Source organism: Vicugna pacos, chromosome 3, assembly GCF_048564905.1.
Source record: "Vicugna pacos chromosome 3, VicPac4, whole genome shotgun sequence".
Classification (NCBI taxonomy): domain Eukaryota; kingdom Metazoa; phylum Chordata; class Mammalia; order Artiodactyla; family Camelidae; genus Vicugna; species Vicugna pacos.
The window spans coordinates 40946795-41090973 of record NC_132989.1 but is presented as its reverse complement, the minus strand read 5'-3'; the positions used below and the strand labels follow the sequence as shown (position 1 = coordinate 41090973).

Genomic DNA, 144179 nt, shown 5'->3' with positions numbered 1-144179 from the left:
ATCTTGGACATCCAAGTTCACGAAGCTAATAGATCACCAATTTACAAATGTAGGCATGTACGGAAAGAAAAATGAACAATGGAGATACAAAACAACCAGAAGGCAACTGATAGGGTAGCAACAGTAAATCTTTACGTATCAATAATTACTCTAAATGTAAATGAATTGAATTCACCAAGCAGAAGGCACAGAGTGGCTGAATGGATAAAAACACAAGATCCAACTTTATGCTGTCTACAGGAGACTCACTTCAGCTTTAGAGACACACGTAGGCTCAAAGCAAAGGGATGGAAAAAGATACTCCATATAAGTAGAAACGAAAAAAAGTGGGGTTGCCATAATTATATTAGACAAAATAGACTTTAAGCCAAAAACGTAAGAGACAAGATCATTATATAATGCTAAAGATGTCAAAGCACCAAGAAGACATAGCAATCATAAATAGATACACACCCAACATTTTGAAGCACCTAAAATATATTAAGCAAATACTAAAAGGTCTGAAGAGAGAAATGAACAACAAATGCAATAACAGCAGAGGATGGCAATACCTCACTTTCAGCAATAGATCAGATAGAAAATCAACAAGGAGATATTGGAGTTGAACCGTATATTAGACTAAGTGGACTGAACAGACATGTAGAACATTCTACCCAACAGAGCAGAATACATTTTCTGGTAAGTGCACACAGAACATTCTCCAGATAAATCATATGATAGGACAAAAAAACAAGTGTTGGCAAATTTAAGATTGAAATCATACCAACTATCTTTCCAATGATAATGGTATGAAACTAGAGATCAATAATAAGATGAAAGCTGGAAAATCTACAAATATGTGGAAACTAAACGACACACTTCTGAACAACCAATGGGTCAAAGAAGAAATCAGAAGGGAAATTAAAAACAAACAAACAAACAAACAAAAACCTTGAAACAAATGAAAATGGAAACACAACATACCAAAACCTATGGGATGCTGTGAAAGCAGCTCTGAGGTTCTTAGAGGGAAGTTTATAGCAATGAATGCATACATTAAGAAATTAGAATGGTCTTAAATAAACAACCTAATTTTACATCTCAAAGAACTGGAGAAAGGAAAACAAATTAAGTTTAAAGTTAATGGAAGGAAATTAATAAGGACCAGAGCTGAAATAAATGAAATAAATGCCAGAAAAATAATAGGAAAGATCAGTGAAACTAAGTGCTGGCTTTTCAAAAAGATAGACAAAATGTACAAACCTTTAAGTAGTCTAAAGAAAACTTTAGACCAAGAAAAAAGAGAGAGAAGACTCAAAATCAGAAATGCAAGAGGAGACATTACAACTGACACTACAAAAATACAAAAGATCGTAAGAGACTGCTATGAACAACTATATAACAACAAATTAGTCAACCTAGGTAAATTCCTGAAATACACAATCTCCCAAGGCTAAAATGGGAGGAAATAGAAAATCTGAATGGACCAATTATTAGTAATAAAATTGAGTCAGTAATCAAAAAATCCCCATCCCCCCAAAAAACAAAAGTGCAGGACTAGAGGGCTTCACAGGGGAATTCTACCAAACATTTAAAGAAGAGTTAACACCTGTCCTTCTCAAACTGTTCCAAAAAACTGAAGAGGAGGGAACACTTCCAAACTCATTACACAAGGACAGCCTTACCCTGATACCAAAGCCAGATAAGGACACTACAAGAAAAGAGAACTATAGATCAATAATCCTGATAAATATAGATGTAAAAATTCTCAAAGAGTATTAATGAATGGAATTCAAGAACACATTAAAAGGGTTATACATCATGACCAAGTAAGATTGATCCCTAGGATGCAAGGATGGTTTGACATACAGAAATCAATAAAGGTTTATACCACATTAATAGAATGAAAGATAAAAATCACAAGATCATTGCAAAAACTGCAGAGAAAGCACGTGACAAAATACATCCTTTTATGATAAAAACTCTCAACAGATTGGGTATAGAAAGAACATACCTCAACATAATCAAGATATATATGACAAACCCACAAGTAACATTATAATATTATACTCAATGGAGAAAAATTGAAAGCTTTTCTTCTAAGCTCAGGAACAAGATTAGTAAGCCTACTCTCACCTCTCATTCATTACAGTACTGGAAGCCCTAGCTGGAGCAATTAAGCAAGACAAAGAGATAAAAGTCATCCAAATCAGAAAGGAAGAAGTAAAATTTACATTATTTACAGATGATATGATTTTATATATAGAAAACCCCAGAGACTCAGCCAAAAAACTGTTGGTACTAGTCAACAAATTCAGTTAAGTTGCAGTTTATAAGATTAATGTACAGAAATGAGGTGCATTTCTATACACTAACAATCAAACTATATGAAAAAGAAAAGAAATGAAAACTACCCCTTTCACAGTAGCTTCAAAGACAACAAAATACCTGGGAATAAATGTAATCAAGGAAGTGACAGATCTGTAGAATGAAATTACAAGACTTTGTTGAAGGAAATTGAAGACAAACAAATGGAAGTTTGTGGATTAGAAGAATTAAAATTGTTAAAATGTCCATACTATTCCAAAGTCATCTATATTTTGACTGGTTATTTTTCACTGTTGCTAGAGTATAGTGCACTTTTATTTACTTTTATGTCACTAATTGGCCTCTTTTCATTTCAACTTGAAGCACTCCTTTCAGCATTTCTTTCAAGGCAGGTCTAGTGGTGATGAACTCCCTCAGTTTTCATTTGTCTGGGAGGCCCTTCTTTCTCCTTCATATGTGAAAGATAACTGCCAGATAAATTATTCTTGACTGGCAGTTTTTATCTTTCAGCACTTTAAATGTGTATCTCATTCTCTCCTGTCCTGTAGCATTTCTGTTGAGAAATCTGCTCATAGCCTAGTGGGGGTTTCTTTGTAGGTTACTTTTTTACCCACTTTGGCTGCCTTTAAGATATTTTTATCATTGATTTTTGACAATTTCATTATAATGTGTCTTGGGATGTTCTTTTTGCATTAGATGATAGCGTGTTCTATTAGCTTCTTGGACTTACGTGTCCAGTTCCTTCCCCAGGTTTGTTAAGTTCTTGGCTATTATTTCTCTAAATACACTCTGCTTCCTTCTTCCACTCTTCTCTTTCTGGTAGATCAATTATTCTTTCATTTGTTTGTCTCATCATGTCTGATAGTTCTCATGGAGTTTTTTTACTTTTTAAAAATCTTAGTTTGACTTTACTCTTCTAAGTCATTTCTGCATTCCTATCCTCCTTTTTGATCTAATTCCTCTTTGATGTCTCTACCCTACTTCCTAAATTTTCTAATGTATTCTTCATCAGATTCATTGACTTCTTCAGCTCTAGAATTTGTCTGATTCTTTTTAAACATTTTAATGTCTTTGGTAAATAACTCCTTCTATTCACAAATTTTATTCCTGAGTGCACTTAATTGCCTTTCTGAGTTTGTTTGTAGTTCATTGAATCTCTGCATAATAGCTGTTTTGAATTCTTTATCAGATTGCAATATTCTGTGCCTTTGGATTCAGTGCTAGAAGATTACTGTTTTCTTTTTGTTATACCATATTACCATGATTCTTCATAGAGTTCGATGAAATGCGCCTCTGCTGTTGCATTTGAAGTAGTACAAACCTTTTTTATTTTGTTCAGTTTAACAGGCTATTAGAAACTTTTATTTTCCACACGGTGGCGCTATAGGTCAAGCCTTTGGCTCTCTTTACCTGAGCTAGCTCTGGGGTTGCACTTGGGAACACCCAATTTAAAAAAGAAAAAAAAAACTGGCATAGGAAAAGCTAGTGGCAGAGTAGGGGAAGGCGTGGGCCTAGCACCTGGGGTCTTATCGGTGCCCATTGCCTAGTAGGAAGATCATATATATATATGTATATATATATATACACACACACACAAACACACACACACAAATATGTACGTACACACACACACACACACACACACACACACAGGAATATTATTCAGCCATGAGAAAGAAGGAAATCTTGCCATTTGCAACAACATGGATCCTGAGGACATAATGCTAAATGTGGTAAGTCAGACAGAGAAAGACAAATACTAGGTATGATATCACCTGTTTATGGAATCTACAAAATGCTGAACTTAGAAAAACAGAGAGTAAGATGTGGTTACCAGGTGCTGGAGGATGGGAGAATAGGAGAGATGTTGTTTAAGGGTGCAAACTTGGAACTAGAAGATAAATATGTCCTGGAGATCTAATGCACAGTGTAGTGATTATAAGTAACAATATTATAATATAAATTTCAAACTGCTAAGAGACTGGATTTTAATTATTCCGACCACAAAAAGGAAATGATAATTATATGATGTGATGGAGTAGCTAGTTACAATGGCAATCACATAAATGTATCAAATCGACATGTTGTATGCCTTAAACTTTCACAATGTTGTGTGTTGAATATATTTCAATTTAAAAAAAAAGAGTTGGTAGGACTAGAAATAAGAAAAAGAAACTCATAGACCTCTCTCATTTCAACCATCCATACATTGACAACTCCCTTCACTTTGAGCTCATTATAAAATAGACCTTTGCGGTGCTTGAAAGAATCCCCTGCCTTGCGTGTCCCAGGATGATTCATTGCAGAGCCTCCAAAGTCAAATCACCTGATTTCAAATTCGAGCTTGGTCCATGTGAAGCCAAATACTCAATCCTTCTAAGCCTCAGTTTTCTCATGTGTAAGTGGAATACCAATGGTACTTAGCTCAGAGAATCATTGGGATGAGTGCATGAACTAATCCATGTAGTGTGCCTAGTGTAGTGCCAAATATAAGGCTGGCATTTAAAGGTCCCTTTAAAAAAAAAAAAGTATATGGTTTTGTCCTAGAGGGGGAATGCCTACAAATACAGAAGGAGGCTGACTGCTAGTAATAAGTCTTTTTCACTTGCAAGGATTTGTTCTACAGGAAGCATTGCCCTTCTGAAATTTTCTGTTTCAGATGCCTTCCTTAACTGTTCAAGCTCCTGAATTTTGGTTTGCTGAGACCCCTCCTCACTACTACTCCATCCTTCCCTGGGGGTGGGGAAGGGCTGCATATTGCAACACAGAAATTAAGATTGGAGTATTTTCCACAGTAAAGCTGTCTTAGTTTCAGAAGGCAAGAATTCTAATTATTATGTTTAAAATCCTCTTTGTAATGTGTCTTCTACTTCCTGGAGTTTATTTTGATAGGTACTTTCATGTTTCTGTGAAACTAGAAGAGACGGTAATACTCAAACCACAGAACCATTCATTCTAGAATTAAAAATATACGTGATATTTTTTCCTAAAGAGCACCCCAAATATGAAGACTAAAATAGCTTATTTTCGCAATCCACCCTTTACACTGGGCCCCACCACTCCCTCCTCTATGCCTGTCACTGCTGACCTCTGCCCCAGTGAGCTGGCCCTGTGAATGTGGCCTCCCTGAGAAACTTCTTCCCTCTTGGCTTTAATTAGATGTCATTTCCTAAACATATGGTATATTTTATACCAGTTGCTTGTAGAAACAACAGAAAGTGGTTATTGAGTGTTCCTTTTACCCTTAAGCTGCTTTCTACTGCCCTACAATGGAACATTGAGAACTAGGGACACTGTAAAATTATTTTTAGAGTGAAAAATACTCCTAAACAGTTTTATAATGTGAAAGTCATTATCTTTCAGTTTTCAATGGACCAGTGCTATTTGTGTCCCATTCAGATGATTTTCAAAAGTACTTTAAATCTGATTATAGTAAAATCTAATAAAGCATAAGATTTTAGATGACCAGATGAGCTACTCTGTTGTTTGGCAAGTTTGAAACAATTTGCAGGTGTGGCTGTTTTAATTCACTGAGAGCCACAGCCCGAAATAAACCGCTGTGTGCCGAGATCTCTTGCACATTTCACCTATTCATTAATAAACTCTTTTGAATGCAGTTGTCACTTATCACTAGCTGCTATGGTCTGAATGTGTCCCCCAAAATTTATATGTGAAGTCTAATTCCCAAGGTTAGGCCCCTGACAGCATTTGTCATATACTTTCAAGAGGTTGACATTTGAAGCCCATCTCAACTGGGTCCCAATCTATCCTTCTTAAGTGGTGATCTCTTCCCTGAACTCCAGTGTTTTTCAAGATGCTCAGTAAGAGATTATGAAACCAATTAGTGTGTCCTAACCAACATTGAAAAAGAAGAGAAAAGAAAAGAAAAGAATGGTATAGAATAAAATAGTACAGAAAATATCAGAGTATACTTTGTGGAATAAATATTAATTTGCAAAACTTTAGATTATAGATTTGTGTGGGTATAACTGTGTATGCTTGCTCCTAGTAGATATTGATATAAAATGTATTTCTTACCAAGAGCTGGCAATCAAAAGAGTTTGAGACTCCTTGTTCTATTTTAACACATCCCCTGGACATACACTTCTCTCCTAATGTGCAGTATATTAGTCTCTCATTGATGGTATAATGAATTACCATAACTTAGTGGCTTAAAACATAGTTTATTCTCTTACAGTTTGGGAGGTGAGAAATCCGAAATCAGTTTCGCCACACTAAAGCCAAAGCATTGACAGGGCAAAGCCCTCGGTCCTATAACTGCCAGGAACTGAATTCTGCCACCGGTGAGCTTAGAAGAGAATTGTGAGCCTTAGATGAGATAGCAGCCTAGACTGGTATGTTGATTACAGCCTTGTGGGACCCTGAACAGAAGACTCAGTCAAGCTGTGCCTGGACTCCAGTCCCATGGAAACTGTGAGTTAATAACCTGGTGTTGTTTTAACTTCCTAAAATTGCACTAACTTGTTACGGAGCAACGGGAAACTAATAGAGGTATTCAAGGGAATCATTAGAGCAAATATCTAAACTATGCTGTTGTAATACATGGATATTAATATTTAAATTGTGTGGTTTTATACAATGACCTGGAGGAATCTCAAATGCATTTTTGCTATGTGAAATAAGCCAGGCCCAAAAGGCTACATACTATGTGACATTTTGAAGAAGGTAAAACTGTAGGGATGATGAATAGGTTAGTGGTTAACAAAGGCTGGGGAGAAGGGAAGGGATTGACTATAAAGGAAAATAGGAGGGAATCTGGGGGTGAGTGAGCTGTTCTGTATCATGACTGTGATGACAGATATGGATCTCTATACATTTGTCAAAAGCCATGGATATATAGATCACAGTGACGTTTACTCTGTATAAATTTAAGCATAAATTTTAAAAGTAAGTAAATTACAAATTCCTTACTTGGAGTTACTTGCCCTGGGAAGAGTTTTTCCCTTAGCTGGATAATAGGTGAGGCTGAAGAGAACTCTTTTTCCCAGGACTGGAGCTACCACCATGGGGCTTAGCTTGGAAGTTGAGGAGAAGGTTCCTTGTCCTCTGAGCACTTCTGTCCCACTCATGGAGTCAGGGTCCAGTCAAAATGATCACCTCTAATAGAGGACCTGGTGAAGTTACTGAATTTCAAAGAAAAGCAAAATTGATAGGAAAAGTGAGTTGTGTAGAAGGAATAAATCAGGTTGGCTTTATATTTCTCCCAGTTGCAATATTTAGAAAATGTATGATAATGGATTAGAATTGGAGTCATTACTATGAGCTCAAGTTTATTATATTATAGAGAAATATGGATGCATGTGGAAATATTTATAGCTAGGTGTACATACACTGGTTAGTATACACACAGGTATTTCTTTACTCTTGTCAGCTAAGAGGATCTAGAAGAAGCAAAAAGGAAAGAAATGCCATACCCTAGTGTCATTAAGCACAATCAGCATTCAGACCTTGGACTCTAAATACCATTCTTCAGTAAAAGGGAACAGGACTCACCGGCGAAATGGCTGGGACAGGGAATATACAAGATGAACCGGGAGCCAGAAAGTAAGGAAATGCTCGAAAAACAAGACGGGATATATGTCAAAGGGACTCAAGAGCCAACCGAAAGAGCTCTCAGTAGCCAAAGCTGAAACATTTGGAGCCGCAAAATAAATAATGTAGCATGGGATTATAACTCAAAGTATAAAATAAATATTTTTGAGTCCATACTGATACAAATAAGTGAGTAGGTAAATAAATAAGAACAGGCGAATATCCTGTACAACAGAACTTCCAAAGCATCTATTATAGGTACTGTACTCTGCAATCAATAGAGCATAACTCCACCCTTAAGTATGGGCCGCCCGTAGTGACTTCCATCCAGAGAGTGCAGCATGGGAAGGAGGGCGAGAGTGGAGAAAGCTGACGAACACTGCTACAGTCCAGCTTAACATCAGTGATGGTCATGCTGGACATGCTGTGGTCAGAATGGCACTTTACCTCTGCAGTCTTCTTCCCAGCACCCTGACCGTAATCATGAGAAAAATATCAGATAGACTGTAACTGAGGGCCAGGCTACCAAATATCCAGACCCATACTCTTCAGAACTCCCAAGTTCATCAAAAACAAGAAAAATCTGATAATCTGTCACGGTCCAGAGGAGCCTAAGGGGAGGCGAAGACTTAATGTAATATGGTATCCTGGGTAAGATCCTGGGACATAAAAAGGACAGCAGGTAAAAACGAAGGAAATTTGAATAAAACATGGGCTTTAGTTAATAATCATGTATTAGTTCATTAGTTTCGACAGATGCGTTGTTGGGGCCTAGGGTAGTCTGCCCCAAATAAGCCATTGATTATTTTGAACTGAAGTTACTTAAGAGTAACAGCTGGTGAAAAAAAATGTTTTAAATCACTCTGACCCTCCTCTTTCCTTCTGAAAGCGGGAAGTAGATCTCCCAAGTGAAGGGATCCTCCCTGCACCAGGAGGATAGAAAGCATCCTTATCACCAGTTAGGGAATTCGAGGCTAAGAAAGCTGTACAAACAAACTCTGTTGCTTCTTCATTAGTCTGCTACCCCAAGCACAAGCCCCTTTGTTTTGTTAAACTCCACAAATAATTGTTTCTTTGTCTAAAAATGATATATAAACAGTCTGCTTTGTTCACTTTGGGGGTCCCATTTCTGTGAGACTTCCATGCATATGAATCAAATTATTTTATTTTCACCTGTCTTGTGTCAGTTTATTTACAGCCCAATCAAAAGGACTCAAGAGTGGTAGGGGGGAAATATCCTTCTCACCGACAATATCATACTAATGTAGGATATTAACAGTGAGGCAACTGCATGCTGGGTATAAGAGAACCCTCTGTGTGACCGTTGCTACTTTTTTTGGTAAATTTAAAACTCTTCTAAAATTGAAAAATATTTAAAAACACATTTAAAAAATCCAGAAGTATGTATAGTATGATTTTCTTATTTCTTTTCTTTCTTCTTTCTTTCCGTCCATGCATCCATATATCCATCTGTCCTTCCATCCATTCTTCTCTCTGTATATGTAAAGAGAGTTGCCTGCAATGCTGTCCACCGCATTTATGTTTCCTACAGGGTATGGATCCCTTTTCCCTAGAATTGCAGTATAGCTGATTTGCAATGTTGTGTTAGTTTCAGGTGTACTCAAAGTGATTCAGTTATACATACATACATACCTATTCTTTTTTGGATTCCTTTCCATTGTAAATTATAATAAGATACTGAATATAATTCCCTATGCTATACAGTAGGTTCTAGTTGTTTATTTTATATATAGTAGTTTGTATCTGTTAACCCCATGTTCCTAATTTATCCCCCCCATTTCCCCTTTAATAACCATAAGATTGTTTTCTATGTCTGTGAGTCTTTTCCTGTTTTGTAAATAAGTTCATTTGTATCATTCTTTAAGATTCCATACATAAGTGATATCATATGATAGTTGTCCTTCTCTGTCTGACTTACTTCATTTAATATGATCATCTGTAGGTCAATCCATGTTGCTGCAAATAGCAATATTTCATTCTTCTTATATGGCTGAGTAGTATTCCATTGTGTAAATATACCACATCTTCTTTATGCAGTCATCTGTTGATGGATACTTTGTTTGCCTCCATGTCTTGGCTATTGTAAATAGTGCTGCTATGAACATTGGGGGTGCATGTATCTTTTCTAATTAGTTTTCATTTTTTTCCAGATATATTGCCCAGGAGTGGGATTGCTGGATCATATAGTAACTCTATCTTTAGTTTTTTAAGGAACCTCCATACTGTTCTCCACAGTTGCTGTACCACATTACATTCCCACTAGTAGTATAGGGGGCTTCCCATTTCTCCACACCCTTTCCAGCATTTATTATTTGTAGACTTCTTGATAATGGCCATTCTGACCGTGCAACACATTTTTTTTAATTAAAGTATAATTGACTTACAATATTATATTGGTTTCAGGTATACAATTTAGTTACTTGTTATTTTTATAGATTATACTCTACATAAAATAGATTATACTCTCTATAAAAAGTTAATATAAAATGTTGGCTCTATTCCCTGTGCTGTACATTACATCTTTGTAACATCTATTTTATACCTAGTGGTTTGTACCTCTTACTGCCCCTCACCATCTTGCCCCTCCCCCCAACTCCTCGTCCCTTTGGTGACCACTGTGTCTGTGAGTATGTATATCCAATTCTCTGTGAGTCTGTTTCTGTTTTATTGTATTTGTTCTTTGTCTTATTTTGTAGATTCCCCATATAAGTGAAAACATATAGTATTTATCTTTTTCTCTCTGACTTATTTCACTAAGCATAGTAGCCTCCAGGCCTATCACATTTTAAGGACTACTGTATCTGACTAGAGGAATTTGTGGTGATTTTCTGAACTGTGTGTATTGTTGTTAGTAGTTGTGTTTTTTCCCCTATCACATCAATTTCTATCACAGTATTAAAGTCGCTGTGTTTTTTAAGTGAGGGATTTAGAAGTGCCAATCATCAAGAACTTGGTAATATTCTAGTTACGATGGGAACCAACATTCTGTTTCATTTTATAAGGATTTACAAGATATTTGGCCCAAGAGAGAGCTTGCTAAATTACCATAATCCATCAGCATTTAAATATCTTTAGTTACATAATCTAAAACAAAAAAAGCATGTTTTAAATTTTTTTCCTGTGTAAACTTCCACCAAAAAAAAAAAAAAAAGAAGGACCGTAATTGTGTGATTTTGCTGTTAAGATGCATGACTTTTAGTGTCAGCCACGGCAGGGAGGAGAAATGCTCAACTGTTCCCCCTTCAGCCCAGCAGAGCTCATTTCCTTTGCAGCCAAGAAGTAAAGGATATCTAAAAGCAAGCAGTGCATTCAAGCCGTGGTAGAGCTCTGCCTAATGGGAGAGGTAGGGCTGGCGTAATACAAATAATTACCTCAGGTGAATATAATTGCAGTAAGGAGTTGGTTGTGAATGAAGGAACAGAAGACAAGACTTGAGAAAAATCACTCAATTATTTTTCTCCTTATCCCTCAATGCAGAAAAGTTGGCCAAATCTTTCAATGTCTAACATGTAATGTGATGTGGAGGTAGTTTCTAAAACCTTGTAATTTCAGCACTGGAAGAAATACTCAAAATCACCAAGTCCAACCCCTTCATGTTGCAAACAAGAAACAGAGGATCTGTGTGCTCAGTTTTAAGGAAACCTGATAAACCCAATTCTGCTTACAAAACAAATAAATCAGGAGGTGATAATTAATTTTACAAAATTATCCAATGTAGTATTCCTTTAAATGTACTCCCCATATGTTCTTAAAGTATGATTCAACTTATAAAAATGGAATTCACACACAGCCTTCAGAAATACAATGAAACTTAGCAAATACACATTCCTAGAATGTCTTCCGTGTACAAGGCTCTCTGCTAGGCACCATAAGCATTGTAGAAATAGACGTCAACTCCATTCTGAAGTAACGTAAGACCTTGAAGATAACATTTATCCTGGAAACTAATGCTCCTCAGTAAACATACAAAACAGACTGAACAGTTTTCAGAAATCATCAGAGTCCAGCGACAAGCAACAAAAACCATGGTGTGAGTCTCACTTCCATTTCCTGGTGCCTTCATCTTGTTCCCCACTTCCCTCCCCATCACTGCTTTTCTGTGTACCAGGCCAAGGGCCCACAAACATCTGACAGAAACAAGTCAAGTGTTCACATAAGTAGACTTCCAAGAAAATAAACCAGCCCAAACAGAAGTGAACTAGAAAGGAGAAAATATTAATATTCTTCTAAATCTATTACTCTTTAATTGGCCTTCATTTTGAATTTTTTTTTTTTGGTGGGTATGTGTCTTAGTGCTTTAATTCACTCAGATTACTGGAATTGATACATTCTGGGTTTAAATATGACTCTACTGTCTGTCTTCTTAGAAGGAGTATGTTCAGATTTTACTAGCAAAGTGTTAAAAGCCACCTAAGAGTGAGTCAACACTCTTCTGAAGGCTCCACCCTGGAAAAGGTATTTCCCTGTAGGCAATCACAGGCTGACAGAGTTTTCATAGAATTTGTAACCAGTCAACCAACTCTAGGACTAGGGCTAAAATGAAAAAGCAACATAATTTAATCCTGTGTTGATAGCAGCAACTCAGCCCTGTGCACGTCAATGTGATCATTTGTAAAGGGTGGATAATTGGGGTGGAGATGATAAAAGTAAGGTGTTACTTATACCACACCAGTGTTACCCCTGAGGTGTTATGATAATGGAGGAGCCAGACAGACGGAGATTCAATTCCAGTGAATATGAAATACCTAGAAACAGTTCTAAATAATAGATGTTCACAGTTCGTCTGTTCCCAGTCCTCTTCCTGACGCGCTTGCCTTCCAGCCGCACAGAATCGGCAGGGGCAGTGTTTTTCCTTCTGAGCTTGTGTCCAAGTTTAAGGTTTGCAGTACTTATGAAGAAGATCAAACTAGAAGAAAAACAAAGCCCAACAACAAAAACGCCGTGTGAAAGGGAAGACAAGTCAAGGAGAACTTAGATTTCTAAAGATACTGTGCTTCTGGCCAGAGGAGATGATGCAGTTTGCCGGTTGGCTTCTTGGCTTCCAGACTGGGCCCAGTGACAGGTGGAGCAGATGGTAGAGCTTCTCCCCAGATTGTGTGGCCAGACTTTGACCCTTGAGACTCTCCAACCGAATTCTCGGAGAGGTGGGAACTTGTCCTTGTCTTCCTGTTCACATGCGTTCTCACCCAGAGGTGATAATGCTGAAGCTGTCCTCTCTCCTGTGTAAACGAGGCTAAAAAGGGCACCGTGCTCCTGGCAGGCCCTGTCCAGCGTGTCCCCTGGCAAATTCTGCCGCTTCTGGGAAGCCCCGTTGCTCTTCAGCCTCGCCCATTCCCTCCTGCTTCCTGTCAGTCAGACCTGCTTTCCTCACCACACGGGGAACTCCCCGTTGGCTTTTTCTAGAAAGGGTCCGCACACAGCTCTCATTTATGTATCTCACCCGCACCCACGTGCCCTTATCAAACTAGAAATCTCGATACAGGCTCGAGGGGAAGTTCATGAAACACAAACTAACCACCGCAATGTGTCAGCACCAGGATGAACTCACAGAAACCAAATGTAAAAGTGAATTAAAATGTTAAGAATGAGACTAAAAAAGTTGTGAGAAGAACATTGACACCACGTGCGGAAAGCACAGGGATCAGTTCTTGTAGAGAGCGCCCACAGTCTGAGAGAGATGCTCACGTCCAAGTGCTTGGAGCAACTCGCGTCCCGGAGCAGGGGGGCAGGAGCAGATGGAGAAGCTACGGATCAGCTTGAGCATTTCATAGTCACTCATCTCGCAGGAGAAATCCCTGACGGGTAGGAATCTTTAGTTTAGAGTAGCCGTCTGAGCTGGTTCTTAAAATAATAATAATTATTAATAATAGCGACAATAACTTATGTGAATCATATTGCACTCATTTTGATTACTTTACATAAGCTTCTGTTTCAAGTGTCATAATCTTGTGTTTTCAACCAGACTAAATTGTAGGCGATCAGAGACTGGGTCTTAGACTTCTGTCCCCTCTGTCAGTGCCGAGGTCACCTAAGCAACTTGTAGTCAGCGCACAGTACAGAATGGGGCTTGAGGTACTCGCACAGCCAAAATAGCCCTAGGTGAGAATCTTCTCCAGCCCCCTATTAAAGCAGATGCATTCCCTAACTCTCTTGAAAAGATACTTGTCTCTCCTCTTACACATCCCTGGGAGTGACAGTGGGCACCCTCTGCTTCAGTCAGGCCTGGTAATCAGTTTGTATGCAATGGTACAGCCAGACTGATTGCTTAAATACTGAAATGCTTCCATACCCATTGGTAAATATGCACTTCCGCAAGCCTCCAAATGTTCTCTCTCTGTCACCCAGGCTCCACCGCTGGGACTCTTGGACCTCTTCACCATCCGTATCAGTTTGCTGGGACTGCTGTAACAGAGGGCCCCAAACTGGGTGGCTTACGCAACAAGGATGTATTGTCTTACAGTTCTGGAGGCTAGATGCTACTTGTGACATCAAGATGTTGGCAGGGTTATGCTTCCCCTGCAGGTGCTCAGGGAAGGGGCTGTTCCAGGCCTCTCCCCCAGCCCCTGGGAGTTTGCTGACAGTCTTTGGTGTCTTTGGCCCGTAGGCACCCTGCCCTGATCTCTGCCTTCATGTTGCATGGTGTTCTCCCTGTGTGAGTGTCTGTGTTCAGATTCCCCCTTTTCATAAGCACACCAGTCATTTTGGATGAGGGGCCCAGCCTACTTCAGTATAATCTCATTTTGACTAATTATTATCTATAATGACCCTATTTCCAAATAAGTTCACATTTTGAAGTTTTGGGGGTTAGGACTTAAACATACGAATTTTGGGAAGGACATAATTCAACTCATAATAATTTATCAACTAAAAGTTAACACCTGTCACAACAGGAGGGCTCTAGGACTCACTGCAGTCCCTTATCCATCCTGATTTGTCCATTCATATGATGCAGTATTTGGTAAATATATTGAATATTTCCTTGCTTCCAAGAAGTTCATTGACTGATTTCCCAAGAGCTGTGTCTAAAACTTATTCCACATTTGGATAATACTAGGACTGCTACAGATTAGTACGTTAGTGGTTCTAAGCCAGCTGTATGCTTAGAATTCCAATTTTGTATTTTACCAACTGATGAATCAAGGCCACCAAGTGGATCTGCCTAACCCCGTCCCAGGGTCTGAGGAAAACCAGCCCCTCAGAAGCTAATGGCAGCAGGCTGACAGGGATTCTTACAGGCTCGAGGCCTTTGACATCCAGCTTTGAGGGGGTCTCTGAGTTCTTGATCTGTTGAGATATGTTGAATGAACGTTGAATGAAGATGTCTCTAATGGTAGAGAGGAGGCCTGCAGGGACTGAAGAACTCTCTTGCGGAGCAGGGAAGACTTGGTAACCCTCTAAGCCTTGAGCAAACAAAGGATCTCAAGTCTAGAGCCATTTACTGGGCTCCCATTTCCTCCCATGCAACTTCAGGACCTACCAACCAGGACAAAATTCCTCAACATACCTTCTCCTCCTGTTTGTCAAGGGTTGTTTCCATCATGGCTATATTAACAACTAACTGTCACCAAGTGTGGCCCAGATCATTTCTCATCTTTCTTCTTTTCTGCTAGACCATAATAACAGTTCTAATATTTGAATACCACTTTGCAACTTAGAGATTTACTTGACTGGATCTCTGCTGCATGTGTGTGGAAGACAAGCCATCATCTGTGTGGGGGTGGGAGGGTGCAGGGTGTGACGGAGGCATTTTTAATCAGGGCCTTCAGCCATCCCTTAGACCAGGAGTTTTCAATTGTTTCCTTTCCTAGTTTAACAAGAGAAGTTCCTTTTTCAAAAAATCTGCTTTGAATGAAGAGTGTTAACACTTCAGAGCAAACAAGCTTGAAAATCTCTGATATAGGCTGACACCTCACCCTCAAAGATGAGAATTCTGTGATTCCAAGAGGTTTGGGCCTTATAGGGGCACTCTCAGACATCTCTCCTTGGGAAGCCATGGACTGGATTCAAGTCCATCCAGTGCTCTTGCTTCCACACCACACTGCCTCTGACTCCAGCCCCTGTCGTTTAATTCAAATGGAGCAGGTCCTTCTCTTGTTTTATTCCTTCTCCCTGTTTGGAAGAGGTGTCCTTTCAAAATACGGTCTCTGTTCATAGAATCCTGCAAGGAACTACGGTGGCTGAAGGAGCAAACACGGGGAGCCCAGGGTAAAGAGACATCTAAGTTCAGACATCTGGACGGCTGTCCTAGGCCTCTGCCTCCGTGCAATGACAGCCTAAAATTTTGACAAGCTCTCTTGATCACTTCTTATTTCCTCTGAGCCTCTTGCCGAATTCCTTGGTGAAGCTTCTGTTTCTATAATTTTGAAGGACTGGGGGAAAAGGAGGAGGAGACGGCGGATAACAGAGCTTACGGCTTGCATAGTTCTCGGCTGTCCTGATGAGTCAAGTGCTCTGTCCCTTGAGTCCCTGTACATCCCTAGAGTATGGGCTCCTCACCTCTGGCTGAGGGCAGCAGCAGGTTCTATCCAACCACCCCGCAAGGTGTCCAGGAGCCTCCAAGGCTCATGGTACCCGGAGGTGGTCTGGTGTGTTCTGGGAATGTAACAACCTTAGAAAACTAAAGGCTGATCCTGCTCTCTATTTCAACAATGGGACCCCAGCCCTATTCCAAGGACAGCTACCCTAGCGCTTCCCGCTTCAGATGGAACAGCTTTCAGTATCTTAAAGAGAGAGAAAAATACTTAATCTCTAGCAGGTGATTCGGCTACATTATTGTATGTTTAGGTGCAAATCAACTACCAAACTATGAATGACACTTGAAAATAAGCCTTGTTGCCAAGAGGCTCCATTTGGTACATCACGTTGGTCTGGTAATAATCTATCTGGAATTGTAAACTGTACTGCTTGGTACAATAGACTTCAGTTTTCCTTTGGCCCAGTTCCACCAGGGCCTCCAGGAATTTCTTATAAAGGCACATCTGAAAGTGCTCTCATAGGTGTGTTGGAGGCCGAATGTTTGAGCGGTGGGAGCCACGTTGCTGTACTGGACAAAGGAAGGTTCAGAGGAAGGTTCAGAACAAAAATCATTTCTTTCTATCTTCTTGATTTGAGTTCCCTAGATTAAAAGAAGAAATACAAGCACACTGAACAGTTCCAGCTTTCTGAGTTGGGGAAAAAATGACATAATGCTTCCCTGAATTTTTTTTTCTTGGTCCTAGTGAACAGTAAGGGAGTAGGGCAAATTTGCATGCATTAAAGCTCTGATTTTAAAGGAAAGTGGGGAAGGGACAAGATTGGAATCTAGGATTTCCCTTTAATGGGTAGAGGGTTGGGGCAGGGAGTTTCTACACAGTAACAGTCTTGAGGTCCTGGACCCTCCAGATTATTTGCACATGACAGACTGTGTTGCTGTGTGGCAACTTTTGATCCTGAGACATTTTATTGTAACCTAAGAAGTAAATCATCTTAGCCTGGGTTTTTCAAAGAGTTGAACCTGAGGTAGAAGCTTATGTGCTTTATTATTGAGTGCAATTCCAAGGAAGGGGTTGAGGAAAGGACTGATAGTGTATAAGCCAGTTCCACAGCTGGTGCCAAGTACAGCTGACTGCTCAGTCTCACAGGACTGAAGAGAAGGGCAGAAGACTTTATATTCTGCTTTCTGTTGGTCAATGGGTCATCAAATAAGACATTAACTGCCTACCTCCTTAATCCCACCCCCCCCAGCCCATTCTGAACCTACACGTGTGGGCAGTGAGTGGTCTCATGCCTCATTAACATTGAGGAGGTGGAAGCCCATGCCAGGGGGATCGAGCTGCAAGAGGCAAGGCCTGTCCAGCTGTTGGAGTCTCCATGAGACTGGTTATTGCAATGAGGCTGGGAGGAAATGTGACATCCGACTCCAGTGTCTTCACAGGCCCAAGACTGAAAGTGGGATTTGACCTCAAGCCTAAGAGGCTCCAGCTGCTTCACTCCTTGTCCCATTTACATCTTTTATCTTTTCATCTCTCTCCCCTCCTCCCTGGTTTGGACTAACGGTAGATACCAACAGGCACCATTGAGATATGTCTTCAAGAAAGTGTTTGCTGACCAGCAGTGGGAAGTGCAGTCAGCAAACAGCCTCCAGCTGTCAGCGCCTTCAGGACCTGCCTCAGGTGCACAGAATCACTTTGCCTGGGGTCATACCTGCATCTGGTAACCGGACGTGGGCTGGCCATTTATTTCAGGAATATAAAGTCCCAGATATTTGTTTTGTGTCAATTTCAAAATTCAGTCCAGAGCTCCCCACTGGCTTGGCCTTTGTCACCATTTGACTTCTTCCTCTGCCCAGTTCTGCTTTATCCTCTTCCTGTCATAGGTGTTGATTCCTTTTGCAGCCTAGACCCCATCTAATAAGCATCTGCTTCTGGAAAAGGCACCCACCCAGCTTACAATATTGCATGCCCAGCTTGTGTCAAGTATGTGTAATGAACTGGAAATGTTAGGCCATTCAAGAATGTACATCTTGTCTCTGCATCCCACTCCTGGCCCTCGTGGGCCTCAGGGGACCTAGTCCTAAATCTATTCCAGGAACAGTGATGTCAATGACAGCAATAAATGTCTGATTCATACTGGTAACACCACATGAAGATACCTGGGTCCAAAGAACCCCTGGACAGAAAAACTGTAATTTCTGTTACTAAGTCACCAAACAGTGTCTTCAGAGCATTACCATATATGTGATTTTATTGTATCTAAAGATTGGCTACAGTCAAAGGCCAGGACATATGGGTACATTTGTGTTCAGTATCTGCTGGTTGCAGAAGACCTGAGCCCTTGTATTTCCTCTCAAGATTACTTACCACTGCCCTGGCCTCTATATTTATTAGGCCAGGTAGGAGGCAAAGAACCCCATGTCTTTCTTTCTGCCCTACCACTTCTCTTTTAGGGTGGTCCCTTTTAGCATTACTGTGGCTTGGGAAGTAGTGGTGGGTAGACGTGGGTAGAGGTTGAGGAGACAGGCACAAAGGGAATATTTTTCCTGATGATCCTTAAGTCTGTTTGCTTAGGTTGGACACTGTGGGGTGGCATCAGAGGAGGATGCCCTGTGCGGCCTCGCAGCCACCCTCCTTCCAAGAATGAGACTGAGCAGAACATGTAGGGCATGTGCATGTCTTGCACCCATACACTCCTGCGCACGTTCCTTACAAGTTCATTCTTCCTTCCATCAAGATGTACCTGGTGTCTCTTTGCCAGTCTTCTCTCCCAATAACAATAATATATTCCTCTTTCAAGAGAGATGGAAAGAGTGATTGAGAATTGAGCATCTGCTAGAACCATGTCCTTTCAGTTTCCACATTATTTGATCAGAGACACTGACAGGAAGCTCGCTGTTTGCTCCATAGTATAGCTCAGATCTGATGCGGTGTGTGTACTTTCAGTGGTGGAAATTCCTTTCATGTCCTGCCCTCACTGTCGACTCATTTCATGGAATTGGGGATTGTTGGGAGATCACCAGCTTAACTCAGTGAATTAACAAGAAACTAGCCTAATAAGACCCAATGGAAGATAAAGTACACGCACAGGGAAGGTAGGTGCACGTGGCAGAAACAGCTGGGGCTCACCAGTGTGGAGTTGGTCTGTGAGACTGTAATTTCATGTTCTCCTATGTTGTCTGTGTCTCTATGAGGACCATCATGTCATGGAGGAAACACATCATGCATTTTTATTATTACTTCTACTACTATTCCTTTAGCTAGGAATCAGGTAAGTTGAATTTTTCTTCAAGAGAATGACCATCTGGTTGGATTTCATATAGGACTCAGTCTTTGTTCTCTATTATCTGTAATTAATAATAGAAAACATTTCTATTTATACATTTCAACCATTTTAAGAACAATTTATTAACTCATTTTTTCAAGCTAATCAAATTTTATTTCCATTTTGTAATGTTTATCACAATTGAGAAAATCCTTGGTCCTGTCGAAATCAAGATAAACATATAATAAGGCCCTACATTATATAGGTTTCATCAGGAGAGTTATCATTTAATCCACCGATTGTGGAAAATTAGCTTTCCATACTTGTTTACCTTTATCCCAGGTTGAGAGTCTGCCACAGCCCAGCAGAAGTCAATACCTTTCATATGATATTTGAACAAATATGAACCTCTGGGCTCAGCCACAGATTTTCAGTTTTATGTGAAATATGGATCTAAGTCCTAGCTCTGCTTCCAATCATGAATTCCCTCATGGCTCCTGGTGTGTTCTTCTGGCTCCTACCGCCAGAACGTCAGGGACTTCACAACAAGAACATCAGGGACACTGTGTCTCCTGGATTCGTCAAGGGACCCTGCCCTGGCCTGGTTTCCTGATGGCGTCTACATCAGTCATTGTCCTCTCTTCTCATTCCGCCCCTCCCCCACTTTCCAGATGTTCATGTATTAATACTTGCCAGATCCTTGCTGTTATTGCTCTTTGGGGCCCTTGCAGAATACGGAATGGGCAGGTTTACAATTTAAGTCTTACGGGTTTGAATTTTCAAGTTGCGAACTTGAACCTTTTGGTGATTACTCTCGTCCAAATGCAGCTTCCTGCTCTCATTAAAAAAAAAAAAAAGAGTCTCCAAAGACCTTTGGATATGTAGTAGATCTTGCAAAAGAACATTGTTGGCGATTTAAGTGTAAAGGAACCAGGAACATATGGGTTACATTTCCTTTTAAATGACATTGGTCTTCAAAATGAAGGGGGTGAATAAATGATTTGGTAATATCTAGCATAGAGGTAGTCAGTATTGAAGTATTTGAACAGTAAGGCAGAGCACCATGGCCGCTTTCAGCATCCTCCATTCCTGAGTGGCAGGGAGCTTCTGAACTTGGTTCTGCTGAGGCCAGTCCCTGACTGTGAGACCTGTCGAGCAATGCAACTACTGGCATGGGCTGGGAGACCGCCGCCGCCTGAGGCATTATTGAATGGTGGGTATTAAACATTTGAGGCCATGGTAGTATATTAGTTACCAGCCCAGTCTTTGTAAACAGAAATCCTACCTAAGTGGTCACAGGCAAATCCCTTTGCTTTTCTGGGCATGTTTCCTCCTCTGTGGGAACATTGCATACAACAATGTACAGGAAGTGCCAGGTTCAGACCCTGAAACACTCGTGACTGTGCAGATTGATTTGATGCCTCAGTAGAGAGAAAAGTGAGTTTTTTGTCATTGCAGCAGAAAGAATGACCACAGCCTTTTTTTGTAGCAGACTCAATATGACACAGGAGTGTGTTTTCACTGTTTTACACAACGTGGAGATTGGTCAGTGACCTGATTTAAAAAGTACCTTCAGATCATCAGGAGGGGCTTACCACCTTTCTCTTTAAGTATCGTCAATCATTGGTTTTCCTTGGATTTTCATCACACATAAAAACAGAAACCAGAAACAAGGAGGGAAAAAAATGCCAGAAATAGGATTAAGTCATCCAAAATGTGCAATATCGTTTCACAAATACAAATATCTTAGAATTAACAAGAACAATCTTACAGAAGATGCAAAACCACAAAAAGGCAATTGAAATGTCTGTGCAGGGTGGTAGGGAGATGCAGATGGAGCCGAGATGGGAATGGGCTTATGCTATGAACCATCTTTGTATTTCAAACATTTGGTAGATTAGTGAACGTGAAAATCTAACTTTGAAATATGAAAGTACTATAAGAATTGTTGAGCAGCCCTTAAGTCAGGACAGTGAGCTAGATGGGGTGGGGAATGCAGACATTGAGATGAGCCAGCCAGGACCTGTGATCAACAGACGAAATTTTTAAAAGTACTGTAATAAGAGCAACATTGTATTAGTAACCTGCCATCTAGCCCTGTGAAGAAAATGGAAATCTTTCTTCTACTTCTCAACTTGTGTAGAGTTGGCAGCTTTTTTGAAATCTAGTCTAATGTGTTCTGGTGTCATTCTGAAGCAAGTCCAGGTCCCCAGGAAGAGGGACTTTAGTGAGCCTAAGATTAGCACTCTTACATCCTTTGTTTCTTGGTCACTTTCATAACCTCCATGGCTCTTTCACAGTCACCGTGGACTTAACATGTGTATCCGGCAATGCAATCTTTCTTTCTGCCATCAAACCAGCTTCCTTCTGTCTTCCTTCTCTTGGTTATTATGCTACCCAAGTCTCCCGCTGACCCTAGTAGGTTGCCTTAGAGCTAACTTAGATTCTTTCCCCTACTTCTTTTCCCATCGCACTAAATTGCCACGTCCTGTTGACATTTTTTAAAAGAGTTTTATTGAGATGCAATTCACATATCGTACAATTTACCCATTTAAGTTGTACAATTTAGTGGTTTTTAGGATAGTCGTATATGTGGGCAACCATCACCACAGTCAATTTTAGAATATTTTCAACACCTCAGAAAGAAACTCTGTTCTCTTTAGCTATAAGCAACCACTACTCTACTTTGTGTCTCTGTAGATTTGCCTATTCTGGGCTTTCAATATTGATGAATCATGCAGTATGTGTTTTTTTGGTGACTGACTGCTTTCAGTTAGCCTAATGTTTTCAAGGTTCATCTATGTTGTACATCAGTACTTTGGCCCTTTTATGGCCAAATAATATTCCATTGCCTGGATAGATCACATTTTATTTATCCATTCATTCATAAGTTTTTTTTTTGAAGTATAATCAACTTACAATGTTGTGTTAATTTTGGGTGTACAGCATAGTGTTTCAGTTATAGATATATATTCCGTTTCATATTCTTTTTCATTATAGGTTATTACGAGCTATTGAATATAGTTCCCTGTGCTCCATTTGTAAATTGATAGGCATTTGGATTGTTTCTACTTTTTGGCTGTCGTGAATACTGCTATGATAGACATTTGTGTACAACTGTTTGTGCGGACATATGTTTTAATTTTTCTTAGGCATACATATGTTAACTTCCTTAGCCCAGAGTCAGGTGTATATAAGAGGTAATCAATAAATACTCCTGAACCGATGAATAAATGTATAGTTAAATCTAGAGAAAAGTGAATGAAACTTCCAATTCTAACTAAAGAAGTAAACCACTTTGGCAGAGCAAGTAGAGGAAAGTCATCCTGGCAAAGATGGCAGCAACTACCCTTTTCCCATGAACATACTTACAATTTCTTCTTTAAAAAAGTTGGCACGTGATTATACAAAACTGATCTCCTTTCCAGTGTTTTACACACTTTAACAGTGGATTGTGGTTTCAGGCACCAAGGTTACTTTAACTAAATTCAGTAGTGACCAAATACTTCTGACAAAATTTCTCCCAAATCACACCACCGACCAGTGGAACAAAATGCTTTTTACCAGGATCTCCCTGTTGGGAAGTTTTCTACTTCTTTAAAACAAAAAAATTGCGGGGGGGAGGATTTATTCATTTTATTTGTTTATTTTTAGAGGAGGTACCAGGGACTGAACCCAGGACCCTGTGCATTCTAAGCACGCACTCTACGTCTTGAGCTATACCCTCTCCTCTAAATTTTTTTAAAAAAATTTCCTTCTTTTCATCTTTCTTCTCCTAGACTTTCATTATGGCCCAGCTGCATCAGTTGCCCCCGTCCCTGTAACCCTGAAAAGAATTGGAGGAGAATTAAGTTCCCAAGAAGTGGCTATTGGTAGAGTAGGAATAGCAGGTGGGGGGCAACCCTAGTGGGACAGACTGATGCCAGGCTGGCTGGCTGATCCTGGGTAGAATTAAGCAGAGTGGCACAGACCAGCACACACAATGTTAGTAATAAGATTGTAAAGTCCCCACAAACTGCATGAGTTGCCTAACTGAAGCAATTTTTTGAGACTCTCACAGAAAAGATGCAAAATCTGACTTTTCATCTTAAATATCATCAGCTGCTACCATTTACTGTCTAGGCTCCAATGGTTCAAGATTTCTAACCCCCTTATAATGGCCATGAAATGCAACATTTGTATGTTTCATGCCCCCTTTGGTAAGATAGAATACTGTAAACTGCCCCTGCCAGATGAACTATGTGCTAGAAAACCGACCAGACCCCTGCAGATGTAGGAAAGTGGAACTGATCCTGTAACTGGAGACAGAGGAGAAATGCTGAGGCCGACCGTGCAGTCGGGTAACTTCAAGGAAAGACGAGATTGGTTAAAGAAGACCAATGAGGAAAATGAAAGAATTGCAAATAGTAGTGAATATTTTCTACACTCTTGAAAAGGTTTTGTCTTTCTTTCATTGAAATGTTCTTTCCTAACGTTAATAAATAAGCAGAATGGTTCTTAAGAGAAGCATGCTAAACAATGGAAATATCCTGGACTTAAGGGCACAGAGACCTGGATTTAAATCCCAGCTCTGCCACTTCTCAGCTCTGTGTTCCTGAGCAAATTGCTGAAGCTCACTGAGCCTCAGTCTCCATGTTTAGGCAATGGAGATAAGACAACTGCCTGCACGGCTGTTGTGAGGGGTAAATGAGATGCATGCGTATAAAGGCCCTGCTGCACTGAGTGGCACATAGTGGTTACTCAGCATAGGATAAGCAGTATACGTGCCCTTCGACCACCACCGTGCTGACCTGACCACCAGCCTTCATCATGACCACTGAAGTGAACATGGCAGATTTACTATATCTGATGCAAAGAGAAATGGTAAAGGAAATTAAAAGATTAGGTAGAAAGGCTTCTAAGACAAAGAACATTTTTCAAAAATACAACATATTTGTCTAATGCAAACTGTTCATGGCAGGGCAAAAGTATCTGAATGTCTCTTTTGTAAGATTGGATGTAACTGCACCTTTCAAACAGCATTGCAGACTAAGTACATCAAGTAAAGTGGAGGCTTCCCAGTTTGTAGGTACATTCTGACCTCGATACAGTTCTGAAAATTTTAATTCTTGCTAACCCAAGCCTAGCTGAACGATTAGAAAACCTAACCTGAGTCCCAGAAAGAAATGGAATGTTTGAAGCAATGGTAAATTTATGTTATGCTGAAAATAAAAGGGACAGGGTAAGATGAACCTAACTATCTAAAGCCAAAAGCTTTAATAACCTGCAGTATAAATCAGCAGTCAGCCTTAGGAGTTATAAAGCCACTGGATAATAGTTGGAATACTGGTTACAGAGTCATAGCCAGAAAGCACACGAAATCATAGACCTTTGATTTTATCTTGAAGACAGATTTTATTTGGATTTGAATATTTAAATTATATGCAATAATTTCGTTTTCCCCTACCTTCTCATTTTTCACAATTATTCTTGTCCTTAGTAATTATATTTTTGAAACTGATTCCATGCTAGTGGATGTAACTTTTATGAAAGTAGAGTGAAACATAGAGGAAAGAGCAGAACTGTTTAAAATTGTTCATCAAATTTGCAACTTTTTTCTTTAAACAATAATTTGTAATTATTGATTATTTCCATAGAATAAGCTACTCTACTTAAATACATTCTGTTTAGGCAAGAATGAAAAAGCTTCTTTTTTCCCCACCCCTTAACTATTGCTGTGAGGAAATCTTCTATTTTCAGCTTCCTTAAGCAAAGCAGACAGAATATAGCCAAATCTTTATTGACTTGGCCGTGGACAGTCAGGGTAATCATTTTGAATATCTGGAAGGCAGAGAAGTGACTGATATATTAAGAAAAGCACAGGAAAAGGAGATCTGGTTATAACTAATTATTTTCTGTTACTTAGACAAATCGCTTCATCTCGGTCTTGGTTTTCTCACATTTAGAATTAGGGGTTGATTTCTAAGCTTCATCAAGAACTGAACTCCTTTAACTTCTGAAGTTAGTTATGGTGTTATGCTCAGAAGCTATGTGCTGGAGCTAAATCCACGTCCTCAACTCTTTTAACCCGTCAGCACCTTTAACCCCACTGATAACCTCCTCCCCACGGGTACATCTTCCCTAGATTATTTCACCCAGTTACATGGCTAAAGCCATACAAGATGCCAGCTGTTGAAAACTCCCAGATTTATATGTATAATCCTAGTGTCTCCCCTCCGTTCCAGACAACCTAATCATTATCTCCATTTGCGTATCTAATAGGCATATCAAAATCACTGATTTAAACACAACTCTTGAGTTTCCTCCAAATGCATAATCCTTGCCAAGAATTCTGGATGTCAATAAATGGCACTTCCATTTATCCTGTTTCTCAGGCCCCAGCTTTGGAGTCAGTCTTGGCTTCTCTCTTTCTCTCATAGGCCACATGTCCTCCATTAGCAGATCCTTTTAACTCTACTTTCAGAATACAACCAAATTCCAACCACTTCTCAACACTTTCAACTGATACTATCTTAGTCCAATACCATCATGTGTTGCCCTGAGACAGTCTCCTAACTGATCTCCATTAGCAGCAGAGTGATCCTTTCAAAGCGGAATCTGATTATATCCTTCCCCTGCTCACAACCTTGCCCTGGCTTTCCATCACAAAGAGAAGAAAATCTAAATCCTAACCTTGCCCTGGATGATCCCACCCTGGCAGCCCTCTGCTCCATCTCCCATCGCTTCTCACTCCACTCCAGCTGCATTCTTTGCTGTTTCTCAAACCCAGTGAGGGCACACCTGCCTCCGGGCCCTTAGTGCTCCTTCTGCTGGAATGCTTTCCTCCCAGATCCCTGCATGGTTTGCTGCTCTCTCACTTGTTCAAACGTCACTTCTTCAGAGAGGTCTTCTCTAGCTGTTCTGTCTAAAATGGCCACTGCCCCACTTCCATCACTCTCCTCCTTTACTGACTTCCTATTTTTTTGAAACATTTAATTCTACCCAATATTGTTGATTTGTTTGCTTGTTGACTATCTCCCCTGACTAGGATGTCATCTTCTTGAGGGCAGAGACTTTGTACTGCCCTCAAGAAGATGCTATGTCCCTAGCAAGTAAACAATGCCTGGCATTCAGTAGGAACTCAATAAACACTTTCTGAATGAATTATGAAGGCATTAGACTGTTTGCATCTAGTTTAATTTGTTCCAGAATGTCTGTGAGCATAATATTTGATGACTCTGTAATTTCTTACTCCTCAGAGTGCTAGCTTCTATTCCCAGTCCCACCACTTTATAATCTGCTGCTCCTCATAAACTATGGTTATAACCTACTGAAAAACCTAGGGTTCCCAGGGGAAGCTAGATAAGGAAAGTTATTAGGACAGTGAAATTAATCTTATGTATGATGCTGTGTGAATGGTCCTGCCTGTGGCAATGTGGAAAAAAGGGACCTGAATGGGAGCCAAGCTTGGAGTTCTAGTTACCACTCCTCCCAACCAGCTGTGTGAGGGGGGCGAGTCACATGGTCTCCCCTCCCCTCCTCTGTCTCCAGGTCCTGAAGATGTCTTCACGTGGCTGCTAAAAAGCGGAGGACCAGAATTTGTGACACCTGTTTCTGTCACAACTGGGAAGATGTTTTTCTTGCATTTGGATTTTGGACTGAGCGAAAGATGTATGTGCTTGAAGTGATGTAGTAGTTGATTAGAATTCAAGAATCTTATATTCCTTCATTAATTTTATAGAAGATTTATTAGGCATATACGATGCTGAGCAGTAAAATAGGAATTGTAAATAAAGCAGTGAATAAGACAGTCCTTATCTTTGCCTTTATGGACTAAACAGTCCAGTGGATACAGCAGGCCTCAGACAAGTGATCACATGCCAGGAGAGCAGTTAAGAGGTTTTGCAGTTCTCCAGGTCAGGGGTGATGTGAGCTAGGCCGGGGAGGGCATAGAGAGAAAATGAGAGAGATGTTTTGGAGGCCAAGCCAATAAAACTTGGCAATTGATTGGACATAAGGAGTGCAGAAGAAGGGGAAACATGGGTAACTCCCCAAGTTTGGTGATTGATTGGATGTGAGAATTGCGGAAGAGAAAGGAAACATGGCTAACTCCCAATTTTACTGACATGAGCAACTAGCGGTGGTAGTGGTGATGTCATTTCCCAAGACAGGAGGCCCTGGGAGAGAAGCAGATGTGGAGGCGAGGGGTGGGAAGAAAGAATGAGTCCAGTACAGGCTGAGGAGCTTGTGAGACAGCGAAGATGGTAAGGAACAGGTAGGTAAATGGGTCAAGATTCCAGAAACCGGCCGCAAATGTAGGGTTTGTCTGCAGATGTGGAATATTCGGACCTATGGGGCACGGTGACATCACTCTGGGAGAGAGAGCAAGAGTCAGAGAGCCCAAGGGCCCAAGACCAAGCCTTGAGGAAGTCCTATATTTCATATGCAGGTAGAAGAGAAGGTTGAGCAAAGGTATCTGAAAAGATGGGCCAGAGGGGAAGCAACGAAGTAGAGATGGGCCCTAGAGGTCAAAGCGAAGTGAGCGGCCAACTGCGACGACTGCTGCAGAGGGGCCAAGTGAGGTCAGAACTTTAGACTCAGCGCTAAGGACATAATCGTGCCTGGAGAGGGGGCAGTTTCAGGAGATGATGAGTGTGGAATGTCAACTGGGGTCATCTGAAGAGTGAGTAACAGGTGAGAAAATAGAGAGAGCATACTTTTTAAAGAAGTTTCACTATAAGGTAGAGGAGATAAAGTAATAAGTGGAGGGGCACAGGAAGCCAAGGGAATATCTCTCTTTTTAAAAAGTGCAAACTTGAGCCTGTTTAAGTGAGAAGAAAAACGATTTGAGCAGAAGAGGAGAAATTAGAGTGAAAGTGAGAAAGAATGAAATTAATAGCACAAGAGTTCCAAGAAAATATGAGAAAACAAGATTCAGAGCATCAGTGGATGAACTGACTTTAGATCAGAAGCACATGTTGTTTGCTGTGTCTGGCGGGAGAGGAAAAGATGGGTGAAGACACAGATAAGTCAGGCTGATATGGAAAGTTGAAGTGATTCCCAGCTGATCACTTCTCTTTTCTCTGTGAAATAGGAGACAATGGGGAGGAGGAGGGTTATAAGTGAGGAGAGTGGAGAATGTGTGAACATAATTGTGGTAGATAGTGACAAAGCAAGACGGAGAAATGCTAGGACCGAGGGTCTAGCAGAGGCTGGCCACCACGAATTCATAGTGTTACCAACCTGCCCTGTCATGTTCTCTTCTCCTGTTTTGGTTTGTTTAATTGTAAAAGTACAATAAAGGCAAGTATGAAGAAGACAATATAAATCAGCCATAGTATGTTGGAGTGTTTCTCCAACTGCCCACCATCCTGGGGACAACCCTGAGCTTCCCACCGTATTCCTTGTACCATGTGGCAAGTCCACAAAGCATCATGAATCCAACCACTAAACATCTCCGTGCCTGGATCCCAGGGAAAGAGGCCCTCCTGGGAAGAGGTAAGGCTGAAACTGCTGCTGCCACCTTGCAACCACGAGGAAGAACTACCTAAGGGCTGACTAAGAGAGCAGATGCGGCTGAGGATGGAGGAAAGAGAAAGCCAGACCTGGTGATGTTGTTTGAGTCCTGGACCTAGTACTGCCTGGAGTGATACCCCGCACTTTCCAATTCCATGAGCCAATAAGGTTCCCTTTTTGCTTGAACTAGTTTGGATTGAGTTTTCATAAGAGCTTTTCCCTGATGCAAGATTTTAGTTTTTTAAAAGGAGCCCTCTACTCCCTCAGTCATCTCTTTTTTGGAGATGTCTTTGCCATCTAAGTGAGTACCAGGAGTCAGTAGGGATGCAGATCAGAGGAATGTTATGCAGCTACTAAAATGGTTGATAAAAATTGCTTTGGAATGATATAAAGTTTAAAAAAGGGCAGGATTTAAATGCATAAAAATGTAGTTACAATGCTCTTTTTTTAATAAAAGATAAAGTAAATACAATGGTCTTCCAGTGATGGTTTTGGGTTTTGAAACTATGGTTGATTTCCCCACCCCCTTTTTTGCTATTTTATGCATTTTTTTAATGAGCATGCATCATTTGTATGCATTTACATACTTACTTACTTTTGAAATTAATTTATATTTTTATCAAAGTAATGTTTTTAAAAAACAAAGTAATTTAAAAAATCAAACAATGCTGAAAAGCTTCTAATAAAAAGCAGCAATCTCCTGTCACACCCCTCTCCACCCATCCCTGAACCTGCTTTAACGTTTTCTTCTTGGCTGTGCTTCTGTATTTCTAAATACCATGCGTAGACCGCTATTTTTGATTGTCAGTTTTAGAGTGTCTCTTGCCATTCTATTACATGGAATTAACAGTTAAGCTGTCTTCTACAATATCATCTTTCACTCTCTTTCTTCCCATCCTCCTACTATGGTTATGCCACAGTTTAATTCCAATCAGTAATGATTGATATGCATAAATCATCAGTGTAGCCATGAATATATTTCTGTTCTTGGATCATTTTTTCCCTTCTTCCTGGAGTTAATAATTGCCTTGTTTTTTCATTTGTTTGTATCCATTTATTTCCATTCATACATTGCAATTTTCTTAAAAGGATCCAATGATCAGTCAAACTTCTGGCAAAAATGTTTGCCAAGAAGTAAAACACCTCATATCATCCCACTGTCACTCCCACACGTCTCTTCAGCCTGGAGATGATGCAGCCCTCTGCCCTCCTGGACAGGTTTCTCTCTAGGTCTGCTCCGTAGCCCTCACCCCTAGGGATGCTAGAACCACCATTTACTGAGCCATGTCCTCATCTTTCTTCAGTGTGTAGGGAAACACATCTTTTCACTGACTTCCTAAAACAGTGCATAAGAGGTAAGTTTTCTAAGTTTTTGCATATCTAAAAATTTTAGATACTTAGTTTGCTCTCCTACTTGATCGATATTTTGGCTGGGTATAGAATTCTAGGTTGAAAATTTCCACTAAGAATGTTGAGGGAACTCACAATGTTGTGATAAGTCTGATGCCATTCTGATTCATGGTTGAGTTTTTCTCTCTGGAGGCTTTTTAAGATTGTCCTTTTTAGATGCTCTGAAATTCACAACAAAGTACGTTGGTGGGAGTCTTGACTTTTTGTTCTCGCTATTGTTTTCCAATTAGATTATGCCGATCACACAGTACAGTCATCCCTAGGTATCTGCAGGGGATTGGTTCTGGGATCCTCTGTGGATACCAAAATCCATGGATGCTCAAGTCCCTTATATAAAAAGGTGTAGTATTTGCATATATTTATCACAGAATATCTGGGATAAGGCTGAAGTAGTCTAGTTGCAAGGAACCCAGTGCAAATGCCCTGAGGTGGAGGCAGATCTGTCAGGTTAGAGGAATAGCAAGGAGATCAGTATAGCAGCAGGAGAGTGACTGAGGAGGAAATAAGAGGAGGGGAGATCAGAGAGATCAAAGGAAGGCCTGTGGGTTATGGGAAGCTTTTACTGAGTACAGTGGGTGCTGCTGTTGTAAGTTTTGAAGTAGAAGATTAACAGGATCTGACTTCAGATTTGGAAGAATCACTCTGACACTTGTGTTGAGCACAGTTATAGGCAGCAACATTAGAGGTGAGGAGACGACTTAGGAGGTTATTCCAGGAATCCAATAGAGAGAGAGATGGTGGCCTGCCCCAGGGGAGCAGCCATAAAGGTGGTGAAAAGCAGTTGGATTCCGGATTTATTTTAAAAGTAGAATCAACAAGATTTCCTGATAAACTGGGTGCCAAGTTTAAAAGAAAAAGATGCCAAAGAGGAATCACAGATTTGCGGACTGTGTAACTGGAAGGAAGAAGTTGCCATGTGCTATAATTTGAGGAACGTCTGGAAGTCAGTTTGGAAGTGTCAAGTCTTCCTGTGGCTTTCCCTCGCCTTCTGCCGGGTGCCGTGTCTCAAGGTCAGAGCCACTTCAGTTCAATTCTTCCAAAGAATGAACCTCCAGTTCTTTATGTGTATGTGTGGAGATCGAGTGGGACCAGAGATGTGAAGTCTTTGGGCCACAAAGAGTGAACAGAAAGACATGTGGAAAGATGAACCAAGCCCCCTGATTTTATTCTCACATCATCGGTGCCCTTTCTCTGGAAGCAGATACCTCCAGATTCTAAGCCTTTCTGGGGTTCTGTGGAGGGGGGTTCCCTTGCTTCTCATTACTGTTCTCCTCTGCAAGCTTTGTTTTTCGCTTCCTCAGCTTTCTGAAGTGTTCCAAAAATTTTCACCACTCTGGCCTTTTCTTATTCTTGTGTGTGTATGTTTGAAGAACAAGAAGATATAATGTGTGTGATCAGTTTGTGATGTTGAACTGGAAATGTGCATTAGGGGATAAAAATCATTTTTTCAAGCCTACATGGTTTTGGTATCTTCTCAAATTCTAGCCTCCAGAATTGTAAGAAGTAAATTTCTGTTGTTTAAGCCACTCAGTCTGTGGTGTTTTGTTGTAGCAGTCTGAGCTGAGACACTAGCCCAATGTCACTTAGCTGGAAAGCCATAGTTTAAGAACTGAAACCCCTCCCCACCTAACTTCAGAGCCTGCTGTCTTAACTACTGTGCAATATGGCTTCTCTGATATATAACTAAAACATTAGGATGCCAATAAATAAATGTGCAAAGAATGGAATAAAGAGTGAAGTTCTGAAAAATCCAATGGATATGAAAAAAAACTTCAACCTTACTAATAAGGTAGAACATTAAACATTAAAATAGTAGTGACAAAAAGAGTAAAAGGATATCTTTTTGATTAGATTTTTAAAAATATATAAATGGTAATAATGCTGTTAAGGGTATTATTTGGTGGCCCAAATCAGCATAATTTGTAAATTAGCATAAGCAGGCTGCTGTTCTGCTGGTGTGCCCCAAGGCTCTTGTACAGGTTATTGACAGCAGTAGTCTGTTTTGATTGTCCTGTATCCATACTAGGTGTTGAGTGTTTTGAATTCCACCCCTACCTGGAAGGCAATTTAGTGACATTTATTTAGAAACATAAAAATTGGTCACATTATAATTCTATATAATTCTTGTAATTCTATTCCTGAGTATCATTCCTAAGAAAGCGATATAATTTTGGAACTAGTATATATCTGATTTAACCCTCCTTTGGTTTTGTTTTTTTTTTTGTAATTGCAAACTTTTAGAAATAATCTAAATGTACAATGGTGAGAGGCTGGTTTTGTACACAAAAATTCTATTATACACATATTAAAAATAAAATAATCCTTGTGAAAATAGTAATATGAGGAAATGCTCATGATATGATTTGAATTAAATAAAAAAGGACCCTGTATTTTCTATATTTTGTATATACTATGTGTTCCTGTTTTTTGTTTTGTTTTGTTTTATTTCAGTGGATAGATAGGAACACAATTGGAAGGAAATACCCCGAAGTGTTCATAGTGGTGTATGTTAGTATTATGGGCACTTTTTTCCTGTTCTGTTTTCTAATTGTCCACAATGTGAGTATATTTCTTTTAACATAAAAAAATTATAAAAGAAAAATAGGCTATCCTCAAATCAGTTCTTCCTGTGCCTCTTACAGATGTGTAAATTGGCAAGTAAAACACCACCATTGCCAGCAAACTCTGCACACTTAATCATTGAGGAAGAAAGCTCATTTTATTCTTCTTCAAATATATATTGGAAGTACAAAAAAGTCTATCACTCTTTACTTAGATGAGTAAGAACCCATTAGTGCTCTTTTCAAAAATCTCAGCATGTCCAGACGCAATCAGTGGGAAATAGCACCTCCTTGTGAGGCACGGTACAAAATACTGGTTTTCCACTGGTTTGTGATTATGGCCATCTCAGCAAGTAACTCCAACAGTGGCTTATTACCTGGTTTTCGATTCTATGATGTGGATATGCCAGCCTAATTGTGCTGAGTTGTGTGCGGGCAGGACGGCGGCCCCACAACTCTAGTTACAGGGACTCCTGGTTCTAAAGAGCAATGACTCATTTTGACATGACCATGGCCTTCAACATGGCTCCAGGGGAAAATAACTTTCTGCTTCTGGCTCTTCCATCCTGGGCATGAAGAACCCAAAATAGGGAGAAGTAGTAAAGCAGGGATTCCAGAAGTGATGGGACTCTTGACCTGCTTATAGCTGGGTTTTGTTCATTTTGTTTTAGTTTTTCTCTTTCTATTCTGTTTTTATATTATATTAAGGACTTATATTCTTATGGTAAGACTTCTTATAGTCTTCTATTAAGGATTTATCTGTTTTGTGTTGTGTGTTTCAATATCTTAGAATATATTCCGTCATGTTAGAGGAATGGATATTCTGTCAAGACACCTGAATATGGATTCAATTTATGATTTAGTTTCCTCTTCTCCAGAGAGAGAAGTGCCAGAACATCAACCAGGTCACAAAGGTCGCCCACTGGAAGGATAAATGTGGCATTTTGGAATCAGTCAGGGTGGGCTCCTTTAGAAGACTTGAGGGATAGCTCCCTGGAGTCTCTGACAACACAGGACCCAGTGCTTCTGGGGCACTTGATGGTACATTGTGTGGGAGCTGGAAGAGCCGACCCTAAGAGTTACAGTTCTGGGATCCCCAGCATGGGGCCTGGCTGAGCTCCTCCACTCTCAAAGAACCAGAGTGGCCTGCGTGAGGACCTGGCTAAATAAGACATCATGGGTGAATGGACGGTATATACACAAGGACTGATTTTTAATAGCAGCCTCACATGACAGCAAAAGCAATGCCAGGGGTGGACCTCTGTTCTCTCTCCATCCGAGCTGTGGCCTCCCCTCCTACTTTCCATCACTGTGAATTTTCAGGAAAAGCTGACTGGAGAGAGACATAGTCTTTTGAAAGAGTTTTTAAAACAAGGTTACCCTTTGGGTAAATGCCAGAAAAGTTCCTGTATTCTTTGGGAGTGGGGCATGGTCTGGGAGGTGCCCTCTAGAAGGGAGCTTTATTAGGAAGATAATAGATTTCTTGCCATCAAGGCAACTAGGGAAAACTGTATTGCCCCTGGAGGTTTTGTGGTAGTTTGTTTACATGGGTTGTTCCCTTCCCTCCGTCTATCCTATTTAACTTAATATCTATCTCTTTAATCTTTGTCTTCCTGCTTCTGCCTTGTTTTCCTTTATGTTTATATATTCTTTATTTCTACTGTTAAAATGTTTAAATTTTTAAAATTCTTGTATTCTTTTTTAATTTGGAGTGTAGTTGATTTACAATACTGTGCTGGTTTCAGGTGTACAGCGAAGTGTTTCACATATGTATATTCCTTTTCAGACTCTTCCATTATAGGCTAAAATTCTTGTATCCTTAAGTCTGTTTTTACTTCCATCTTACTAATGATTATTTGAAGTGTTTATTTCATTATTTATTTTGTAAAATCCTTTTATTTTTCTAGCCTTTTGTCTTTAAGAATTTTATCATTCATATATTTTAAATTTCCAGTATTTTATGATATTCTTAATCTAAACTGACAGGATTCTTTTCTTTGGTTAAAATTTTATTTTACCTCCTTTTTCTTTTAAATTTCTTTTTATTCTGTATTTTTAGTCAATCACTTCTTAAATGTTAGCCCTTTATTAACTTTAGGTCTTTTCTCTTGTCCTTATCCCTTAAATTTTGTTTGACTTTGTGGTTTGTTTTTCTGGAACTTGGATCAAAGCTTGGTCACACAGGAGATGCGTGGAGGTCAGAGTTGTCTCTGCAACCACCCTTCTGAGTTCCACTTGCCCTTTCAACCCTTCCCAAGAGAGCTCTTCTGAAAACCTTACTCCTGATGACTCCAGCTGAGTCTCCATACGGATATACTTACTTTTTGTTTGTAGATGAGGGGGCTTGACCCACCAGGAGTTATGGAGGTAGTTATTAGAGCAAGATGTCTCCAGGGTCAAAATATACAGGTGGCCAGTAAGGCTGCTACTCAGCATCTATTAAAATGAAAACAGCAACCACAACAGCGATAACAAAAAGAACTGAAGACCACGTGGCCACCCCCCAAAAAAAGCCACAATTCCTTGTTCTGGTCCCAGACTCAAGCCAGTTTTTAGATCTGAAACACACTGACTGAAGAAGTGACTACTCCATAGGAGGAAGGGCCAGTCATGATGTTGGCTGGTGTCTACAGAGGTGATGCCTCCCATCCTTCCAGAAAGAGACCTGAAATCATTTACTTGGGTGACTTTACCCTGGGAAAAGGGGGATAACCTCTTTTGAAGCATACTGCACACAGATCTGAGCTGACATGACACCAGAGTCCCAAAGTGCCGTCATGGGCCCTGTTAGAGTGGGGCCATGGTAATAAATGGAGTCCTGGCTAAAGTCTGGTTCATGGTGTCTGAGTGCACAATCGGAATCAGTATACTTAGTAGCTGGAGTAACTCTAATATTGAGTCCCTTGCCTGTAGAGTAAAGAGCATCATAGAGGGAAAAACCAAATGGGAGCCTCTAAATCCAAACCTCCCTCCCCCAGCTAGATAGCAAATCAGAAACAGGGAAGATAGCAGAGATCAATGCCACTATTAAAGATCTGTAATATGCAAGGATGCTGGTTCCTATCATACTTTCACTTAATTCCAATCTGGCTCCTGTGGAAGCCAGGTGAATCCTAGGGAATGATTGTAGACCTATTGCAGACTTGACCAGGTAGCACCGGTTGCAGTCGTGAACGATTAGTTATTTTGGAAAGGCTAGTGTGTCTTCTCACTAGGATAGGTAATCTATTTGAGGTGTAAATTTGCCTTTGTTGCCCACCGAGCCTTGGCCAGTGCCATTATCTGTGGGCTTTGCTAATGCTTGCTCCATCGACATGGAATCCCACACAGCATAGTATCTGACTTGGGGACCCACTTTACAGTAACAAGATTATGGGAGAAGGCCTCTGACTTCACTGGTTGTAGCACATACCATACCGTCTAGAGGCAGCTGACCTTAAAGAGTGTTGGAGAGGCCTTCTAAAGGTGCAATTCAGTTGCCAGCTTGAAGGAAACACTGAAAGGATGAGGTCCTATCCTTTGGAGGGCAATGGATGTATTAAATCAGAGACCTCTAATATGCCATTTCCCCATTTGGAAGGGAACAAGCCTGGAAGACAACAAATAAAGAAAGGAATGGCCCTACGTACTATTCCTTCCTATGACTCACCAGGAAATTTGTATTTCTTATCTCTGCAATTCTGGGCTCTGTGTGGTTGGAGGTCCCAGTGCCCTAAGGGGTGCACTCTTCCTAGAGGACACAGCAAGTGTACCACTGAACTATAAGTTACGGCTGCCCCAGGGCACTCTGGACTCATTGAGCTCAGGTACTAGCTGGCAAATAGAGGAGTACCATTCTGGCAGTGGTAATTGACCCTAGCCAGCAGGAAGAGGTAAGATGCTTTTACACAATGGGGACACTGTCATGATCCACTTGGGCACTTTTAGGTACTTCCTTGTCCTGTGTAACTATGAGTGGACATTTGCACCCATGCTAGACTGAGAAAGGTGGGACTATCAAGTAATCAGACCCCACAGGAATAAGGTCTGGTTCCTACCATCAGATAAGCCACTAGACCTGCTGAGGATGAAGGGAATTCAGAATCAATAGTGGAGGAGGGAAGGAATGGGAAGGAATGAGTTCCAGTTGTGGCCTTGAGATCAACTACCATACCAGGAACTGTGGTGCATCCTACTAACCTCCTTTTACTGCGTTTCCCCTCAGCAAGAGAGGCCCATAAGGAGCGACAAAGGCACTGCTCCTATATGGCAAAGCAGATCTGCACCGTGGTCTATGGAAGCCATGAAAATGTACCCAGCTGGCCTGCTGGGCCCAAGATGCTATGCTTAAAAGCCATCACCAGAGGAGAGCATGCCTCTTCTGGGCTGTCCTCACTGAGTGAGGTAGGGAGACGTAGAAATCTCCAATGGCAGTCTTAGGGCTCAAGGGCTCCCAACAGCTTTATCAACTCTTTCACTGACTGCGGGGCAGTCTAGAATGCTCCCACCCAACCTTCTTTCCCTCTCTCCTTCACTTGAGGTCAAATTTACATTGAGATCTGATGACTCTCCCATTTTTCCCTGGCTCCCTGCCTGTTTCCTCTCCCACAAGCATTTTCCCTAATAAAACCCTTGCACATTTAATCTCCTCTTGGCGTTTGGCGTCTGCTTCTGGGAGGATCCAGACTTAACACAGGGCTGTGACTTTGTTCTAGCAGACAGCTAACTGACTTGTCACATCAGCTTGGAGCATCTGAGTCTTGTTTTTGGACTTCAGTGGGCCAGATCTAAAGTAGCTTTTTCTTCTAGGGTTGGTCCAGCCCGAAACTAAGAAGTTTCTTTTTTGGGGTTTTTGATTAAATGCCCTGAAGTTCAGCAAGGACTCTCCACTCTGGCTGGGTGGAACACAAATGTTTCCCTGCCTTTTGTGAGCTCTGGAATTGTTCATCTTAGAGTTTCCTGGTTGTTTTCTGCCTGACTTTGAGGCATTTTCTCCTATGCACGTACAGCTAAGTATGCAGCAACTGACTCAGGGGACCCCTGTGCAAGTTTCTCTGTGTAACTCCCTCATCTCCGATACTCTGCCCTATTTATACTGAGCATGTCAGTCTCCTCAAACTCTAGTCTAGAAAGCCGGGATAATCGTGGGTGTTACTTCATTTGTGTCCCTTCTCTCAAAGAGGACCCGCAATCCTGTACTGATTCTTTAATATAAAATGGTTACTTCATAATTCATGCAGTTTTCTAGTTGATTACCATAGGAAGGCACTTACCACAGGAAGCTGGGCTGGTTCCAGGAGCTTTATCATGGTTGGAAGGGGAGTCCCAGCACCAGAACCACCCCTGGACCTGGACAAGTGGACCTCCCACTCGGGCTTGTGCCTCAGAGGCTCCTGTGCTTTGGAAGGTCTTTTTGGAAGTTTTCAAATCCTGCCTGCTCCTGCTGCCTGAGACCAGCTGAGGCCACTAGCACCATCCTGTGGGAGTGTCCCCAGTCCAGGCCAGGACCCATGTGGACTCTGGACTGCATTTCTCGCCTTCTGGATGCTCTCTAACCCTTACCTCACACGTGGGCTTCAGCAGAAGCCCCGAGGAACTCCAGTGCAGGAGTGTGGCTTGGCTGGTGCATCATTTTCTGTGTCTGATGTGGTATTTCTTTTCCAAGATTACATGAGATTGGGCTGCCACAAAGATGCCGATATGCTGATTTTGGATGACTCTCACTCACATGGGACACAGTATAAATTCAGTTCTCTGGTCTACCACTGTTCCACCCCTGCCCCTTGGCCTTTATCCATGTACATGGGCCTGTGCGTCAGTTCTCACATCATATGTCAACTGGTCTATAGCAACAAAGGGGGCAGCAGGGGAAAGGCATGTGTCCTTTATCCTTTGTGCCCATGTCACGGGCACCCAGAGCAGTCGCCTCACCCCGTCCCCAGGCTCTTTGCCATATGCCAGGTTGTCGTCTTTTGGGGGCTGCATCTGTTTCCTCCAAGAGCTGTTGAGTCTGTTGTTCTGCAATGCCAGTGGGTGCTTTAATGGGTATGTTTAGGAGGTGGAAAATACATATACATACATACATACATACATACATACATACATACATACATACATACATAATAGATCCATCCCAGTATTTCTATAAGCAGGAGCTTTTTGATTCTTTCATGACAGCAGCAGTTTTCAACATAAGAATCACTTGGGAAATTTTTTAAAATACCAGGGCTTTGGCCACACCCCAGACTAATAACAATGAAATGTCTGGGCAGGAGGTTTCAGCATCTTTGTTTGGAAAACTGAGGCGACTCTAATGCGTAACCAGGGTTGAAACTGCTGCTGTCATCCTGGCACATCAGGCTCATTGACTGTAGCTACGGCTGAGCTTAAGTTTCAGTTAATTTTAATCCAAATCTTCAAGCTAACATATTAAATGCGGAGTCTTAGGTGAGCGCATCAGCATCAATAAATCTAATCTGATTCAGTCTTACACTTGGTTTAACACCCTTAGAATCCACTGCCACATATGCTCCCCAGACATCTCCTGATACAAAACTGAAAGACCCTGGGTGTGTAGGCCCTCTTCCTGGAGAAGACCTGGCACCTGTTTCTCTGGGCTACTTTAGGAGCTCATTTTGAGCCTGGAGGCAACGAGAAGTAGGTGGGTGAGGCCTTTAAATATTCCTTTTCAAGACAACTGCTCCAGAAAGCCTTTTCTGCCTGGAGAGGTTGTTTCCTCAGACAGAATAGAGCGCTGAAGAATGTTCAGGGGGTGCTACTGATTTGAAATTCTCAGCTTTGTCTATGTCTGTCCAAGGATCCCCGTCCCATCTCAGCACCTCACTCCTTCCCAATCAGTGTCCTTACCTTAGACCTAGAGACCTGGTGGTGGTACACATTTAACTGACGTTGCAACTCTGGGCCTCATCCAAAGTGTATTGGTCTTGTAGCTAGATGAGATAAGGGCCTTCTTTAAGGTGATCATAGAGATTTTCTGACTGTCCATTTACACTCAGATGGGAGTTTAAAGCCTTATTCCTTTTATTTGGGTGTGGGGAAGGCTGAGGCTCTCTTAGGACAGTCAGAAGAAGCCATAATAATCCACAATCCTCATAATTACTATTGTGACCATAATAGCTAATTCCTACAGCCAGCCCATCTCCCAGGGCCTTGCTCTTCTACCTGTAATTCACCCTATGCTATCAAATTGGTGAGAATTCGAGTAAACACTGTCCCAGCAAGGAAGGTATTCATATGCACTTTAAATATGTGAGCTGCCCAACCCCATAGACACATTTTGTGAATCTATTTCTGGAACTATTTCTGGTGTAAGTATGATATCGGGTCCCAAAAAAATCCCAGATCGTGCAGCCCATGGTTTACCTGGAATTCAACAAAAGGGTTGTTTCTGGAGGTGTGGGCAAGATTAAGGGAAGCAATAAGGAATCATTGCACACAATTAAGGGACTAACAACAATGAGAAGTCATTACCACGCTTAAATAGACTTTAAGGGAGAAGAGGAAATGGTTTACTGGAGCCTGGTGAAGGTTGGAGCAGTGGAATAGAGCTGCTCAGTAGGAGCTTGGCCCTGCCAGAATCATGGTGCTGAGCTGCAGAAGGAGCCAGGGAGAGGAAATGCCTCAACTTTTGTCTGTTTTTGCTTTCTGATCTCTTGATGATGCCTCCCTTTGGTCAAACCCAACTGGACTCAGAGGTCAAGAAAGGCTGGTTGATGCAATTAGTAGAGATCAGCCTCCCAGAACAGAGAACAGGGCAAAGATTGGATTAGGTGATGGGGAACTGAGACTAATTAGCCCAAGATACCAATCTTTTTCCAAAAATCTGCTACAGGGGCAGAACTTTATGAAATCTCTGTTGATCTTAGCTGTTGCTACCTGAATTTATCTTTGGCTACTGATGGGATGCTCCTAGGATTTAATTTTTTTTAAAGTTTATTATTCCTGATCTTATTTTGATCATGTTAGTCCATGGGAAAGCTTCTTAGTGAGGTAGTAATAGAACCAGGAAGGGAAAGGAAATTGTCCAACTCCTAGCTTGCTCTTCAGTTCTCTACCTGAACTCCAAAACTTTCCCTGTTTTCCTTTTGTATGGTGATCCTTATTTATACAAAGGCTGAAGCTTCACTTGATGCCAATAAGGGTCTTCTGGCCTTGGGGCAGGCTGCGTGAGATGCCAATTATAGAACAGTGCTTAGTAAAACTCCCGCCTCCTCAAGGCAAAGGAAGTAGGGTGGAGTGGCAGTTTTAGAGAGAACACTGGAGAACTCAAGTTGCAGCTGGCAGGTCTGAGATCCACTTCTGGGTGAACTTCAGTGTTTTCCTGTGTCTCACGAACTGTGTGACAAATAATAATCACTCTGAGAGTGTTTCCCTTGCATCCTTAGATAAAAATAATGGTTGGCACTATGCAACATTTCCCCTGAGGTTTAGCTTTGTGTGGTGTCTTCCTCCTTATAAGTATTTTAGTTAAATCTTGAAGTAAGAATGACTATACAAGACTATTTTTTTCCTCAAGTGTAGAAAAGACTGGTAATTGTCTTCCAATGTCTGTTCTTTCTTTCTTCCTTTAAGTAATAGACATCATCCCATAGAATGTTAGAAACAAATCTAGTTTTCCTTCGAGCCAGATATGGCCATGTGATTTCCTTACCGTTGGAATATGAACAAAAAAGACATGTGCAACACATCTGCATCTCATTCCTGAACGAAAACACTTGCCCTCCACTTTCTACCTTTTTCTTTCTTGGGGCCAGGATGCAGTTGTGGTGCTGGTGAGTCACTGTTGAGCGTGTGAGCAAAGACCACCTCCTTGGGGGTTGGATGATGTCACGGAAGAGAACCAACTGCCCATCTGGATCCTCCACTCTCCACTGGACTATCGTGTGAAGAAATACATTTCTGTCTTGCTGTGGCCACTGCTTCTTTGGACCCCTTTGCTACAGCAACATAGCCTAAACCTTAACTAATAATACAGCAGGGCTTATATGACAACTGACTGCTTTGTGCAAACTGAGTTCTCCTGTAATCCCTAACTTCGCGTCTAAGTAAACAAGCAACCAAATGAAATATTTTATTGAAGCTCAGGTTTTGTGTTAATTTTATGTGATTAAATGGATGGCTGAAAAAAGAAACGAACACACATTTTAATATACCTTCTTTTGGGTATTATATCTAGGAGTTTTCTCCTAGTTATATAGTTATATAGTTTTCTCATTCATGTGTTTTTCTTCATCTTCTTTTTTAAATCACTATTTTCCATATTTATGGTTCCCATGCTGGTTGCACACTGGATTATATGCAAGATAGTACAGAGAAGGAAATGCTCATGATTTATCCTCCTCTTCTTCACAGTTGTTCTCAATTATTACATATAAATTGCCAAGGTCAGGAAGTGTATTTTCCAATTTATGAAAGAGGGTTGGTTTACACACAGTTGACCTTCATTTTAAAAACATTAACTTAGTGAAAGTGACTAAAATATTATGTGCAATATGACAGAGTAGGGTAAATAAAATCCTTGGAAACTAACGACTTGAATCCCATTATTCATTCCACAAACATGTATTGAACATATTTGCTGTGAGGTTCTGGACTCAGTGGTTCATTAATACTCAAGCCATGCTTTCTATGAGAAATGCCTTTAATGTATAGAAGGGAAGAGAGCTATTTGCATATGTCTTGTATAAAAGTATGTGATGGAGAAAAGTCTTCTGTAAAACAGCATCTCAGGAGAGCTCCCGAGGCACCCTCCCCCAGCTTGTCACTAAAATACCTAGTCAGCTTAGAAGAGGATAAAAATAGCACCACCAAAAATTAGAAGTAACTACTATTGATAGAATTTGGAGGAGTCTAGTTACTATGCAGAGTTTCTAGTTACTACACATTCCTGCAGTCAGAGACAGGGCAAATCCGCCTGCCTAGAAGTATACTGGGAGCCGCTTGCTCTTCCCCTGCCTGGATATCTACGTGCAAAAAGAATGAAATTGGAACCTTACCTTATGCATTTACAAACAAACAAACAACTCAAAATGCATCAAAGACCTAAATATAAGAGCTACAAATATAAAACTCATTAAAGAAAACATTGGAGGAAGTCTTTATGACATTGGATTTAACAGTGAGTTGGGAAGGTATCCAGGGAGTGACATGTTGCATCTGAGGTAGTATTATTGCCGCAGATGAAAGTGTGTTAAGTGGGGACAGAGACAGGAAGCAGCAAAGCCTTTGGGCACTAGAGTCTCCTGAGTAGATATTCAGTGTCAGAGAACTGGGCATTGGGGCTGGTGGGGTTTTGTTTGTTTGTTTGTTTGTTTGTTTTTTGGCAGGGAGAGAGGACTTTATCATTGGGAAAAGATTTGGTGGGGGGTGATAGTAGTGTTTTATTTCTTTTTTCTTATTTCTTCTAGAGTCGTACCTTGGAGATACAGAGAGTCAAGCATTGATTCCTTCTCTCTAGCTCTGAAAGTCCTTGATGGCATCTTCTTCCAACAGAAGGCTATTTCGTCTACATTGAAAATCTGTTTAGTGTAGCCACCATTCATTATCTTAGCTAGCTCTTCTGGATAACCTGCTGCAGCTTTTACATCAGCACTTGCTGCTTCATCTTTTCCTTTTTTAAGAATAAATATTTATTTAGTATTTTCCCTCCCACCGCAGCAACTAGTGACCTCTAATCTATTTTCTGTCTCTGTATTTGCCTCTTCCGTGTGCCTCATATAACTTTATACCATCATACAATGTTTATCCTTCTGTGTCTGACTTATTTCACCCAGCATAATGTGTTCTAGGTCCACTCTTGTTGTAGCATACATCAAAATTTCAATCCTTTTTATGATTGAATAATATTCTGTTATATGTATATACCACATTTTGTTTATATATTCATCTGTTGATGGACATTTTACATTCCCTCCAGCAATGCATGAAGGTTCCAATTTCTCCATATCCTTGTCCATACTTTTTGTTTTTTACTTTTGTTTTTGTTTTTTATTACAGCTATTCTTGTAGATATGAAGTAGTATCTCATTTTGATTTTGATTTGCATTTTCCTAATGACTAATGATGTTAAGTATCTTTTTATGTGCTTATTAGTCTTTGCATAGCTTCCATGGAGAAATGTCTGCTCAATTAAAAAAAACAAGAAAATTGTTTTCTGACCTAACATCCATTACTGGACTATCCATGGAGAAATCTCAGGTGTTCTTGAAAAGAATATGTATTCTGCCGTTGTTTGGGTGGAGTGTTGTATATATATGCTTGGTAGGCCTAATTTGGTTTACTATGCTAAGTCTTCTGTTTCCTTACTTATCATATGTCTGATTGATCTATCCATACTGACAGTGGTATATTGAAGTCTTTAACTATTACTGTAGAACTGCCTGGTTCCCCCCTTCAATTCTGTCAATTTTGGATATGCTATAGATGTGTGAAAGTTTATAATTATTATATCTTCTTGCTGTAGTAAATATCCATCTTTGTCTCTTGTAAACTTTTTTGATTTAGAGTCTGTTTTTTCTCATATTAGTATAGCCCCCTCAGCTCTCTTTTAGTTACTATTTCCATGGAGTATCTTTTTCCCTCCTTTTACTTTCAACATGAGTCTTTAGATCTAAAGCAAATCTCTTGTAGACAGCATATAGATAAATCATGTTTTTAAAAAATCCATTCTGCTAATCTCTGTCTTTTGGTTGGAGAGTTTAATTTACATTTAAAGTAATTACCTATAAGAATGGATTTTCTTTTGTCATTTTGCTATAATTTCTTAATGCCGTATAGTTTTTTTACTTTCCCCCATTACTGCCTTCTTTTGTGTTTAATTGACTTTTATATGAAACATTTACTGCCTAGTAACTGCCTAGTCCTTTCATCCTAATTTGGACTCCTGTTAGCATTTCTTACTGGGAAGATATAATGATAACAAACTCTCTCAGCTTTTGTTTATTGGGGAATGTCTTATTTCTCCCTCAACTTCAAAGGGCAGTTTTGCTTGATACAGAATTATAGACTGACAGTTTTTTTCTTTCAGCATTTCGACTATGCCAACCTACTGCTTTCTAGTCCCTAACATTTCTAATGAGAAGTCAGCTCATAGTCCTGTTGGGAATCCCTTGTATGTGACAAATCACTTCTATCTTGTTGCTTGCAAGATTCTTTGCCTTGGCTATTGACAGTTTGGTTATAATAAGTCTCAGTGTGGCTTTCTCTGAGTTTACCCAATTTAAAATTTGTTGAGCATGTTAGATTTGTAACAAGACTCTGCCATAGCTTTCACATCTTCCTTGAGCGATGTCTCAAGATCAGCTAATGTGACAGCTTAGGGCCTTCTCAGTTCTTTTCTGAGCATGTGTACAGCCTTAGTCATGTGCATAGCTTTATACATGCATGTGACCTTCTTGATTTTCAGGAATATATTGGAGCTTTTCAAAGCCTTCTATGGATATCTGACTTCTGATCTTTTCCTTTTAAGGTTTCTGTTGAACTTAATGTTTACCTCAATTGTTTGCCCAACTGAGGCAGTTGCAATGTTAAACAATCACCTATGATTATTTTCAATCTATGCCCCTGGGAGAAGGCTGTTTGCATTGGGTGAACTCTGAATCAGGTCAATAAAGACAGCTACGAGAGTAGGGTCGTCCAGGGAATCACCAGATAGTTCAAATAATGAAAATTCTCTGCGAATGAGGTTTTGAAGGACTTTTAACGCTTTTATGTTTCATCCAGTGGCTGCCAGACTGCTGGTTTTCACCATGATAGCAGACTGTTGACTTTTAAGGCTACTGCAGAGCTGAGGAGAGGAAAATGAGAATAAAGCAAGTTAAAATGCCATAAAGATCACTGTTTTTTTTTTTTTTTTTTTTTTTTTCTGAGATTTGGTTGTTTTTCTTGAACAAACACTGTCTCAATTGCTGCAGGCTTTTGGTTACTTTGCAGAGTTCTGAAATAGTTAATTCTGACAATGTTCCCAGTGTTCATATTGCTTACATAGAGGAGAAGATTTTCAGTGATCTTGGGTCTACCTTACTTCTGGATATCTGGGTTTTGACTCGATCAATTTATGATATGCTTTTTAAGGTCTGAAATTTTCCCTGGAGTCCTCTAGGGTTAGTTTCTTTACTGATGGTTTACAACCAGATTTATGGGTCTGACTAACCTGGCTTGGTTATTTAAAGGGCTTCTCTAAGAGTTTCTTCTTTGAGCTTTCTGTAAACAAGATTCCTTTCACAGACCTTGGTGGTTCAAGCTGGTGACATAGCATGGCCCACTTATGCAAATAAGGGCCCATGAAGAGCTAGCACATGGGATGTCTCTCTGACTCCAGTGCTTGCCTAAACTCTCTCTGTTGCTGCACCATGTTCTTTTTCTTTAATAAAAGCTTAAGTGAAGATACTCCATGGAGGCTGGTGAATCCTCTCAAGTAACCAAACTGGGGAAAATCTTTGCAATGGTCTGTACATACAATATAATACTATGAAACTATAGAAAGAATGTGAAAGATATCTGTGAACTGATCTGAAAGACATCCAGGATATATTGTTAAATGAAAATGCAAAGTGCAGAATCGCATATTTATTTATTTATTTTTACAGAAAGCAAACTTTTATTAAGTTTTAGTGTGCACTACTTGTTTTCTATAATGCATTATCTAATATTCACAAACAGTATGACACATACAAAGAAAGACAGGTTAAAAGCATCAAACCACATGTCTGAAGTTGTACAGCTTAGTGGAACAGAATTGCATATTTAGTATACTATTTTTTTTAAGTAGGAAAGAGGAGAAATACAAGGGCATACAATTGTATTTGCTTGGTTTGTGTAAGGAAGCACTGAAGGAATACACAAAAAAACTGTTAAAAACTATTAACTATAGAAGTGATGGAAATAAGATATAAATTTTCATATTATTTTGATTTTTGAAACTTGTGAATATATTACTCATTCAAACAATTAAATTTTCAAAGTAAATGAAGAAAAAAGGAAAAGAAAATTTAGGTCATGTGGCCCAATGGGGATAATAAGGTATTATAGAGGTTTATGATAAGTACCAAGAAATAAAGATGGAAAAATAATAGACATGCCAAATAATAAACATAAATAACAAAAGTAAATAGTGCCACAAGATACAAAGAAGTTTCTCTTGGGTAACATATGAAAGCTTGGATTATTGCTTTAGCTTAGGGTTTCTGAAGATCAGCAGTGATGACATTTTGGGTGGTTGTAGGGGGCTGTCCTGTGCATTGTGGGATGTTTAGCAGTATCCTTGGCCTATACTAATTAGATACCAGGAGCATCACCCCTGCAACGTTGTGACAACCAAAAATGCCTCTAACCATTGCCAAATGTCCAGGGGCGGAGGGCACCAAAAGTGCCCCTAGTTGTGAATCACTGATTTACCTGATCTAAAGACTAAGTAGATTTTCTGAGCAACTCATTACAATTTGTTTCTTTTTAATTTTCCAGTGAATGTTTTCCGGGCAACTTATAGTAATCCCAGAACTACTAGTTCATTGAGACTTCAACTATTTCATATAATAGTATTTTCCAGTACTTTTTAAAATTATTAACATAAGCGTGATTCAGCCAGTATTTTTGCAACTTCTTTTGAGTGACATTAATGATTTATCAAAAATATTTTCCCTTTAATAATATATTTAAGTTGCTCAATCATTTGATGTGATTTTATTACTTTGAAGCCGTGTAGGAACCAATCTCTATTTCTTTAATAATATTAGGGAAAGGGTATTAAATAATTCCGTTCGTGTATACACTTTCAGTAGTGTTTTAATTTAAAATTGAGGGGAGGGACACCTCAAATACGAATCTGAAGTAGTTCTGTTACTGACTTTTTCTTTTCTTTTCTTTGTTTTTTAACCTTTCTCTGGAAGTCTGGAATCCATCAAAATCCTTCAAGAAGTTATCCAGGGAGTGGTAAGGCCAGTAATTAAGTAGCTCTGTGTCTGTGGCAACCCCCATCTGACAATGACCTACACCTAGAGGCCCCTGCTAGCTTAGCAGATCACAATTCTGACAGCCTGACAGGTGGTCAGTCATGCAGAGGGAAACAGATGGAGCTTCTCCTCCCTCAGCTTTACCCAGAATCTTCTAGGAGTGATGCATGTGGTCATAATTACTTTTAAATATGATTGTTCAGTTTCTGAGGAAAGCAAATCAAACCTGTAATCAAGAAACTGGTCCACAGATTACAGTATAACCAACTGCATGAACTTAGTGCCAAATCTGCTTTCTCCTCTATGTCTTGTTTCGGAGGTCTTTTTGTTAATGTGTTTAATTTCAGTTCTAGAGTGGGGACGATCACATTTCTCAGGAGAATCACCTGGGTTTACCCTGTATTTGACCTCAGATTGGAAGGGTTTCCTCACTGGAAGGGAGATAAAGGTCCAAGCGGAAAAACGAATACCGTTTTATGGCTGAGACGGAAAAATTCTCTCCATTTTGAAAAAAAAGAAAAAAGAACTGGAGACTAAAGACAGGATAAGTTCAAATAAATCAGCCCACAGTAGGATCCTTAAGTACCCATCTTCCCTCTTCCGTAGCACCTCCAGCCCCATTCCGTCTTCACCCGATTGCGTGCGTGCAGATTCAGAACTCGGCTCACAGGACGGGGAACTCTCCCAGGAGTACCCGATAAATAGCAAACAGATGCCCAGGATGCCAAAGACCTCACCGACTAGGGCACCGCCTGGGAGATGAATTCCAGCCGGCGGTTTCCGAGTGGAAATGCTGGCCGCCGAACTGTCTTATTCTCTGCTTGAAACCGGCGGGTTTTGAGAGCAGGACGTCCTCTTTCTTCGGACAGGGATGTGGAGAGCCAGACCCAGCTCCAGGACGGGAAACCCGGTTCCCCGTACTTGCGGAGCTAAAAGACGGCTTCCCGCCCTGTCCCTTCCCGAGGTAAAGCAGCCCTTCCCTCTCCTTCACCCGGAGACGCACACTTCACGCTCTCTGGCTTCTGTTGTCCCAGATTCCAGCCCCACTTCCAAGCTTGGAAAAGGCTCCGGTACGCTCCCGACCCTGTGTCTAGCCTTGCACTCGCTGCCTGGGCCGCCTGAGTCCCGAGCTTACTCAGGAGGCGAATTTAGGGCCAAAATTTGGCTCGGAAGTTAGTTCAGAGGGAGCGGCTGTCCCTTGCAGGGTCACTGCAGAGCACGTCCGCCGAAGGCCGGGTCCGTAACCCTCCACCCTACTCCCTAGCGCACGAATCTCTGGATGGTGGCCAGCAGGTGTGCGGCCAGCAGCTTGTCGCTACAGTCAAGGAGCTGAGGGTGCTTTGTACTTGTCTCTTTTCCCACAACACCGGAAACCGCACCAGGGCACATCCAGCAAATCCCGTGAATCCAGATATCCCCGCCGAGGTGCCCAAATTAGTTTGATTCGACCCTCTCTTCCCCGCGCCGACTGTGGAAGCCTCTTCTGCCAAGTCTTTCCCTTCAGACCCAAAGAAGCGCGCGCTTGGTTGCGAAAGGGTCCGCCTCTTCCCCGGGCCCCGGCGGGGGCGGGGGTGGGTAGGCAGGGACCTGGATCTGATTAGCTGGAAGGGAAAGCGCAGTCCCAACCACTCTCTCCCGTCTCCCAGGCTCTTCGAAGAGGAGGAAGGGACGGTACAAGAGAGAAGGGGCGGGGGTCCCATCACTGAGCATCCGGGCCGGGGGTCCCATCACTGAGCATCCGGGCCGGGGGTTTGACCCGCCGCCGCCGCCGCCGCCGCCGCCGCCGTCCGGCTCTCGCCAAGGGCCGCGGGCATGGGACCCCCTTCCAACTCCGGCTTCTACGTGAGCCGCGTGGTAGCCCTGCTGCTGGCGGGGCTGGTTGCCGCGCTCATACTGGTGCTGGCCGTGCTCGCCGCCCTGTACGGCCACTGCGCGCGCGTCCCGCCGTCGGAGCTTTACGACCGCGGCATCCCGGACGCTGCGTCCTCCCCGCGGGCCAAGCAGGAGGAGCTGCCGACGACTCCGAAGCCCAGCCCCACTCGGAAGCCGGAGGTGGCGACCACCCCGCGCAACTGGCGACCCCCGGGGCCCTGGGACCAGCTGCGCCTGCCACCCTGGCTCGTGCCGCTCCACTACGAGCTGGAGCTGTGGCTCCAGCTGCGGCCAGACGAGCTCTCGGCGCCCGCGTTGCATTTCACCGGCCGCGTGAACATCACCGTGCGCTGCACGGCGGCCACCTCACGTTTGCTCCTGCACAGCCTCTTCCTGGACTGTGAGAGCGCCGAGGTGCGAGGTCCCCTGTCCTCGGACGCCAGAGACCCCACTGTGGGCCGCGTGCCCGTGGACGAGGTGTGGTTCGCGTTGGACATGCAGTACATGGTGTTGGAGCTCGGCGAGGCCCTGCAGCCCGGGAGCCGCTATGAGTTGCAGCTCAGCTTCACCGGCCCCGTGTTCCAGGACACCAGGGAAGGACTATTCCTTAACGTCTATACGGACCAGGGTGAGCGCAGGTAAGGGCAGGCCGGCCCGGCCTGCTTGGCCTTCGCCCGGTGTCTCCAGCGCAAGCTGCTGGTCCAGCTGCCTGGGTGCGTGTCTCCTGCCCTGCCCAAAGAACTCCAGCCCATCCCTCGCGACATTTTCTGATAAAGCCAGAGGGCGAGAGCCTCTTTCCTCCCCTCCCCTCCAGAAACTGCTCGGATTAGGATTCGAGATGGTGGTCCTTCCTCTGGCCAGTTCTCAAACCTATCCATCCAGTTTGTTTCTATCGTGGCCTCTTTTAAGGTCGCTGCTACCCCAGAAGTTTATCGTCCTTTTCAGAAAACCCCTTTGTCCTCTAACCCAGAATTTCCTCAGGGCAGTGAGCCAGTCCCTTGCTATTCAAAGTTTGGTCCGCGGGCCAGTAGTAGCTGTAAAATCTGAGAACTTGGTAGAAATGCAGACTCTTAGACGCCCACCCTTGACCAAAGGGATCAGAAGCTCCGGTGATTCACCGGCGTTAAAGTTGGAGAAGGGCGGGTCTAGAGCACACTTGCCGCTCCGCTCTTCCTCGCCCTTCTTCGCTTTTCCTGCTCTGCCTCTTTTTCCTGGGCTCCCCGTAACTGCTGCTCCTGCGACAAATAGACCCACGTCGGGGCTGTTTGTTTCATCATTTGTTCCTTTTTACTGAGGCTCTACACAACTTTCGGAATCCCCTTTTAATTTTGTCTTTTTTTTGCTGGTGAGCAGTGGCAACCCCACCCCTCCCCACTCTGAACAGTAATGTGCAAGAGTTCGGGGATTCCCCCCCGGGGGAAAAATGGTAAACTCGATGGCAAGAGAACTCCCCTCCGAATTTGCAAGCTCACGTAGTGTACGTGTGTTCTCTGCAGTCGTTTGCGATAGTGTCTCCCCCACGGAATGTTTCCAGCTCAAGAATTGCCTCTTTTCAGGCTCTGCGTCTACATTACTGACCTCCGGCAAGCGCCAGGGAAATGGTCTTTTTTCCAACTGTGAGCTCCTGCTTCACTCACGCACTAGTGGAGCGTTTGCGGTTTACACAACTGCATGTACTTTGCCCTTTATTATTAGAGAAAATGTTCTCAGATGTTCTCTGAGGGAAAGAAACCCACTAAATTACCCCCTAAATCTTCTCCTGCACCATTTTCAAAACTTCGGGGATTTAAAATAAGTTTAATAAGCTGCCTAAGTGGATGTGTAATCTGTAACTTTCGTCTTTAAGGACAAAATGCTTGATTTATCTTTCGAAAATGCATCAGTGCTTGAGAAAGCATTTTGAAAAGTTTCACATGAGGATCACAGTGTTACTGGACGTATGGGCTCTGGAAACCTTTTGAAAAAAAATGTACGTGTTGTTCAAGGTGCCAGATTTTTTCAGAGGGGAAAAAAAGGATGCTTTTTGCACGCCTAGCTGACAGTGTTTTCTGCTGTCAGTTAGTAAATCTTCATCTCTTCATTCTTCCCTTCTTAAGGGGGCTATGGCCCAGACAGACTGCCCTAGCAAACACAGGAAAGAGAAGCCCCTTTCCATTTTTCTGTTGTGCTGACCACTCTAGTGGTAACTAGAAACCTTATTTTGAGAGCATTAAAATTCAAAGAAATAGACATCTTAATAAAGTCTTACAGGTGTTCATAGAACTAGGTGGAGCTCCAGAGCTGTGGCATCTGAGAGGAGCTGTTGCCTGGAAGTTGTTCTTCTAGGTCTCTGCTGCTGAAATCAGGTGGAAGAGAAACCTGCAGTTGAACTTGAAGCCAGGGTCACAAAGAACCTGAGCAAAATGGTAACTTGTGGTGAGGCAGATTTTGGAGACCCAGCAGGCTTGAGTTTGAGCCATGTGACTTGAGCCAGTCTCTTTACCTCTCTGAGTTTGTTGCCTCATTCATGGAACAGACAACCTTTAGAGCCTTGTGAGAATTAAATGCGGACAAGAGCAGAGTGACTGGCACATAACCTGTGCAGTGGTAGCTACCCTCATTAGCTCAGGGTATAATGGTTAGGAGCAGCCCTGTTATCTGCACATGTAACCTGCCGTGTTCCTGGTAGATACGATTCTAAGAAGGTTCCCAGATGGGAAGAAACTGTCTACTGTTTCACATTTTTCTTGGGGTGTCTCTAATTCTAGCTATAGCAGTTGAAACGTTTACCTCTGTTCTTTGATGGCCCCTTATTACAATTCAGTTTCATGTTTTTAAATAATTTTATTCAACACAAAAGGAAAAAGAGAAAGAAAATCAATCCAGAAAACACAAACAGCATCACTATTGCACACTTCTGAGGTTTAGGTTACAATTATCTAGCTTCAGAGTGTGCTGGGGATGCTTTCCACCTGTTCTCAGCCTTTCTTCACTTGACAGGTGACTTCACATTTCTGCCATATGAGAGCCATCTCCTGGATGCCTTGGACATGTGTAGAAAGTTGAGAGCAAGATCCAAACATTAATGTCCCTCTAAGCAGTATTTCCCAAACTTCATTCGCTGGCATATGACTGTTTTCAGATTTTGCCCTGTTCACATAACCCTGGTCATATTATTTGCTAAAAGAAGTTACTTGATTTAAATAAAAGTATTAGGTAGATTTGTTGAAAAGCAACTCTACACCATTACTGTACATGGAAAACCACTTGAAATTAATAGAAAGTAATGACACAGACTAATACAATGGGAACAAAATGTTAACAAGTTCTACCTATTATTATTATCTGCTGAAGGATCAGAAGGCTTTCCATCTGAAGGCTGATTTTTCTTTGTTAAAAAGGGAAATTAGAATTAGATATTTGACATAAATAACACCAAACTAATACTCTTTCTTGACCTAAACAGAATGATTCGTAAAATTAAAAAAGGACTGACTTTGCCATGGGTGAGTCTGATGCATGTAATAGTGTGTCTGAAGGCTATTCCAAATATTTCTCCACCTATACTTTGGGAAATCCTGCATTAGACTGGTGGTTCACACTTTAATGTGCACCAGCATCACCAAAGGAGCATATTAAACATGCAGCTTCCTGGGGCACACACTCAAAAATTCCCGATCAGTGCACTGATGTTTGTAGTAACATTATTCACAATAGCCACAAGGTGGAAGCAACCCAAGTATCTATTGGTGGATGAATGGATGAACAAAATGTGGTAAATACATATAGTAAAATATTATTCAGCTTTAAAAAGGAAGTTCTGATATATGCTACTATGTAGATGAACCTTGAGGATGTTACATAAGGGACCTAGAGTAGTCAAATTCATAGGTTAGGAAAGTGGGGAGTTATTGTTTAATGAGTATAGAGTTTTAGTTTTGCAAGGTGAAAAGAGTTCTGGCAATTTAAGTTGTACAACAATGTGATTGTGCTTAATGCTACTCAACTGTACACTTAAAAATGTGATTTTTCTTATCTAAACAGTTGACTTGATGGATTACATTGATTGATTTTTTAATGTTCAGTCTTGTATACCTGGGAAAAATCCCACTTGGTCATTGGTAATTATGAGTTAGGAAGTATTCTCTCCACTTCTGTCCTCTGAAAGAGAACTGGTATAATTTCTTCCTTAAATGTTTGGTAGAATTCACCAGTGAACCCATCTGAGCCTGGTGATTTCTTTTGAAAGGCTATTCATTATTGATTCAATGTCTTTAGTAGCTACAGGCTTTTTCAGATTATTTATTTCTTCTTATGTGAGTTTTGGCAGATTGTATCTCTCAAGGAATTGGTCCATTTCATCTAGATTATCACATTTGTGGGAACAAATTAGTTCATAGTATTCCGTATTATCCTTCTACTGTCCATGGGGTCTGTAGTGATAGCCCCTCTTTTATTTCTGATATTGGTATGGATATAATTGGATTCATGTATACCATATCTATTACAGTTTTCTATTTTTTTGCCCTTGTATTTATTTCTATTTTTGTTTTCCATTTTTCTGCCTTTCTTTACTATGTTGAATCTTTCAATCCATGAACACAGAATATCTGTTCATTTATTTAGATCTTTGATTTCTTCCATCAGTGCTGTATCATTTCAGTATATAAATCCTATAGCTGTTTCGTTAGATTTATACCCAAGTATTTAATTTTATTTGAACAATTGTTTTATTTTATTTTATTTTTTTCAGGGTGAGGTCATTAAGTCTATTTATTCATTTAGTATTTTTTTTTTAATGGAGGTGCTGGGGATTGAACCCAGGACCTCGTGCATGCCTCGTACATGCTCTACCACTTGAGCTATACCCTCCCCACTATTTGAGCAATTGTAAATGGCATTGTATTTTTAATTTTAGTTTTCATGTGTCTGTTCCTACTACATAGAAATACTGAGTTTTGTGTGTTTATCTTGTATCCTAGGGCTTGGTGATCTCACTTGCTACATCTAGGAGGTTTTTTTATAGATTCCTTAGAAATTTCTAGTAGTCATCATGTCATCTGCATATAGAGTCAGTTTTATTTCTACCATTTCAATCCATATGCCATTTATTTTCTTTTTTGCCTTACCTTGCTGATTAAAGCTTCTAGCACTGTGTTGAATTAGGATGGTAAGAGTGGACATTTGTTTTCCCTACTATTAAGGAGAAAGTTTTTACCTTTCACCATTAAGTATGATTTATGTGTAGATTTTTCATATATGTTCTTTATCAGGTTGAGGAAGTTCCCCTCTATTCATATTATTTCTGAGTGGCCTTTTTAAAAAAATCATGAATGAGTATTTGATTTTGTTAAACACTTTTTTATGCATTGATTGATGTGATCATGTGATTTGTCTTCTTTATTCTGTTAATGCAGTGTATTATATTGAGTGATTTTTGAATAACCCTTAGTGTCCCCTCACTTTTTGATAAGAGCAGTTGCTGTGTAATAAGGAAGAGTAGTAGAAAGCCCTTCCAGTGTGGGGAGGAGGGCTGGGAAGAGGGAGAGACAGGCAGGTGGAGAGGACAAGTGTCTTTACTTATCACCCTCCTCCTTCTGACAGGGTGTGACCCTGAGACAAATTTTTCTGTGAAAGTAATTCCTTAGGAAGTGTTCCCAGGAAAAATGAAAGACAACCAGAGAATGGGAAAATGTTACTGGGAAGAGAAGGAGGACAAGCTGGTGTGTGAGATCAGTCAGAGTCCTGTAGAGGTAAGTTCAGGAGCGAGTGTGAGCCACACCTCAAAATCGTCCCCATCAGGAACAAGGGAGTAGGAACATTGGTACCCCCACATCTGTAAGTCACTGATCATGGGCTGGTCCTTGGGCCAGTTAATCCCCAGTCAGTCTGCTCTAGGAGTATAGGCAATGCAGTTCTGCAAGAAGACACAGGTGCTGAATGTTGGGTGAGAAAGGAAAAATTATAAAGAGATTTGAGATGATATGGGCAGAGCACTGGCATTACCTTTTACTGGATAGAACATAATGGAGAATGAAGCACACAGCAAAATTACCAGATTAGTGCCTGAGGAAGATCTCAGAGCAAGACCCTGTTCTTCTCTCTGTAGTCAGCAAGGTCTGCAGCCAGTGTGACTTCTAATTCATAGAGTAGAAATGGCTTAGGCCAGTGGGCCTGGGATAGTGCGAGCAGTCCTTATGATCTATTTGAGGCCTCCAGGAACCTAGAAGTTTTCACGTGGGCTGAGGATACTGACTTGGGAGCTAGAGAGGGGCCACCATGCCAGGGATCAAAGTAACTGTGTTGCAGTGAACGCTGCAGAGTGGTTGCCCAAGGTATGGTTCCAGAGGGGGTTGTGGCCAAGCTCAGAGGATTGGCCGTGTGAGCGCAGGGAAGGGCCGTGCTATCAGTGGGAACTACTGAGCCTAGACTGTTGTAAGGAGTGGTTCACAAGTCATACCAGTCAAGAGAACACAGTCACACCAGTATGGCAAATCCAGGAAGTCTTCTCCTTTCAAGAGGTCCCTCCTTCTCTCCCCTTTTTCAATCTGGCATCTGGGTGTAAGAGAAAGCTTCTTAGTTCTCATGTCCTAAGGAAATAAAAGAGCCCCGAAAGGGAATTTGGACGTTGAATGACAAGACTGCTCTAAACTCAATAGCAATGAGTAACCTCTAATTGGCAAGCTTGCATTCTTTTCCCTCTAACATCAGTAAGAACATGGGTTCCAGAATATGAAAAGATAGGACAGTTTGCTTTACACATCTGAGTTCTGGTGAGTAAATTTTGACAGTTCATTCCCTCTATGTAAAATAAATGTTTACTCCCACACAAAAGCCTCGCGCTTATAACAATTCTGATTCATCCAAGGCTTCCAAACAGTTATTATCAAGGATGCCATAAAACAATGTCCTATGAAGCTATATTTTATACCAGTTACTTCTGACCTTGGGAATCCATTGCAGAGAATAATTTTGTTAAAGGCCAGTTTCTCAGCTCGTTAAAGGTTGCTTAGTCATCTGATAATAGATGCACTGGGAAAATTAAAGTTAAAAATGTCTCTTGTTCTTTTCTTTCCTAGTAAGTACAAGTCACTCAAAAAGCCTTGGACTACAGAATGGCTAACAAGTTGGCTTTGGCTATTTTAAAGATGTAAGGAGGCCTTTTCTGAAATATCTTCCTGAGAGTAAAATTAGTTACAGCAGTACTGAGAATATTAGGGGACCACATTCCACTTATATCTCTCTTTTTTTTTTTAATGATCTTTCTTTTGTAAGTAAGTGGCTTTTTGTGTGTGTGTGTGGGAAATAATCAGGTTGGTTTGTTTGTTTATTTGTTTTAAACGGTGGTACTGGGGTTTGAACCCAGGACCTCAAGCATGCTAGGCATGCACTCTACCCCTGAGCTATACCTTCCCCCCTCCACTTACATCTCTTGAAGATGGACTTGGCCTTCCCTGAGACCCTTGTCCATAACCACTAATTAATAAATACACACCCTTGAAAGCCATTTCATTGGGGTTATATTAAACCAATACTAGTTATGAGAATTTTTAAAAATGCACTTCTTCATTTACTGGGTACAAGATTTATGTAAGGTACAGATGGGTGTGAGAAGCATGGGATTTAACTCCATGAAAAACAATTTTAAAACATTACAGCACTAGAGCCAACTCCTTTTCTTATTGGCATACATGGATTGAGAGGATTTAGAATATGCTAAAAAAAAATTCAACTGAGTAAATTTTAAAGATGTTATTTGGCTTCATTCAGTGATTCATAAGTCAGGCAGCATCTCACCTAGCAAACAGAAAGGAGCTCCCAGGAGCTGTACAAACTGAAAGACTTTTATACACAGAAGAGGGTGGGACAAGGAAGTTATGCTAGCAAAGAAGGGATTGTTTATGGTAAGGCCACCTTTCTTTGGGGGACAACTGGGGTCTGTCAGGCAAATAGCCTCACTAGTTCTGACTAGGTAATTTCAGATCAACTGGTTTAAGATTCCATTCCTGGCAGAGGCTGAAATTATAATTAAGTATCAAGTCTTGGTTTGGTGACATGGGGCACAGCACAAATGATTCCATTTTGGGCCTGTTGTCTTGTTTTTAACAAATGATATCTTTTAAGTTTACTGGGAAGAAAATGTGTTCCTTTTGTTTGAAAACTCTGAAGGTCGGATCTGCATTAGAAATGCCAACCCTTGCCTAACTTGCTCATAGAACTTTTGAGAGAATGTGCCCTACACAGGCCATTCATTTAACCAGTGGCCTTCTCCCCATCTCCTGTTCCAGCTTTCTTATGATTACCATGTACATGATATATCTTTATCTAACCTTTTACTTTTAACCTATATGTGTTGATATTAAAAGTAAATTTCTTATCAAAACATAGTATTGAGTCTTACAGTCTGACAATCTCTGTCCTTTAGACTATTTACATTTCATGTAGTTATTGATTGATTGGACTTATATCTACCATCTTGCTCTTTGTTCTCTATTGTCTCATCTGGTTATTATCCTATTTTTCTTTCTTTTGGATTGAATAATCTTTAATATTCCATTTAATATCATCTTGGCTAATTAGATACATCTTTTTGTGTGTGGTGAGGTGAGGAGCAGGGGAGGAAGATCGCTCTACAGTTTACAATATGCATCTCTAACTCATCACAGACTACAGGTAAATGATATTCACCCACTTCACAGATAATGTATAAATCTTAGAACCGTATCCTTCCATTTTTCCCTTCCTATTCTTTGCACTATAGCTGCCACACATCTTACTTTTACATAGGTTTTAAACCCCACACTGTTATTGTTTTTCCTTTAAACAATTAGTTACTTTAAAATTTTACAAGAGAAAACACTCTTTTATTTACTTACATACATACCATCTCCAGGGCTCGTCATTCTTTTGTGTACATCCAAGTTTCCATGTTGTATGATTTTGGTTCTACCTAAAAGACTTTAATATTTCTTTAAGTTCAGGTCTACGGTGATAAATTTTCTCAGCTTTTGTCTATCTGAAAATTTTTATTTTTCCTTCATTTTTGAAAGATATTTTTGCCTAGTATAGAATTCTAGATTGGCAGGTATTTGTTGTTTTTAATTTTGGCAGTTCAAGAATGCTATTCCATTGCCTTATACCTTGGATAATTTCTGTAGAGAAGTCTAGGGATTTTAATTTTGTTCCTCTATAGGAGATTTGCTCTAGTGAGATTTCGTATGGTTTTTGTTTTTTAATGTGTTAATATGGTAAATTACATTGCTTGACTTTCTAATATTAAACTAACTTTCCCATGATAAACCCTGCTGGGTCTTGCATTATCCTTTTTATATTTTATTCTATTTAATTTACTAAAATTTTGTTTATAGTTTTTGTATCTATGTTCATGAGAGATATAGCTTGTGGCTTTTTGTTTTGTTTTTTTCTTGCAATGTCTTTGTCTGGTTTTAGTAGCTCAAGTATTTCAAGGAATGTGTCCATTTAATCAAAGCTGTCAAATTTATAAGTGTACAGCTGTTCCAAATATTCCTTTAGTATTATTTTAATATCTGTATAATCTGTAGTGATGTCACCTCTTTCATGAGTCATTTGTGTCTTCTCTCTTTTGAGAGCTGGAGCCCTGGTTCTGGTACTACTCCTGTCACTTACTGGTTGTCTAATCAGTTGCATAAACTCCCAGAGCCTCAGCTTTTATATAAGAAATTGGGGCTTTCTAGATCTCTGCCACTTCTGATAGTCAATAAATTTGATAAATCTGCCTAGAGATTTATCTATTTTATTAAGCTTCTTGTAGAACCAGTTTTTCATTTCATAGATTTTCTCCATTGTTATTCTGTTTTTTATTTCAATGCTTTATGCATTAATCTTTATTACTTCCTTTCTTTTTACTTTGGCTTCATTTCCTTTTCTTTTTTTATCTTCTTAAGGTGGGTGCAAGGTCATTAATTTATCTTTTTTTTCTCTAATATAGGCATTTAGTGCTATAAATTTTCCACTGACTCCTGCTTTAGTGACAGGCCACAAATGATGTTATGTTGTTTTTTCACTGTCATTCAGTTCAAAATACTTTCTAATTTCCTTTTTGATTTCCTCTTTGACTCATGAGTTATTTAGAACTGTGCTATTTAGTTTCCAAATATTTGTGTATTTTCTCATTTTTTAATTGAATGCCTGACATTTTAAATTTTATGTTGCAGAGTGCTGTATGTTATATTGCTTAACAAATGCTGGCCTGTTTTGGATAGGCACGTAAGTTACTTAATGATCCTTTGGATCCTTGCTTGATCTCTCGAGGCTTGCGTTTGAGCCCTTTGAGAGTGGATCTGAAGCCGCCTTTACTGTAGGGCTACTTAGCTCACTACTTAGGCATGACCCTTCTGATCTCTGTTTAAAAATCCGAATATTCTGGAGATGTCTATACTCTGGCTTGTGGAAGCTTGAACAACTCCTAGTACTATGTGACCTCTGGGAATTGTTCAGTTCCCCCTCCACCCCATAGCTGTTCTTTTACTGACAGCATTTCTTTGCTTGACCTCCAGAAGTGCCAATTAATATTTGACCAAAGACTTGCATGGGATTCTGGTTTCTGCAGGTTTCTGGATGGCTTTCCCTGCATGGCTACCTCCTTTTTTATAGCCTGCAAATTCTAGCTGTCTAGGTCTCTCTGAGTATCCATCTGTCTCGTCAACTCAGTGAGACACCAGAACTCTACTTCAGTTCCCTTTCCCTGTGCTGCAGTTTAGAAATTACTTCCAGGTAGAAAGACAGGATGATTATCGAGTTCATCTTGCTTGTTTCTCTTCCCTTGGGAACCATAGTCCTGTTATCTAATGTCTGAAAACAGTTACTTTGTTAGATTTTTTTTAGTTGTTGTTACCGAAAGACTAATTCTAGCCTATACTATCCATCCATGGTAGAAAACAGAAGTCTTATTATCTCCCTATCTGGTAATGCTATTAATTATAAAGTTAATCCTCAATCAGCTTCATGATATGTTAATTTAATTTTAGTATTTATTACATTATATACTTCAAAGCAGGCAGTGCATGGAAAAGACCCCAGGCTTGGGAGCTGGAGCCAAGGTTCTGGTACCATCCCTACCTCTTACTATTTACCTAATCACTTGCATAAATTCCCAGGGCATCAGTGTTCACATCTATAAATTAACATGGGGAACTCTCCAAGGTCTCTTCCAATTTTGAAATTCAATGAAAGATAGAAAGTTTAAGTCCTATTACTGTAAGTATCCTTTAGGAATACTTCTTGCATTTCTGATCATGCATTTTCCTTTATAAAAGATAAGGAAAATGTAGAAATGTTTAGAGAAAGGAAAACAGAAAACTCAAGAGGTAGGAGTGACTGGTTAATATGAAATGGCTGGAGAAAATTAAAATATTATTTGGGACAAATTAAGGTGAGAACAGCCTGATCTAAACCAATCATTTTGTGCAGGTGTAGAAAGAGTGAGCAGTGAATTGAAAAAGACTTTCTTCCAGTCACTGTTTATGCTAGGAAACCTGGCACAGTCCTCAGGGTATGACACACAAGAGAGAAATTTGAGTAATATTAGGAAAGAATTTCAAAGTCTCAAAACAAGTTCAGTGAACTCAAGTGCCAGGCACATGATATCGTTGGTGTCACAGAGAAAAGAGGTCAGTTCACCATCCTATAGAAGTGTTGAGCCCATGTACTTCATGTGGCTGACCAGTTTTTTTCTGGGAGGTTATTTGCTCATCAGAGGTTTAGATCCTGTATCTTTTGAAAAAAAAGAGTAACTAGCATATTGAAAAAGCACACCTCATACATAGTTCAGTAAAAATGCCATCATTTTTCTCCTACTGTCCTTTTATAATTTAGCCTCTGGGGTAATATTTCCTGCTCCTGCATGAATACTCCACCAGCCCATAATTTCCTGCTACTTCTTAGGTAACAGATGATCTATGGTCACTAAGTTACAAATACTGTTCAGATGCAAAAATTTAGAATATCCAGTCCTGTGTGATACTCAGAATGTTGAACTTAATTTACTGTTAAATCTCCCTTTCTCTCCCTCCAACCTCACTTCTTCAAGCTTGGGCTGACTTCAGGATAGAGGTCTGCAGTAAGGTAGAGGGTAGTGGTCCTTCCATCTCTCCACCTCCTATTTCTAGTCCTTCTCTTCCATCTTGAGAGCTGTTGTTTCAACCCTATCAGGTCCAGTGGGACTGGGGGAGACAGGTAGAAGTGACACACAGGGCAGTTCTTGTTTGAACCAGTACTCTCATCATTTGGTCTCCCTCTGATCTAGCAGAAGCCTTTTCCCTTGAGATGTCATTTTCCTGGACTCTTCAGAGTTTTCTCACTGTTTCTCTTTCTTCTGTAATTCTCTTGTCCCTGCAGGATGCTTCTCTCATTTCTCTGTTCTGATGGTCACTTGTAATTCCTTCCTCAATCCCTAGACATAGAGCAGTGTATCCCAAAGCTCCTCCAGGTGGCTTTGCTGGACAGAGCCCAAGACATTCTTCATACTGGCTCATTCTGTATCTCAGGGCCCACAGCTCTTCCAAGGAACACTCATCCATCCCTTGCGCAGGGCTGACGTGGGTCCCATGAAAGCAGCCCTCTCCTGGTTCTGCCTCCAAAACAGTCAGCAAAATTCCTATCTGTTAGGAGTTCAACTCCAGCCATGGTCAATCTCAGCTTTCTCAAGAGTGAATTAGGAAAAATCAAGCCCTTATCTCATCTTTTGAAAATATTTTCTCCCATTCCATAGGTTGTCATTTTATTTTGCTTGTGGTTTCCTTTCTTGTGCAAAAGCTTATAAGTTTAATTAGGTCCCATTTGTTTATTTTTGCTTTTATTTCTATTGCTTAGGTAAACTGCCCTAGGAAAACATTGCTGAGATGTATGTGAGGTAATGTTTTGCCTATGTTTTCTTCTAGGAGATTTATTTTCACTTGTCTTATGTTTAAGTCTTTAAGCCATTATGAGTTTATTTTTGTGTATGGTGTGAGAGAGTATTCTAACATCATTGATTTACATGCAGCTGTCCAGTTTTCTCAACACTATTTGCTGAAGAGACTGTCTTTACTCCATTGTATGTTCTTGCCTCCTTTGTTAAAGGTTAATTGACCAAAAGTTTGTGGGTTCATTTCTGGGCTCTCTATTCTGTTCCACTGATCCATATGTCTGTTTTTGTACCAATACCATGCTGTTTTGATTACTGTAGCTCTGTAGTATTGTCTGAAGGCTGGGAGGGTTATTCCTCCAGCTTCATTCTTTTTCTTCAGGAATGCTTTGGCAATTATGGGTCTTTTGTGATTCCATATAAATTTTAATATGATTATTCTAGTTCTGTGAAAAATGTCCTGGGTAATTTGATAGGGATTGCATTAAATCTGTAGATTGCCTTCGACCTTATGGCCATTTTAACAATATTGATTCTTCCAATCCAGGAGCATGGGATATCTTTCATTTCTTTAAGCCATCATTAATTTCCTAATCAGTGTTTTGTAGTTCTCTATGTGTAAGTCTTTCACCTCCTTGGTCAGATTTATTCCTAGATATCTTATTACTTTGGGTGCAATTTTAAAAGAGATTGTTTCTTTACTTTCTCAACAGCTCAAATGACTTAATAAGAAAAAAACAAACAACACAATCCAAAAATGGGCAGAGGACCTAAACAAGCAATTGTCCAAAGAAGACATACGAATGGCCAAAAGACACATGAAAAAATGCTCAATATCACTAGTTATCAGAGAAATGCAAATCAAAACTACAATGAGGTATCATCTCACACCAGTCAGAATGGCCATCATTCAAAAGTCCACAAATGATAAATGCTGGAGAGGGTGTGGAAAAAAGGAAACCCTCCTACACTGTTGGTGGGAATGTAGTTTGGTGCAGCCATTCTGGAAAACAGTACGGAGAGTCCTCAATAAACTAAAAATAGACTTACCATATGATCCAACAATCCCACTCCTGGGCATATGTCCAGAGGGAACCTTAATTCAAAAAGACACATGCACTACAATATTCATAGCAACACTGTTTACAATAGCCAAGACATGGAAACAACCTAAATGTCTATTGACAGATGACTGGATAAAGAAGATGTGGTATATTTATATAATGGAATACTACGCAGCCATAAAAATAATAAAATAGTACCATTTGCAGCAACATGGATGCTCCTAGAGAATGTCATTCTAAGTGAAGTAAGACAGAAAGAGAAAGGAAAATACCATATGATGTCACTCATGTGGATCCAAAAAAAAAAGACAAATGAACTTATATATAAAACAGAAACAGACTCACAGACATAGAAAACAAACTTATGGTTACTGGTGGGGTAAGGGGTGGGAAGGGATAAATTGGGAGTTTGATATTTGCAGGTACTCACTGGTACATATAAAATAGAAAAACAAGGTTATACTGTATAGCACCGGGAACTATACTCGATATCTTGTAGTAGCTTATGGTGAAAAGAATATGGAAATATATGTGTATTCATGTATGACTGAAGCAATGTGCTATAACACCAGAAATTGACACAACATTGTAAACTGACTATACTTCAATGTAAAAAAAAGAAAGAAAGGAAAAGAAGAGTGAATTAGGCACCAGCGTTTAAGCCTCTCAGCCTCAGGAAACCCTCCACTGCTTTCCGAGAGACCTTCTGCCGCCAGCTCCGGGTTAAAGAGTTACACCTCCTCCCAACCTCTGAGGGCAGGAGGGCTTGGCAATATAATGTCGCTCTCCACCAAGGAATCGTCTCTCTGATCTCTTTTGTCTATGTTCCCTGACCCTTCTGCTATGTCCTTGCTGGAGCTGAGAGTCCCAAGAGGAGCCCAGGGGTTCTCAAGGCCATTTACTTTCAAAATTTTCGTGACATGGTTTGGCACCTTTCTTTGGAATTTTACATCCATTATGTTTTGTTGTCTGGTGGAAACTTCGGTTTTAAGATCCTATTACACAAGCAATAAACAAACATGATTCATAGGCCAATCTTTGAACCACAGTCCAGTGATGTAACATCTGTCTTTACTAAACATTTTCATTTCTGAGTGTTGTTATTGTGTTACAAAAAATTAGTGGTGGGGGGACAAGTCTCCAAAGAGTTTTACTTCATCCTTGACTAGCTATGGCATTTAGCGCTTCTTAACCAGAGCTGTAGGCATATGGAGTTTACAAGATAATTTGGAATGAAATACCTTACTGAATGGACACTTTTTAGATGGTAGTAAGTAGGTCCCCAAGGGCATTGTGTCTTGCCTGGTAAGACCTCCTCCAGCACAAGAAGGTGGAGAGCCCCACATTCTCTGGCTGTACGAGGGGGCAGGAAAGTGGCTTTGCAATAGTGAGCCACTAGGAGACGGATTCTCCCCAGTTAACTCCCTCACCAGCTGACCACTCTAAACCCAGACTTCACAGGCACTGTAATAGCATGTTAACAGTGAGGTTTGAAGGAAAGAGAGGGTGGTGGATGGTTCTGTTTTCCGAGGTCAGGATATTCTTACAGGGTTGTTTGAGTCCAACACAGAGAGAGAAGGGAAATAAGAAACAGTCATGGGTCCCGATGTGGCATCACCGATTGTGTTTGATGCTGGCTGGCCCTGACCTTTGCAGTTAAGACTGAGAGCCAGAGAGGCTGTGTATTGTAGGGATTTTTCCCTTTTTGTTTGTTTGTATAAAACCAGGGAGGGAAATAGTTGAGTAAAATCCAAGAGTTTCTTTTATTTCACTTCTCTGGAGATCTAAATCATGGAATTGGAAGGACTTGCTTGATGCTTGATCTGTTAAAGCAATAACTGTCTAAGCTGGTGTCCCCTAGCCTTTTTGAACCTGTACCCGCTTTGGTGAACATGAACGTTTCCCACCTCCTTAAACAGTCTGATTTTCTCCCTCCTCCCCACCTTGCAACCTCCCCAAGATTCATGTGCTTTGGGAAGTCATGGCAGCAGAGAAGATGTTATCAAGCATTACTTTCTATAGTTTCCTTTACAAAAACAATAGGCATTTGTTGACTTTCCAAACGTATGAACACATATTATATAATTGAACGTGCTTTTCTACTTTACGTTGCACTTTTCATGCCAACAGAGCGCCATTTGTACCAAGTGTCTTGTGATTTCAGAAGGCTCATAGATCTTCCCAAGGCCATGTATAATAAACTCCCAAGGGCCTGTTTCTTCCAATCCTAGATGACTCAGTCATGGCCACCTCATGGGCTCTTATTTCCGTCCTGTTGGAGGCTTCATCTCTGTTGGAATCAGTTTTCGAGTTCTGAGAGGACTTAGAGATCATCTAGTCTCATCCCTGCATTTTTTAGAAACAGATATCCAGAGAGTTTAAGCAACTTTCCCAAAGTGACACCATTATGTTTACACTGCAGAGCCTGAGTGACAACTCAAGTCACCGAATTCCCTGCTCATTTTTCTTTTTATTATGTTGTCAGTTGCTTAAATTTTCTCTACTTTATCCCAGCCCTTTTAAAGATAGCAACCAATACTACAAAATAAATGAATGCCAGTTTAACAAACTATGCAGAAATACTTCATATTCTTTTGTATATACTAGTATCAAGCTATCTTTACAGTACCTCCAAGGCTGAGAAAATATTTACACAATTGCTATGAACCTATATTTTTGCTAAATATTTTAAATAATACACAAGAAAAAAACACATAACCCCTAATTTCTGGTAGTTTAAAATTAATTTGGGGGACAAACATAGGTTATATTCAGCTTGTGGCCAACTGTGATCTCTGGAACCTTTTAAAATGCGTTTGTAATTAGTGATTTCCACCCCTCCCCCTGCCCCTACTCTGTAACTCATCCCCCCTTGAATTCTTCTGCAGTTCATCTGTACCAAGAACAATCTGTGAGGTTAGAAGGAATGTAGGAGAATTCAAAGGTCATTTATTGCTAAATTAATTACTAATAATATAAAAGTTAGGAAACGTACCTTTCCTACGAGAAGCGGTAACTAGTGTCGTTATTTTCTAGATGGGGATACTGAGGCTCGGCAAAACTATGTGAGTGGTTCAGGACTGCTCAGTAGTTAGTATTAGGTGGAGCAGAGTCTTGTAGCCAAAGTGGCTGGTGTCAGAGCCCACAGGCCTCCATTCAGCCCATGAAAGCAAGAGTATAATAAAGTGGGGAAAAGCAAATAGGACAAAATAGGCTTGTGGAGAATAACAGTTTTGTCCCAGTGAGGTTATGAGCACATCAAACGAGCTGCCTGTGAAAAGCTTTTGAACATGCCTACTGTTCTGTGTGTTCTTCCTAAGGCTGTGTGAAGTTTTACATGAGTGGGGCCCTTATCGTGGTGGAGGGGGATTCAGAGAGGTGGATGATGGATGGACCGCAGTCTCAAGATATCTTTGCTGAATTCGCCTTCTGTTTATCTCAGAACTGGGTCTGAAGCAAGAGTAAACACATGAGAGACATTAAGTCTCAGGACCTTAGGAGAAGAGAGGAATTTAGCATCCACAGTTGTCATCTAAAAACAGTTCCCAGGTCACAGAGTCTTGGAAAATGGGATCATGAGCCCGCAGATTTCTTGGGAGGAGAAAGTTGTTCTCTAGGACCCATGCTTTTGCCAGACTCGGGCAGGGTTTATAGAGGGTGAACTGGCAACTCCTTGTTTGCTCAGGGTACTCTTGTCCCTAAAATTTTCCCTATAAATCACCAGTGCATGGTGGGATAATGTCACTTTTTGTATATTCCCATGAGATGGGGCAAGGAGCAGTATGGACCTGATAAACCTACCCATATGTAAATGAAAGTTGTTTTGTTCAGTTGGCACGTATCCATATTGTTCAGCTCCAAGGGTGTGCAAGATAAAATTTTTTGTGAAGTGTTCAACCAGGAAAAAGGGAGAACACGCAAGAAAGACAAAAATGTAGACATTCTTCATCTGACCTGCACTGTAGTGGAGGATGAAAGCCATAGATCCTCCCCAAAGAAGTAATTCTAGCTTAAAAATTCCTTGGTTCTCAAAAGCCTGGTATTGCATATTTGTTGTATTTTTTCCTATTTTGTTTGTAAAAGGCAGATGATGTAATGAAGTTTTTTTTTTTTGCGGTTGAAAATTAAAGAGTTCTTGTGTATTTTAGGTCTTACAGGAATTCTAAGGTGCAGCGAGAACTGGAGTGTGTTTGTATTACTCGGGGGGAGCCAGGAGGTGAGGGGGAAACATTCCAGCTCTTGCCTGCAGATAATTATAAGCCATAATCCCTTAATACACATATACATATATATATATTTTTGCTTCCACTGGTTTGAGATAAAAATAAATCAGTTTTTCTAAAAATGTATTTCAGGGCCCTGTTAGCATCTCAGATGGAACCAACATTTGCCAGGAGTGTTTTCCCTTGTTTTGATGAGCCAGCTCTGAAGGCAACTTTTAATATTACAATTATTCATCATCCAAGTTATGTGGCCCTTTCCAACATGCCAAAGCTAAGTAAGTAATGTTTCGTATTGTTTTATATATATATACACACATATACATATGCATATATAACTATTATACATGATGTATGTTTATATAAATATATGTTTATATATTTGTATTTGTATTTTTTATTTTGTCTTACTTTTTTCATTTCCTGAATAACTTTAAAACAAGGCTAAAAGAGGTTAAGCTTTTAAAGGAAGTTAATTTCCAAGACACATTAAGTAGATCATTGTATTATGGAACACAGATACGGCAAAGGTCAGAAAAGTGGCGCATTAATTGAGTGATTCATGTTTGGCAAATACTGCCCAGAAGGGTGCTACGTGGCAAAATTCAGAGTTTTATTCTTTCTTTATCTTTTCCTTTCTTTCTCTCTCTCTTTTTTTTAAATCAAAACAGATTATTATTTTTATTGAAGTATGTATTTTTATGTTTTATATATTAATTATGTATATTACATATTTTTATCTCTGTACTGGATTTTATATCAATAGATTTCCTAGCCAGTGCGTTGAGAGTGTATTATAATTGTACTACGCTGTAACTGGGGAGGGCAGTCACAGGGGACGTGTCAGCACCAACATCTTGGAGATGGTAAATCCTGATTCTTATATATGAGGAGCTGGGGACATTATTCTGTCCTCATACATTGGCAGCCTGTCTGCCCATTGGTTTGGGCTTCAACTGTTGATCATTACTGATAACAAGCTAGTGGACTTAGTCTGAATCTGGTTCATAGATGTGGGTGGTACACAGATGTGGGTTTTATTTTGTTTCTTTTGTTTTTCGCTCACAGTACTTTTTTCTTTTCATGAATTAGTATCTGACTTTAAAAAATTCAGAGATTTCTCATAGAAATCAAAATTCTTACTTTTTTTGGACACTCAGAACATCTGACAACACTGGACCTGCCCTTCCTATGTGCCAGTGGTAGTTGCAGCTGAGAAGAGGCTGCCCCCTGCAGCCTGAGCCTGTCCCCGCCTGCCACGCTCCCCGCCACTTCCTGTTAGTGTGTAGCGGCCCGGTTCACGTCAAGTACCCGGCCCTCACAGGCATCTGAGTTTGTGACTTCAGGCTTAAAGACTCCAGCTTGCCTCCACTGACAACCTGCCTGAAACCAGAGTTGTGCCTTGTTGACCTACCGTGGGCCTGGGAAGCTCTAGATTAAGTGCTGTGAGAACTGGGCTGGCCTAGGAAACAGCAGTGAATGGAGAAGAGAGGAGGCAGATCACAGGCCTAATTTACAGTGCTCAGAGTTGCCCTCAGTCAAGACCATATTATTCAAGGTGCTAATTCAGGACCAAGATACTGTCCTTAGACCCTCCTAATATGGTGTTTTGTTTTGTTTGGAGGGGGAGGTAATTAGGTTTATTTATTTGTTTGTTTATATTTAATGGAGGTACTAGGGATTGAATCCAGGACCTTGTGCATGCCAAGCATACCCTCTACCACTGAGCTATACCCTCCCCTTTCCTAACATGGTTTTGAAGACTTAGGGTAGAGAAATCCAAACTGCTGGACTGTGGGGAGTAGCTGGGAAGAAGCAGTTGGCTGACAGTTGGCTTGACAAATTATTTCAAAGGTTTTTCTTAGATGTTATTGCTAATTATTGCTTATCTACAATGATTTGGACTAAAATCAATTTCTGTAGGTCAGTCTGAAAAAGAAGATGTGAATGGGAGCAAGTGGACTGTCACCACCTTTTACACCACGCCCCTCATGCCCACTTACTTAACCGCCTTTGCTGTCTGTGACTGTGAGCATGTCAGCAGGACTGAGAGGGGCAAGGAGGTGAGTGGGGGAGACTCTCCAGGTATATGGGGATGTTTGTACTGGCTGTAGGCTGCCATCCACTCCTTCTGCACCAGGGCCTATGCCTATCACCCCATCGTCCCCTCCTGGGTCTCGATCTGACTTCCCCCGACTTCCCCCCAGCCCTGTTAAAGCCCTCAGCGTGGGGTTGCAGACTGGAACGCGGCAGCTCCCACTGCGGCTCTGTGGGGGGTTTCTATGGAAAGGCTGCACATTAGGCCCCCTCATGTCGGGTTCTGAGCCCCTTCTTCCCAGGCTGTCGCTGTCTGTCAGAGCACAGGAGAGAACAGGGAAAGCGGCCACACTGCCCCTTGAAGCTCAGGTTTACCTGATGTCTTCCTCGCCTACGTGTTAATGCGGCCTTGAAGCTGGGGTGCTGCTCTAAATGTCTACCAGCCACTGTGGTGTGAACACCGAACACCCCAGACTGACACCAGCCCGGACGACCGACCGCTCCGGCTGAAATGCGTGCAGGTTAAGTATCAGCCCTTTCAAGGAGCAGGCCTGCTGGGTTCCTCAGCTCTGGGGCGTGAACACTTTCCCAGTTGTGTAAGTAGGTGCTCGGTCCTGAGACACCGAGGCTTGTTGTTTTTGTTTTTTAAATTGAAGTTTAGTCAATTTACAATGTTATGTTAATTTCTGGTGTACAGCATAGTGATTCAGTTATGCGTATACATACATATATTCCTTTTCATGTTCTTTTTCCTTATAGGCTATTACAAAGTATTGAATATAGTTCACTGTGCTATATAGTAGGTCCTTGTTGTTTATCTATTTTATATGTAGTTGTTAGAACCTGCGAATCCCGAACTCCCCATTTATCCCTCCCCACCTCCATTCTCCCCTGCTAACTGTAAGTTTGTTTTCTATGTCTGTGAGTCTGCCTCTGTTTTGAAACACCTAGTTTCACCCAATTATGCCTCATTACATAATAATGCTTAGCGGAAATATCCAGGTTATTGTAGCAGTGCTTTATGGACCGGTTCACTCCCGACACTAGAGTGTGGATGTAAGTAAGGCCAGTGCTTCAGGCCGGGATTTTTCTGGTCAGATCGGTTTCACAGCTGGCTGAGGCTCTCTCCTGGACCCAAGATCTTCGAGGCTTGTGTCACTGACCTGTGGAGACAAGGAAGCTGTGGCTGAGCCAAGTCCATCACCAGGGGAGAATCACCCAAAGGTCCTCCTCTGAAGGATGAGTTAATAACACTGTGTTGGATGCAAACCACAGCTCATTATCTTCCTCGGCTGTTGGCTCCAGCCCGATTTCCCTTATTGAGTAATCACTTAGTCGATCCTTAACAGTCGCAGATACAACACTGGCCAAGTCAAACATTCATGACGTGTACTGATCGATCTCCTCAGGGATGATTTGGAAGCCTATGCTTTGTACCTGGCATGAAGGAGTGGGCCCGGAACTCATGAGTGACCCAAGGTGGCTGTCAGCAGCCACATTGCAGTGGCTTGTTGCTCTCAATGCTGCTGCACAGTGAATAAGCCTTATAAAAGGATCATGTCTGTTTCTTCATGAAAGATCACCCTGGAAAGAAAGCCAGCTGCCATAGAAGCAAAGAGGAAATGGAATATGCCTAAGAAAGTAATGGTCTTAGCCAGAAAACTGAAATTTGGGATGAGTTTATCAGTGGAATGTTGCGTTTGGCTGTGGCTCAGCTCTAGGGAAGTGAAGGAGTCCACCATATACTCTAAGGGGGGAATCAGAATGTACTCTTGGAATAGCATCCAGACGCTACAAAAATGACTCATTAAGTAAGAGAGAAAAATATATTAAAATATAGCAAAGTTGAAAATGTGGTTCATGCTTGGCAGGGAGGTAAACGTCAGAAACACATAACTAAGGTTGGAAATAACATTTTTGAGTAGAATTTAGCACAGATGGGCATGTGTAAAGATAATCTCTTAGATGTTGAGGCCCCTGGGTCTCGGGAGACCACTGGGACACAATGGTGGGCTAGATGTGACTCTGAAGGAACTTTATGACCACATCTCCAAAATACTCCCCACCTGTTTGTGATCCTTGCTGCCCTGCCTCTCCTCCCCTGCCTGCCCCCCCCCAGCTTGAACTTTTCATCATTTGCCTTCCTCTCAGCTTAAAGAATGGTAGTTTATGGCAAGAGCTTTGTAAACCGAAAATTTAGGTACAAACAGGAATTGTTACTGCCTTTATTTCCCAAAAGGCTGCAGTTACTGTGCACACATTGTCTTGACCGAGGGGAGAGGTGACTGTCATTTCCGCTCAGTGGTGTGGGCTTTGGTTTAGATGTCTGACTTTGCCTCGGAGGTTAGAGCTTGAGCAGGGGCAGGGAAGTGTAGCTCCCGGGATAATGAGCAGCACGAGGGAGGCCAGAAGGCAGGAAGGGATTCTTCAAACACAGGTGGTTGCATTTTGTGAAAGGCGAGCGTTCCTGAAGACCTCACGTAATTCAAAAGTCACACAATTCAAGACAAATTTTCCAGCAGAAACAAAAGCGGAGTCAGGTGAACGTGTTCTTGGAGCGCGGCAGTCTGCACATATTGTTGTGCTGCTTTTCATTGTCTTAGCATTTTCTCTGTTTTGCAGAGAAGTTCTTTCTCAAATTCCCTGTACTTACATCAGGACAATCATCTTAACTCCCTCGTCGTTAATTTTCATTCCAGGGTCACTGTGTCTCATACATATTTTTTCTTTGGCGTTAACACTAGCAACTCCATTTAAACGTGCTCGGATGGTACTGCTGTAGGGGATACAGTGATTTCATATTAAAATAACAATGGATGTTAAAACAACATCAAATTAGTCACCAAAATCACACAAACAAATTCAGGCACCCAGACAGCAGCACGGGTTATGTCATGAAGCTAACAAAACGTGGCAAACGTGGGCGCGTCATAAACAAAGACTGTAATTCGCTTGCTTCAACAACTATAAAATCATAAGACTTTCGATGAACTTTTTTTAAATTAAGGAAATTAACTTTATTGCAAGTTTTGAAAATAAGATGGGATGATTCAAGATTTTGTTAACAAACAAACCATTTTAAATTTGCATGACTCAAAGCTATTTAATACGTTCCATACCGTTTCAGCCCCACTAACTGCACAATTCTGTTTTGAATCATTGGAAATACGTCCTGAAAAGGGAAGCAAGGATCCAAGGGGCCCTTGCACTCTAACACGGAATCTTCCTTTTCTGTGGGGGTAGGTATCGTTCGAAGTTTAACATGTTATTGCAGAAGACTGAAATAGCATGCTGTCTGGGGGCCCACTGTTCACAACTTAGTCAAAAGCCTTTTCTCTGGGCTTTTCTCACTGCATGGACACATTTAAACATCTTATTATGCAGCTTCTTCTGAAAAGTTTTTGGCTCGAGAGCATCAGGGAATTGGAGCCAGCAGGTGGCCACGTTCCAAAATCACTACAGCTTTTCCTAATTCTTGCTTAATTGTTTCTGTTTAGATACGCATCTGGGCCCGGAAAGATGCCATTGCAGGCGGAGATGCAGACTTTGCTTTGAACATCACAGGTCCCATCTTCTCTTTTCTGGAAGATTTATTTAATATCAGTTACCCTCTTCCAAAAACAGGTGAGGCATCTTCCCTTACAGTGCATTCAGTTTCCTATTATGGGGGCCCTGGGCTGAGATCAGAGGGTCCCATGGACACTTTGCTATTTTTGCTATTTTGGAGTTAGGTGCACTGGCTTTTCATCATCATGTCCTACACCTTCCTGGACACACAGAAGCCTGTCTGTTCTGTCTCTGCACGTGCCATATGCCCAGCAGGTGCTCAGCGAGCTCCCAGGCTTTAGCTGCCTCCTGGGCACTCAGCAGCAGCCCACCTCCTCCAGACTCTGCCTTCTCTCTGGCCTTTCCACTCTCAACACTAGTGTGCAGTGCAGTGTCCTGCATTCTTTTAGCAGGCTTGCGTGAGTTAGTCCAGCTCCCTTCAGTAAGATTTGTTGGTTTTTAAAAAAAATATTCTTTAGCTGTGAGTCATTGGATTAGGACTTGGGGGTCCCATCTGTGAATTATAAGATTGGATCATGTGTGAACATAATATGATCCTTGAGGAAATATGTAAACATTTTATTTCTTGTAGATCTGCATGGAATGGTCTTAAAATTGTCTGAGCCACTCAGCTCAGAAAGTTGTTCAGTGTTTTTTCTCTCTAATTTGAGGGTATCATGTAAATGGATTTTGTTCCTCTGAGAGGTTAGTTGAGTCTTAGGGGAAAAAATATATTCAGCCTATACTGGCAGATGGTGAAGAAAGCAGGGAGTAAAAATTTGGGAGCTCGGGCCTCCTGAACACTGGGGAGCCAGGTGCTCTGCAGCTCGAGCCTTCTAGCTAAGGAGGCACAGGGAGTGAAGGAACAGGAACCAGCCTCGGCCCACTCATGCGTCCCAGAGGGGATACCTGTCTTTTTGAGAGTGGGAGGCAGCAGGAGTCTGGGCAGGGAGACCAAGTTTCTGTCACGTCTGTGGCTAAAAGATCTCAAGATGACTCTTGTCTAAGCAAGAAGATTCCCATTTGTCTTTATTTGGATACTGACAAGTTCAGAGCTATTCTTGATATCCTGTTCTGTGAAAGCATCTCCATCCAATCAGTCATCTCTTTATTATCTCTACTTCCCACCCCCCTTATTCTCCTGAGTTTGCATCACCATCTCAGCCACAACAGCCTCACTTAGTTTCACCACCACCTTCCCTCTTGCCTCCTCCAATCCATCTTCCACACTGAGGCTGGAGGGATCTTTCCAAAGCAAGATCTGAATCAAGTTACTGTCCTCTTTATAACCTCTCTGTGGCTTCATATGGCCCTGAGGATAAAGTCCAAACACCATACCCAGTCTTTACAACAGTGCATCTCTGGACCACCTCTTGGGGTTTTAGGCAGTTCCTCAGAGTGGGAGCAATGCTCTGGCACCACCTCTATCCTCTCCTGCACTTTCATCTTACTTTCCTCTCCTCCAGGCTCTTGTATGTGCTGTGTTCACATCCTGCAGTACCTTTTAACCAGCTGGTTGATTCTTGTATTTCTCAACTCAGTGCCCCTTCCTCCAGGAAGTTTTCCCTGACTCCCTTTCTGACACTTAAGCTGAGGCAACTAAGTATGCCCAAAGTTAACAGAGCATTACCTGGTGGAGGCAATGTAATGACTTGGATACACTTAACTACACACTGTCAACTTCAACCAAGTATAAAGTCCACTTAAATTACTGAACATAGCGTAGCATAAACCATTCATTAGGCAAGTGTAGCATGGATTTTAGGAGTAATATTTCTTCCATTAGCAAAAGAAAATTTTAAAACTTTTGTTGTTCTTCTGTTTTTAGAAGTAGTAAATGATCACACTATAGAAATTTGGAAAGATAGGGAAAAGCACAAAAAAAAAGGAAGCAAAATCTCCTGTAATGCTACCATGCAGAGATAACCATGAGTGGCATTTTGGTATATATTTTTCCAATGTCTCTTCATCTCAATTTCTGTATTTGCTTCTTTGTTTTTAACAAAAATGTCACCATGGAATTGAGGCTGTTTTTGGCCTTTTTTTTTTTTTTTGTAAGTTAACAGTCTGTAGCAGCATGATCCATCTAACTATTCTTTTTTATTCTCATTTTTAGGACATCAGATGCCTACATATCAATTTGATAAAATAATTTAATTCTCAGTAGTTGAGCATTTAGACTGATTCTACCTTTGGGCGGGCACTTTTAAAACACTAAAGAAAACATAAGGAAATGTTTACAAATATCCATGCTATTTGCCTTAGTAGAAATTCCAAAAGTTGAAAGGATAGGACATTTTTAAAGATTATGAAGAATTTTGCTGAGTTGCTCTAGAAAAAAATTGTACCAGTTCACATCCTCAGCAACAGACTATGTGCCAATTTACCTATACCTAGTTATTAATATGAATTATAGCCAGTACTAATTATTAATCTTCTCATATGTTTGAAAGATTAAATGATATCATTGTTTTAATTTTTGGTTTTAATAACTAATGAAACTGACTATTTTAAATAAGATTTTTGACTGTTTAAATTATTTCTTTAGTGAATTTTTCACATTTTTATATTTTGTTTTTGATGTGTGAGAGTTCTTTAAATATTAAAAAATATTGTCTAATTGTGATACATATTGCAAATATTTTTCTCAATCTGTGTTTTGCCTTTAAAATTTGTTTATGGTGTTTTCTGGTGAACTAAAATATTTAATTTTAAATAGATCTTAGTTTTTAGAGCAGTTTCAGGTTTACAGAAAAATTGTGCCCTAAGTATAGAGTCCTGGTACACCTCCTCTCCCTCCCCTCATCCACCCCCAGTTTCTCCTGTTGTTAACATGTTACATTGGGGAATTATTACTTTTTATTGTGATTGATAAACCAATATGGATACATTGTTACTAACTAAAGTCCATAGTTTACATTAGGGTTCACTCTTTGTGCTGTACAGCTCTATGAGTATAATGTATCTACCATTACAGTGTCATATGGAATAGTTTCACTGCCATAAAAATCCCCTGTGCTTCACCTACTCACCCTCCCCCTTTCCCCCAAGTCCCTGACAACCACTGATTTTTTTTTTTTACTGTTCCTATAGTTTTGTGTTTTCCATATGTTATATACTAATTGGAATCATACCATGCATAGCTTTTTCAGGCTGACTTCTTTCACTTAGTCACATACATTTAAGTTTACTCTGTGTCTTTTCATAGCTTGATAGTTTATTTCTTTTTATCACTACTATTGTATGGTTGTATCAGTTTCTTTATCCATTCATTTATTAAAAGACATCTTGGTTGCTTCCAAGTTTTAGCAATTACGACTAAGGCTGCTATAAACATTCATACGCATGTTTCCGATATAAGTTTTCAGCTCATTTGGGTAAATACCTAGGAGCTCAATTGCTAAACTGTATGGTCAACCTATATTTAGCTTTATAAGAAACTGCCAAATTGTCTTCCAAAGCGGCTGTACCATTTTGCATTCCCACGAGCAATAAGTGAGAGTTCTTGTTGTTCCACATCTTCTCCAGCATTTGGTATTTTATTTTGAATTGGCATGTAGTGGTATCTCATTTTAATTTGCAATTTCCTAACGACATATGATGTTGAGCATCTTTTCATGTGTTTGCCATTTGTATATCTTCTTTAGTGAAATGTATTTAGATCTTTTGCTACTTTTGTAAAGTTTTTTTATTATTGCTGAGTTTCAAGCTTTCTTTATATATTTCAGATAGAAGTCTCTTATCAAAAGTATTTGATTTCCATATAGTGAAAACAATTTATTTTCTGCCTTCTGTCTTTGGTATTAGTCTTTAAAGCCTCCTTTCCCCTCAAATTGTAAACATTCACTGGTATTTTCTTTCAGTAATATATGATTTCATTTTGAGATGTTTGTATCTGGAAGTCTCAAATTTTGAGGAAGAAATGATTTCATTTTTCCCTCCATTTAAACCCACTTAGATATAATTGCCTTGCCGACTTTTGACAGCCGTGCCATGGAAAACTGGGGACTGTTGATGTTTGATGAGTCATTATTGTTGCTGCAACCAAATGATAAACTAACAGAAAAAAAGTCTGTGATCTCCCATATTGTCTCCCACGAGATTGGACATCAGGCATGTGGTAAAATGTTCTTTCTTACTTCACATGAAGATATTCTCCAGCTGCTGTACCAAAAATAACAAAACCCTGCCATATACCAAATTTTAAAAAATTACTTGAAAAGCGAGCCACTGAGTGAAAACAAGGAAGGATCTGTGTAATCAGATTCCGGATGGATCCGAACTATTGGTGATGGATCATAGTGGTGAGAACTTACTGTCCTTCCACTGGTCATGTATTCATATCTGCAAAGCAACTCTGTTCTACAGAGTTTCTCTTCAGGAAAAGTAAGCCAAACAGAACTATGATTATTTGCTTTTCATTCCATCTTAAAATAGGGATATTCAAAACAGTCACTGAAAGATATCTACATTTCTTCAGTAGATGAAGAAGTTACAGGTTAAAGGATTGTAGTCAACATATCGGTGTCAGTGACATGAGCAGTAATGAATCCTTGAGCTATAGCCCCACAGGTGATGCAAACAAGCTGTATTTCATTAGATCTATGTACTTTTAGGTTGTGATTTTTAGCAGTTTAGTTATTTGATTTGATGAAGAATCTCACATCTGCATTTTGACCTTTATCAATACAAGTTTGTCAAGAAAGAAATCATCTAAACTTTGAAATTGTTATCTTCTTGTTATACGGACCCTTAAGAAGTTTTGGAGATGAGTGATTTACTGGGTTTGAATAACACCCTGTTATATAATCAACACACACTTTCTCAAGTTTTGGTCAGTCACCCCAAAGTGTCATTTTTCATTATAGTCTAAGTGACACATTGTTTTGGAATACAGACTGCTAACTATTTGTACATCACAGCTATTATAACAATTTGGTTAAATACCAGGGTGTGGATTTGTTGGTTTTGGAAATTACTGTGTTTTTCTTTCCTGATTCTATTCATCATCCGTTTGACACTTTCTGTTAAGCTCAAACAGAAAATAATTATAGGTGGACCACTCTGCAGAACATACGAATACTTGAGTGATTTTTACATGCTGCAGATCAAATCATGTCCTTAAAAACACAATAACTGCTTACAGAAAAATTCTGTTGTAGTCTGTTTGGAGTAGAAGATGCTGTCGTTAGTAGCCGTTAAGTGAACATTTAGGACTTCCGCTTTAACTGAGCATACTTTTGGACAAAGTGGCAGTTTAAGAAATGCTACTCCAGCTTACCTTATTTTTCAACATCACGGTTTTAAAACAAAAATTGCTTCAGTCATTGGATGTGAAATGATTATTTTAGAGAAATGCATGACTGACGTCTCTTGATGTTAAAACGCCAACGTGATTTTGGAGTCCTGGTTTCAAGTTTGACTATTGATAGCAAATCTCAATTTTAATTGTGTCTCTGACCTTACATTTGCTTAACATGTGATTACAATAAATATTGCTGAAATTGAATTTAAGAATGTTCTTTTTTCTCCCAACTCCAAAAGTGGTTTGGAAACTTGGTTACCATGAGTTGGTGGAACAATATATGGCTCAATGAAGGTTTTGCATCTTATTTTGAGTTTGGAGTAATTAACTACTTCAATCCTAACTTCCCAAGGGTAAGTATGTCTGTTAAATTTATTTGAAAATGGATAATGTAGGGGGTGAGTATAGCTCAGTGGTGGATGCATCCTTAGCATGCACATGCTGGGTTCAGTCCAGGACATACTCCATTTAAAAAAAAGAAATTAAAAAATTTTAATTAAAAAAAAGAAAATAGATAAAATACAGACAAAGACAAGCAATAGTAAGTTATCTCTAATACCAGAGATAATCAGTGTTATCTTTTTGATGTGTTTTCTTTTTCCAGGCTTTTATTATTGTAAATATTCATAAAAATGAGAAGTACACAGAAATATGTAATGCCTTTCCTACTTCCTATTACTTCAAGAGCATTTCCACAGATCATTAAGTCATTTTTGAAAACAAGATTTTTAAGGGTTGCCTAACATTTTATCATATCACCTTGTAAGGTGTATGTATGTAACCTTTCCCTACTTGTTAGATTTTACGTTATTTTCATTTATTTCTACCTAGACTGAATTTTAAAGCACTTGTAATCAATTGTCTGTGATTTTACTAATAAGTGATATGCTATATTATATATCACATATAATATAGCTGATATTACATATAATAGTAATAGATATTATATCTATTATAGCTGATATTCTTTTGCTGTTTTAAGTAAATAGTAATATGGAAAAATAAGTTTATCAATATGTAAATCTTATTATTTTAACTATGAGTTATATGTATTCTTTTTCATATCCTCTTTCATTACCAGTTGCTACAAGCCATTGACTATAGTTCCCTGTGCTGTTTATCTATTCTGTACATAGTAGTTTGTATCTGCCAGTCCCACACTCCAGTTTATGTTTATATCAAAATGTATTTCTGATATTTTATTTACAGTAATTAGATGGTGCTTTCAGAATGGCATGATAAAGCCAAACTGATTTTATTTGATTGAAGTGTGTTTACATGTTTAGATTTAATATCTTCTTTTGACGCCGACCTCACTTCTTCACACCGTGCCACAGGTCCTTTTTCCCGCTCTGCTCCTGCCTCCTGCCATTCCTCTGATGCTCAAGGTTGTTCTTTCTGCTACTCTTTGCTGGCCTCTTCTCATCTCCCCTTCCAAGTGTTTTCAAGGCTCCATTGTTGGCCTCTTTTCTCCTCTCCCTACCCTCACCCATTCAGAGTGTAGTGACATTTGAAATGCTGATCTCCTCTGGCCAGATCTTCTTTACAAGTTAAATTTATTCACTTAGGAGGAGAGTCTAAGACTGTGTTTCTTTCTATTATATTGGTTGTAAAATTTCCCTCTTTTATGAAAGGATGGAAATGGTAGATAGATATTTGTTTTTGTTTTTGTTTTTGTTTTTGTTAATTAAACCGTTGGCAGAATAAAAAGTTGACCCACCTATCTTGGCTCCACAGAAACTTAAAAAAAATCCTTTTTCCCCTGTTTATGAAATTGCGGTTTCTGGAAAGCACTGACATAGCAGCCTCAGTTCCATGTCACCCATCCTACCCTTTGTGAATATTCTGTAAAACGCTCACCGCCCCACAGTCCAGGAGCTCTGCAGTGCCTCAGCTCTTCCTCCCCTGGAGAGGACATCGTTATGTAGATCAGGAGAATGCAGCATTGAAAGGTTAATTGACTTGCCCACAGTCATTTGCCTAATTGAGGCAGAGCTGTGATTATATTCCAATTATCCAGGTCTAGTCTGATGAGGAGGATAAGGATGATAACACAATACTGTATTTACCATTCATGCACTGAGCACTTAGGACCTAATTGCCTTGTAGTGTGAGTTCTATACGTATATCATCTTACTCAATCTTCAAAATAATCATATGAATGTAGTTGTTAATGTTTCTATTTTACTTGAAGGAAACTGAGGCACAGAAGCATTAAGTAAGTCATTCAAGGTCTCACAGTTATTTAATGTCACAGATTCAGATTCAGTTCCAGGTGAGATTCGGTTCCAGGTCTCTCTAACTGCAAAGCCCATGCCTTTATCCACTGTGCTCTGCAGAGAAAACACAGGAGTGTTCTTGTTCTCCAGGAGCTCAGAGTGTGTGTGTGTGTGTATGTTCATTATATGACTCTTTTCACATATATAAACTTTATATACATACAGTAAGTCTCGGGTGTCTTCAAAGGTCCTTTCCATATACTTTACATCTAAAAAATTATTTCTATCTCTCTCTTTTATAAAGTAGCATTTACACATGGTTAGTGTCATCTGTAACTGTTTCTGAAAGCATTTGATTGTGTCCCAATTTAACTCTGCATTTAGAGTCAACAGGGAAAGAATTTCCATTCCCATAAAACACCTAGGGTCTTAATTAAATAGACTGTATTACTAACATCAATCAGTGACCTCTTAATGCAAGTGAAATGGCTAAGATTTATCTGGGAAGTGTTGATAAAAACATATGACCAATGTTTTTGATAGTCTAAGATGGAAAGATTATCTTCTTTTGCACCATTTAGTTATTTCTTTTAATCACTGACTCCTAATCACTCTTCTCTGAGCCTATACTTCTCAATCACTTGTGGAGCTGAGTGAAGTAGAACCCTTACCAGAAGAGCATCAGATCCTGGAGCTTGAGAAAATTGCCCTGAACTTCTTTGGTTTTTAAAAGTTTAAGGCTTTGTTTGAGTGATCTTTGAGAGATCAAAACTTTGTCTTCTTTTTAACCTAGTCACTAAATTGAAACTGAGTAAAGGGCATCACAGAACTATATGCAGGAGCATATAGAACAGATTTCCATTTTTCTAATTCTGGTCTAGTTTCAGCTGAAAGCCATTAAAACATGAGATGAACAGGTCATGGTCGGGGTATGAGTGAGTGTTCCTGCAGCTTCTCCACCGCCCTTTCTTCGGCTGTGTCTTCTCGTGTACCTCTTGACTATTCTTGGCTTCCCCTTCTAGCATTCCTTCAGAAAGAAATGGCCCTTGTCGTGTGTCTAAGAGAGATCTAGTCTTTTGGAGAGTTTTATACTTATTAAAATGTAATAAACTGCCTTCTCTTAATGTATGAGCTATAAACTGTAGTATCCAGTCTGTGGATTTATTTCTAGTAACTAATATTAATACATCCATACCATTATGAATTTGTAAATCTGTCATGCTTTTGGTTATAAATGTTCATGTTAGAGAGACTGATAAATTTTAAGGGATTACTAATCAACTACCGATGAAATTCTAGAGGATTAAAGCCACCAACAGCAGATACAAACTACTATATATGAAATAGATAAACAACAAGGTCCTACTGCATAGTACAAGGAACTACATTCAATATCTTGTAATAACCTATAATGAATATGAAAAAGAGTATATATATATGACTAAATCGCTATGCTGTACACCAGAAACTAACCCAACACTGTAAATCAACTATACTTCAATAAAAATAAATACGTAAATAAAAGGACCCAGAGCTGCTATTCGCTGGAGGATGTGTCTGGGTGGCCGAGGACCTCCTTACGGGAATATAGATGGTTCTCTTGGAAGCCACATTAACTTTTCAACTGATTTCTTTAATTGAAATAAGAAAGACTACAGAATGGGAAGGAAAGTATCCTAGAGTTTTGTTATTCAAGGAATCCTGACTTATTCGGCTTATTGCAGCCCAAAGAGGACTTCCCAATTATTGATTTTTCCCCTCTTCAGTGTTAGTTTTTGAAAGGATTTTAGGAACATTGAACTTTGTGTTTCTGTGACACCTCGGAAGGTAATGTGGCTCAACGTTTTCCTTTCAGAATGAGGTCTTTTTTTCTAACATTTTACATGATATCCTCCAACAAGATAATGCCCTGGTGTCTAGAGCCGTCTCCATGAAGATGGAAAATTTCACAGAAACCAGTGAAATAAATGATCTCTTTGACCTGTTTACTTACAACAAGGTAAAGTCAGTTACATACTTTCTTTTGTTCTGTACTCTTGCAGAAAGCTGCATAAAATGGATTCTAAGGGTTATAGACTAATGTGCTACTACACAGCTTTGGTACAAAAACCTTAATATTATTCAATAGATGGATTTCAGAAAACATAGTTACATCAGTTCTTATTAGTAAATATTAATCAACCCACAGTAGGTGCTCAATACCACCCACCTTTATAAATACAGGCTTTGATAGCTTGCTACTTTTAAGGTGCTTGGTAGAAATTTGTTCTTGTGTCAACTGAAAGAAAAACACACAACGTAAAAGTTGTGGTTTAGTTTTATTTGGGAATCTTACTGAGGACTATAGCCTTGAAGACAGCCTCTCAGATTGCTCTGAGAAACTGCTCCTAAGAGGCCAGGTTTTTGCTGGGAAAAACACTCTGTCAAGCATAAAAAAGTTACTGCTAATTACAAAGAACAAACATCTCAAGTTAATGATTTTAGTACTTTTTCTATGTATGGAAAAAATGCAAGAATCTGAGGTCATTGAAAATTTTCCTTAGATATGTATCTTAACTATGTAGGGGCTGGTATATCAAAGCACAGAATCCTTCGTGTTTTTCTCCATCCTCAGTTCCCTTCTGGGTGCACTGTCAGTGGGCAGCAGCAGTGGCTGATGGCTTGATCCTTGTAGAACTGGAAGGGCAGGCAGCATCTTTTCTTTATGCTTGTCATGTGATTATCTCAGCCTAAAAACTTTTGTGTACCCTGAACTCTTCAGATGTAGGTCATCTGCTCACCTTTTACTTAGTAATTAATATCAATCTACTATTTTATTAGCACATTTGGCAATAACCTAGACATTCAACTGAAGCACACAATGCAATCAGGAGCATAGTCCAGAGTCTTACATGTCGAATGGAATGTGTCAGTATTTAGATACTGAATTTTATTCAAATAATGGACAGCTTCTTATGTCCTAGGGAGCTTCTATGGCCCGGATGCTTTCTAGTTTCCTGAATGAGAAAATCTTTATCAGTGCCCTTAAGGTGAGTTTACAAAATTGTTGTTACCTGATAGACAGTAAACGTAAATTGCTCTGGCATGCTATTTATTTTGACCTTAATTTTTCTATTCTTACAGTCATATTTGGAGACATTTTCTTACTCGAATGCTGAGCAAGATGATCTGTGGAGGCATTTTCAAATGGTAATTGTCCCACTTCCAGCCAGGTTTTTGCTGAGCTGTTCTGTATGACACAGTGTAAGATTGGGAGGCCATATGTGTATGGAAATGTCACAGGAAAACAGTCTTTCCTTGTTTGTGACACTCTCTTAAGTCAAGGGTTGCTTCTTTAATCTTTACCACTGTCTTCCCAGTGCCCAGAAGAGAGCTTGCACATATTAGGTCCATAAAAATGTGTTCGCTGAATGAATGAGTGAATGAATGAATGAATGAACTAAGGAGCCATCCAAATATAGAGAGTTGAACAGAATTAAATTTAGCCCATAATATCCACTGGGAATTACTATATAAGGTGTAGGAATTTATAATAGGAATAGTAGGAATAGGATAGCTGTGTGATTTCTTTTAGGAGATTGCTACCTCAAAAGACTTTGATGATAAATATCTGCTTTTGTCATGATTTTTTTAAAACAGGCCGTAGATGATCAGAGTAAAATTCTTTTGCCAGCAACAGTAAAAAGCATAATGGACAGTTGGACACACCAGAGTGGCTTTCCAGTTATCACCTTAGATGTATCTACTGGCATCATGAAACAGGAGCCATTTTACCTGGGAAAGGTTGAAAATCAGACTCTTCTAACCCGCAAGTAGGTCGATTTACTCCCCTGTCTTCACTTCCCTTGGGGTTGAGCTCTGACCACATGGAAACCAGCCTGTGGGCGAGGAAGCACAAGCCCTCCTGGGTACACACTCTTCTCTGGTGACTGGGATGATGACCAGGTGCTCCACACAGGATGTCGCTGGGGAGCTCAGATGAGCAGAGCCCCTGGAGTTCTGAGCAAGGCCAGAGACCTGCATTTAGGGATTCACGCAGCGCTCCTCCCCTGGGATTTAGGACCATGCCCGCGACCAGAGCTTCGGGTGTTATGTATTCTCTTTTGTCCTTTAGACAGCAGTAATGACTTATCCAGAATTCTGTGTGAGAGGTAATAAGATAGAGGCTGGACAGCCTCATGTTAGTTGGGAGAAGAGGGGTCCTGTTGCAAGGTCGTCTTCCCTTCCCTCGAAACGGAACTGAATGGTGACTCGACCCTTGAGAACTAGTTCTGTGCATGTCTGTACATGCATTCATAGCCATACCTAAAATATTAGAGTTATGGCCTTCAGATCCAAAATTCAAGCCTTAGATAAGTCCTATTTAAAACCTCTGACTTTCAGTCGCCTTACCTATAAAGTAAATGTAATAACATGTATCCCAGTTGGAAAGATGAAATGAAATAATATGTATAAAGTGGCTTAGCATTCATCACTTTCTCCTTCCTATCCCTTCTCTTTCTTAACTTGTTAGGTCATTTTCAACTATTTTTGATAAAGTTTTGATCCTCATATCTCACCGTAATAAGTATCAGCACAAATTAGTAGTTCATTTTCATATACCACCATGAAAATTTTTAAATGATCTCACTCCCTTTAAAACCCCAGGGGAGAGGAACGAGAGATGCGCAGATCCCTTCTCACTGCAATATTCTGAGACTTTTGAGGTAGACTTAGCGATCACTTAAACATAGACCTTCAACTCAGAGTCTTTGAGAAGCTAGACTTGAAAGCATCTGGGCAAGATTGAAAGTGTTGCCCAAATTGAAGCAGTGTGTCTCTTCCGATGACTAATGTCCTCTGTGGTCAGCTGCTTCCTCCAGGTCACGTCCACTCATGTGGGAAGAATGCCGGCATTCAGTAAATATGAATAATCCGGCTAATCTGTGCTGAACACTTTTCAGATGGGGAGAAAGTTTGAGGTCAAAAAGCATTTTGAAATGTTTGTTAAGCTTTCTCTTCTTAAATGATTCTTCTCCTTTCTTGGCACGGATGGATTTGGGTCTGTCTGCGGCATTTGACCCCTGAGTAAGGCCAGGTGGCTATAATTTAATATACACAGGCCTTGAGAGCTTCAGATACAAGAGTCTTAGTAGTTACCTTAAGTTATAAGAAGAAGCAAATCTGTAAGACACAGCAAGAGAACAAACAAATAGCCAAAGCGAAACTGGCTTGTAAAAACAACAGCGAATAATCCTAAGAGCCAAGTCCTCCATACCCGCAGGGAATGACCAAAGAGTTCTAGTTCTGTCTGTTATTTTACTGTCTCTTTCAATATTGGCTCAGAGCTTATGTTCTTATGTGTGAACATTAACTGAATTTTTAATGTTTTTCCCAAAAGTGACACATGGATCATACCTATTCTTTGGATAAAAAATGGAATTACACAGTCTTTAGTCTGGCTAGATAAAAGCAGCAGTAAGTAACAAATTTTTAAAAATATCTTCACATGTATATGTGAATATATATATGTATACGTGTGTGTGTATAAAGTCAGAACAAAATGTTGAAATGTCTGTCTTTTGAAATGCTATCATGTGTAAAAGTAAAATATTATATCATTCTTGTTGAACACAGAGCTTTAAAGAAAAGTTTCAAGTCAAATCCATTATATGTGAAAAAAATATAATGATAGCGTAAGATCAACACAGATTTTAGAATTTGTTTGCTTTTTGTTCTATCGAGTTTATTGTTTAGAATGATAAGGATATAGTGCAAACGTGTAGGGAAGTATTTTTTAAATGTACCACTTCAAACTTTTCACATATTTGTTTGTAGAAGTATTCCCCGAAATGCAAGTTTCAGATTCTGATTCTGACTGGGTGATTTTAAATTTGAATATGACTGGATATTATAGAGTTAACTATGATAAGCTGGGTTGGAAGAAATTAAATCAACAGCTTGAAAAAGATCCTAAGGTGAGGCTACTTTTTATACTTTTTCTGAAATGTCATTACTGTTGCATTCTCTAGCCTTTAGAGATGGACCCTTCACTAACCTGTCTGGTTGCCACCTGACCCCTGTTGCCATCCCTCATCCCAAGGCATATTGGATTTATTTTCTTTATTCTTAGGGGAGGTTTTGGTTGAATATATTGTGCTTTTAAACATTAATCTCACTTTCCCACAATAATTTTAGCTTTCAAGGTAAAAATCAGAATAATTTCCTGTTAACCATTAGTTATTGTGATCTTAGGCAAGTTGCTTAAATGTTCTACTTCAATTTCTTCACTTTAATGTGAGAATAATATCATATCTTTCTTATTCATTATGAGGATTAGAGACAATATAGGTAAACATATACTTAAAATTTATAAGCCCATAATAGGTACTCAGTATAGATACATGCTAGAAATTATTAATTTAAAAAAATTATATACTCATTCTCCCTCAAGGGAGAGAACTTAATTTACAGGGTATCAATAATAATTCAATATTACTTTACACTGTAAAACAACTCTAAATTCTTATGCAATAAATAAATCCTAAAATGTTGTCTAGTTCTAATCAGTCAGATTTTAATTGGTTGAATTAAACCAAATCCCCACTGGTGGAGATGGATGCTGGCTTAGAAGTGTATGGAGCTGGCTCTGCTGTGACATCTCGGGCAGTTCACTTAGACTCCATTCATAAAACCAGATGGTGAACTAAGAGATATCTTAGGTCTCTGTCTCTTTGAAGGTTCTGAGTCACACAGCAGAAGAGGCAGTGCACAGCATATTGGTCCAGAGTTTGGGCTCTGGGTCACATAGACTTGCGTTCATGTTTTTGTTCATCATTTACCAGATGTGTGACCTTGGGCCTCTTATTTTGTCACACCTTGGTTTCCTTATCTGTATAATAATGGGTATAATAGACCAGCCTTAAAAAGGGTGGTTGTGAAGGTTAAATAAGGTGGTGTGTGTATTATGTTTAACAGAGGCCCAACACAATTCTGGCATTCACAACATGTTCAGTAACTTTTCAAAAATAAATTATTATAGGGCTTTGGAATAAAGGTATAAAATCCAGTTATAATAGTATTTTATTTTAAAATCTTTTTCATAGTAGCTAAATTCTTTTTAATTTCTAAGAGTGCTCTTAGCCATGGAAGCACTGGGTCATGCCATTAGAGCAATGATTTCTTGAAACCATTGTAGATTTACTTATTGAAAAGCTGAGGTCAGCTATTCCTATAACATAACTGGTGGGCAAATAAAACATTTCTATTATTAATATTAATCTAGAAAATGTGTTATTACTGCTAGGAGAGACTGCTACCAAGGAAAGAATTAAGCTTGGCTTGTTCAGCTGCTCAAAGGGATGTTGGAAAAATACATTTTCTGGGACCACATACGTGAACATGCTGGGGGATGTTGAAATAATCCTGTAGGAAACGCTGGCAGCCTTAGGGCACAAGCTGAGACAGAGTCCTGTGGCCTGGCAGTGCCAGGGAGCTCAAACAGAAGCCTGAGGAGGGAGATTGATAATTGATTCCTGCCTTTCCATGATTCAAAAGGCTCTGTTGGTGGTGTGTTGAATCAATAAAATTTGGAGAAGATACCATTCAAAGGAGTACCTCAGTATTGGCAAAATAGTGCTATTTAAGGCCTTCTATGCCAAAAATTCCCCTGACAGTAATTTGGACATTGTAATACAAGTTAATGTATACTCTCTGTTTTGCAGAGGCCCTGTACACTTGGCTTCCTGTTTTATTTTTTAACATGCTGTTTTTTCGCAGAATATTTTGGCAAAACTCTCAGCCATATTTAAGCCTTATGATTTATGTCCAGAGGGACCACTTATCAAAAACAGATGTATAATAAACAAGTTATGGGAACTATCCTCAGAAATTACCATTTCTCTGCCCATGAGATATTTCACGTGAAAGTGCTTTGTCAGCAGCAAATGTCATTTATCATTTTGAAATGTCATTATTAAATGTCATTATTATTTTGAAAATTATTTTTTACTAAAAAATGCTCTCATCTTTTCCTGCACGTTTTTCGATCTCATGTGCAGGCTATTCCTGTTATTCACAGACTGCAGTTGGTTGATGACGTTTTTTCCTTGTCTAAGTGAGTATATTTTCTTCTCTTATGGTTTTAGAATGTACCTTGAGAAATTTATAAAAATAATAACCTCATCACTCTGAAGTTGGTTCTTTATTATCTACAGACCCTAACTTAATAAGATTAGGATCAAATTCTGTGGTTATTGTGGAATTTTATACTATAATAGTTACTGGGCTATATGCAACAACATGGATGAACCTTGAGCACATTATGCTACGTGACATAGCCCATCACAAAAAGACAGATACGGTCTGATTCCATCTATGTGAGGTACCGCAGAAGTCAAATCAGAGACACAAAAAATTGGTGGTTGCCAAGGACTGGACGGAGGCGGGGGGCGGGAGGATGCGGAGGTGGTGTTTAATGGGTACAGAGTTTCAGTTTCACAAGACAGAAAGAATTATGGACATAGATGGTGGTGGTGGTTACACAACTTTAGGAATGTATTTAATTCCACTGAACTGTACACCTAAAAATGGTCACGATGACAAATTTTATGTTGTGTATGTTTTGTAACAATAAAAAATTAGAAAAAAGACAATTCAAAGGAAGTCATTATTGGGGAAGAGCAACACCACCTACTGCTGTGAGAAATGAAAGCTCCAGAAAACAGTGTTTTTCACAACAGTTTGAGAGGAAGGAGTATGTTCTTCCTCAAGTCAAAACCTGGTGGTCAGTTATTTGAAAGTCCCGTATATTTTCAATCAAATTAACTTTGGTTTAATAAGATTTTAACTGATTATGGAGAATTTTTAAGAGAATCTTAAAAGAGCAGCAAAGAAAATTCAGTGTTTTAAAAGGAAGCCCTTAAAGGAAAAATTTTAAAAGGATGCGACAGAGAAGATGTAAATAAAACAGAAATAATAGTATTTAAATATTTATAGAATATTGTACAATGTATAAGAATCATGACTTTTAATATCTCAATCAAGAATGAAAACTCAGATAAAATCCAAGTGATTCAGACTTGCTTTTGTAAAGACTGTTAAACATTAAAATGGATAAATTTAGGAAGATTGTAGAAAACATCTTCATATTTTCTAAGATATTGGAAGTTAAGGAAATAAAGTAACTGACATAACCAAAAAAAAAAAAAGATTTTCTGGAAATAAATAGACTATCAATTAAGATTTTGAAGTGATTTTTTTACCCAAGGGTGATGGCTGCAGGTATAACTTTAATGAGTCTGAATTTTAGTATAATGTACTAAATAATATAATATACTAAAATCATTGATTTCACTTCCATTGGATTTACTCAGTATAAACTGTGCTGCTAAATTTTTAACTAGGGAGATTTTAAATTTTCAGACAATGAAATTAAGGAGTACACATAATTAATTATCCAGTGTGTTCTCTCTTTCTTTGGCCTGTCATGTTTCCTGAATGACTGTCTGTTCATTTCATCCTTCATTTTGTTATTACGCTTTTCCTCCGTGACGTACAGCACATTCCCCTGCCGACTGCTTTGCTGAAACATTTCTCTAAGATTACAATGACTTTGATACTGTTAACCACATCCTCCTGCAAACTTGTTTTTTGGTTTCCTGAGACTCTAATATGCAAACCTGGTTCTCCTCAAGTATAACTTTTCTTCCTGCTGCTATGAGCATCCTTGAGACCAATTATGGTCATGTTATTTTCATCTATCCTTCCTTTGGATAATTCACGCACTGATGGTTTCAGGGATCATTTATTATGTGTATGTACGGCACCCAGCAGATACAAGGTGCTCAGTAAATGTCTGTGGAAGGATATGTTGGTGACTTCTAAATCTACATCTCTCCTTGTCTCCTCCCATCTTCTGTTTATCCTGTATTTAAATCCATTTAAATCCAGTACCTTAAACACTGTTACTTCTGCGTCTAAATTGCTCCTGCTGTTAATTTCTCTCTCCCTGTCAAAGGTACTACTATTCTTCCCATCCCCCAAACTTGAAACATCAGCAATAACCTTGACTTTTCCCTCTCTCTTCATCTTCCATCAAGTCACCTTGTCTTACCTATTCATTTTGGGGATCTGGGGAGTGTCTTTTGGTTTCTCACTTTACGTACCACCTTCACTACTTCTGTACTAAGCCAAGCTTTCATCACCCTTCGGCCGGCCTATTGCATTGGCTTCCAGCCTTCAGTCCTTTAGAATTCCCTTCTGTCTTCTGCGGCATGGTTGCAACAAAATTTTAAGGCATCAATTTCATGATATTACCCTAGTTGTTTAAACACCTTCCCACTATATGTAAACTCTTCATCCTGATATTCAAGTCTCCCCATGGTTTTCAGGCTCCCTTTACCCCCTTAGCCCCCATCTCCAACTGTACATAAAAGAAATCCCCTGCCTCCATTAGCTTGGTCTGCCCACCACACTGATTCCCTCCCACTTTATCTTCTTTATCCTAAGCTGCCTTCCTCTATCTCTCCACCCATTCCATCCTACCCACCCTTTGTTGCCCTGCTTAAGGCCCTCCTCCAGAAGGCCTTCCCTGACTCTCCCATCACACGTGTATGTTTTCCTTCTTCACTACTTTCTTATATTCATTGCCTTTGCTAGAGGCTTTCGTTAACAGCTTCTTATGTGTGAATCTCAGCTCCTCACTAAGTAGTAAGTTCCTCAGCAGTAAGCAAGAGTAATGTCCTGTTCGTGTTCACTAGTTTGTGTTCCCACTGGTAGCTGGTAGAGCATTAGAAAGAGAATGACTTTTAATTAATACTTGTTGAATGGAAATTATACTCTCTTAAAAATGCATGCTGAATGCACAGATATTCTAGTGCCTGACAACAGTCCAACATTTGGCCTGGATTTTCTACAGTCTCCAAGAATTTGGGCACTTGAACCTATCAAACTGAAAAAGAGGGTCTGTCAACATTGCTTGGGTTCCACCTTATCAATGACATGGGTCCTTTACCCTCTAGCTTCTTGATTCCATATACCTTACTGAAGTCAGGCCTCAAAGCATGGAACAAATATGCAAAGTGTACAAATCATCTAGCAAGGGAAGGATTTTTGAGTTTGTGTTTTTTTAAACCAAACAGAAACAAGTATATCGAGATTGAAACAGCACTTGATTTAACCAAGTACCTTGCTGAAGAAGATGAAATCATAGTATGGCATGCAGTTTTGGTGAACCTAGTGACCAAGGATCTTATTTCTGATGTGAACCATGATATATACACATTATTAAAGGTAATTTTATTCTTTGTTAGGTATTTTTTTAAAAAAAATCCTTTTCTCCCTCTTTCCATATTTTAGAGAGCATCTATGAAACAGGTCTTTCCCCATTCGTTCTGTATCTATTCATTTTCTTAGGAAAAGATTCTTCTTAGAAGAAAATATCTTAGTCATTGATCTGGTCTTGGAGACAAATATGAGAAAGTTTGGAAAGGTGCTTAATTCTTGGTCAAGTGTCAATATGTCTTAAGAAACCAGAAATGGATGGAAGTAGCATGCCTTTTTTCTTATTAAAAAAAAAAGATAATGCCTATTAGCAGCTGTTCCCCTAAAAGATTGTTAGTCAGACAGAAGGACTTTTAACTACTCTATATATTCATGATTGAAATTCTCTGATTTACAGGGCCAGCACTTAAAATCAGAGAGTTATATTCCAGAAAAAGTAAACATTTTGAAGCTTTTTTTGATACTGGGCAGAGAGACAGGGAAATTAGAATTAATGAATGAAGAAATCCAGATACTATCATGTCCTTATAAAAGGGGAAAACAACATCTCTAAAGGGGAAATTTCTGTTAGTAGATCTTAAACAGTGATCATAAGAAAGATAGCACAGGAAAAGCAAAAGTCTGAGAGCAGTCCCCTGAGGAGTTAGTGGCCATGAACGAAACGACGAGTGTGTTCGGTGAGGATCCCAAGTGAGTTTCCAGGGCAGTTTGAGGCCAAGATCACAAGCACCTTAGGGCTCCAGCCTTTCCTTTACCTACTGTCCGAAGTGCTGATGGGAACTTACTTCAGTGTGGGCCTGACAACCAACAGAAGGAGGCACTCGAATGTCCGGAGGGTCGAGGTGACTCACTGATAACGTCTGATCACTGGTTCTGAGAAAAGAAGTAAAAGCTAATGTTTGTTTTTAAAGAATTTCAATGAATAACATTAGTTTATTATTCTGAGAAGTGTATTGGTAAATGTATAACTGTTGTAATCCTACTGTCTATCAGCTGATGGCTCAGCTGAAGAAACTTCATTTCAGACTCAGGGCTTAAATTTGTCCAAGGCATAAATCAGTGTTCCTTGTTTTCTTGGAGGTAAATACACTAAGTGTGGAAGTTCCAAGGTAGAAGGTGTGTTTCTGTTTTTACATTTCTCTATTTGAAAGACAACTAGAAACGTTTGGGTGATATTAAATGATGAGAACAGTTAACATTTATTGAGCTCCTTCTACGTGCCAGGCAGTGTGCTTACAGTTTATATTACATATTGTTTACATATGAGGGAACTGACTCTAGAGGTTAAAAGAACAGTTTTACATTTACTAACAAAGATTATTTCTAAAGAAATATCTACCACCTCTCTGTTAATGTCTTTTCAGACAAAGAGAAAAGCAGTGCAAATTGAGTGTGGTGAGCAGAGCTAACCATATACTTTCTGTATTGTTTATAGAAGTATCTGTTAAAGAGACTTACCTCTATATGGAATATTTATTCAACTATAATTCGTGAAAATGTGGCAGCATTGCAGGATGACTATTTAGCTCTGTAAGTATTTTTCTGAGCAGTGATAATTGAATAAAATGATTCCTATTTTCAGATAAGTTTCTGGATTCTAAGATCCTAATATTGATGATTGAGAGATTTGTGTGCAGTTAGAGCATAGTCGCTTTTGGGACTGGTGAGCTACATGTGTCCTATTGTGAAATAATAGGTTTGGACCTTAGTTTATCTGCAAAGCACATGCAAGTGCACACAAGAATGTATAGCTTTATACTCTCAAATCTTACGCTCCTGGTTGAAATCTTAAGTGTGTTATACTACTGGTGAAGGGTTGTGCCAAGCAAAACCGGCCTATACACATGAATTGAAGGGCACGGGAAGGCCACAGGTGACAAAAGTCCCCTCTGTATATTACTGACAACAGGGGAAATTTCGATTATTTATGTCAGACAGAAATTCTAACATCATGCAAATATGACGAGAGGTTGACAGTGAACTCTTACCTGTCACTGTGTGTGAGCATGACTAAGTACTGCAAATGATTTTCCCATCATTGGTTTGGTGAGGGGAGTATGCTGGGCTAGGAAGGGGTAAAAGGCAGATGGGGCTGCAGGGCCACTGACAAAAGGATTGTGAATGTGGGCTGGGCTTCCAGATTTAGGGAGGGAGTTTGTGAACAGTGACTGGTACAGGGATTATATTTGCAGCTCTAGTCAGCATCAAGTCATCAGTTAGACCAAGCAAGGAATACAAAATATACACAAGGTGATTACTGTCTCTCAGGAGTACCCTTCTGAGACGGGAGAGACTTCAGCGCTGGGGCGTGTGACTGGAAAGACAGAGGGTTAGACGTGCAAATGGATGGAAGGCAGTGAGGACGAGCTGGGGTGGGAAGTGGACGGGCAGGTTGTGTGAGTGGACGGAAAGCCCAACCAGGCGGCACCTGTGCCCAGCCGTGGCCTTGGCTCTCCTAAATTGGGCTGAAGTGGTGTGCTTTTTGTAGCCTCCTTGGGCCAGTTTTTTCAGAGCAACCTTGGGGAGTTAGAATGTGCTTCCAGAGCATTCCATCTTGCTGCCGCCAGCTTGGAATGGGTGGGGAGAGAGAGTGAATGTGTGAATGAGTGTTCAGAACTGTCTATTAGAGGGCCTCCACCCCTGGACATCATACTGCTGCTTGTCAGAAGGTCAGGGCAAGCTGGGGTGAAACTGGAGGAAGGGTGGAGCAACGGAGATTTGGCTCTTGCATTTGCTGGAAACTTCTGGCCCATTTGAATTTCTTTACCTCTGACTCCAAACTGGAGGGTGTCAGGAGACACAACTCAAGGGACCATGTATCTGGTTTCATCATTGTTCTTCACTGTATTTTGAAATTATTTTGTTTGGAATCATAATGTGTACATCTGCTCAGCCACAAAAACAAAAGAGAAACCTCCATTCTTTTTCCAGAACCCGACTTTAATAGCCAGTCGGAGCAGAGGAAGAAACAGAAGCTTAAGCGAGGGAAGGCACACTGTCGAGGAAGAGAAACAAACCGTTCCCTCTCGTTCTCGTGTGTAGGGGAAGAACTTTGTTGTTCAGTGTATTAGATCAGATACACTAAAGTCGTTGTTTTTTGAATCCATAAGGCAATTAAAATCATAAAAGGAGGGAAAATAAATTGATAGCAGATGTGGAGTATGTGTACACCCATGTGTGTTTGAGGGAGATGAAGGATGGCAGTAATTCATTTCTTACTTTCAAAAAATACCAGTCTTAGAGCTGGTGCCTGAGAGCCTCTCAGCAATTATTTCTCTGAACCTTAAATACAGTTGCCATCCACAGAGGCTATTTTTTTTTAAACAAACCTGATATTGTTGGAAGGATGTTTTTAAACATCTTTTCATCTTCCATCTTTTCATGAAGCACATATTCTTGGAGGTAGAACAAGTAAAAGTAGTAATGAAAAATAAATGTTTTTCTTTTACTTTTCCTTCAAGAATATCACTGGAAAAACTTTTTGAAACTGCGTGTTGGTTGGGTCTCGAGGACTGTCTTCAGCTGTCAAGAGAGCTCTTCAGAAACTGGATGAACCATCCAGAGAATGAGTAAGAGTAATACTGTAATTGTCCTGCTCTTTGTCCTGTTTCGGCACCAATTTCTCTACCTTTTTGATGCTCTTACTCTGGGAGCGATCATTCTGTTCTCACTTGGTTAATCTCTCTCTTTTACTATTTTTTTTTCAAATATCCTTAAGAAAAAAAAAGCCAACCAGTTATCTCATGTAGGTATGTGAATAACAATAGATTAGTATTTATACATTGAATTCTCACCCAGGAACTCATTGCCAATGCATTCCCTATTCACCAGTGCTTATTTTGAGTCTACTTAGGTTGTTACTTACGATTATTTATTCCTTTTTTTTTTTTTTACTTTTTTAAATTGAAGTATCATCAGTTTACAATGTTGTGTCAACTTCTGGTGTACTGATTATTTATTCTTATTATGTACATTTAAGTGCATCACAGCATCTTTCTCTCCGAGTTTGCAGTCTCATTGAGAGCTGAGACCAAGACTCCGTCATTTTGGTGTTATTATATTACCATTAATGTATCACCTATGATGGACTGTTAGAAATGTGATAAGATATGAAACTAAACGAAGTTATCAACATACACTGTTTGTACTATTCTAATTTACTTGTCCCTCAAAACTCTTTAGCTTCTAAACTAATTTGATGATCTCAAGAGAGTAATGTGAATAACAGTTTTCACAATTGCTTTTCTAGATTCTACTTTTGATATTTATATCTGAGATTGCAGACACTGTTTTTTCTAGGCTTATACTTCTAAGTATGTGACAACCTAGAAAAACATATGACTTAACTGCTATGAAAAATATCATTGCATCTTATACCTTTCAGAATACCTTATCCGATTAAAACTGTGATTTTGTGTTATGGCATTGCCTTGGGAAATGATAAAGAATGGGATTTTCTGTTAAGTATCTACAATAATAAAACAAAGGAAGAAGAAAGGATTCAACTTGCTTATGCAATGAGCTGCAGTAAGGACCCATGGATACTTAACAGGTGATTATTATCAACTTACCTGGAAAGGGTTCCTGGTATAGGAATGCAATTGATAAACCAAAGGGAGAAGAACAGAAATGAACTAATATAAGAATAAATGCAAAGTGTATGTGTGTCACTAACTTAGAACCATATGGGATTTTAACTCCATTTATTGAAATTAACTTTTTCCACTGAGTAATTTTTCCATGCTTATTTTCTGCCAAATGCACTTTTGCAGATACATGGAGTATGCCATCACTACATCTCTGTTCTCTTTTAATGAAACAAATATAATCGAAGTTGTGGCAGCATCTGAAGTTGGGCGATACATTGCAAAGGACTTTTTAATCAACAATTGGCAAGCCGTGATTGAAAGGTAAGAAGGAAATGTGAGATGTCGTTTTCATTTAGGTCATTGGTTTGGTGCTAGTGGCTCAACTGTAGTCTGGCTAGTTCCACTAACGTCGTTTGCATTGACTAGAAAAATGGTCATTTTTTGTGCATTTAGTCTCACCACAAACTGGCAGTGTCAGAGAAGATAAGGTCACTTACCTCGGTTTTGGTTTTCTGTGTGAGTAGAGATTTGCACAGGATACCTATCTACCTCAGTTTCCCCGTTACGCTCGCTAAGAACCTTGTCTTCAGAGACACAGACTAGAGCAAGTCATGCTTTTTGGTGTGAGTGTACGGCATGCACACATTTATTTTGTGAAGTGCATCACCGTGTCCTTAAGAAGCAGCAGCGCTCATTACTACATAAGCCTGGATGTTGCCCGTGCCTTTTATTTATCAGATTCCCTTCATACATCTGGGTTCTGTATTCTTCAACTTCTTAAGATTAAGTCTGCTAACTTCTCAGCCTGTTTGGTAAAATATCCATTGAAATACAAAAATCAGACAGCATGCCCTTGATAGCTGCTCTTTCTATAACAGTATTTAACGTCCATTCTTAAAAGCCTAGAATAATCTGTCCTACAACTACTCACGTACTGGAGCATTGGCAGGTATGAAGTAGTCAGCAGTTGAAGTCCACATGCCTATAGAGTTGGAAGATACATTTTGTAAATAGGCTCACCTCTTTGGAACAGAAACTATATTTAGACTATAAATATTTAAGAATGTGAATATAATTCTCTTATAGAGCAGAATAATAACATGTTTTTCTTGTATAGCCATTTATTGAACACTTTTATAACACACAAAAATGTGTTTTTAAATATATAGGTAAGAGCTCATCTGTATAGTAACATTCTTCTGGCTCATCAGTGGAACATGCATAGAATACTCAGTGTCAAAAAAAATATCCTTATCTCTTGTTTTAAATGATCGTTCTAGGCTCCTTGCTTCAGAGAGTCTTATGAATTCCTTAAATTTCCTGGGATCCCTAAGGCCTTGGGGGTAAATGGTGTCTTCCATTTTTGCTTATTAACTCATTCAAGGTGGTGCCCTCCTCCCCAGGTCCAGCTTCACAGTGGGAATTTGGGAGTTGGGTAGAAATCAGAATTATTTACGGAGGTCCCCTTGTTCCATGAGGTTTCAGAGATTCCAGACTCATAGGTCTGTCTGTTAGTTTCTGTTCTCTCTCACTGGAGCTTGTATCAAAAGCTCTGTCCCCTGCCCCTTCTCGGTCTGATGTGCCTGGTGTGGCCTGGACTGGAAGCCACCTGCCTTCTTGCTCCTGGAATCATTTTGCCCGAGGTTGTTCACTTTAGCAACACTCCTTGCCTGTCTTCTTCCAGAGCATCCTGCTGAACAATCTAGTAGCAATTCTGGAATTAAAATGATGAGAGAACAACTTCTTTAAGAAAAGTGTGATGATCTGCCTGAGGACCCAGCCTGTAATCACCGCAGGCTGGCACCTCCGCTCCTTCTGATGCACTGCCTGGCCCTGAGGGAGACCCAGCTTCACGGCCGTCCCAGGCTCAGTGCTCAGTAGTACCTGGCCCTTGGTGTGCACTTGTATGTGTTAAGGATTGTTCATATTGTGGTTGTGGCTCACAGTGGCATGGCACCTGTCAGTCCTAGACCTCATCCACACTCAGACAGGTGAGCCTAAGTGCACCTCAGACACTTTCTAATATAGCAGAGCTTTGCAGTCACTTGGAGTGGCCAATACATCTCAAGACTCGCAAGCCCACCTACCCCTTGAAAATCAAAATCTGCCAGAATGGAGAGCAAAATCTGTACCTTTCACTGGCCCCCCAGATGACTCCAGTATAGTTTAACATGGAACCAGTTGACATTGGATTAAAAAATTACCTAAGGCTGCATTGCTCAACATGATAGCTACTGGCTAACATACGGCCATTTAAATTTAAATGAATTACAATGAAATAAAATTTAAAATTCGGTTCCTCAGTTGTGCTCGCCTTGTTTTAAGTGCTCAGTGTGGCCAGTAGCTACCATCATGGACAGCTCAGGTCGAGAACATTTCTATCATTGAGAGAATTTAACTGGGCTGCACTGTTCTAAGGGGTAAAACAGCCCCTCAGCTCATCTTTCCTCTCTTTTTATACCATACACAGCACATGTAAGTAATTAAGCCTTCCAAATGGCTTTGAACAACCCATGGGAAAGATTGCTCTTAATTTAAGTGTACTTTAATTTTTATTCCTCAGAAGAATTTTTTTCTGCCTTTAGAGAGCAGGAACATGTTTGCAACGCTCTCTAAAAAGTCCATTGTCTAGCAACTTATGTAAATGATCTAGGTGTATTAAACAAGAATTAGAAGGAATTCCTTTAAAAAAAAAAAGAACACTTTAAATGGATATTTCATTATCCCCAAGAAGTTCTTAGAATTATATATGCATTCACTATTAACCTTGGCTTAAATGTTTTTATCTTTTATCGACAAAATGCCATGCTCATAAAATAGATGCCTTTTCTGTTAATGGTAAGTTCATCTCAGTTCACTCCTCTTGGACATTCTGCTAAAAGAAGTCTTTGAGACTTAAATAAATTTCCTTTCTACAAATAATCCTTTTTTATTTTTAGGATTCAATTTCTAGTCACCAGTCTTGCTGAATTTTGCAAGTGATTTTGAATAGACAATGATAAGATATACAGGTTGTTAGGAGGAAATAAAAGTTCAGATTAATAATTAAACTGTTCTATACATTTAAAATGGCACAGGAATGCTTACTTTATTCTTTGTACATCAGAATATTTACTTGTCATTTATTAAACAGTTATATCTGGCATGAATATCTGTATGTCACCAGTCTTCATAAAATGATAAAGATGGTATAAAAGTATAAGTAAACACATGCTATGACAAATTAAATTTTGTATGATTTAAGTGAAAAGGATGTATTCTGAATTTGCTAAAATGTGACTGATTACTAGCAAGTTAACTTTGAAATTGGTGTTTTTCTAGTATGTTCTGCTGAACATTATTCATGGAAGACACTGATAACTCTTCTGTGAACAAGTAGCCCAGCCAGTTTGGAAACTGTCTATTTTAACTTCCGCTTTTGTAAATTCACAAGCTATGTTAGCATCATAAAGCTTTAAGAAGCCCTTCAGAAGGAAATCTAGCATCTAGCCCAGCATCTAATAGCTGTAGTCCTACTATGTACTGTATATGCTGATGTAAACAAAATGTCATTCTGCCAGGAGATCGCTTGTTCCAGGAGAAAGACAGATGAGAACCTAAATTCTCCAACCCTCTCATCTGGAACTGGAACCGGACCAACACCTGGTTATCATGTGCCTATTAATATTTAGGCCTTGCTTTCCTTTTGTTCAGTACTATTTCAAAGAGATTGCTGTCTGAACAATACATCATCTGTCTCAAAAGCACCTCCTCTTGAAACCTTTGAGAACAAGAAGGAATGAACTGTGCCAGGCATCCTGATAGGGGCTTCAACATACATCACCTCATTTAATCTCTACACCAATGCTTCTAACTATATGTTTTCCCCCATTTTTACAATTTATAAGTTTCCCCAAGATGACCTCAAACCCAGCCCTGCCTCTAGGGTAATCTTTCTCCCATATCTGGTAGAAAAATCACACATTTAGCCATGTAGGTAGTTTTCTACTTTTTTTTTTTTTATTTGGAACTCAGTTTCTTTGCCAATTCTGTCAAATTTCTTGAGTCATTTCGCAAGCTTTTTATACCTGGCCAACAAAAATGAAGCACTAAGAAATATTTCCTCTTTCCCCATAGAAACAGATTTGCTTGCCTGAATTAGATGTAGACTGTCTCTTGTCCTCCACTTTGCTGAAGCAGACGCAGCCTGAGTTACAGCTGGGAGCTTAAAAAGGACAAAAGCAAACATGCCCTCACCTTTGTCTGCATATTATGCCAACAATAACTCTTACAATTTTTAAATTCAAGTGCACATTTTTGAAGTAAATCAATTGTGTGTATTAACTATCAACTATCCCCAGGACAGAATGGTAGTTTTTCAACCCTTTCTTGTTCAGCCCATTATATTAACCCTATTTTAATTTTCTTTCTTTTTCAATGCATCCAAAAGTCTTTCTTTACTTTTTTAACTACAGCAACGCTTTGAGCAGGTATGTATCTGCTGTTTTTCCACAGCAACACTTCATGGCTGGTTTTCAGACATTCTCGCTGAATATTCGAGGTCACTAAGCTAAAGGGGAAGTTTCAGTTACCGTACCCATTTGAGGGCGCTTAAAGAAGGCCAGAGTACTCAGCCTTCAGGGAGCACCAACATTTTGAGAATCTCTGAAGACATGGATCCTCTTTCCAAAAAGCATATACAAATACAAAATTTCAAATAAGCTTTAAGAGTATTTTAGAGTTTCTGAAATTGGTTGTCTATTAACTGCATTTTTTAAGGGGCATACTTTGAATATTTACTTATTCTCTTATAATGTTCTTAATCTGGGGTATGTGACATCTATTCTAACTATCTCACGTAAAAAGATTTTAAAAAGTTGTTACTGTTTTAAGAACTTTTTACATTTAAATGAAACTTTTAGAACTATGTGTTACACAGATCAGTAACTACAAATATTTCTTTGCGCTAATAGGCTTTTCTACAGAAAAGATTTTTCTATTAAAAGATGAAACTAATCTAGTTCGTAAGTGATTTTGCTTAGATTTGGGAGGAAGGAATAATAGGGACTGTGTACTCAGCATTTATCTGCTGTGTGGCTTTATCTTGCAAAACATTTCCCACCCCTGATTAGCATCTTGTTGCTTTGTAGGTATGGAACAAAGTTGTTGGTTTCTCTAGTATATGTAATAGGAAGAACCATAAGCACAGATTTACAGATCACAGAGGTAAGTACTACAGATATCGTGAATTATAATGGTAATTTAGAAGCCATTTTTTATGTAATTCAATTTGCTAAAATTAAAAACAATATGCTCATCTGAATTGTTACATTCTGGGCTCCACTGGTGCTATTATCACTGTGCAGGAAATGTTTCTTCATTCTATCTTGCTCCTGAAATAGAGGCCATTCTGGTTCATGGAGGGTTGGACTTCACCCTTTCTCACCTAAATCACTGCAGAAGACTATGGCCCCAGGTCCCTGGCCCAGGCTGGTCTTCCCTCCATCCCATTCCTCTCTTTGCTGTTGGTCATTGCCTTGCCCCCAAAGCTTCCATAACTCATTGTTTTTAGAAGAAATTTAAAAATCTTTTCCTCGGCACATGAGCCCCTTCATAATCCGGCCCTTGCCTTACTCCCTAGCTTCACTTGTGCCCACTTCACAACCAGCTGTCAGACAGTAAGAGAGACAGGCACACTCTTCCTCTAGCTATACTGTGCCACTTACAGAATTTCCTAAATTATCGTGTTATTGCACATTCTCCAGATTTCAGAAACTCTCTACCTCCTATCTCGGGTGTCCACCTCCTGCCTGTCCTTGCCTGGAAAATTCCTCATCATCCTTCAAGACCTTGCTCCTACCACGTATTCTAGGAATGTTTTGATTAACTGACTTACACACTCTCCTCCTCCATGCTCCCAAATCATCCTGTGAAGAGCTTTATCATAGCGCCGACCACTTTATGCTGTAATCACTGTGTGAATATGTCTGTGCTCTGAGTCTGTAATGAGCTCCCCGAGGACCGACACCATAATTTAGTCACATGTCTCTTCGAGAACCTCACCTGGGGTTCGCCATTTCTAGGCTTTGCTTTCTTCAGGCTGAACTTCCTCTTCGGCAGGCTTTCTCCACGTCAAGCTAAGCACAGCCGCAGGCTTGTGTGACCCTTAGCACCCTCAGAGGCGGAGGGAGGAACCCCTTCTCACCCAGCCTCAACTTCCGGACCTGAAGACAGGACTCTGACTGGTTCGACTTGAGTCACATGCACCAATCACCGTGTCCAGGAGAACTGACGAACTCTGATTGGCCTGGCCTGAGTCGTGTGCCCGCCCCATGCAAACCACAGGCACCGGGAATAGGGGAGGGATAGTTCTGGAAAGGAAAGAAGGATCGTATAACCAGAAATTAGACTGAGGCAAGAGCAAATGTCTGCAAAAAAGCCACACACAAAGTAAAACAAGAATAAATACAAATGTAACCTCTACACACCCAGTGGCATGGGTAAAATTAGGAAGATTACAATACCAAACACTGGCCAAGACGGAAAGAAACTGGGACTCTCTTATCCTGCTGGTGGGAATGTAAAGTGGTACAACCACTTTTGGACATAGGCAGGTTGGTCGGTTGGGTTTTTTTAACGCTAGACACATAGGACCTAATGAGTCTATTTTTTAAGTTTTTACTCAAGAGAAATGAAAACCTACATCCACACAAAGACTTGTGCTTGAGTGTTCATAGCAACTTTATTCACATTAGCGAGAACTGGAAACCATCCAAATGTCCATCAGCTGGTGAATGGATAAGGAAAATGTAATATATCCACACAGGGACTACTACCCTGCAATTAAAAAAAAAAAAAAGAGGCACAGGTTCGTATAGCAACATGGATGAATCTCAAGATAGTTCTGATGAATAAAAGAAAATGGACGCATTCTAGGAAATGCAAATTAATCTATAGTGACAAGAGGCAGGTCAGTGGTTGGGGGGACAGAGGGAGGGATGAACTGCAAAAGGGCCTGAAGAACTTTTTGTGGGTGATGGAAATACCCTGTTTCTTGATTGTGGCTGTGGTTTTCCAGGCGTATACAGTGGTCAAAACTCACTGACTTGTACACTTTAAGTGGATACAGTTAGTTATACCTGATTATGTCTTGCTGATGTTGATTAAAATTTTTAAGAAAATTACATGAGTGAAAATGAAACACCAGGGCCTAGAACTATATTAATAAGATCAGAAATGGCCTGTGTAATAAGAACAGAAAATCAACTCCCCAACCCCAGCAAGTAAACAAATAGATGTTTAGGTGGTAAATGCCTGAAATTTGACCTTAGCAAAAAAAAGGGGAAACAGTTATGGAGCTGTTACTATGAGACGGACAAAGAACTGGAAATTCCTGAAAGAATTACCTTTATTTGGGTTTTTATCAGGGATTCCCTGGACAGAGTGAGGGGCACACCCAAAACTGTCAGAACAAAAGCTCCAAGGATCAAAATTGAGTTTGTGTTGATATCTTCAAAAGTACAATAGTTCATCTTTGTCCCTACAGAACCCAGTAAAGTTTTATTGTTGGTGTTTAATGAATGAATGAAGTTTGTATGACTTAAGCAATCCTCAAAGTTCCAAAACTTTATACTCACTGATAGTTCATTAAAAAAATGCAAAAATGCTCAGTGGTAGAGCACATGCTTAGCATGCACGAAATCCTATGTTCAATCCTCAGTATCTCCAATTAAAACATAAATACAATAAAAAAATTTTTTTTAAATTTTTAAATGAAAAAATGGATTTAGCAGTGGTTAAATTATTGCAACTTCGAAAAAAAGTAGATTAGCTACTGTGAATATCCTTGTCAAAAAACTATTAATGTCCAATAGTTCTACTAGAGTGTATCAGTTCCCATGATAATAACGAAAATAATTACTAAAAAAGAAAATGAAAAGAGTCACATGAATCCCTTTTCCCTCCACACCAGCACAGTCTTTAGACAGTCCCCGAATCTCTTACCCTGCTCTTTATACTGCCCCCTGCTGGAGCCTGGCTTCACTCATGCTCTCAAGCACTCGTGAAGCCCCACCCACAGTCCCACAAACCAGCGCTCCCCTCCCACCCACGGTAGGTACACGATCGTGGGCACACGACCAGAATGGTGCGGCTGACCTGTGGCTCCCACTGCCTGGCAGGTGTGGGAGAGAGTGGGAGGTTTGTTCCTAGTTCCTTAACCTACTTTTTCGCAGAATTGCAGAATTCGCAGAATTTTCTTTTGCATTGTTGTTAGGCTTGCCAGCCCTATTACTACTTAATTTCAAGTACATTAGGGTTTAAGTGACCTTTCATGGGACGGTAGGGTACACTATCATTTTATGGTAATATGTGTTCTGAGTTCTAATCCAATGACAGCACAATAGACTTTTGGAATGTAACTTATTCATCACTTGGGGTCTGGCTTGTATGTAATATTGCAGCAGATGTTCCAGTAGCTGAATGCTTGACCTGATTCCATGAAGGAATTCAGCCAATGGGTGAATCCACTATAAACATTCTTAAATAAAGGATAACATTTGTGAAGACATGGATATTGGGTACCAGTTTTGGGCTTTGGAAGTTGCAAAGTTTCTTTTATATATATACAATGTTTTCATTTAAAATTTTTTTTTATTTTATTTAGTTTTTTTCCCTTTTCTTTCTTTTTTTTTTAAATAGAGGTACTGCTGATTGAACCCAGGATCTCCAGCATGCTACTACTGAGCTATAGTCCACCCTCCCCTCCACCCCCTGCAAAGTTTCTTTTGAGATAATAGATCTCACTCTATTGTTGTCCACAAGTCTTGTATATCTAATATGCATTCAGTAAATGTTTACTGAGCACGTACTATGTGCTTTGGGGAATAGAGCGGTGAGTAAAATAGACACATTTCTACTTATCCCAACTGTCACCACCCATTTGCACGAGCCTGTCATTGACATGAACCTTGTCTTGCTGTGTCTGAGTGAGAAGTTCGATGGCGCTGACTGTCTCTTTGTCCTTCCAGCTGCAGCAGTTTTGTAGTCATATGTTGGAGGAGCACCAGAGACTCACAGTTCACGCCCAATTACAGACAATAAAGAAGGACAATCTGAAAAGCAAAGAGCGAAATGCCAGGATAGCTGCGTGGCTCCGGAAAAACACCGAACTCAGCGGGGACTCTCGGCACTCCTCTGGCGTATTATAACGTGCTCACAGTGTTATCCTCCAATCCCCTGTGAGTCTGGAAAAGCACACGTTTTGTGATTGTATTTCAGTCACATTTACTACTCAGAGTCCTGTTCTTCCCATGTTGTCACACTTGGCTCTGAGGCACTCTCTGGGTGAGAGGGGGAGGCTGAGTGATGGCTGAGGATTTTGCCAACATTGCTGCATTTCTGGGGGAGATTTTGCTTCACGTTGGGCTATAAACCACATAATTTACTTTAAATGCCTTGTAAAAACAAATTTACCTTAGAAAGCCTTGCTTATTCTGTTGTGAAGGCCAGTGGAATATTACATCATTGGCTAAATAAGCACATTCTTTTCTGAGGGAAATACCGATTTGCAATACTCTAGGATTTATTTAAAAGAGTAATGTACAAATAACACAACAGTATAAAGAAACAGAGACTAGAAAAACAGCAATCGCTAGAAGACAGAAAAGCCAAAGACATGCAAGTTTGAAAAAGAAGACACAGACAATTGTATGAGCCATGTTAAGTGCCCCAAAGGTAAGAAATGTGTCTTCTCCTTTCCCACCCACCTCTCCCCAGTGCCTACTTCTATGTGCCACACTTTACTGGCTACTGAACTTTAAGGTGTCACAGAAAGGCCCAGGACTGTAGGATCCACGAAGTGCCCTTAGGGTCACTGCTGCAGAGGTCAGATGGAGAGCAAGGCTGTGCCCTAAAAGCTCTTGACTATGCAGTTCACCTGTGGGTGGACACTCTTTCAGCCAAAGTTTAGCAGCAAAAATAATGATGTCAACAGACAATAGCAATTATGGGCTAATTTCCAATGCAAATGGAAATGGTCAAATAGAAATAGAACTAAAAGACTAACCAGAGCATGATCTTTACAGCTTTGCACTCAGGGCATTAAGTTCGAAATGTGGTTTCATTTGGCCAGATTGAAGCTGCTTGTAGTTTGGACAACGTTAAACCTTTTCATCAATCACAATGTGTGGAATTAGCTCAGTTTTGTTACCCCTGAATTAATCAGGACAGCTAAGGCAAATCATCCAACTCGATTTTGTGTGTTTACAATTAAATTCTTGTTTTAATTTTGATTTTGCTTTTATAGAATGGAAATAAAAACTACAGATCTCCTATCTACCTCAAAGTAAAATTGTAAAGCTTAAGGAATATATCAGTTAAAAGCCTTTAAATATGTTATATAAACTCAAGGCAATAATATGACTAACGCTCCCCCCCCCCTTTCTTGTGTAAGTTAATGCAGCCACAAATGAAAATGCAATACAAAAGCTCACTTTCATATTCACTTCACAAGAAGATACTCCCTGAGTGGGGCTGGGAGGCCATGGGACTTGGCCATGAGGACAAATCAAAGCATAGTCTGTTCAGACTTGACCTTTGATCATAGGTCAGAGAGATTTTTCTTTAAATTTGGCAATTTAAAATTTAAGCAATAAAATAGCCCCATGTCTTCAAATGGCTATGTGTGATTTCTTCCTGTGTTTTACACGTTTGTTCTGTGTTTCCTGTATTTCCTCCACTCAGTCTTATCTTTAGAAAGCCATGTCACGTGTCCTCTCAGCTGCTTTCCCCTCCCTCTCCTTTGGGCTCCCCTGTCTTCTTTCTCCCTTTCCAGTAACCTCTACCTTCCTTCTGCCTGGCTGTCCCGGTCCCCTCTTTTTGATCATCCCACCCTCCTGTGCTCTCATTCCACCAAGTGCACTTGGAGGCTGACACTCGGAGCACCCAGCACCTCTGATGCCTGTTACTAGGTGATGCCAAGTGCTGATTCTACCAACGGAGCACACTGGGCTCCTTAGACCATTGGTCAACAATTAAAGTCCTGCTATAGCTTCGCTTCCATTGTAATTAAACAGTACCGAAAGTGTTTATCCAAAATCAAATGTCCAAATATTTGGTTAATACTACTTCCTATTAACTATGAACAAGAATTTTGAATAATGTTCATCTTTTCTTATTTGGATGAAGCTGGTTACTCCAGGTAAGCATTACACTTTATTGTATTGTACCTTATACTTTCTTAGTATGTTCTGTATGTAGTATCATATCATCTGCAAACAGTGACAGTTTTACTTCTTCCTTAATATTCTTTCTTTATCTTTAGTTTTTGCCATTTTAACTACAGTGTGTCTTGGTTTGGTCCTTTTTGGGTTGATCTTTTGTGTGACTCCTTGTGCTTCCTGGACTTAAACGTCTATTTCTTCTGGTTCAAGAAGTTTTCAGCTATTATGTCTTCAAATATGTTCTCTGCTCCTTCCTCTCGCTCCTTCTGGGATCCCTATAGTGTGAATGTTAGTATGCCTGATGTTGTCCCAGAGGTCTTTTAAGCTGTCCCCATTTTTTAAAATTATTTTTCCTTTTTTCTGTTCAGTTTTGAGTGATTTCCACTGCTCTGTCTTTGAGTTTACTGAACCAATCTGTTGTATCATCTAATTTAGTATTGATTCCTTCTAGTGTATTTTCTATTCCAGTAATTGTATTCTTCAGCTCTGTTTGATTCTTCTTTATATTTTCTAACTCTTTGTTCAATTTCTCATTGTGTTCATTCATTCTTCTCCTGAGTTCTTTGAACGTCATTATGATCATTACCTTCAGGTCTCTATCCGTTACATGACTTACCTCCACTTCACTTAGTTCTTCCTTGGGGGCTTTATCTCATTCCTTTATTTGGAACATATTCCTCTGTTGCCTCATTTTGCACAATTTGTTGTCTTTATTTATTTATTGTTTGGTGGGGGTGGGTAATTTGATTGATTGATTATTTTTTTAACAGAGGTAGTGGGGATTGAACCCAGGACCTCATGCATGCTAAGCATGTGCTCTACCACTGAGCTGTACCCTCCCCCACTGTTATTTTTATTCTTATGTATTTAGAAGGTTGATTACGTTTCTTGATCTTGGAGAAGTACCCCTTGTGTAGGAAACATCCTATGGGGCCCAGTAGCTCACTCACCTCTGGTCACCAGTGCTTTATGCACTAGGTGTGCCCTCTGTGTGGGCTGCATGGATCCTTCTGTTGTGGGAGGGTAATGACTGTGGGTGCAGTGGTAGGCATGGCTGGCCCTCGGTTGGATGCTTGGCTCTGCCTTGTATGGAGGCTGCCAGCCACTGGTTGGGGGGGCTGGGTCCTGATATGGTTGGCTGTGTGGCCAGGGGAGTCTGAGTTCTAGTGTCAGCCCACTGGTGGGTGGATCCAGGTCCTAGGGTAGCTGGCTGCTGGGTCAGAGTTCCTGGAGCCAGTTCAGTCTGCTTGTGGGAGGGGCTGTGCTTGCAGGGTCTAGAGTGTCCCAGAACTGGTGTCAGCCTGCTGTTGGGTGGGGCTGTGGCCCAAGACATCATGAAGTGGTGCCGGCCTGCTGGTGTAGGGGCCAGGTCTTGACACAGCTGGCTGTGGGGCCTCAGTGGGCCTGGAGCTTGTGTCTGCCCACTCATGTGTGGGGCCATGAGCCCAGAAGGTCCCTAAGCTGATTTCTACCCACTGGTGGTTGAGGCCAGGTCCCAGGTCTAATGCCGGCCCACTGACGGGCAAATCCAGGTCCTGGAGTCTCTAGCTGTGGGGCTTCATGGGTCCCGGAGGCTAGTGCCAGCCCTCTGGAGGTTGGGGCTGAGTCCTGGCATGGCTAGGGGTTCAGGGAGCCCTTCAGCAACCTGCCCGCTAACGGGTGGGGCTGTGTCCCTGACCTGCGAGCTGTACGGCCCGGGGCATTCCAGGTCTGGTGCGCACCGGCTGGTGGGCGGGGCCAAGCCCCAGCACCAATGGGCTGGCGGGGGCGGGGTGGGGAGGATTCGGAAATGGCGCTCGCCGGCACCGGTGTCCGCGCCGATGGATGAGCTCCTACAAATGGCTGCCGCCAGTGTTTGGGTGCCTCCGGGGTGAGTCCCATTTGCCTCCTGCCTCTCCTGGAGGCTAAGATTAGCAAGTGGGTCTGACTGAGGCTCCTTTCAAAATACCTCTCCTGCCCTGGGTCCTGGAGAGTGACATTTTGTGTGGAGTCTCCATTTCCCATAGCCCTTTGGCTCTCCCAGAAGTAAGCCCTCTGGCCTTCAAAGCCAAATGTCCTGGGGGCTCATCTTCCCAGTGCAGGACCCCTGGGCTAGGAAGTCCAGTGTGGGGCTTGGACTCCTCAGTTCCCGGAGAGAACCTCTGAAATTGAGATTCTCCTCTCGTTTGCGGGTCGCGTACCCCGGGGGTGGGGGATGGGGCCTGACTGTACTGCGTCTCCACTGCTCCTACCCATCTCGTTGCTCCGTCTTTATGTTTAGTTGTAGAAGACCTTTCCTGCTAATCTTCAAATTATTCTCATTGATAGTTGCTCTGTAAGTAGTAGTAATTTTAGTTGACTGTGGGAGGAGGTGAGCTGAAGTTTTTCCTGTTCAGCCATCTTGGCCACTCCTCTGCTTCTGTTTTGTTTTGTTTTGTTTGTTTATTTGTCTTGCTTTTTAGATTCCACACATAAGTGAAGTCATATGCTATTTTTCTTTCTCCATCTGACTTATTTCACTTAGCATCATATCCTCTGGGTCGATTCATGTTGTCGTAAATGGCAAAATTCCATTCTTTCTTAAGGCTAGTGTTCCTTTGAATATATACACCACATCTTTTTTAATTCATTCATCTCTCATTTTACACTTAGGTTGCTTCCTTATCTTGGCTATTGTAAGTAATGCTACATTGAACATAGGGGGTATATATCTTTTTGAATTAGTGATTTTGTTTGCTTTGGGGAAATAACCAAAAGTGGAATTGCTGGGTTGTATGGTAGTTCTATTTTTAATTTTTTTAAGGAAACTCTGTACTGTTTTCTACAGTGGCTGCACCAATTTACGTTCCCACCAAGAACGCGTGAGGGTTCCCTTTCCTCCACATTCACAACAACGCTTATTATTTGTTCTTTTTGATAATAGCCATTCTGACAGGTGTGAGGTGCTATCTCGTTGTGCTTTTGATTTGCATTTCCTTGATGATTAGTGATGTTGAATATCTTCTCATGTGCTTGTTGGTCATCTGTATGTCTGTGGAAAAATGTCTATTCAGGTCCTCTGCCAGTTTTTTTAATTGAGTTGCTTGGGTTTTGTTTTGTTTTGTTTTGTTGATGTTGAATTGTATGAGTTCTCTGTATATTTTAGATATTAACCTCTAATCAGATATATCATTTGCAAATATCTTCTCCCATTCAGTAGGAGGCCTTTTCCTTTCGTTGATAGCTTCCATCACTGTGCAAAAGCTTTTTAGTTTGATGTAGTTCCATATGTTTATTTTTGCTTTTGTTTCCCTTGCCTGTGGAGACATCCAAAAAAATATTGCTAAGACTGGTATCAAGAGCATACTGCCAGTGTTTTCTCCTGGGGGTTTTATGGTTTCAGGTGTTACTCTTAAGTTTTTAATCCATCTTGAGTTTATGTGGTGTGAGAAAGTATTCCAGTTTTATTCTTTTGCAGTAGCTGTCCAGTTTTTCCTACACTATTTATTGAAGAGATTGTCTTCCCCCCTGTTTATTCTTGCATCCTTTTGCATAGATTAATTGACAATATGAACACACATCCCAACTTTTAGAGAAAATACACTTGTTTAATAGAAGTTCAGAGAGGAGGTATAACCTACCCAACTCAAAGTAGTATAATATGATAGAGAAAGACGTGGTCACAGAACACATGTCTTTTGAGTGCCTCTAAGTGTGATTACTGAGCTATGTGCTATATGTACTTTATCTCATCCTCAAAACAACCCTATGAGGCAGTGGATCCTTTAGGATCCAGTCAGAAAAAAAAGAAACCAGACCAGTTTTTTTTTTTTTATCGTTTGTCTTACCAAAAATATTTTACTGTCAGGGGCTTGTAACACAGGTATTAAAGAAAGAAAAAAGCAGAAGAACTTCATGGTATAGCACAGGAAGGAGTTCTTCCCCTTAGGGCTGGAGAATATGGGGCAAAGTTAGGAGTGGCTAGAATGCAGAAGCTTGGACTAGGAAGTACAGTATTTTCTGTCTGGATTGAGTCCACCCAGATGTCCCCATTCCAAAGTTCAGGGTCTCGCTCCTTCCCAGTCAGTGTCCCAAATGGCATGGCTGTGAATTCAACTTGCATTATAATGATGCCTCCTGCAGAGTGGCTACAAGAGTGGAGAGATTTTTTTTAGAACTGCCTTTGAAGTCCTCTGGTTCTCTGACCGCACCTTGAGCTGGTCATTTTCTTTCTGCAAGAATCCAGCGGCTCAGAAATAGCCATCCCATCCCGCAGCCGTGCAGTCACAGTGGTTAAACGCAGCAGCCACTGGGTCCCCAAATGCACTTGCTTCAGTAGGTGATTATCTGATTAATCATGGTGGCACTAGGGGTTGGCCCTGTGTTCGAGGCCAAGGGTATAATTAAACCTAATCTCAGAATCCCACCTTGAGTCCGTTTCCTGGGAGTTGGCTGGTATCAGTCAAGGTCCAGCCAGGAAAACAGAAACCAGACCAGCTTTTTGTCACTGAGAGAACTTATTGGAAGGAATTGGTATACAAGAAACTGAAAAGGCCAAAGAGTAACACTGAGACACCACCAAGATAGGAACCGCAAGAAACAGCTAGCACTCCAGGGCCAGCAAAGGAGGAGGTGGCGTTATTAGAACCCAGGGCTGGTTCTGCTGTGTCAGAAGCTCAGAGGAGGTGCCAGGCAGGGCTGGGATCCAGACCTTGAGGAGGAGGTTGGCTTCACAGGTGCTGATGCCTTAGGAACTCAGAGGAGGGCCCCCCGGAGCTGAATCCAGACGTCTCAGGAGGGGGCTCTGGGCAGCTAGGGCTGGTATCTCTGAGGGGACACATTAGGCTTGGTCTCAGGGACTGAGGATAGGGTGAGGGTGGAGCCCTGCTGGAATCCAACAGCCACTGTCTGGAGGAAGGATCATGAGGTGATGCTGGTAGAACCAAGAAGCAAACAGGAAGGAACAAGCCTGCCTCTTTCCTCCTCCAGCCTTCCCTTGCCCCTCAGCGCCCCCTGTTGGCAGAGTTTGCGAAATTGAAATGTGGTTTGCAGAATCCCAGTCCTGACATCACACAGCAGAGAATAAAAGGGTGGATTTGGAACTGACAGTGGCTTAATAACCAACTCAAGTTAGTATAATTATTCTGATTTTAACACATGGGGAAACAGGCTTAAGGCCACAGTGCTGAGACAGAAGTTAGAATTTAAGACCAACTCTGTTTACTGTGAAACCCCATTTTACTTTGAATTTTTCTTTTACCAGTCCATTGCTGAGAAGCCTTGGTGAAAGCTTTTAATCCACACATACCTACAGTAAACCAGAAATAAATAAACCAGCTTTTGGAAATAATACACAGTGCTTCATGTAGAAATGGCCATTCGAATAAAGGAAAACTTTTAAGAATGATTTTTTAAAAATTATATTTGGATTTGTATTGAAAAGAAACTTTCGGTGAATGCATTTAAATAGGTTGTTGCTTTTACTTTTCAAACATTATTTAGATAGATTTTTATGGAATTGTAAAAGTTCTAAAAAAAAAAGCCCGGCTTCATGCTGTCACATCACTACTTGTTATGGTTTATAACTGCATTTAAAAAGGATAGATAGGAAGCACAGCCTAAGGATATTTTATTGGTATAGATAAATTTTACTGATGCAGAGGAATATGCTAATATTACCCAAGAATGTGCTTATATTACTCATGAAATGCTGAATTCTTATAGTTTTCATAAACCATAAAAAAGATCAAAAATGATTTTAAATCATAAATCATAAAATGGATTTCAGTGAATCCCAAGTTAAATACATCAGAAATTAAATGCAATATAATAATTCTAATTGCAGATGTCAAATTTGTGGACTATATTAGTGTTGAACTTGTTGACACATTTTGAATGTTCTTATTGATTTTTTTTCTTTTAAAAGCAATTAATGGTGGGTTTTTTTTGGTTTTTATACATGTTTCAATTTCAAAATGGAAACTCCTCTAAGTGTCCCTTTTCTCGGTATTAAAGTGAAAGTATTGCACTGCATTAGTGGTTCTCTCTAGGGCTTCTTGGAAGTATTTAAATATTTTCTGGATTCCATAGCTGTTGATTAAGTAGTAGCCAATTTCTTGATTATGTCAGCCACAGGCAGAGGCGGGGGAGCTTGAACAAAGAGACGTCTAGGATGGCTCTTGTCCCCAGTCTCCAATTAGGATAGATCCAGTTTTGTTGGCTTCATATATTGAGGCTTTTTAGAGAAAAATATGAAAAAACACGGTGTGAAAACTGATGGACTACATGAGCTGCAAAGCCCTTTCCAGGTGTGACATCACATTGACGTCTAGCTTGTTCATTCCTCAAGAATCTTCTATGTAAAGCATCTTGCTCTGCAGTCTCTGCAGGTTCCACACATCCCCTCTTCAAGCGCCCCCTTGCTTACCTCTGAGAAGTCTCACCTTTGGCTGTAGAAGTTGTCAAAGTAATTACATTTGATGGACATGAAAATTCTAGAGCCTTTTGATCGATCCTGGGTCACTAAGAAACATGACGTCGACGTGATCTTTTTCAAGTAGTAAGGGTTATTTTTTGTCTATTTTTCTGAATTAAGGTTTTGCGCCATCTGCTGGACTGACTTATTTTGCACATACTACAAGAGAACTGTACATTTGTTCTCAAAAGTTATCTTTTAAAATATTTATTAATACTTTAAAAATGGTAAAATACATGTTTATTATAGGAAATGGGTAAATGTTGGAGATAGTAAAGCATAATACAAAGTCCAGAGATACCTACTATTAATGTCTAGTGGTTTTTCTTTACACACACAAAAACATGTTATCAGTAGGTTGGTTTGTGTTTAAAAAAAAAAACAAGTTTGAGATCTACACTGGTTGATTGAGGTTGTGGCAGGACTAACAGGAGAGGACACAGCGCAGATACGAGTTTCACTGGGAGGGACTGCTCTCAGTCCCCGTTGTGTGTGAGCCTTAAGGTTTGCGCTCCTTTCATGCAAGGCAGGGATCTTACCCCCCGGCTTAACTGTGGAGAGTGGGGTAAGAGTAGAGTTGGGGGAGTGGGTTAGACCTTGGGAAAAGCGCCTTATTGATAATTGCTCAAATTCACAGGGAACTGTGTTGCTATTTCCAGTGGTAAACGTGGTGTCGCTCCTTTCTGTTAGTAAACATACGTTGAGCCCCAATGTGTTAGTTGCTGTGACACATGCTATAGAAGGAAGAATTCTTATAGACGCTGCTTTGAGGCTAGAGAAGTCCCGTATGAGAGACAACTACGTAAATAACTGGCTGCAGCGCAAGCTTGGAAACACAGAAGCAGGGGTGCTTGTCCTCCTTGGGCAGCGGGACTGTGAGCAAAGCGTAAGTGGGTCCTGGAGGTGGCTTTGAGTAGCAGGTTCGTGGAAGGATGCAGTGACAGTGAGGCTGGGAAGGCAGACCTGTGTTATGTCATCAAAGGCTGAGGATCACGAAGCACCACCAAGGTGCTGGAGGAGGAAAGTGACACCGTGCAACAGGACTTGAAGAGGATAACTGAGGGCACGATTTGAGAAGATGTAGAGAAGAACTGAAGGCAGAGAAACCAGGTTAGGGTCCAAAGCTGGCCTGGTAACTCGGAGTGGGGGATGAAACAGAGATGAAAATTCCTTATGCAGTGCACCTAGGAATCAGAGCACAATCAGGAAAACCACATCCCATGAATAATTACTGCTATAACGTAAAATATGGACCCAACTGTGAAAGAAATCTGAGCGCAAATATATGGTTCTGTGGATCTTTTAACAATATGCAGAACCTTCCAAAATGAAATAGCACACCCTGGGGGAAACTAGGAACCCTTTCCTTGCAAGTGATAGCCTCAGACAGGCTTCCAGCTCGCCCCTGGGACCCGGGAGACATCACGGAGTGACAGAGAAAACGGAGCAGAGTGTGGAGACGCACAGACAAGCCACACCTGCTGCTGGAGGGGTCGGACGGGGCAGGCAGGGTAGGTGGCAGTCAGTCCTCAGGTACTAGTCTTGATGAGTAAAAGGACCGGGGACATTCCAGGCATAATTGTACGCCAGGAACACTTGTGAGCCAGAAAGAATGGCCTCCATGCAAAGATCAGAGAAAACCAGAAAAGATCAGAATGGGACTTCTGCAAAGGCACTGGGAAAAAAATAACAAATAATTGATAAAGACTACATAGCAAAACAAATACGTCATAAAGCAGAAAAAAATGGGAACAAACTTCTCTTGGAATAAAAAAACATTAGAAAGCATTTCCTCTTTGAAACAAGAGATCAAATCAGAGATGGGACTCAAAAGAGGTATAATAAAATGAGAGAAGAAGACAAAAAGTAAAGTGAGCTGGCAGAGACAGACATAATGAGATTCACATCCCCAAATGGTTCTATTAGACGCAAAAAAGGGAATAAAAACAGATGAGCTACGCCTACATCTCAAAACAATAGAAAAAAAGTTAAAATATACCCAAAATAGAAGGACAGGAAATAGAAATGGAAAACATAAGAAAGAAAGACAGGCAGACAAAAGAAGAAAGGAAAGAAAGAAAGGGCTTTTCTTCGACAAGATGAGAAATGTTTGAGAGAGAAATTAGAAATAAAAGGGGAGACATAATTACAGATGCAGTAGATATAAAAGAAAATTTCATGATTTTTACGAAAAAAATTATGTCAGTAAGTTTGAAAACTTGGAAGAAATGGTCCTAGAAAAATGTGATTTACTGAAACTGTCTCAAGAAGGGGAAAAATCTCTCTGGATTCTTATTTGGAATCTGCTTTTTTAACAATAATATGTGTATATCTTTTGTCCCGTCAACAAATACATTTCCATAGTATCATTTTAGTGTCTTCATTGTATTATAGAATTTTTATTTGATAAATAAGTCATTAAATTTTTACTTTCCCAACCTAGCAACTCTATAATTAGCAGCTAATACAAGATGCTAAACTTTTGCAAAGAGCTGTATCTATCCTTAGAAGAAATTCCACCGGGAGGAATTGCTGGATCAAAGATGCCTGTATTAAAACTTTTGTTACATACCAAATGTCTGTGGTGTGATGGGAAGTCATTCCTGAAAGAGCGAAAAACAGGAACAAATTTAGGTACAGCAAATACAAAATGTGTTCTGAGGATGGAATAGTCCATGAAGTAATGTGTCCCGTGACATTAGTAAATCAAATTAGTAGAGCAATGTTAGTATACTATTGATTGTGTTCTAATAATAACAGATAAAAATGTTAATAAAAATAGTAAATAATAGTAAATATATAGTAAGAGTAGTAAATATAATAGTAATAATAGTAAAACAATTAAATCTTTTTAAAAAGAAGATTGTTCACCTGTACCACAGGTACCCTTATGCTGATGTCTGTTCAAGTAAGAAATTATGTAAAATCATTAATGGTTTTCGAAGATGGAGCTGTTGGGGGTTCTGAGGTTGTGTAACTCTGCTTATTCTTCCATTCCTTGCCTTATTTCATCTGCCCAGCGGCCACCCTGCTTTTTGTCACTGGGAATGACATTTATTAGAGTCCACATAAAAATACAGATGCTGTTGCAGTGCAGTTGGGGTTCAGCCTTATCGTACCCTGGACGACCTCTCCCGCCTCCCGCTATCCCCTTCAGAAGCAGGCAGGCTTTCCCCTACATGAATCTCTGGCTTAGAGCAGCTCCATCTGCCTAGAATGCACTTCCCACTTCCTCTTACAGGCTTTTCCCTGCTCATTTTTTTTTAAGATTAACTCAATTGCCACCTCTTCTGGGGAGCCTTTCTTGATACCCTTCTTCCTGGGGAAAACCACCTGTTCCTCCACTCCCTCCACTGGCCCTGGCGGTGTCTCGAGCCCTCACGAGGCACATCTTGTATTTATTTGATTGTGTGTCTCCTCCTATGAGACTTGAGAGCTCTTTAAAGAGATGAACCATGTCTTATTTGTCTCTCTGTCTTTCACAAAGTGCCTGGCCGATAAGAGGTATTGAATCAATGCTTCTAAGTGAATGATCCAGAGGATAGTAGTAATAGGTGCCAGTGAGCATCTCCAATAATGGAGCCACTGGTCCTGGCTCAGGTTATCACTTCATCCACTTCTGGACCTTCATGGTGATTTCCACCAGAAAGTCTGTCTTTTTGAAAGTGCAACTCATTACCATTTCACAATGTAACAGTACCTCAATCAATCAAATAATAATCACAGCAAACCTGCAGTAGTAGTCCCCAGACACTGAAGATTAGTCTCATTTGGATCTTTCCGATAGAGGGTTGGATAAGTCCAGTAAGAGCCTGTTCAGTAGCTGATGAGAAGGATGCTAACATATTTAGGAAGGTGAAACTGGAGTCTCCTACTGCAGCCCCTTCCTCGATGCTCCTGACTCTCAAACTCAGTGACATTTTAACTATTTCATAAGCCACACCCCACATCACCTTGAGTTTATTAAAATTATTTGGCTATAAGTAACAAAGTTTCTTACATCCCCTTCTTTCTTACATGAAGGGTGGTGTACTTTCTTAGATGAAGGGCAAATACTCTTGTACTATTACTTTCACTCAGTGGTATATTCTGGAAGTCACTCTATGTGACTTTGTAGAGATTTCCTTATTCTTTTTTCACGGCTGCATGGTACTCTACGTTTATGGTACACGTGGATATACCGCAGTCTGTTCAGCCATTCCCCTATGTATGGGCACTCCGATGTTTGGCATTTCAAAAAATACGACAGTGAGTAGGCTTATGAGTTGTGTTATTTGCAAAGTACAGTTGACCCTTGAGCAATGTGGTGGTTAGGGGTGCTGACTCTCTAAAACAACAAAAATCCAAGTCCAGATTATAGCTGGCCCTCCACACCCAGGGTTCCTCTGCATCCGAGGTTCCTCCACATCCACGGACTCAACCATCCGTGGATCACATAGTACTGTAGTATTTAATACTGAAGAAAAAATTCCTCATTTAAGTGGACATGTGCAGTTCAAATCCATATTGTTCAAGGGTCAGCTCTACAGTGTGTATTCCAAATCCATATACAGATGGGTACAAACTAACAAAATAAATTAATATAACTCATGAACTTAAAGAATTTTACTATCCCGGAATTAAGAAGTAACCAAGGAATGTTTTAGTGTGTGAATCCTTAATTTGAAAAAGCAACCAATTTTAAATTACATAGCTCCAGAAAACCTGAGGACATCTGAAGAAAAAAAAATTATTTTTCTCATTAAAAGTCATGTCAAAGTGCAATAAATTGGGGACTAGCAAATTTAGCAAGGTATTATTAACTTAAAAAATACTCCATCTTTTAAGATTAAATTGTTATCTTTTTTTTTAATGATGTAAACTTCTGAAGATTTGCTAGTTAAACCATTAGTTTGAAAAGCCATTAGCATTTCCTTGAGAAACTTGGAAATAATACAGGCAAATTATTTTGTATAATTTATTTTCTTTTTAAAATTGAATAAATAAGAGGTAATAGTTTTTGAACTTTTGACACAGTGTTATTTCTTAGCACTTAAATTTGTTTTAGAAAGTTTTCAGTTGGGACTTTTCTTGTTTGATCACAGTCCTTAACCTTCAGAGGTTTCCCCCACCTGTTTTTAGAGGATCACTGCCCTTGCCTTTGGCCCTTGATGTGTCTATTCTTTCTGTCACAGCTTGTGTGACAAGATGAATGAAGAGTACCTTCTCCTGTTAAACATGGGAGAACAAAGCCCAAAATTGGCCAAAGAATATATTTTTGTAGGTTGTGATTGACTGTGGAAAAGTCTGGCAGGATTTTTACCTGATTTGAGGTTTATCAGTCCTTAACTGGCAAGAGAGAACGGCAATTCTTAAATAGCAAGATGACAAATTTTGATGTGTAAAATTTACTCTCTGATCTCAAAACGTATAAACTTTGCTTAATGGTTATAAAGTTCAGGTCAAACATACTTAATTTTGGTTCCACCTTAAGGTTTTGCATTATTGCCAGATGGGTTGCAAACTCTTAGAACTGAAGATTCTGTTTCCTTTCCTTGTTTTTGCAGCAAAAGTAATTAGGAATGAAATGGTGGTTTTTACCCTATTATTCACAGATAAATGAGGCAGGTATTAACCTGCTTGGGAAGTGGTTTTAATGACTCAACAGCAGAATATCTGAGTCCTAGTGGCAGAGGACAATGGTTAAAGGGTTGTAATTTAGAGATTAATATATGTCTCAGACACAGCTTATAAAATAAACATGGTTTAGTTTTCTCTTGGGACAACAGTTTTTTCCTAAATGGTTTTTAACTTAAATATATATATATACACACATATATACTTAATTAAATTTTAGCTGATATACAATATTGTGTTAGTTTCTTGTGTATAGCATAGTGATTTAGTTATACATATATTTTATATATATCTTTCCATTTTCTTTTTTATTATAGGTTATTACAAGCTGTTGAATATAGTTCCCTGTGCGTATTTTTGATATGCAATACTTAACTGTGTAATCTCAAAAACATAGCAGTTGCTCAATGGATATAAAGTTCAGGTCAAATATACTTAATTCCGGTGTCACCTTCAGGTTTTGCATCATTGCCAGGTGGGTTGCAAGCTCTTGTAACTGAAAATTTGTTTCCTCTCCTTGTTCCTTCCTTGCAAAGAACAAGGAGAGGAAACAAATCTTCATGTATGTCTTCATGTGTGTGTGTATAATATATATGTAGTGCTATATACCCTGAAGTATAAAAAATGCCTTTTGCGGCAACATGGATGGGCCTGGAGACTGTCATTCTAAGTGAAGTAAGCCAGAAAGAGAAAGAAAAACACCATATGATGTCACTCATGTGGAATCTAAAAAAAGAAAAAAGAAGACACTAATGAACTTATCTACAAAAGAGAAACAGGCTCACAGACATAGTAAACAACCTTATGGTTACCAGGGGGCAAGGGGTTGGGAAGGGATAAATTGGGAGTTTGAGATTTGCAAATATTAACCAGTATACATAAAATAAATAAACAAATTTCTTCTGTAGAGCACAGGGAACTATATTCATTATAGTAACCTATAATGAAAATGAATATATGTATATATATATGTATGACTGAAACTTTACTCTTTACACCAGAAATTGTACATTGTAAACTGACTATACTTCAATTAAAAAAAAAAAGCCAGGCAGCAATCTGGTGTTAACATGAGTTGAATGTCTGAAGTCGAGATACGCCACTGAGCAAGCAGTAGGGTCAGAACGTAAACTCTAGATTCTTTGCTTATTGCAGGTGGAGGACAGGTGAGCAGATGAACGAACATTCCCTGATTTCCTATGATTTTAGACAGACTCACAGTGGAAGAGCGAGTTAACGATCCCATCCACCCCCACATCCTCCGTTTTTCCCACCTCTCCTCCTCTCAGCCATTATTACACAAGCGTTAAACTGTAGGAGCACCTTAGGGGCCTTATGACTTTTCCCCCAGAGGGTTCTGTGGTTTCTCAGCAAAACAAAGGGAACAAGGCAGTACAGTTTCTCTTTTGATCCAGTATTCTCCTCTTCTTTTTCATCCAACTTCAAGGTATGTGTACTTTCTCTTTACCACCCATCACTTCAGCTTGGCAAGGCGACTCTCATTAAGAAGTAGGCGGTACAAAGCTGTGGAAAATCATCGCTGGAAAGACACTTTTCAAATGATACACTTAAACTCAATTCGCTCTGAGCCTGGTAGAGTGAGAAGAGGCAGAAGCCAGCCACAGAATGTTGACTCTGAATATATAGTGCCATAGAATGTGTTGTAGTTAAGAGCAGAAGAAAACTGGGGTCCTTCTGTTGCAGTGGGACCTAAAAAAACAAACTCCACACTTGAAATTTGGGGTGAGTCATTGAGAAGTGTGTTTATCAGGAAAGTGCTGCACGTATGTACCAGCGTAATGCTGAAAAGGCCCTGGTTGCTGGTCTTGTGAAAGAGTTTTCTTCCTTCTCTGCTTTCTTTTCCATCAATGGGGCCAACTAAACAGCCAAATTTTTGTTCTTTATAATCCTTCAAATTGCAAGGCAGAATTGAAAAGTATAATCCAGGAGATCCAAATTATAAATAAGGTGCGAATAGAGAGACCCTCATGGGTGCTGATCTGTAACTGACCCAGACGAGCCTTTCAGGGGCTTTGGTATCAGGGCGACACCAGACTGCAGCCTTCCCGGCCTTAGAGAAAAAAGAAAAGAAAAAAAAAGCAATGATGTAGTCACTCAGCCTATCAAATTCTCTGCTGAGTGCACTTCTTTTAAATATACGATATTATTTTAAATATACGATAGCTGTGTTCACATTATTTTACATTGAGCCATAGAAGGGTGTATTTGTGTGCACACGTGCGCAGGCAAGTGCACGTGTGTTGGCAAATCCAGCAATAAAAGTGTCCCTAGGAATCTTCATACGTTGTGAATAAAGTTGTTCCTGAAGCGTTAACCATTGTTTATCTAAAAACACTCTCAAAGGCTTAGATCAAAATCACTTCTAATTCTCAGGAACAAACAGTGATGGAGATTTTGCTGGAGATTGTGGAGCAGTTTTGTGGCTTTGAAAACAGCTGAATCAGCTGGGAGGGAGCAGCAAGGGAATGACTTAACTGATCCCCCTTCACAGCAGTTGTTTCTCTTTACCAAATATGTCCCTGCTGGGGTTTGGCTCACCTGTCGATTAACTCAGGGACCCGCCATTTTTAGCAAGTATGGGAACTAAGGCAAGAGACAGGATGAGATGAAAATAGCTTGACTCTCTACTGCAGGTGCTTTGAATGAAACTGTGTGTTTTCTGCTTCTGAATATTTTCTGAGGGGTGTCTGACAGATAGTGCCTCTGAGTAAACCGCTTTATCTGCTACTGAGGAAAAGTGGAGACCAACTTTTGAGCTAGAGTTTGAACACTGTTCTTCCTTGGATAATTAACTAGTGTCCTTAGGGAGAAAAGTAGGAAAAGTACTCTGCTTATGCAAGACACAACCAGCTTACAGAAATTCAACTGCCCGGTGCTGGAGGCAGCCAGAAGATAAGGAAGGGTAAGTGCTTCACGTGTGAGTCACTTTTTTGCTGCCCTTCGCTCGATGACCTGCGCCTCACAGTGGGCAGGACGGCGGGGTTCTGGCCCCAGTGCTGTCTCTAGGTGACCGGGCCCCCCAAGGCCTCCAGAGAGCGAGCGACCTGCCAGGGTGTGTGGATCTGAGGTTTAAAGGTAAACATCATTTAACCATGGTGGCTCCTGTGTCTCCGTGATCTACTCCATCCGATGCTCACGCTGAGGAGCAGAGATTGCTTCAGCGCCTGAGAACTGCGGGCTGTGTGGGGCTCTTCCCAGGCAGCCTTGTCTGAGAGGATTTTCAAGGGTGGTATTGTCTCTGTGTGACTCTCTTCTTTTATGCTGACTTCCAAATCCAATCCTGAGGTCAGATGTGGCTCCTGCCGGAGAGGGAAACCTTCCCCAGCGCACCCTTGGAGATGTGCACTGTGACAGGAGGGCTAGGGGAGGTGCTGCCAGTGGATGTAACGGTGTCCAGGTTCTTGTCCCATCCCAGGGAGAGTTCAGAGCTAAGACACGGAGGTTAAGGAAGCAAAGTGGGGATTTATTAAGGATAGATCATACACTCTCAAGGGGAGAGCAGGCAGGCTCAGGTGAGCAGCAGTGCTGAGTTTCTTTGGCAAGTTGGTTACATAGAGTGTAAAAATGAGTGGGCGGAATATTCACTGGGGAGGAAAGGGCTTGGGGTCATAGTCCCTGATTTTCATCCCAGCTCACCTTCCTGAGAGGAAGAGGAATTTTTGTCCTTATTTAGCCTGAATTGAGAGGGTCGAGTGTCTTGGCTTCAGTGCATGGTGGGTACTTCTAATCTGCAAGGTTAATTTTATTGTAATGAGGACATAATGAGCAAAATGTTACATTTGGATCCTGGAGATTGCTGCCTTTCCCCACCTTTGTTTGTCTGCCTCCAGGACACTTACCAGCCCAAAATATGTGATTGCTTATCAGTCCAGAGGTTCCTGCTTTTCTTCTTCTGCCCAGGGACCTCTGTTGTTGACATGATGTGTGCTTTCCTGCATTTGGCTCGTGCCCCTCCTTTCTGCGCAATTCCTGCCATTTGGCCTGTGTCCCCCTTTCTCTGCTCATATCTAGCTGTCTGCCTGCTCTAACAGAGGCAGACCCAAGATGATCTAAAATGCACCTTCCCCCATTCCTAGTCCAGGCTTCATTGTGAAAAGGCTCTGTTGATTACATCCCATCCCTCAGCAATATCTTGTGTAGAGATGGTGGTCATCATTAAAACAGATCTTGAAGCTTTAACATGTTAGGGTCCAGACAAATCTAGGTTTTAAACCTTTGAGGCCTAAATGAGCTTTCTGGGCCTCAGTTTCCTCATCTGTAAAATGCGGGTGATAATATCTAGTTCAGAGTGCTACAACGGAATTAAAAAAAGTAGTATCTGTAGAATGGTTAGCAAAGTGCTTGACACATAGTAGGTGCCTAATAATTAGCATCCATTAGCTTAATGTTTATGAAGTATTTATCGAGCACGAATTATTTACTAGCTCTAGGCTTGCTTGTGGTGGGAGATAAAGAAAGGTGTAAGACTGCTTCCAGAGCTGAATTCCTAATAGGGATGGGAGCTTGCATGTGAAAACTGAACTAACTACAGAAAGAAGGCGAGGCTCATGGCCAACACATGCTACTCAAACTTCCTGTTTGTGGTGAATCCAGGAGCTTGGGCCAGAATGGAAATCAGTGAACTGCCTCCTTCCAAGAAGACAGTCTTGCTGTGAAGGAAAATATCAGATAAACTACTCAGTGTACTTAGTGAAGTGGTTGATTGCCATTCTGGCCAAAGCCAGGTGCAAACCAGTTGCCCCATTCTTGGGCCACACTCAGAGGATGGCTGCGCTTAAGTCTGTGTTCCGTCTGCTGCTTGGGGAGCCTCTTCTCTTTGGGTTAGACCATACCGTGGATCTTTCACGGGCAGTCTGACATATGTTAGGACAAAATAGAGAGCTGGTTAAATCAATGTCATACACTCTGTGTTCCATTAAATGCAGTTCCCCAGGATATGCCACGTGGTTTCAGCCCTGTGCTTGGAAATGCACACCTAGAGCCAGGAGGAGACATGTCTCAGCACCAGGATCAGTGAGGTGGCGGCGGCGGGTTCTCCCTGCCTCTTGGCGGGGTCCTTAGTCTTATTTTTTGTGTCATGGACTGCTTTGGCCAACTGTTATCTCTATGGACCATTTCTCAGAATGATGTTTTTAATTGCATAAAATAAAATCTGTAAGGTTACAAAGGAAACCAGTTATATTGAAATACAGTTATCGAAATGTTAAAAACAATTTGCGATGGCAGTATATGTGCTTCAGTATTAATGCATCAAATATGATCGAGCCGCAGGTCTAAGAACTACCATCATTTTGAAGATGTGATGAGTGTCAATAACATTTTGCCATATCTACAACTATAATGGGTGGTGAAAACATCAGTGCTTTCATCGACAACAAAGTCAAGAGCACTACTAACACTACTGTGGTCTGCTGGGTGCCTTATAATAAAAGGAAATGCCAGCATTTCAGTTAGAGGTTACTGAAAATAAACGTGTATTCTTTACTCAAGTTCAAGGCCCCCCCCCCACCTCCGGCTCTCCTTCTCTGGTTCAGAACCCCTACCTGGGGAATTCCAAGCAAGGAAAAAAAGGGAGTTCTGAATATTTTTATTACTTTTCCTGGGGCATATATTTTGGCCTGGGGCATATATATATTCCTAACCAAATCCAATTACAATTTCAGGCCCTGGTGAAATTCGACTGTAACTTCTATTTGCTTCATTCAGAATGCGAAGGAGCACGTTTCCACCCCTCATCTATTTGCAGAGACCTCTAGTTCACAGAGGGCTTAACAGCAACTTGGGTGGAGGATTTGCATACAATACTCATTTATCTCAATGCAGTTAAATGGATGCTCTTTCAGAAGAAGTTCTTGCAAAGATGATCATAAAATCACATCTATTCCCATGTGGAAGAAAATTTGTTATGAAGAAGCTAGAGGGTTTAGGGCCCCTCCTGGGGCAAGTTTCTTGAGGAAGCTCCACACAGAGCCCAGGAGAGAAAGGGATCTTCGAGGATGAGAGTGATAGGGAGGCTTCTTGGAGCAGAGAGTTAGCAGAGAAAGTTCAAAGTGGGGGGGGGCGGGGAGGGGGTTGAGTTAGGAAGGAGATGTTAGGTTAGGAGGAGTCGTGATGGGAGCAGGGAGGTCAGTAGCGCTGGCCCGAGGGAAGGAATGCGGGGAGGTGAGCCTGGACAGGTCTTCCGAGCCGGTTGTGATGGACCTTCACTGATAACACCAGGGATGTGGGATGCTACTGGCAGAGGGGAGTCACTGAAGTCTTTTCATAGAAATAGGATAAAGACGTTTCTGATTTAGAAGTATCAACATGACCACGGTGATCTGGATGAATGTGGGGCAGGAAGAAAATGTGGATGATAGTTTTAGGATCACGTGGCAAAACTGGACCAAGAAAATGAGACCTACCCTAACATCTCCTTTAACTGGGAAATAGGGTCCGTCTGGAGAGCTTATTCGTCATCCGGAGCACCACGGTTTCCCTCTGGAAATCAGAACCCCAGTTATGAAGGGCTGGGATTTGACAGGGAATTCATCATGTAAAAAAAAAGCTCCATGTGATTTTATTTCCAGGCCACTTGGCAAGTGCTCCCCAGGAATGTTTGGCTGATCAGATGTGACATTGCATGTGAGGCTATCAAAGCAAAAACTGCACCAAAGTTAAACAGGCAAAGAAAATTTTATTCAAGGCTATCAAAATCTGATAGTCTGAACTCATCTCCGCTGAAATGAAAGGTTCGAGGGAAATACTAGAGCGCTTTAGGGGAGAGACTGATCCTTGGGATGTGTCATTCCCAAGTTTGCAAATGTTTTTCTCTGTGATTAGCCACCTGTGTTTGCTGATCATTGCCCACCAATTAGCAAATTTTGCTTCTACCTTCCCACAGAGGTTGGCAAATAGGGGCCCTATCCTTCTGGCTGATTACATTTCAAAGGGATGACTCCTAGTCCATGGGAAAGACATTCTGGGGTTGTAAAACTGGCAGGAGGCTGGGAGAAGATTCATATCTCAATGGAGCAGGGAAAGAATTGACAAGGACAAGTTTTCTGAAATAAATGATCTAAGAAAACAGAGGTCAGAGCAGAGTCAGGAAGAAATCCATCTAAAGTTAAGTCATGTTGACGGGAACCTTAAGGCCACCTTGGTCAAGGGCAAGGTGGTCCTCCTCCTCCTCCTCCTCCCCCACCACCACCACCACTTTGCTACTATTACTACCACCACTGCTCTCTTTAGGTGGCTTCTACCTGGTAGAGAATGGAAAGGAAGAATCAATCTTAGGTATATTAGGAAAGAAAAATCAACATGACTTCCTAACTTAATGTTGGGAATCAGAGACGGGGATACAGAAGAGTGAGCAATCCAGGTCTCACCCTAGACACAGAGAATGAAGAGACATTGGAAGAAGCAGAATTTCCAGTTGGCAGGCAGACTGGTGGTGCTAAGTGAATTGATAAAGCGTAACTCTCAGGTTCCTTTGGTAAAAGCAATGCCCTGCACTCAGCAAGGGTAGCTGATGAGAGACAGGGAGGCAGCAGGACTGGGGAAGTCTCCTCTGGGGTGTGGTCCTCTCGGACACAGTACCGCAGAGCAGCCTGGATGGTGCATTTGTGAGTGGTTCCCTGTGTTAGCGTCACCTGAGACACACACACACACACACACACACAGGCGTCTTGTATATACACTGAAGTATTTCAAAGTAAATTACAGGCATTTTAGCAGCTGAGTTTTAGGGAAAGCTGAGGACTTTCATTTAGCCCAGGTTGTATGAAAACTGTAACAGAAACTCGAGTGAAAGTGAGGGGCTCAGGGCTTTCAGAGGCAGCCTGGGCAGTGATTTCTGAAGAGAAACCCCGGGAGCAGATAAGATTTCACAAAGTCACTGGGGATGTACGACGTTAACAGGTCTTCCTCTTTTTCAAGGTAGTAAGTGTAAAGGGGGAAGAATGGAGGTCTGAGGATTCCTAGTGCTCCTAAGTGGGAGTGAATGGCCCCATGTTGCCTGCTGCAGCCAGGTCCATGATGCAAAGAACTGTAAAAGGTACAGCCAACTTGCTCGTGGAACACCAGGCAGAGAAGAGCCTGGTGTTCTGGGGGAGTCAGATGCAGAATTTCAGAGTGAGTGGTACAAAAAGAAGCCAGGAAAGCGAGTGACTTTTCCAGTAAGTCTGGCTTTGAAAGAAAGTAAGATGTAAGGAGAGAGCAGGAAGGTCACAGGATTCAGTTATGGGGAGGTATGCTATTCATGTGTTTTACTTTTTTTCCAGTTACTTTTTTTAGCGATCAGAAATGAGTGAACAATCAGAAAAAAATGGTTCTACTCAAGAGAGACATGCAGGTCAAAGTTCTCCTGAGAAAAACTGTCACCTCGAGCAGAAGCAACTGGTAAGGCATGTGGTTACTGTGATTGCATGGTATTTGAGGGGCTCCCAACTTGCGGATCTCTGAGATGCTCTGGATTTGGGTGGGAAGATGGACCTAGACGGGACTGCCCCAGAAGGATCTCTGTTCCCTTGTGCCGACTGGGTATCCCCTCCTCTTAACTCTGCGCGTCACTAGACTGGTCTCACCTCACGTATCTCCTCTGAGCTTCTCTGCCCACAGCGTCCTGTGCAATAAAATCGTGCCCTTGGAGTAGAATGTGTGTAGAGAACATGGTCAAGTATTTGTATTCAACAAACTCTTGTGTTTTTCCCAATTACATGCTAGCCATGGTTCTAAAACTTGGCTTATGTTCACTCGCCTAACCCTTATCACAAGATACTGTTTTAACCTAGTTTGCAAGAGGAGAAACAGGGGCTTTGAAGAAGTGGAAAGTGACTCAAGGCACACCAGTAACATGTGGCTGAGCCAAGATCTGAGCACAGGCACAGACATTCTTAAACTCTTGTTTTGCTACTGAGAATAATAATACATGGTACTAAGTTCTACTTACTGCACATCTGTACCTAAATACAGGATTGCTTCATAAGGTTAAGTTTGTAAAACAAAGCCGTACATGCACAACGAAATGACAGTTTAAAGAAACATACGTGATATTATTTTAGCCTGACTAGACTATTGTTACACTAAATGAGCTACAGAAAAACCTGAGATTCTGCCACTAATGTGTTACACTGAAATTCATACACTGAAAGTTTCCCTTTTGTTTCCGAATGTAGTATTTCATGTACATGTTAGCCTAAGTGTTTGGGGGCCACTCCGATTATTTTCTTCTAAAATCCTTCAAAGGAGCATTCCTTTCCCTCATGACAGAAGTGCTGCATGTTCAAAATAAGTTGTTAGGATTGATTGAAGCATCCTTATTACTTGTCTTTTCGATTAGGACCCATTTAATTTCTAATTATAAATATCTCCAACCAGAGACTTTTGAAAATTTCTAAAAACACTCTAGAATGTCATTCCAGCCAGATTTTCTGCTTCCAGTCTGGCTTTGACTGAGAATGGCTCCTTCAGGTGGCTTCCTTCTGCGTCGGAGCCCTGATGGGGTCCACACTCCCTGGGAGTGAGTTCTGAGACACGTCCTAGAGCACTGAAGGGGAGGGCTGTGTGTACTTTGTGTTTTGAGACACAACCTGGGTGGAAGGGCTTTTACCCCCTTGTCCTTATCCATAAAATGCTAATTCTGACTTTCATCCTCAGCAGATTTGAGAAGCCAAGTGTTGTTTTGAAAGTATAAAAGGAATTCTTCATTTCTCCCTTGATTATTTAAATATTTTATCATACAACTTTTACACTATGTATTTATTTATTGAGAAAGAATGACCTAATTTGAAAAATTTACATCATCCTTTGAAACTTAATCAGATCAAACTGTTTATTTCTCTAGGTAAAACAACTGAACTTTCATGCCATTATGGTAACTGCTACAGAAACTTCATTTAAAAATTTTGTTTTTAATTAAGGTGTAGTTGATTTACAATGTTAGTTTCAGGTGTAGAGCAAAGTGATTCAGTTAGACATATACATACATATATACATATATTTTCAGATTCTTTTCCATTATATGTTATTATAAGAAATTGAATATAGTTCCCTGTGCTATATAGTAGGTCCTTGTTTATTTTATATATATTAGTGTCAGAAACTTAATTTTGATACAACATATAACAGATAAAACTATCTGGTTCTTACTACTAATACATTTTATTTGTCTCATAGCAGCAGATAGAGCGGCAGTTAAAATGTTTGGCGTTTCAAAACCCGGGACCACAGGTAGCAGACTTTAATCCTGAAACAAGGGAACAGAAAAAGAAAGCACGGATGTCAAAGATGAATGAGTATTTTTCTGTAAAATGCAAGTAAGATCATGATTTATACTTGATCTGTGGGATTATGAAATGCATGAATTCTCCTTGACAGAGCTAAGTAATTAAAAGATGCCTCCTTTTTTATGATTTTAAAATATATTTTATAAAGTACAGTATCACCCCATCACATCTGGAAGTTAGCAATTTCAAGAAATAGACTATACTCCCAAACTAGGCATCAATTTCGTGAAAACAGGCTTCAGAAGTCCTTGCACTAGAGTAATAGTGTAGTAGGAAAGATGATTAAAAGTAAGAAAGATGTATCATTAAAAGGAGAAATAGTATCACTGTGGGAAAGAATTTGAGTATCAAATGGCCACAGAAGTATCATAAATTCCATTATAGCTAGCACATCAGAGGCATAAATTAAGAAAACCATAAAGGAAAAGGCTGATACTTTTGACTACATTAAAATTAAGAATTTATGCCCATTGCAAGACACTCTAAAAATAATGAGAGAAATATCACAAGGTAGAGGTTATTTACGATCTAAAAGGTCAGTGTGCAAGTCTATAAGAAAAAGATGGACATCCTAAGAGAAAAATGAACTGAACAGACATTTCATAGAAGAAAAGGCTAAGGCACATTCAGGATACTGATCCTCACTGGTACAGTTTGTCAAGTGCCCCGCTGCCCAGATAGGCAAAAAGTTTAGTCTTCTGACAGCACTGTTGATGAAGGTATGGGACGTGAATTGAATGTAAAATAGTGCAATCACTATTTTAAAACAGCTTGGCATTACCTGTGTACCTTGTGACCCAACATCCTCACTCCTGGGTGTATATCCTGGAAGAACTCTTACACATGTGCAATAGGACATGTCTGAGAAATTCATAGCGTCCCTGCAATAGCGAAGAAAGTAATAATCATCCACAAGGCCATCCATGATGGAAAAGATGCGTAGCTTGTGCGTCTGTGCCGTGGAATACATATAGAAGTGAAGACACTCGACTCCTTCTACTTACACCACCATGGATGGATCTGAAATCCTGATGTCAAATTTAAAAAGCAAATTACAGGAGGGAAAAGGCAATGCACTTGGAGATACATACACATATGGCATAATTAACAGTAAAACGAGATGATTTTTATAACATTCAGGTGTGTGGTTCCTCTCAGAGGGCCAGGTTGAGGGATGCAGTGGGTGGGGCATGAGGAGGCGTCAGAGGCGCAACACTCCTTTATTAAGCTGGGCAATGGGCACGAGGAAGTGTTTTATTCTTCTTTATCTGTGAATGGATGGTCTGTACACTTTATGCACATATGATAGCTTGGAGTTTTATAAAAGATAGCATCAGATGGGCAGGAAACTGTACGATCTATGTCTGGATGTCTGAGCAAGGCAGGGAGTGTTTAGGTGAAGGCACAGGGAGGAGGAGGAGTCTGAGCCGACCTCTCTGTTGGCTGTGTGACCACCCACTCCTGCCATTCCAGTAAGAAATTTTGCGTCTCCTTGTCTGCTGACACCTGCATTTCCTGGTGGGTGTGGGAGCTCTCGTTCCTTAGAGGAAATGCTTTAAATGTAAATCCTCGTTGGAAAAGGCATTCTTGCTCAAGTGAGATAATCAGGCATGTCTGCATAATGATCCTTAACCATCCCCACTTTATGAGGAGAGGGAAGGGGATGGAGCAGCACTGCGTAACAGAAAGGGAAGGAGGTGCCATGCCTGCTTGGGAGCCAAGAATGCAGAAAGTCCTGATTTCACAGCCCTTTTGACTCCACTGGTAGTAAAGGACACAGGATGTAAAGAGGTACTTTTGTTGTGCTAAGGGTTTCAAGCAGCTTGGTTTTGAATGATTCATTTCAAATTAGTTTGGTTTTGAGAGGGTGGCATAATTCTGGTGAAAGCGTTTTGCTTCCTGGCTATGTTAGAGAGGCTGGCGGAGGGCCAGGTGTAGACGCTGGGGCTCTCCCCTGGGACAGAGCATCCAGCTTCACTCAGAGCTTATGACAGACCCTACTCCCACGGTCACCTGCTTTCTCCCTCCACACTGGGTGCAACAAGGAATCAGAAAGCTACTGAAGCAGTGGCATCTGGAGACTCTTGGCAAAGGAGCTTTCAGTTTGTTTTTTGTTTTTGTTTTTAACGGCATTGGCATACTAACTGACAGTTCTAATGTCTGTCTTGAGTCATTCAAAATGTAATTGTATTCACTATAGTACTTCTTAGGGCAGAAAAAAAAAGAAGGTAATTTATTAGGGGAGATGCCATCAAGAGTGGTTATATTTTTAAGTAAAAATTTGTTGAAGGAAGCTTTTGATAGCTTTTCATCAGCTCTTCCTCAAAATCTGTGTAGGTGGGCTATTACATGCTCCAGCAAGCCAGAAAAACGCAGCGTTACTCTGAGTGGCAGGCCTGGCTGCGCTGGCCATTGGTGGCACACTGAGTGACTTTCCCAGGGCATCGCTGCCGTAACACAATTCTCAAGGGTGGCTGGGGCCTCCCCGGCTGCTGCTTGCCCGGGGTAAAGGCAGCCTCTGTGTGAAGACTGCCGCGCGAGAATGTATTCTGGATGTTGAGGAAATTCGCACATCCCGGTGGTGACATTCTTTGTCTTGGCAGAGTGATGAAGAAGTATGACAGAAGCGGCAGGCTTATCTGCAACGACGCGGATCTGTGCGACTGCCTGGAGAAGAACTGCCTGGGCTGCTTCTACCCCTGCCCCAAGTGCAACTCCACCAAGTGCGGGCCCGAGTGCCGCTGCGGCCGCCGCTGGGTCTACGACGCCATCGTCTCCGAGTCCGGGGAGGTCGTCAGCGCCCTGCCGTTCCCCGTCCCTGACTAGGCGCTGCCCTCCGGCCCCCTGGGCCTTCTCTGCGTTTAAGCCAACCTCCTCCTCTTGGGGGAGTTTTAGGGCTTGGGGAAAATGTTAAAACAGCAACAACAACAACAGCAGACATCCTTAAAACTCGCGTTCTCCGAAGCCGGAGCGCGGTGTGCGATGCGCGGCCACCCTCTGACCTTCCGGCTGTGACTCCTCACAGCCCTTGCCCTGTAACCCGAGGACCAGCAGCCGATGGACGGCAGCGCAGCACCTCCATCTCTCCTCGGCTCTCAGAATAAAAAGTCCTCTCCTCTTTGCTGGTACCTGAGAAAATGTAGTTGGAGGATTTTCAGCATTCTGCAGCTGGGAGCTTGTCTTGACACAGAACACAGTATCGTGAATTTTTAATGTCTAGTTACACCCCTAGGATCTCACACAGCCTCAGTTCTAAATCAGAATTGCTATTTGAATTAAGAAAAACCTCAGAACCTTGGGACTTGGTACTGTATACCCACAGTCTCATTTTCTATTGTTAGTATTTTAATAATATTGAAATTTGGTATTGGTGATACTTTAATTAAAAATTTGTACTTGTAAAATAGAAAAATTGGGACTTGAATATCCTTTTTTAATTGAATTATAGTCAGTTTACAATGTGTTAATTCCTGGTGTACAATATAGTGATTCAGATATATATATATATACACACACACATTCCTTTTCATATTCTTTTTCACTGTAGGTTATTACAAGGTGTTGAATATAATTCCCTGTGCTGTACAGTAGGACCTTGCTATTTATCTATTTTATATATAGTAGTTAGGACTTGAATATTTTAAAAGCCAGTGATTTACTTTTTTTTTCAATTTCAGGATGAGTATTTCAAGTTTTTTTTTTCAAAAGGAGGAAACTTAAGTTATGATATAAAACCATGTGTTATGTTTGCTAATTGAGTGTATTGATACACAGTTGACTAGATACATGATGTGGTTTTCTCAATCCTGATATACTGTAGGAGGTTTATAGAAAACCACCCAGAAGTCCTGTTTTATTGTAGCTTTGGTGTCCCACGTCCAGGGTTTCTGATTCATTAGGTCTGGGGCGGCACTCAAGAATTTGCATTTCCCAGGGGGTGTTGTTGCTGCTGGTGTGGGGACTTGAAAGATCATCATTTCACTTATGACTACACAGTCCCGGGTGCCAGGGAAGGTTCCTGATAACTCTAGACTTGTTACTTGACAGTATGTTTTGGGACTGAAGTAACAAAAATCCTGCAAGTCATCCTACAGTATTCCTGTATGTGTAGCAAGAGAACTGACTCTGTTTTCCACAGAATTTACTGGGTTTTCCAGACTCGACTTTGAGCTACGTGCTTCCAATTCACTGCCTTTCACCATCACAACCCTGTGAGCAGGATACGAAATCACAGCACCCAGGTCAGATCCTCTGAAATACGCACCAGGAATGTGCAGCCCTGAGCCCAGGCAAAAGGAATGGGCTCCTTTTTTGGTTTCTGTTACCTTTTGCTTTGAGAATAACTGTTAGTTTGTAAATGACTGACCAAATGAGTTGTTTCATTACTTATTTATTTTAGAATCATATAATTGTAAAGTTGAAAAAGAAATCTTACAGGTTGTCTAACTAGTGAATTAGTCAGTAAATAGTAAACAAGAGGCTGCTTTGTGCCAGGGACAGGGGAGGGAGCTGTGAGCAAAACCCTGCTGGTCCCTGTCTTCAGGGGGTTTTGTTTATACACTAAAAACAGACTTGTTATTGTTTAGTTTTGTTTTTTTAATGAGGAAATTGAGACCTAATGAGATCAAATGACTTGGTTAAGGACACACAGAAGCACTGACATTCTTGGTGTTTTGAACCCTAAGACAAGGTTGGTTTTCTTCCTGTGGCACCAAGTATGTTCCTCATTGACCTGATTGTGAAACTTGTCTAGGTGCTTTTAATTATCTGCATTCCTGAGCCCCGTCCCAAACTTGAGGAATCAGAACCTCTAAGGTGAGGTGTGGGAAGCCATACTTTTAAACAAGCACCCCAGGTAGGCCTCCATAATCAGGTAAACTTGAGAACGCTGCCTTATAGTTGTCTTATTTTCATATGAAAAAATAATCAGACAAATTAATGTTAAAGTGTCTTTCCCTTTTGTTGCCTCTTGTCCTAGAGTCTTAAAACATTAGACAAGAAAATCTGGTTTAAAATGATCTGGTTTTAAAAGTGTGTTGGCAAATCATATCAGTAACTTTTCCAGGTAAAGCAAAAAAATATAATAAAGTTAAAAATTGTGTGTTTATTAAGCAGACACCTCATACTGCTTTGCTGGAAGCCTAGCAAAACCTCTGACAAAGTTCTTTTTTTAAAGATCAGTTTATTTCATCTTGATCTAATGCCAATTCAGTGCCTTTTTTAAAAGCCTCCTGATTATTGCAAAAATAAATTTATGTGAATTGTCAGAAACTTATTTTGCAAATGTCTAATGTTATCACAAAGTAAACATAGCTCTTTAGTTTGAAGTAAATTCAGATTAACAAGGAATATAGCTGTACTATCTGATTATATTAACTAAGGAAATCGTTCTGTCAGTGTAATAGGATTTTTTTTCTCCTTCTTCCTGGCTATCTTGCAATGCTGACAGTGTGTCTTCATGAATAAATATAGAAATTGTCAGGAAAGCTATTTCACAGAAGGTCATTCAGATAAAAACTGTTATTTCCTGAAGGATTTAAACAAGTCACCCTGTACTCATTTACGCAGGGATTTACACGTGGAATGCCACGTCACATCAATTTGCAGAATACTTTATCTGAGTCTAGTTTGTAAGAGAAAGAGTATGCAAACAGCGTCTGGGACAATCCTTCTGCACCCCCAGCCCCACTCCCCAGCACAGTATCCTAAATCCATTACAGGTATGAATCTTGGGATGCTAATTCACAGAAGAATCATATACGCTCTCCTTTATATATTTATTTGCTTTTCCTGGAAAGTGAGCAATGCCAACTTGGGTGTGTTATGGCTACCACAGGTTGTAGTTCTAAAATACTCAGAAACATAAATGCTTATGTGAGCAAGGCTGCAGTGTTTGGCCATGCAGGCTGTTGGCTACACACATCCTTTCATGTGGATGACACTGCAAAGGATGTCCCCGGGAGCAAGCAAAGTGGCCCTGTGAGCAGGTGCCATCGATGTGTGGATTCTTGATTGTCTAGTATTTATTGACACTTAGCAATTGCTAGGCACTGAGTGCTTTACGTTAGCTTATATCTTGTATAAAGTAATTAAAAGAAAATGCCTACGTCTTGCTTTTTCCCCTTTACTGTTTCTTTTCCCTTCATTCTCTGTAGTGTCTGTAACGGCAGAATACATTTTTCAGGTTACTTCGGACAGTGGGCCATACATATCATGTAGCCTTAGCAGTGTTCATACTTTTGTTTCTTTTTCATAACGTGTATTTTAATCCTTGATTTAGAATATTCTTTTTCATATTCACCGATTTCCTAAAGTTCTGCTTTTTCCATAGTATTTTTCTTCACTGTATGGAAGGGAAATAACCTTCTTACCATCACTATCCATAATCTAACAAGCAGTTTATTTTGTGTTTATAGTTTGTAGTTTCAGCCAAATTTCCCCCCTCACTTTGCATGGTTCTTTTTAAATTGGCCAATGCTTAGGTCAGATATAATAAATTCCAAGAGATTAGGGCTTGAGTTTGTTCTTCCTCTGAGAGTGAATTCAGTAGTCCTGAATGCTTAGCAGATACACTACTTAGTGACCATCTATTCACTCATTTATTCATCAGGTACCTCCTATTTGCCAGATACTCTACTATGTGACAAAGATACAATGGGTAAGAAAAAACTAATTTTTTTTAAACCTGAGCTATATGAAATAGAAAGAAAATCCAGGCCACTTACCAGCGCGTCATTCCTCGTGTCCAAGTTCCCAATGCAGTCTGCCTTCCCCTCGCTATTTTTCAGAGCCGCCTTGTGTTTGTTTTATTTATCATGTTTTGCCTATTAACCTGTACATACTGAGAGAAACAGGAAAAAGTACGTGTAACCCATTTTTGTGGAAGTGGAAGTCCCCGGTTGGGCTTTGATATCGGGTAACGCCAGTCTCACAGGACTGGGGGCTACTAGCTCTTTTTTTTTTTTCTTCTCTGGAAGGCTTTGTTTCAGATGACTTTTGGTTCCCAAATATTTCTTAAATATTTGCTGGAACTTAAACAGTGAAGGCATTTGGGCCTGTGGTTGGTTTGTTGGTTGGTTGGTTTTTATAGGAAGGTGTTTAATAGTATATGGATTTGTAAAAATAGTTCTATTCTGTTTTATTCTATTCTAATGTCAGTTTTGGAGAGTTGTATTTTTCTAGGAGTTACCCATTGAATATAAATTTTCCAATTTGTTAACATAAAGTTGTTCAAAATAAACTCTCATTGTCATTTTTAACTATAAAGTATTTCCCCCAGATTTTAGTTATAGACTATTTAAAGGATAGTCTCCTTTCAAGAAATGCCTTCCCTAAGTATGTCATAGCTGGATTCTCTTGTTTATAAACAGCATACCCTAACTAACGCAGGGATCATGCAGAAAATGGAAAGACACAAGTATTTAGGGGCAGCAGATTTTTTCAAACAAAACTTCCACAAGAAATGTGTCCCTTCTCTTTCCCAGGTTACACCTGAGGCCTAACTTAAGCGGTCTGAGCCAGAGGCCCTCCTGCTTTTTGTCAGCACACCTGTAACCAGTACGCTCCCAGCAACAGGAGGAGATAAGTGCTGATAAAACTCACAGGATGTTTGCACTGAAATAGAATACAGATTACCTAGCTTTGAGGAGTTGCTACAGACTGGCCCCAGAGAGAAAAGAGGAAGGGGGCGCGGGAGGGAGGACTGTGGGGGATGCTGCTCCTTTGAACTGCTGGACATTCAGAATCCCTTTCTAGCTTTGAAATTTTCCCTAATGTACTTGGCATCAGAGTAGCATTAAGTTATATGATTTATATGGTTTTTGCATATATTCTTGGAAGATGAGGTTCATTTGCATTTTACAATTCTTAATGCACTTTCCTAAAAGCTTTGTTAAGAAAAGAAGGCTATATGCGTGGTTTTGGCTCCCTCTGCTGGCCATTCGTATGTACTTTAAGTTTTACATAGAGAACAAAACCAAGACGTCATTGAAACAGATTTGGGTTTTTTCCCCACCAAAGTTTATTTCAATTTTTCAATTTAATGCTTCCAAATTTGACAGTCTTCAAAGTTTGGCAAATACATTTTTATTCTGGCACTTTTTTTTGCTTTAAGATCATAACTGAAAACAAAGGATACATTTAGCACAAAGTTTAGGAAGTACTTCAGATAAAACGTGTGACTCCCTCTACATCTCTCTCAAGCTGTCTGTGAGGAAGGTACCCAGTTATGCAGACTCATGTTGTTGCCTGTTCCCATGGCAATGCCTCCAGTGGTTCGAAAGCTCCTCAGCCGGTCCCCACAGCAGCCATTTAGACTTTTAAACTTGTCACCTCTTTTTTTTTTTTTAGTTGAAATACAGTCAGTTAAAATGTGTCAGTTTCTGGTGTACAGCATCATGTCTCAGTCATGCATATACATACGTATATTTGTTTTCATATTCTTTTTCCTTAAAGGTTCTTACAAGATATAGAATATAGTCTCTCCATCTTCTCAGCAATGTTTCCTCTTTCTTAGAAAGAAGTCATCCAACACAGATAACTTTGACATCCTGATTACCTACCCTGCCCCAAATCTTCATAAAAATCTCTATCCCTTTGTTGCCTCAATTCCTCTCAGTTCAGTGGAACAAGTTTCTCTCCTGTCAAAAACCCATCTACTGGAGTGACCTCTGGATCCCATTTTCCCTGATTCTTCAGGAGCCCCACTGTATTAATTGTTACTATTTCTCCTCCTTCTATTCCATATCTTTGAACTCTTAGTCTTTATTGGCTTTTCATGATCAGCATGTAGGCAAGTTTATGTTAGCTAAGACTTTTCAGCTGCAAACAGTTTGGGCTAATTTAAGCCAAAAAAGAGACTACCACGAGCAAGGAAATGTACAAGAGCCCACCTGGGGCAGGACAGGTGTCCGGGCAGCTCTATGGAGCTGGGGAGCAATGCATGGTGGACAGTGTCCTCTGGACCAGTTGTCAGGAGCTCAGCTAAGCTGGGAGAAGGTGCTGAGTTGTCAGGTGGCCCAGCAGCTGCTGAAAGAAAGAGCCAAAAAGGAAAGAGTTAAGCCTTTAATCCCTGCGATCATATAGTGTGAGCAAGAGTCTAAAGCCAGACAGCATGACTCTCCTGTTCCCCTTTCCTCACGGTGGAGGGTCAGGTGGATCATCGTGGGGTTCATCTTCGTGTCTGTCAACCAGCGCTGCACAAAAGAGCTCCTGCAGTTTTATGGACCCTGGGATGGGGGCAGGGTGAGGGGGTGAGGGCTGGGGGGTGGACGAGGACTGGGTATTAAGTCCGAGTGGAGAAAGATGTCTTCACGATTCCCTTCTCCTCCCGAGAGGGAGACCTCAGTGGAGGTCTGCCAGAGGCCTTGGATAGAGAGACCAAGAGTAGAAGGCACCGGGCTAGGGATGCAGTGACATGAAGCACCAAGATCAGAGGCCTGAGCCCTTGACTGCAGCCCCCCTCGGAGACTGCAGTGCGCTGGCTGTGCACCGGAGTGGGGAGGGCGGCCTCCCCATGAGGCCTCCAGGAGGGCTCTTGTAATTGCCTAGGTCAGGCCTGAAAAGTCACACAGATTTTGTGAACCCAGAGCTGGACTCATCATCACAAGGGTGAATCAGCTTTAACCATCGATTTGTCCTGGTGTCAGTCACTCACGTTCTAAAGTCCCTGCGGAAAGTGTTGAATGGTCTTATGGGAGGTCAGAACCCACCCACTTGAGCAGTCCAAGACAGCAGAGTGGGAGGCGGGGGTTGGCTCTAGTAAAATCAGGGGCTGTTGCAAAAAATGTGGAATAGAAGTGAGCAGGTCAGCTCAACACCCACACATCACCCACGCTCAAGTCGCTCCCTCCTTAGGAAAACCAAAGCAAAACCTACTGTAGGAAAGTCCCTCTTTGACCCTGTGTCTACTGACGCTTCCTCTTATCTGAACAGCCAAACGTCTAGAAATAATACCCAACACTCACTGTGTCCTTTTCTCTGTCATTTATTCTGTTCTCAACTCACTGATCTAGCATCGGCTACCCAACCCTCCAGTCATCCCAAACTGCCCTTCCCAGATCCGCAAGGACTGGCAGCATCATGGCTGAAGCTCAAGGGACCTTTGCATCTTCTTTTTGTTTGATCTCCTCTTGGTATTTGACTCTGCGGGCCACGCTCTGCTTTTTGAAACTGTCTCCACCCTTGTTTTGGACCCCTCCTTCCTCGCTGACTATTTTTTTCCCAGTCTCTTTAGTGGCCTTTTTGTTACTGTTTCATTGTAAAGGTTCTGTCTTCACCCACTCACACCGTCCTCGTTAGTCAGAGGTTCTCTCAGCAGCGCAGCGGTTCAGAGCGCTGGTCTTGAGTGAGCACGTGAGGTTCACATCCCGGCTCTTCCCACCATTCACTGAGCCACTGCGGGAAGCTACTCGGATTCTCATTGTGAATTTCTGTATCTTATCCCTTTGTTTTTTTCTCAATAATTCAATTTGCAGTTATGTTGAGCCTGTTTGTCTCAGTGTATTCATGCATCAGTTAGGAAATGATGTGCTTTTGGTCCTCAGTTTCTTTCTTCGGTTTTGCCATGCCTTTTACATCTAACTTTGTTGTTTCATCAAGTTGTCTTTGAGCTCTTGTTCCACTGAATTTATTTTCGTATTAAGTTCTATCTTGAGCATTCACTTGGCGTTTTCCTCTCTGTCTTAGGTTATATTTTATTCCAGATTGAGCTTTTGGTCTGTTTCTTGTATGCTGTCTACCTCTCTGTCAAGTATTTTTCCGTAGGATGGGTGCGCAGTTGCCCTGCCCTTCCTCCTCACCCATATTTAGCGTGGACAGCTCTGCTCAGACCTCTGCTGTCTCTGCTGTGGCGCCCAATCTCCTTAGCTCCTTTGTCTGTTACCATGAGATGTGTTTTCCCTTCCAGGATGCCAGCTAGATTGCTCAGAATTGCATTCTACCTACTTTCTCTCTCTCTCTCTCTCTCTTTTTTTTTTTTTTACAAAAGCTTATGGAGAAGCTGGGGCTGAGGGGAGCATTTGTTGGTGGATTTAATTTAATTTTCACTTTCTCAACTCTGAGGTTTCCTTAATTGTCCTGTGTCTGGATTCACTCCCCTTGGTGGGATACATCCAGTCTCTGAGGGGGGCCACCCCAGGCTTCAGGTCAGCCCTACATTCATTGTGGGGCCCCAGGCCCTCTGATCCCTCCTGAGCCCTGGTTGTTCACCTTCCTATTTCATTAGTTAGTTACAGGGGAAGGACGGGGTGCCCGGGCTTTCAGCCAGTGTTAACACTGAGGTGGGGAGGTTGAGGAAAGGCTAGTTTCATTGCAGCTCTGATGGAACCTTTTCCACTGGCTTTTTGCCTCGGGATATCTTTTCTCATTTCCTCTTCCAATTTCCAGCCCTGCATTCATCATTTGGGATATTAGATCTAGCTTTGTGGGGTGTTTTGCATTAGTGCTCTACTTTTCCCCTCCCCCAAATGCACCAAAAGACCGACTTCTGGCATTTCCTCCACCTCCCACGGAGGCTGGCATCTGCCTTCACAGACCTGTATTCTCCAGGGATGTCCCGCGACTTCCCCTTGGCTGACTAGTCTCCTCCCCTCCTGCCCCCCTCAAACTGGGGGTGTAAGGAGAACTCTCCGGGCTTGGTGGACACTGTCTTTCCCTAGCACTGTTCCAGCAGTTTGGGGCTCACCTTTGGGACCCAGCTTAGCCGAGGCAGACGCTCTCTCTGTTCTTGTCTTCCAAGCATGTGATTACATGATGCTACTTCCCATGTTTGTTTGCTGTTGACGGGTGGGTTTCCTTTTCTGTTGCCTCTTCGTGGTGTTTACTATTTTATTTCCTTTACTAGTCGTGGGGTAAAAGGGAACCTGGAATTGCACCTCCATGGGCATGTCTCTGTGGGAAGCACCATCTAATTCTTTTCCAACGATGCTCACCGGTGAAAATTACTGAAGAAACCGCCTGATCTTTGACACATCCTATGTGTAAGTGTCAGTTCTGTTAATGGCACAGGCCTTTGAGAGGTTGAAGGGAGGAAACTAGGTGCAAATTAGAATGGAGCGATGATAATTTGAGATGGTTTTCGACTTTACATTTGACAATACATTACAAAGTATCTAGTCACATATCACAATGTATATTTTTCCTACATTTTAATAAAAGTTTCCCTTGTTACCCTCCCCCACCCTCCACTCAGTCAAGGGTGAGTGAACATAAATACTGTTTTGAACGGGCAGATGTGGCCTGCAGCCTTCATACTATTCCTTTGTTTGTTTGTTTCCCTAAGCTTTTTGCTTTCTTTCCACATCCCAGCCTTGCAATGCAAACACTCAGACAATAGTTTATGTACATGCTTCCTTGTTTCCTAATGTATCTCACATTAAATGGGAACATTTGCTTAACCAACTCATAGATGAAACTATGTGATTTTAAAACTTCATTCCCCTGAGAATCTGGGGAGAAAATGTGGGATGAAAATTACATGTTCACCATCTAGAAGGGGGTTCTTCAGTTACACCCCAATTGATTTGCTCACACTTATGAGGCAAGTGCCAACTACAGAGCTAAAAAAGGACTAGAAATTGTGACTGAGTCCGGGTGTGCAGGGGGTAGGGGGAGGTGGCAGGCAGGAAAACTGGGCCACGGGCTTCTGCAAGCGGATGTGACACAGCAGTTGGATGTGACTTTTGTGTTTGCTGGTTGTCTGGGGATAGAGGATGGATAGCAGGCGCTCTAGCCCTCTGCCCTCATGTGACACTGGACTCCCTTTGGGAGTTCACCTGAGAAACTCAAGATGAGCAGTGGCACTACAGACATTCAAAGTGCGAAGGGCCTGGGCCAGATACTTAGCTAACTTACTGCCAGAAACATCTGGATAGGTAAGAAAGTGACCGTGTCCCTCAATTTGACAATATGTGGCAAGAGCTGACTTTAGAAGGTCATTTCGGCTGGACTGGGTTCCTGGGGCTCAGATGCTGTTCTCGTGGGTGAGCGGGTGTTACCCTTCCTCCAAAGATAATCATTTGCATTTGTGGCTGGAATGTTCAGGAATGGATTTGGGCAAGGTTCCTTGGTGTACCCAGGGTTTACTTAAGCATTGGAGGAAACTTCTGGGAAAAAAGAGGTCCAGACCTTGGCTTTACATCATTGAGTGTGGAAGATATAAATCATGCTGGTGGGGAGACGGAGGGTGTGGACTGAGGCTATTCTGCAGGATACTGCCATGGGGCCCTTGAGAGGGAACCCGTCAAAAAGGTGGGCTCCAAGCAGGATAAAGGTCACACCTAGTTCCAAGGGCACGGAGGAGGGCTGTCCCCAGCCTCACTCTAACCTCTGCCCTGATAGATTTTGGTAAAACAACTAGGCATACGTGAGTCGAAAAAGTTGTTTCAATAAAGAGCTCAGACACTCAGGGCTCAGGCAACTCATGCTGAGATTCTACTCAACGAGTAAAACTGTCCCCAAGCTACGTGCTCACCCCACTGCATCCTTGGCTTCAGTGCACTGTGTGATTTTCCCATAAAGTGACTTCTGGGAACTCTGAACTGTTTTCATCGTCTTAAAGCCTCTACTATTTGCTGCCACCCTTGGAGGGACGGGGTAGAGGAGGAGACTTTGGAGGTGGGAGGGGGCTGTGGGC

At 40.6% G+C, this 144179-nt stretch overlaps 2 protein-coding genes and 1 long non-coding RNA gene across 8 annotated transcripts; all 3 read left to right on the top strand.

Moving 5' to 3' along the window:
- The first annotated feature begins 6676 nt into the window (after positions 1 to 6676).
- Positions 6677 to 42166, top strand: LOC140695130 (uncharacterized). The gene is made up of 2 exons (XR_012070831.1): positions 6677 to 6741; positions 41837 to 42166. It is a non-coding gene; the product is annotated as an uncharacterized lncRNA (long non-coding RNA).
- A 7640-nt stretch (positions 42167 to 49806) lies between these two features.
- Positions 49807 to 106441, top strand: LVRN (laeverin). Of its 2 annotated transcripts, XM_072957985.1 has the most exons (20): positions 49807 to 50541; positions 68188 to 68330; positions 69976 to 70115; positions 73587 to 73713; positions 77594 to 77748; positions 79180 to 79293; positions 83015 to 83158; positions 84123 to 84188; positions 84283 to 84348; positions 84799 to 84971; positions 86540 to 86616; positions 86977 to 87116; positions 89199 to 89254; positions 92280 to 92430; positions 93857 to 93951; positions 95883 to 95990; positions 96806 to 96973; positions 97194 to 97331; positions 102140 to 102215; positions 106019 to 106441. In XM_072957985.1, the coding sequence occupies exons 1-20, from the start codon at positions 49844 to 49846 to the stop codon at positions 106196 to 106198; spliced, it is 3015 nt and encodes a 1004-aa protein (XP_072814086.1). In that variant the 5' UTR covers positions 49807 to 49843; the 3' UTR covers positions 106199 to 106441. The 2 variants fall into 2 exon arrangements, with proteins under 2 accessions (XP_072814086.1, XP_072814088.1); XM_072957987.1 differs by lacking the exon at positions 96806 to 96973.
- ARL14EPL (ARF like GTPase 14 effector protein like) lies at positions 106108 to 133954 on the top strand. Of its 5 annotated transcripts, none has more exons than XM_072957999.1 (4): positions 106108 to 106228; positions 128543 to 128660; positions 130437 to 130576; positions 133150 to 133954. In XM_072957999.1, exons 2-4 carry the CDS (start codon positions 128565 to 128567, stop codon positions 133370 to 133372), a joined length of 459 nt encoding a protein of 152 aa, XP_072814100.1. In that variant the 5' UTR covers positions 106108 to 106228; positions 128543 to 128564; the 3' UTR covers positions 133373 to 133954. The 5 variants fall into 5 exon arrangements, with proteins under 5 accessions (XP_072814100.1, XP_072814104.1, XP_006204015.1 ...); XM_072958003.1 differs by lacking the exon at positions 106108 to 106228 and adding an exon at positions 109995 to 110081 and having other exon boundaries at positions 130440 to 130576; XM_006203953.4 differs by lacking the exon at positions 106108 to 106228 and adding an exon at positions 109995 to 110081.
- Positions 133955 to 144179: the final 10225 nt, after the last annotated feature.

What these genes read in the sequence shown, in the direction of transcription:
- LVRN (XM_072957985.1), top strand. Translation starts at nt 49,844, where the DNA reads ATGGGACCCCCTTCCAACTCCGGCTTCTACGTGAGCCGCGTGGTAGCC. An exon ending in TCTTTATCAGTGCCCTTAAG is followed by an intron (nt 84,189 to 84,282) that starts GTGAGTTTACAA and finishes CTATTCTTACAG; the next exon opens with TCATATTTGGAGACATTTTC. An exon ending in AGCTTGAAAAAGATCCTAAG is followed by an intron (nt 87,117 to 89,198) that starts GTGAGGCTACTT and finishes TCTCATGTGCAG; the next exon opens with GCTATTCCTGTTATTCACAG.
- ARL14EPL (XM_072957999.1), top strand. Translation starts at nt 128,565, where the DNA reads ATGAGTGAACAATCAGAAAAAAATGGTTCTACTCAAGAGAGACATGCA. An exon ending in ACCTCGAGCAGAAGCAACTG is followed by an intron (nt 128,661 to 130,436) that starts GTAAGGCATGTG and finishes TTTGTCTCATAG; the next exon opens with CAGCAGATAGAGCGGCAGTT. An exon ending in TATTTTTCTGTAAAATGCAA is followed by an intron (nt 130,577 to 133,149) that starts GTAAGATCATGA and finishes TTGTCTTGGCAG; the next exon opens with AGTGATGAAGAAGTATGACA.